The following is a 136,393-nucleotide window of genomic DNA, read 5'->3' as shown; positions in this document are numbered from 1 at the left end:
GTCATGGACGTCACTTCGGGCTGGTATAGCCGGTAACTGCTCTGGTCGGCCAGACCTGTAATTGGTCGCGTTTACCTCTCTGGGAGTGCGGTGGTAAGGATGGGTAGTCACCTGCCTGAATTCTCGCTGCCGCTCTGGGATCGGGGGGCGCGGAGGTTGAGCCCGGCTGTGTTGGAACTGTTGTGCTCTCTGAGCTATGGGGTAAGGGCGAGACCGAACTGATATTCCGCCCATCCCCGAAGATTCTCCAGTTCGCTTTCCCGACCCGCTCCCTTTCGGGGCTCTCCGTTCTCTTCGCCTCAGCTCTTCCAGCTGTTCACTTTTAATTCTTGCTCACTTTTCCTCTTCGATTTCTATATCTCATTTCGCTTGCTCATACCCCGACGAGTAATTCTGTACGAGGGGGCTTCTTAAGTTATACCACAATCGGCCGATTCTTACACCTTCTTTTAATCCCCTCAACGCCTGCGGGTGATTAAAAGCTCCCAAATCCAGCACGGCTCGGTGATATCGTTTTACGAAATCGCGAAGGGATTCATTCTCCTCCTGCTTCATCCCCATTAGCTCCATCATGTCATCCTCTGGGGCCACCGCCCCTCGGAACTGCTCGGCCAACTCCTGGCACATCTGCTCATACCCCTTTATTCCTCCTCGGGGCAGCTTGCGGTACCACTCTCGGGCTCGTCCCTCTAGTGTCAACGGGAACACTCTGCATCTCTGAGCTGGTGTCAGCCCCTGCACACCCGTCATGTCGTTGAAACGCTCAATGTGCACCAACAGGTCACTTCGCCCGGAGTATTTGAGGTCAGGGAAGCGGAAATCTCTTGGGATTATGGTGCTCATGATCTCAATTGATAACGGAGATTCTTCATCTAGCATTATCCTCCAGCTCGGGGGCTTTCTCTTGCCCTGCATCTCCTCTATCACCTGCGCCAATTTGCGCACCTCCCCCTCCAATTCTATAGCGCGATCAGGATCACGTGCAGCTATCTGGTCTCGCTCCTGCTCGACGTTCTACAACCGCTGTCTGAGCTCTCCTTCATCAACACTGGCCCCTCGGCCATTTATTTCCAGTACCCGTCCGGGGCGAGGTTGGTCTCTCCCTTCATCCACGTGTTCCCCTGGGACCCGGCCAGTACTTCGGTGGGGATGCACTCCGTTAGGTTGGCCTGCGGGTGGAGGGATTTCCCCAACCCTACGCCCCCGGAGACTGGGTTCTGCTCCAACTCCATCTCTTCCCACGGGGGTTTCATAATCCCTTCTCCGCTCGTCCCTCAACTCAAACAATACGGCCGCGAGAGTCTCCATTTGTTTCTCCATCCGCTCCAGTCTATCTTGCATCATCCTCTCTCGGGCTTCATTTGCAATCTCCCGTAGAGTGATTGTTTCCACCGTTTCATTATCCTCCCTTAAAGTATCCTTTCTTGACGCATCCATATCCAATCGTTCGCTACTTCTCAGGTAATTACTAACTTGGTGGTAGCTTTTTATTCAGCTCCCCACAGACGGCGCCAAAATGTTGATGCTGAAATCTGCTCACCCTTGGACCGACCAGATTCTGTCACCAACGTTTGTGTTATCAACTGTCACTCGAACCACTGGGGTTGGAATCGCCCTTCCCTCTCTCACTAGACCTGCGTTCAGCAAAAACGGATCAGAGACGCCGGTGGTTTTGCCGGCGTAAACCCTCCGATGCCTAAGTTAGCAAAAGGTGTTTACGGGAAAACAGGGTAATATGGATTTAAGAAATTTGTAAGGAAATGGCCTGGTTGCAATTTGGCAGCGTTTCCCCTCTCTCAGTTTTTCTGTCCTGTCTTCTTCGATGTCTTTCTCTTTTATAGCCGCCCTTTGTCCCACGTTTTTCGTTTGCCCCTTATCCCTCCTTTTTCGGGTGGTGGTAGCCCCTCATGGGACTCTAACTGTTAGATTGTGGGCAAACGTGGATCTCGCGTGTCCTTCAACCGTTCTGGGAGAAGCGCAACTACCGCGATTTTGTGAGATCGTGTTCCCGCTTTCCTGGGGATGAGTATCGGCTCGGCGTATACTTCTGGGCGGTATGTTTTCCTGGTCGCATTCATCTCGGGTCGGCTCCTGTTTAACCCCGTGTTCTGCTCGTACCATATAGCTGAAACGATCCGTGCCGGGGCGGAACCAGTAGCATGGCCGACCTGGTGCCTTTATGTACTCAACAAATACAATTTATCAATTATTGAATATTTAGATTCATTAAAATTGCCATAATTCCAATAGATCTTCGTATTAACACATTAATATGACACAAGAAATATCCTTATGAATTGGAGTGTGTTAATTTTTTTCCTTAAAATGCGTAATATATGCCAAAGAAAAAAGACTTTTAATAATATTTTTATTAACTATAAACCAAGCTTGTTAATTTCTTTTAGTGTTGTAGGGCTAGGATTTCTAAGAAGCACTTTATTATCGTCAATACATACAAGCCATCCTAAAAAACCCATCAAAATACAATAAATAGAACATCCAAAGACAAACATAAGCAAACACTTCTTTCTTTAATCAATTACATTTGAGCCTTGGTGGCCTTAATAACTTCACCGGATGAATTACCAGACTCTTCATCAATGTTAATAACCTTAGGCTGCCTCTTTTGCTCCCCTGCAAGGTTCGGCACTGTAATCCTCAAAACCCCATTTTCCATATGAGCCTTAACATGCTCCAAGTCAGCACTCATTGGCATTCTAAACTGTCTCCAGAACTTGCACATTGTTCTCTCAGCTCTGTGTCGTTTCTCTCTTTCAACTTCCTTATTACAATCATCACTCTTCATTCCTGTAGCAATTCTTATGAAGCTACCTAGAGCAGAAGAATGGGTTTAAACCCGATATCAAGGACATATATTAGGAGAATTTTCTAACTCCCAATCCCCAAGGGCGAAAAGCAAAGAATCTTTTTAGGAATCATCATGAGATTTGCCCTGGGCGATTAAAGTGGAAGATTTAGCCCAAGCACATACATAATACTAACCCTTGAGGGGGGAGTCTTTATCACCTGAAAGACTCATTAGTTGGTCAATTCTCTAAAATTGACTAAATGTGGGATCTGGAAAATCCCTCAATTTTCATAAGATGTACATGCCAATCATGGCACACCAAACGTTGGGAGAAAGTTATGTTGGAGCATAGTTCAAGCATATTAGCATATATCTCAAGAAGGGGTGCAACAGCAACCTAATAGCATAGCGAAAAAAAAAAATCAGGATGAAAGGCAATGACCCCAGAAGGGGGTTGGCTGACGAGCTCACCAATTTGAGACTTCCTAACCTTGATTGAACTTGGAATTTCATATTCGACTTTAAGAGATAGAATGGATTTCTTAGAAATTGCATTCCCCACCTAATCAATAGACCAGTCGGGTTGGAAGCTAGGTTGGCCATTAGAAACAAATGACACAGGAGTAAAATTTATGAAAAGGGCTATTTGGTCAGAGATTATATGGCAGTAATCATCATCATATTTAAAGTAGTCATGATAAAAATGGTTAGAGTTATTTTCATAATCAGGAGACATTAAAATTGTTAAAAACAAAGAGAAGAGAAGAGACACGCATCGAGTAAAGTGAAAACCAAAGGGTTGAAACTCCACGAGGTGAGCAAACATGTAAAGGATGGTTTATATAGACATGAGAAGAGAGAGAAACAACTTGAGCTCTTATGCTTCTGGTGAAACCAGAAGCTGAGAGCTGGGGAGCAGTTGCTGTAGAAAATATAAAGTAGTCAATAAAGCACAAAGTGAGGCCCCAAAAAATATGCTCCCCTAGAATGGGGAGAAGCAATTATACCCCCTAGAATAGGCCCCAGAAAATATACTTCCCCAGAATGGGGAGCAAGAATTATACCCTCAAGTATGGGCCCCAGAAGTCATGCTGCCCAAGAATGGGGAGCAGGAATTAGGCCCCCCAGGAATGTGGAGCAACAAAACCATGCTCCCCAGGGATGGGGAGCACCAGAACCATGCTCCCCAGGAATGGAGAGCGTGAATTAAGCTCCCCAAGAATTGGGAGCAAGAGCGGAGGATGGCAAAAGTCATGGATCCAGACAGCCCTTGACCGAACTCTAGATTATGGATTGCACAAGAAATCCAAGTCCAAATAGAGGAGCTATCGTTTAAGGACAATAGAAGGACATTGCTTGGCCCAGAAGCAAATTAAATAGAGGTTGACACGGATACAACCTATGAAAAGGTAGAAATATTTTGTAATTAAAATCAAGAGAGTTAGATACAGTTCAAGTTAGAAAAGGACTTTATCTATAGAAGGCTATAAAAGCAGAGGTCTCTCATAGTGTAAGGCATCGCCAAAAAAAAAAAGCAAAAAGAGAGGGAGTTAAATTGTAAGTGCAATCTTAATAAATTATTTATCTTTCTCTGTCCGTGGATGTAGGCTAAAAACGGAATCGCGTTAATTCTCTGTGTCTTTTTGTTATATCGCCCCCACATAAATTAATTCTCTAAGTTGACTAGAAATATGCGTTAACATGGTGAAACAATTCTTTTGTTGTGATATCGAAAATAAGTTTCATTAAAGTAGTCCTTTACTTCTTCCTTGACGGCGCCTAAAAAATTGTACGCATATATTTGCCTATAGAGTTTTCAAGAACATAGACATTTCTCAGATTGTCAGAATTATGTAAAAGAAAATATCAATAATATTGTAAACAATTGTCAACCCATTCTTTGTCAATCATTAACAATTCAAATTAATGGTTTTCAATTAAAACTGTGTGAAGGTAGATTGTGTCTCCCTTAATAAATTAAACTTTTTTCTCTAAATATGTTGATTAATTAGTTCAGTGTAATTATTTTTCACTTTTGCATATTAATTAACTAATTTTTGCAACTTGTACAGGACCATGGTCAATATAATTAAGAATATTTTCATATAAATAAAAATAAAAATAAAGATGTCAAAATAAATTAATTTTTTTATTCTATCCAAAATGATTTTGAGAATGCATAGAAAAGAAGAAAACATTGGCCTATACTTTCTTTCTTGTCTGAAAATCAATATGACACATCATTTGCAAAGTAATTTGAGAATGCACATCAAAACATGTGTAGTTTTCCGAAGGTCGCCATTGCAAAAATATTGGTTTTCAATTTTTTTTTTTTAAAGTAATAACTTAGACTCCATTTGACATAACTTTTCAAATAAAGTTTATTCAATTAGAGTTTTTATAGGTAGAGGTTTCATCCAAAAAATTTTACTTGTTTAATTGTTAATAAAAATTTTTTATTAAAAATGATAAAATTACTTTAAATAGACAAGTTTTTAAAGTTATGTTATAAAAAGAATGAAAAATAAATAATGGCCATATTAGATAATTGAATTTCTTATAAAAGCTCTCCAACCTCTATGCCCTAAAAAGCCTAAAATTTAAACTTTTGCTAATACATGCAATAGTTTATTTCAGTACCAAAAGTTCTACTCGAAAAAAAAAATTAAAAACAAACAACAACAAAATTTAAAGAACTTATAAAATTAAATAAATACTTATAACTATTAAATAAGATATCAAAACTATGATCAACATATGCACAACTGTGGACAAACTACATATACTTATGATAAGATGTCATGTTAAAAGCCCAACACTAATGTCATAATCCAATCCAATTATATTTGTCCAAGTCCAAGCTCAAGCTCAAAGCTTAATCCATAGAAGATTCAAGAGTTGTGTAGAGAATGAGAGATATTTCTAGTATTAAAATATCTAATGGAGGTAAAAATATCTTAATCTAGATTTTTCTTGAATATTTAGAGATATTTATAAAATATAGTTATCATATTTTTTGTAATTTAATGTTTATGTGATTTGTATTAGTTTCAGGTTACTGTAAATTACCCCTAAGCTATTTTGTTGTAGGCATCAAGTGAAAAGTGAAGAATCAAAAAAAGAGAAAAAGAGTGAGTCGTGAGTGTTGTAGTGTTTCTCTTTTGTAAAATATCAATAAAATCCTTCAGTTTAGACAAATTCTTATGTTGCCCAAGTAGTTTCAATTTTGAGTAGTTTAGTCCTTCATAGTTTTCAACAATTGGTATCAGAGTGTGGTTGGTTGGGACCACTATAACAGTGATTCCAAAAGTTCACAACAATTAAAGATTATCGTGGAGAAGCTATAAGTGGACAATGAGGATGATCAAGGATTGTTTGGTGGAGCTTCATTAAAGCGTGAGAAGCTTGAAACTCTGCAATTTCGTTGGTGAAGATTGAGATTGTTTGGCATTGTAAAAGTCTTACAAACACAAAGAGTGACCTTCAAGTAGTTGGAGGACTTAAGAAACTCAATAAAAAAAATTCAGTACATGGGCAACATTGATGAAATCCTACTTACAAAATCAAGACCTTTGGGAGATCATTTGTGGTAACAATGTGAAACCATTAATTGAGGGTGCCACTTTGAAGAAATAGAACATTAAGGCTAGGAAGCCCATGTTTGCCATCAAGAGTATAATTGAAAAAGAGATGCTACAACACATAAAAATGGCTAAAATACCTAAAGAAGTTTGGGACACTTTTGCAATAATTTTTTTCAAAGAAGGACAACATGTGGCTACAACGTTTAGAGATTGAGCTACTGTCAATTTCACAACAAAATATGACAATTGACCGTACTTTAACAAGGTAAAGTCCTAATGTCGTGAATTATTGTCCTATTGTTACAATTTCTAAATCTAGAATTAAGAGAATTATTGTCCATGGTTTGAGGCCCGAATTTAGAGGCTTTGTTACAGGTGTCCAAGGTTGGCCAACTCAACCAATCATTGACGAATTTGAAAACTTGCTTGCCGATCAAGAAGCGATTGACAAATAAATGATTGGGGTCTCGATAAAGAATAATAAAGAAGCGTTTTTCACGAATAAGAAAACACATCTATTCAGATGATATAATGGTGGAAGATCTAAAAGAAATGTTAATAAGTCAAAAGTTCGTCAACAAAAATATAGCTCATAAATAAGGGAAGCATAAATGAATCGCAGCAGTGGTGGCCAATACAAGCCAAAGAAAAAATTCGAAGAGATTTACTATAACTGTGGAAGAAGGGGCCATATGGCAAAAGATTGCTAGTCTAAGAAATAGTCCAAAGAGAGTAATGCTGCCAATTTTAATCAAAAGAAGGACAGTGACGAGGAATGGAAAGTTAAAGCATCCATCACCATTAAAGAAGATGAGTTGGCCCTCACAGTCAAAATACCTAGCCAAATTAACTATAAGAGTGATTAGACCATTGACTTAAAGTATTCAAATCACATGAATAGTGATCAAAAGAAGCTATAAGGCATGACTAAGTACAAAAGAGGCCACGTGATAATAGCAGCAAATAACTCACAACTACCAATAGCTTATGTCAGAACTACAGTTCTTATACCTTGATATAGTCCATACAAAGTGTCACTTCAAGATGTGTATTATATCCTAGGTATGAAGAAAAACCTACTCTCAGTATCACCGCCAACATTATTGGGCAATTATGTCTTGTTTAGTCCTCAAGATGTCAAGATGAATCAAACATAAAGATCTTGGGGAGACCTATTATGGAAGGACGAAGGTTAGAGTCAGTTAATGTATTATTAATAGAGTCTGCTTATATAAACAATACTTTGAAGAATGACACAATAGTTTTATGGCATACTCGATTAGGACATGTTAGCTCACCAACTCCCATATAAGGAGTCGAAAGTGATGATGAACTAGTCAATGCTTAGAGGTTTGCCTCAAATTGATGTGAGAATAGACACAGTGTATACAGTGTGTCAATATGGCAAGGCTCACCAACTCCCATATGAGGAGTCAAAGTTCAGAGCAAAAGAACCATTTGAGTTAGTACACTCTGACGTGTTTGGGCATATCAAGCAACCTTCTATTAGTGGCATGCAGTACGTGGACACATTTATCAATGACTTCTTTAGGTAGTTTGGGTCTTCTTTATGAAAGAAAAATCTGACAGTTTTTTAAAGTTTCAAAAATTCAAAGATTGTAAAAGAAGAAAAAGTAGGAAATAAGGTTTATTGTCTAATCACATGAGTTCACCTACTATCTTTAAAACTAGAAAATACGCCATCAGTTCACTGTGCCAATACACCGCAATAGAATGGCATAGCAAAACAAAAGAACTAGCATCTAGAGGAGATCTATTAAAGTATGATACATACAAAGAATGTACAAGGAGTTTTTTAAGCCAAAGCTATGAAGACAGCAACTCATGTGATCAACAGACTTCCTCAACCGAAACTAGGGTTCATATCACCTTACGAGAAGTTGTGGAATACGAAGTCTACAATCATCCACTTTTGTATATTTGGCTTTGTGTGCTATGTTTTCATGTCAAGCCACTTGCAAAGCAAGTTTAAAAAAAATGATTCGTTATATCTTTGTCGTGTAAGACAACCAAAGGAAATGATGAAGGCGTTGTGATCCTACCAGTGGACAAGGCTACTAGTGTGTAAATTCTAATGCTATAGGTGTCAATGTGCAAGTGTGCACAATAAGTAATATAATGATGAGTATTCAAGATCGTCTCTACAAGGATTGATGTTATCGGATTTACTACAACAATTTTGACAGTGCAGTTGAGGTTAAATTAAAATAAAATAATTAAAGAAACTAATAAAATAACTAAATTAAAAATGTAATAAAGGAAATCTAAAATCAAACACGAAGATGAAATTAATAAGAAATGAGTAGTTGAGTAATTAAACTCACTTAATGATTTTGACCATTTTTCTAATTAAGAATCTGTTGCTATAGTATTTACTACAACACTGAGCAAAATCCCTCATGCATCCTCAGCTGTCACCTGTTGTATATTTTATATCTATATGCAACCTAACAGTGATAATTTATTATGGTAACATTAGATATAACATGATTCGTTCTAGGTTCCAATTATCCTACAATGTGAATCCTTATATCTAGTTCTTCACTAATTTTAAATTAAGCATGGCCCTATTCAAATCGAGATTAACTCAACTTGGGAAACCCAATCTAAAACCAAGTATTCTATTAATTTGTTCCACTAAATCAAACCTTTTGAAGCTCATTCCTAACTAGTATCCACTAAATGGGTGATCAACCAAAATAGAAAATTAAAATAAATACAATTAAGACAAACTACTACAACAAACACAAAGCAACACGCATATGTCAGTCAAACATCCATTAAGATCGTTTATCACTCAACTACAATCAAATTTAGTCCATGATTTGCATAAGAAAAATAAATAAAATAGTTTTAGCCATCTAATATATCCCTATGAATAAATAGGAAAACAAGAAAAAAACAAGAAAAGAACAAGAAAGACTGATTTTCAATGGATCTTTGCTTTTTCTCCTCTGGTGCAGCCCTCAATCTCTCTCTTAAATTTTGCTTTTCTTTTATTCTTTTGCGGTTTTTCTCATTGGGTGACAACTCTCCTTTTTTCTTTGCATGTGTGCTCCTTTTATAGCTTACAATTAGGGCAACCAGAAGTTTAGCGCACGTATTTTCCATTTTAGGACACTCTAGATTGCAATCTTCTAATTATCTCGGGCAAAATCTTCTCTGTCAATGCTCCAGAATTGCTACAGCAATAGTACTACAGCAATGGTTTCACCACCTGCACTGTTCCAGACTTGTTTCAATTCTTCTGTAACCATGTTATTTCTTTATCTTTGCAAGCCTATTGTAGTAGCATTCTTCCCTTGAAATTTGAGCTTCTGAGCACTTACAATTATGCATACTATCTAAGCATATAAATTATTCTAAAACGACACAATTTATTAAAAATAAACTAAAATGGATATTCATGCAAAATATAACTGAAATGCAATAAAAACATGTCATTTACTCTCTAAATAATCTTGATTTAACTTTAAAAGTGCCATGATAACTATCATTTCATAGAGTTATCAGCTACACAACATGAAATGTGGTGTTTGATGAAACATCTTCATGGTGGTTTTAAAAAAAGAAGAACTATCAGATTCAAAAGAAATTGAAGATCAAATGAAGGAATAAATGACTGAAATTCACCAAGTCTAGAAAAATCTAAATATTCTAATGATCTAAGGGATGATGAAATCGAGAATGATGAGCCGCAAAGTCCTTGGAAGATAATGTTCACCATAGCCCTATTGTAGACAAAAAACCAAGTGGACCAGAACCAAGAACTCTTGAATCTCAACTTAGAAGACCTAAAAGAGTGAGCAAGCTAAATCTCAGGTATGCTAATTTTTGGGTGATTTCTATTGTTATGGGTGTTAATGTACAAGTGTACACAACAAGTAATATACTGATGAATTCAGATCGTCTCCACAGAGATTGATGTTATCAAATTTACTACAACAATCTGAACAGTGCAGTTTTGTTATAAATTAAAATAAGACAATTTATGAAATTAATGAACTAAATAAACTAAAAGTGGAATAAAAAAAGTCACACGTCAAACACAAGGATGTAATCAATGAGAATAGAGTAGTTGAGTGACTAAACTCACTTAATGGCTTTGACTATTTTTTTAATCACAGTATTGTTGCTACAGCACTGGGCAGAATCCCTCGTACATCCTCAGTTGTCGCATGTTGGATATCTTATACCTAAAGCAACCTAACAATGACTAATTGTTATACCAACATTAAATATAACATTAAACATTTTAAGTTCCATTTACCCTACAAGGTGAATCTTTATGTCTAGTTCTTCACTAATTTTATATCAAGCATGGCCCTATTCAAATTGAGATTTGCTCAATTTGAGAAACCAAGTGTAAAACCAAGTATTGTCTTAATTGGATCCACCAAGTCAAACTTTATTTAGGCTCTATCTTAGCTAGCATCCATTAAATGGGTGGTCAGCCGAAATAGGGAATTGAAATAAATGCAACTAAGACGAAATGCTATAGCAAATACAAAGCAACAAACATATATAAGTCAAACATCCATTAAAATTGTTTACACTCAACCACAATCAAATTCGGTTCATGATTTACGATAGAATAATGAGTAAAATTGTTTTAGCCATCAAATACATATCCATAATTAAGTAGAAAACAATAAAATAAGAAGAAAAACTAAAGTATACTTGGTAGTATTGATATATTATCTATTTCCTCCTTTAATCTTCTATTACAACCTTTGATCTATCTCTTAATTTCTATTTTCTGGTTGTTTTTGTTCAATAATCTCATTGGGTAAAGGCTTTCTCTTTTTCTTTTCATGCGTGCTCCTTTTATTACTTAGAATTAGGGCAACCAAAAGTGTGTAGTGCGTATCCTCTATTTTTGGAAAGTTCATATCGCAATCTTTTAGTTATTGTTTGCGAAATCCAATATATCATATGACTATATAGTACATTGGATAGGAAGCAGGTCAGCATACTGCTGTGGGTGCTGACATTTCTGTCCCTTTGCTGCTGCTTTATTCCTGAAACGTCATCGGCGCCCACCACACACTTCACATCTATTAGTTAAGTCATAAACAAAAACTTTTGTTATATAAATCAATCACTAAATAGACAAGACCCTAAGCAAACGTTAATAACCAGATATTATTGACAAATCATTGTCAAGTCCCCTTCTGCTTTCTTCTCCAAAGAATCTTATACTACCAATAAGTTGACTTCTACTATCACATTGCCAATGAACTCTATTGGATAAGTGCAAATTAATCGGATTACCTTTTTTCCATTTATTACTGATGCATAACTTAGGTGGTGAAAATATATACCTGAATAGAACTCACATAATGCTTGCTAATAAATCTCTGATAAAAAAAGTATTAGCACCACAAACTATTTGTCTTTACGGTAGGCGTTGGCAAAACTTACCATTAAAACACATTTTATAAATAAAATAGAGCACACAGTAAACATAATAATCATAGAACAATTGATGTCAATAGTGAAAAGAATGAAGATTTGGGAGCCAATATAACATATAAAAAGTCATACAAAGCAGGAGAAGATCTACATAAGCTGCAAGCTCCAGAAAACATTTGGCAAGCATATCCTAATGTAAGAAATACTGTAGCATTGAAAATGTCAGCAGTGCTGACTACTGTAACAGTATTTTTAGAGGTCTTTACGTTATTTCTTCTTACTCAATCATCTTTATCTCAATGAGTAAATTATGATACACTTGTTTTGATAATACAATAATACAATCTATATATATATATAAAAGAGTATTTATCATCTGAATTTGTATTTGTATTTGTATTCCTATGTAACTCATTTGTATTTGTATTTGTATTTGTAAAGCACTTTTAAAGTTACCTGTCTCCACGAGAAAAAAACAGAAGATGCTATCTCCACGTGAAAGAGTTTTGGCTCTGATACCACAAAAAGGTAATTGGTTCTGGATTCTTTGTAAATTCAAATCCTTTTTTAAACAAATCAGGTCATTTTGTTTTGATTTGAAGAGTGTATTGATTTGGTTTTGATAAATAGAACATGCTTTAACAATATTCAAATTTCTTGTTTTAGGTTTTTCAATAAAAGGAAAAACAAGTTTTTTGGTTTTTGCTTTAAAAGATATACTATCATAATTGATAGTATAGGGAGTAATGAGATTGATAAAAGGGGTTCCTAATATGACAGTATGGTGTATGTCATTTATAAGAATAAAAGAAGTCCTGAATTCAAAACCATTGTTATGAATAGAGGCGTCAACTTTAGAATTGACATTAAGTTTTGAATTATTAGCGGCAAAAAGTCTTTAATTCGTTTTCTCATGAAACCTTTTGGGGACAATATCTTCTTTAATGCAATTTAAATCTGCACCAGTGTCAAAAGGTCAATGGTGTCAATTTCAAAATCTTTAGAAAAAATCAAGGTAATTTTAATCAAATACTTTCTTGTGGTGATTTGCTTTAAAACAAACAGAAAATCATTGGGTATGGATTCAATATTTTCAAGACTTTGTCCTCTATTACCACCATCATTAGATTCTGATTCTTTATCAGAAGTATCCTGGAGCTTTCTTTGTAAGAGAAGTTGAATGGTTTCAGAATTATTCTTTTGTTTTTCTTTCAACTCCTTTATCTCAAGTTTGATTTCTTTAATCTCTCTTTGAAGGTCTTGGATATTGGGAATTGGTTTCTTTATTTTCTTTTTATCCAAGATTTCAGTTAGGTCATATGTATTCTTTTTAATAGTAGGGGCTTTAGAAATTTTTGCTTTATCGCTTAATTCTAAGGTTTTTAGAAGCTTATTAAGATACTCCTTTTGAAGAGTAGGGTCAGAAATGTGTTTAACTAGCTCAAGAAAAGTTGCTTGTTCTTTAGTCAACACATTGAGTTTTTTTGTCTTTAAATAGGATGCTGTATCAGAATTACTATCACTGGATACAAATGTATCTGAGTCAATTAACTCATCAACCTGTAGAGGCTTACTGTTTCCCGACATGGAAGACTCAGAGTCAGAAGACTCTACAAGTAAAGGGGCTACTTTAGAGAATATCTCTTCATTTAGGTCAAGTTCATGGAACTTTCTGCTTATTCTACAAAATTTCGCGGTATGACCTTTCTTTCCACATTTGAAACATGTGGCTTCTTTGTAATTGAAAGGAGCTTTTGATTTTACTATGATATCTTTCTTTTTAGAGAAATAAGGTTTCCTATAAGGCTTCGATGGTTTCCTATAAGAAGGTTCTCTAAAATCATGGAAGGGTTTCCTATGGCTTTTAGACTTGTAATGTTTCCTGTAAGGTTTCGAAGAACACTTCCCATTACAATTCTTAGAAGTGGGGACTTTAAATGGGTCATAGTTAAACTGTTTACAGAAACTACCTAGTTCTTGCTTAGACTGTCTAAGCTCCTATTTTAGTCGTTTCTGTAATTTCAAGTCCTGACAAATCTTTAAACCTTATTTATTAATAAAACTGACAAGTTCACCGTAGGTGAGCTCATCATAGGGAATACGGTTGTCATAAAGGGTTTTAATAGAATTCCTAACCTTTTCTCCTAATAGGGTAGGTAAACCTGCAAGGAATTTTTCCTTCCAAGTTATATGATTTGCATCATCCCTAAAGAAGAGTCTGGTAAAGAATGTGGTTTTGTAGCTTTAGAAATCACTAAGCTTCCTACATCTCAGGTTATGTAGTAACTCGGCATTCTTATCCATAAGGTGTGAAGGATCACCTATGAAATAAAGGGATATAGTCAGAATCAGGGTAGCAATTGCATCCTGAATTGGACTATTGAATTCATCACAGATGGGGGCTCCATTCTCATCTGTTTGAATTGAATTTATAATATCTAATTGTTGTTGTTTAGTGAGGAGATGATCCCACCATCCTTTAAGCTGACCAATAAAGCCAGCAATGAGAATCTCTGATATGGCTTTGTCAGAGGTTCCATGTTGGGTTTTATAGGCATTAGCTGCCATGGTCATCTGTTGTAACAGTCCTAGGATATTATATTCAGACATACCATCTATGTTCCATTCATAGACAGAAGAGGCATTAAAACAAGATTGGTTTAAGGCACTCGATCTGTTGTCTATGGCTAAGTTAGGTGGAAAACTAACAGTAGGAAGAGCTAATTCCCAGTGGATTTTATTAGTTTTAGAAACAGGTTCTTCTTTAAAGGGTTCTAAGTCGGAATAGGCTATAGACATTTTGGTCTTGTTCTAGTATACCAATTTTGCTGGATTGGGCACTATCTGGAGCTATTTGAATTTTACTAGAAGAGGAAGAAAAAGCTTATATTCTATCTAGTTGTTCTCTAATGGCTTTAGCAAAATCTGACTTTGACTCTTGAACAAGTTTTTGACTAGTTTTTGAAACCTGGAAATGTTTGAAAATAGGTTCTTTAAGCCTTTTGTCAATGTCTGATTTTGATGAATCTGTCTTTGAAGAACTAACAGCTATCATTGATTTTTGGAATTGGTTTTCTTTTCTAGTTAATTGTTTTCCTATTGTATTTAGGTTAGTATTACAGAAATTGTTCTGTTGGATAATACTACTTAAATTTGTCTCTGGATAATTTGGTTTATGGATTTTCTAAGGTGAGGCTTTAATTAGGACAGGAGGTTCACCATGGTTAATGGTCAAACTCCTAAGAGGTGGATGTTCAGATTCTATAGTTCTATCACTATCAGAAAGATTCCATTCAGTGGTTTTCTTCCTAACAGTAATGGGATTTGATTCTTTAAAAGGATAAGTAATTTTGTTATTCGAAGCATACATCTCAAACCATTCAAAAAACAATATATGAATTTTATACAAATTTACAAACTCATAATAGACTTGTTGGATCTCTTTTCTTTGGTTTAAAAAATGTTTGAAAAACCAAAGTCTGTTTTTTTTATTAGTGTCAGAATAAAATCATTGTGAAAAAGAGTTTTATCTAATTCACAATCTTTTTTAATGACACTAATTACATTTTCTGTGACAGCAGAAAATGTAGGAGAAGTCGGAAGAGAAGGTTCCTTCTCTTCTTGTCTTTGTTCATGTTGACTGCTAGTGTAGATTAGGTGTGGAACACTAGTGGTATAGTCAACAGAGTGAATAGAGAAACTAGGTATATCCGATGTGGAAAAACTAGGTTGACTCTTTACTTGTTGGAAAGGGAGGTTTATAACGGAAGGAATCTTTGAAAATTTCCTTTCTAATGAAGGAATACTTGAGCATGAATCTTTATCAGAGAATCTAGATGATGTAGATCTCCTAAAGGATAGTTTGACTTTACCATCTGAATACTAAGTCACATTTTGTAACTCTGTATTTGGCTCAAGTTGTTTTGAAATCACTGGTTCAGTGGCTCCTTCAAGAATCCATTCTTCTGGGAGATTGACGTCTTTCCATTGGATTGGTTAACATTATTGGCTTTAAACAAGTCAGTTTGTAAGAGAAGAGTCTCGTTTCTCTTTGATTGAAATTTATGTTGCGTATTAAACGCAGAATTCATGGCTTTGTATGATATTTTAAAAATTAAGGCAACTGGAACAAATCCCTCAATCATGTGATAATTATGAGTTTTGATTTGTAAAATCATGCTTTTCAAAATGTTTTTATCTTTTAAAGAAACTATTATGTTTGGATAACAGCTGAAAGAGATGGGATCTTTACAAAGGCTTGACTCTATACTGCTTAATAAGGAATCATCAAAAGAGATGAATCGACCATCTCTTAGGACAGCTAGAATAGAGGTATTAAAACTTTCTTTGGTCAAAGGTTTTATGCCGACTTGTATTAATCCAATGAAACATAATTAAAGTTCTTTTCTTTTAGTTTCTTTAAAGAGTGCTCTGAGAACAGGTGAATTGTTTCAAACGGTTTTGAAAAGGTTATGTCACGTTCTTCAGTTTTTATAATAAAATCAGTTTTTAAGAAATCAATCTTTTTTGTCTTGTAAATCATGTCTTTAAAAATATTTGGTAATTCCCAATTATCAATAGCTTTATTAAAGTCTTCAATAACCAACTCTTCAGAATTCACAACATTTTTAGAGTCACTAGTCTTTCCAGAAGAAGAGCTAGAAAAGGATGATGCTTTACAGAGTAGAGAATCCATAGGTAGGAACCTATAATCTAGTTTTAATTATATAGGTATGGCTACAATCCAAGGCTAAGAATTGATTTTACTGCCCTTCAACTAAATCGAGACTTACGACCAAATACTACCAAGGCACTAGAAGTAACACTCACCACACAAGTAAAATCTTAACTAAACTACAAGTCTTTAAACCATAGAGTCTCTAAACTATATTACACTATCCTCCCCCTGGCTCTGATACCACAAAAGGATCGTTTAATTGGTAATTGGTACGTGGCGTTATTCTACCAAATCAATACAGAACTTAATCTACCTTAGGGACCAGATCTAACTTAAAACATATCAATATCCCGCATGTTCTGGTTTCCAGTCGATATACCAAAGGACTCAGAGAAAATACAAACCTAGGCAACACAAAGGCTCATAGATAGTACTAGATCTGGATCCCAAAAATAGTACTCTGATTGGATGGAGGGACAAGAGAAATACAATTAAGGTCTGAGATCTGGTCTCTATGCCTTAGAGGAACGTAACAGTTTTTAAAGAAATTTAAACAGGCTTTAAATAAATTGTAAGAATCTAAAAACAAATAAGCTTTATCAAATTAAAATGGTGAACTTACATATTATATTAGCTTGAATCCAAGGGTCTTTACAAAATAGAGAAAATGAGAAAGAAAATGGGAAAGTTTTGAGACAGGAAAATTTCCTCAAAGTCTCTGAGTGTTCCCGTGAAGAGAATACAAAAGATTTTTTTTAAGAAGAGGGATGTCCTCCCTTCTGCTTAAGTCCGTTCTTTATAGATCCAGAAGCATTCTCTGAGGTGGACCTGGTAGGTCCCCGAGGCCATCGGTTTGAGAAAACGTGCTTGTGGAGACAGCATCTTCTGCTTTTTCACGTGGAGATAGCATCTTCTGCTTTTATATATATATATATATATATATATATAAAGCTGAGACTTGAGGAGGTGACGTGGCATCACCATTTCGCTTCTTTATATATTTTCTATTATCTAATAAATAGAGAATTTTTTTTTAAATTTGGCTTTTTATCTTCTCATAATTAATTTGACTATATTTAACTCATTTAATAAATAGTAAATTTATTAATATATATCATTCCTCATCTTTTTATATTTTCTATTATCTAAAATATTGGTGGATATTCTTTGTACTTTTTTTTTCTCTTTCTATTTAAATTTAACAATATTTAATCATTAATAATAATTAATTATAAGTCTTTTGAAACAATTATTTATTTTATTATGCTAGCTATTAAACTTTAGTGGCTTAAAATACATTAATTAATTAACATAGAAAGAGAGGTTCTTTCATTTTCCCTCAACAATGCCACTAAGGCCTAATTTTAATGTTATAATCCCATATTTAATTATACAACCTTTTGTTGAGTGTCTTTTGGCTTCTTCAATATTTATTATGCTATCAATTAAACTTTAGTGCCTTAAAATACATCACCTAATTAACATAGGAAAAGAGGTTGTTTCATCTTCCCTCAACCTCATCTTTTTATATTCTCTATTATCTAAAATATCTAAAATATTGGTGTATATTATTTGTACATATTTCTTCCTCTTTCTATTTAAATCCAACAATATGTAACCATTAATAATAATTAATTATAAGTCTTTTGAAACGTTCATTTATTTTATTATGCTAGTAATTAAACTTTAGTGGCTTAAAATACATGAATTAATAAACATAGGAAGAGAGGTTCTTTCATCTTCCCTCAACAATGCCACTAGGGCCTAATTTTAATGCCATAATCTCATTTTTAATTATGCAACCTTTTGTTGAGTGCCTTTTGGCTTCTTCAAATTTTATTATACTAGCAATTAAACTTTAGTGCCTTAAAATATATCAACTAATTAACAAAAAAAGAGAGGTTATTTCATCTTCTCTCAACCTCATCTTTTTATATTTTCTATTATCCAAAATATCTAAAATATTAGTGGATATTCTTTGTACATGTTTCTTCCTCTTTTTATTTAAATCCAACAATATGTAACCATTAATAATAATTCATTATAAGTCTTTTGAAACATTCATTTATTTTATTATGCTAGCAATTAAACTTTAGTGGCTTAAAATACATGAATTAATAAACATAGGAAGAGATGTTCTTTCATCTTCCCTCAACAATGCCACTAGGTTCTAATTTTAATGTTATAATCTCATATTTAATTATGCAATCTTTTATTGAGTGTCTTTTGGCTTCTTCAAATTTTATTATGCTAGCAATTAAACTTTAGTGCCTTAAAATACATCAACTAATTAACATACGAAGAGAGGTTGTTTCATCTTTCCTCAACCTCATCTTTTTATATTTTCTATTATCTAAAATATCTAAAATATTAGTGGATATTCTTTGTACGTGTTTCTTCCTCTTTCTATTTAAATCCAACAATATGTAACCATTAATAATAATTAATTATAAGTCTTTTGAAACATTCATTTATTTTATTATACTAGCAATTAAATTTTAGTGGCTTAAAATACATGAATTAATTAATATATGAAGAGAGGTTCTTTCATCTTCCCTCAGCAATGCCAGTAGGGCCTAATTTCAATGTCATAAAAGAGTTATCTACAGTAAAATATTTCAAGCAGGTCAAGACCAAAACGGCCCAGGAGTAAATATAAACAATAATATTTTATATATGAACCTACTAATTTCTTCTGCGAACCCTCTATTCGTTTACTAATTCTGTTTGGGTTCCAAAAATAGAGTTATATCTAGATTGTGCTATAATAGAATTGATCAAATTAGTTTTAATAGTTTGTTTACTTATAAATATTAATGTGGTCTTCTTATTGTAACATATAAATATGGAAAAATAAAAATAAAATGATTAGGGTAACTTCGATCATTGTCATTAATAAAAAAAATTATGGTATGTCAATGTGTTAATTATATTAGTCCATTAATGAAGATAAAATTGTGTGCTGTTGTCCAAATCAGTTTAATAAAACATGCTCTCTTTCTTCTTGGATATTTTTGTTAAACAAACCTGATGTACTAGTTTGGTAATTACGGCAATTCATAAGGGAATTAAGATCTGTAAATCAATTAAGAATGTTTATGTTTCTTCAATTATGTGTATTAGCATGATAATGCCATCATAACTTTCTCTCTTTTTTCAGAAGCATGTCCTAAGTTACATTACAATTCATCAAGGAATACCAACTGTTTGAGAGAAAAATAGAAAAGGCAGTAAAGCGCCACATGTCGACAAATGGAATGATTTCCGTACAATCCAAGGTACCCGGCGTGATTTGAGATACCCCACACAATTAGAGATATCCCACATAAATAGAAGTACCCCACACAAATAGAGGCACCCCGCACAAATAGAGGTACCCCGCACAAATAGAGGTACCCCGCACAAATAGAGGTACCCCGCACAAATAGAGGTACCCCACACAAATAGAGGTACCCCGCACAATTAGAGGTACCCCACATAAATTAAGATACCCCACATAACTCGAGGTACCTGGCAGAACAGATGTAAGAGAATCCTCCAAAAATATCCGCCATGAGAAACGTCTCCACCTCTTAAAACATATTATTCCATTTTGTCAGAATTAAGAATAAAAAACGACGTGCTAAAAGGAGCGACAGCCGCCTGCCACCTCTGCCAAAAGTGAATGACATTGTCCCAAGGATAGTGGTCCTCAGCCGCCTACCCGACAGCTATTGCAGAGGTACCCTAGACCACTCTCCAGCGCGCACCGCATTTTCAAAGGATGAGATACGCCGCGAACATGCACATAACGGCTCAAAAATTAGAAAAAATGCAAAAGGACATTAGCTAAAAAGGGTACACCACATGGCAGCTAAGGTACTCCATATATAAAGGTGCCTAGGTTTCATTCTCCAGGAGGCTCTCATTCACCCATAAACACTCACACTCTAAAAAAAAAGGTTCTCTTCAACCTTAAACCCTAATTTACAAAGGGCTAACTAGCTCTCTTTGCCATAAAAGCTTGAGTTTACTAACTTGAGTGTCGGAGTGTGAACGTCGGGGTACCCCGGCTTCACCTCTAACCTCTATTTCACTATTTTACAGGTGTGAACCTCATTTGGAAGGACACCTCTCTTGGTTTTGACTTTTCACCATTGAATTCCCAAAAGTGGTGCGGATGTAGAAGGAATAGTTGGTGGGGCAGCAGTTTCATCGTCAAACTCGTCATCAGAGGTAGCACCACTCCTAGCATAAAGCTTCTTTGGAAGTTGAGTGGGTCCTGGTTCAGTAAACTGAAATCTCCCCTCCTTGAATTCGACCACACCTGTTCTTTCAAATATAGACATATCTAAAAAATCCTTTTTGCAAGCAGGATGGAAATCATTATTGTTAGGATCAAGCACACATAAGTTTATAGCTAACAGAGTAATGTATGGACAAGGAAATAAAGTCCTATACTGTTTAAGCACACTTTGAAATTGATCTGCTAACCAAAAACCTAAATCAGACCTCAAATCATTTAACATGCACCAGATAAAATAAAACTCAGTTTTAGAGAAAACTCCCGAGTGATCTTTCTTTCTTAAAAATTATATGCTAAGAACCGATGCACACATTTCAAAACAGGATTATGTAAGAAACAACTCTTTGATTTATTCAGGTTATAGGCATTGTAATCAACAGATAAATTACCCCAAAGACCATAAGGCTCAAACTTTTTGCTGAAGTCACAAGTTGTCCCTAAATTTGCATCACTATAAGAATAATCATCATCATTGAATCCTAAAGCTATGTTAAAATCTGTGATAGAGTGTGAAAAATTTCGTCCTATTAACCTAAACTTTATAACATCTGGGGTATGCAAAGTAAAATCATTCGGTGTATTAAATTGAAAAGTAGCATAGAACTCTCTAATCAACTCAATATAACCCAAACAATCAACATCAACAAACTTACGCAAACCAATCTTATCTATCAAAAAATCAAAATTATCCTTAACATTCAATTTTTCAAGAGTCGGGTAATGAATATACGTAGCTGGAAGTATTTTTCGCTTGGAAATATCTTTGCACCTTTCTTTCTCTTGTTGAGTCGTGAATGTGAGGCACCCTCCGAGATTGGGTTCCGTAAGTGGCAAAACACTCATGCTCTTTCCATGTTTCGATCTTTATCTCCCACCTTGGCGTGAATCTGAAACTGCGTTCCACGGAACCGCAGTGGGAGCTGCAATTTTGGATTGCTTTGCGACATGTGTCTTTTTAGATGACTTGAAAGTTGATGCTTTTCTCTTCGACATTGTTACAATAATTTCACTCATGGATTTTGATTCACGCAGCTGGAATGCAGAGCGTGGGCTGGTTGCGGACGATTGATGCTCGGTTGGAGCTTGCGGGTACACGGCTGCTGGTTCAGGTTGTGCGCGGATGGTTGTGCTGCGCGGGTTGGAGCTGGTTCCTTGCACAGGCTGGTTGCGGATAAAATTGTACGCGGATTGGGGCTGGTTGCATGCAGGATACTACGCGGCTAATTTGCAGCACAGAGCTATGCGCGGAATGCTGGGGCTGCGAGACGCGGGACGGAGCTGGTGCTGCACACTGATGACGCTGGCTCTGCGCACGCGGGGGATGAGCTGGTGTTGTGCGGGCTACTGCTGCGAGAGATACTCGCTAGTTTAGGCGGGCTGGTTTGCTGCTGGTGTGCTGCAAGCGACTGGAGAAGAAAACCAATTCTGGTGAATTAGGGATTTTGTGAACAATAAATATTTTTTCTTTTTTTTTCTTTTTTTTAAATTAATAAATAATATATATATATATAAGAAAGAAAAGAAAAGAAAAACTTTTTTCTTTTTTTATTTTCAAATAAATAAATAAAATAATAATTTTTTTTAGTGATGAATCCCTTTGAGACACTAAAATTACAGAAATATTGTTTTAATAAGCACGTGAGCACGCCTTAAAACTATTTTACTTTAAAAATCACAGAAGTACTTATTAGTTAAGACGTGGGCATGCCTTATCAAAAATTTTCTTCTGGCCAAAATAAGCAAAAATATTATTTTAAAAAAATCTGAATCGAAATTAAAAACAAAAGATATAACAAAAATCAAAATAAATAAATCCTTTGTGTTGCCTTCCAAAAAGCGCCTTTATTTTATATCTTTGGCTAGACACATTTATATATCAATCTCCATAATTGGGACTCTCGAGAGCCACATCCTCCACAATATTCACCAAAAAACCTTTATAAAAAGGTTTTAAGCGATGACCATTAACCTTAAAACCTTTGTCAGACATCGGACTCCAAATCTCAACTGCACCACAAGAAAAAACATTAGTAATAATAAAAGGTCCAACCCAACAAGAACATAATTTACTCAAAAAAAGTTTAAGCTTAGAATGAAAAAAAAAAGAACTTTTTGACCAACAGAGAACTCCTTTCTCAAAATCATTCTATTATGAAATGTTTTCGTCTTTTCCTTGTAAAAAACTTCCTCCACTATAGGGTTAATAACATCCACAGAAAATACCGAATGTTCCTCACTAGGATATTTCATGGCATCATTCATATTGAATTCTATAACCTCTCCATCAAACTCCATAGTGAGAGTCCCTTTTATGTACATCCATTTCAGTCCTAGCAGTCTTAAGAAAATATCTTCCTAGCAAAATTGGGACATAATTAGAGGGGTTATCCTCTTCCATATCAAGTACATAAAAATCAGCAGGAAAAACCAACTCGTTAAACCAACTCATTAACTTGTACTAAGACATCTTCTAATATGCATTAGACCTATCAGCTAGTTGAATTATCATGCCAGTTTCTTTTAATGGACCAACATTCAAAGATGAATAAATGAAACGAGGCATGACATTAATAGAAGCTCCTATATCTAACATAACATTTTCAACTCTAACACTACCAATTTTACAAGGGATAGTAAACATACCTGGATCCTTGCACTTATGAGGTAGTTTCTTTTGGAGAACTCCTGAAACATTCTCCCCTATGTGAACTTTTTCATCTCCTCTTAATTTTCTCTTAAAGGTGCACAGTTCCTTAAGGACTTTAGCATATCGAGGTATTTGTTTTATAGCATCTAATAAAGGAATATTTACCTCAACCTTGCGAAATGTCTCAAGGATGTCTTTCTCTTATTCCTCATTCTTGGATTTTGCAAACCGGCTTGGAAAAGGAGGAGGTATCACAATAGGTAGGGGTTTCGCTCTGATGGGTTGCGTATCTTGAGATTTAGGCATCAATTCATTCTTCTCAAGCTCATCCTCTACATGCTTTGTCACTTTCTTACTAAGCTCTTGCAACTCCTTCCACTTCTAAAGATGACAGCACTAACGTTTTGCTTTGGATTCACCTCAGATTGTGAAGGCAATCTCCCTAATGCTTGAGACTCCAAACGGCTCACTGTAGTCGCCAATTGACTCATTTGGTTGTCTAAGTTCTAAATGCTTGTTGTAGTTGCCTGCTGAAATTGTTGAGTGTTAGTCGCAAGTGATTTAACAATTTTTTCAAGAGATATACCTGACTTGGAGTTTGACTGTGGAGGTGTTGGTTGTCTTGGTAGATATTTTTGTGGGAATCCTGACGACCTAACTCCATAGCTGAAGTTAGGATGATCCTTCCATCCCGGATTGTATGTTTGTGCATAAGGATCATACCTCCTCTGAGGCATACCTAGAAATCCTTCAACTGCATTGGCTTGTTCAACGGGTTCTTCTTGAAGTGTAGGACACATATCAGTTGAATGACCCATATTGTAACAAATGTCACAAGTCTTCACCTGTTGCACATTACCTACAACAAACTTTTCTGAAAGAGAAGTAAGTTTATCTAAACGTTGTTCAACAGAAGAAATATTTACCTCATTCACCTTTCTTAAAGTGGGATCTTGCCTGCTGCCAAATTGTTGTGTATTGGCAACTATATTTGAAATCAACTCTCTTACTTGAGTAGGGGTCTTGTTCACTAACACACCTCCACTAGCAGCATCTATTATACTCTTATCCATCAATGACAGTCCTTCATAAAAATATTGAATAAGAAGTTGATCAGAAATTTGATGTTGAGGACAGTTGGCACACAATTGTTTGAATCGCTCCCAATACTCATACAAAGTCTCCCCAGAAAGTTGTCTGATCTCATAAATGTCTTTTCTGATATTGGTAGCTCTTGAAGCAAGAAAGTATTTCTCAAGGAATCCCTTCTTCAAACCATTCCACGTTGTAATTGATCCAGGAGGCAAGTAGTACAACCAGTCTTTAGCTAGTCCATCTAAAGAGAAATGAAAAGCACGCAGCTTAATCTGCTCTTCAGTCACGCCTTGTGGCCTCATAATTGAACACACAACATGAAACTCCTTGAGATGTTTATGAGGATCTTTACCTACAAAACCATGAAACTTCGGTAATAAATGAATAAGACCAGCCTTTAATTCAAAATTTACCACCAAGTCTACATATTGAATGTAGAGTGGTTGTTGATTCAAGTCTAGTTCAGCTAACTCTCTAAGAGTTCTTTCTACAGGTGCAACTCTATCCATCACTTGTTCTTCTGAATCGCTAGATGATTCAACTAAATCAGGCACTATATCTGTTTCAGAAAGCAAAGGCAACGAGGATCGTTGCTTAGCTCTCTTCGTCTGCTGTCTCAGCTGGCGAGCTGTCTTCTCAATTTCAGGATCAAATGAAAGTGTACATGTATGAGAAAAACGAACCATACACCAAGTAAAACGTAAAAATGATTAAATAAATGACACCAATCCCCAGCAACGGCGCCAAAACTTGATGATTGTTGAAGCCAGTAAAAATAAATACCTACTCTAAATAAATTATGTATAATGATTGAGGAGGGTCGTGTCCACAGAGATTGGTAATTATTTAAATCCTTTTAAAATGTAAAACGTAAAATTGGGGAATTGTTGATAATAATAAAAATCAAATTAAAATAACAAGAATGCAAATTAAATTTGTAATTCAAATTGGGGAAAGCTCTGGTTGAAGGAATTAACTCAGCTTTATTCGACTACTGATCATTTATTCAAATATAAATTATTACTACTTATAAATAGACCGGTTATAGCTATTGAGACCCTTTAATAGCCAATCTCTCCTTAACTAGTCGATAACCAAGGTCCGACCGTTGGTTATTTCCCTAATCAATAGACAACCCTAGATACGATCATATGATTTAATCAATTGACAGCTTGAAAAACCATAGAGACTCAAAATCCTAATCAACAAACATATACGATGGTTCATTTAAATTAGATTGTTTATTCTCATAACACAACTCACTGTTATATTATTTGTCACAAACATTAAATTTTTCATACGATGAATCCTTTAATTGACAATAGATTAAGTTGATAAATTAAATAGTGGCCAATTATCTAATTAACAAAAATAATCATGACAATAATTCAGAGAATAAACAAATACTCAAAAAGCAATAAAACAATTAAAGCATAAGAAAGATCTCACAATAGTGATGAATCAAAGCTTCATTAACCTTCAACCAGAATTATAGATTTAGTTCTTCATAAAGAGAAGAGAAAAATTTAGATCTAGGGTTTCTTTTGTTTTCCAAATCTCCAAATTTTTTACAACAGATTCCTCCTTTAAATACTCTCTCTCTCTCTTCTCCTCTAGAGTTTTATTTAAAATAAAATACTAATATCTGAAATATTAAATTCGTAATTACAAAAATAACTAAAAATACAAAACACGTTAAACTAAAAACTGCAAGTCCGTAGTTGACAGCACACGCCCACGCCTTATCAACAAAGTTCTTCTGACGCTCATAATTTCTCCAAGAGAACAATCATCCTTAAACTTCATCTTGTAGCTCAATTTTATCACCAATCAATAGAATTGCACCTACAAAAGTAAAACACAAGTAAATCACTATTATTAAGTGCAAAACATCAATATTAAAGGAAGTAAACAATGCAAAACTAGTGCATAAATTGCACTCTAACAAATTCCCCGACACCAAGATGATGCTTGTCCTCAAGCATATAACTTAAGACTAATCCCAAATCTCCACTCAATTCTCATCTCAACTCATCCAAAAACAATTTTAAGCAAGCATACCTCAAGAATTTAAGTCGATCAACATTTAAGAGACAAGGATTTTAAAGTATAGAATCTCATAAGCTAAAATAAAAACATTCAACCACCAAGAAGATCCATTCAAAATTCAAGTGCAATAAGATTTAATAGCCCTCTCAATGACTTCACTCCATGCACTCAAAGTGTTTAGGGTGTCATTTATACACTCAAATTAAATCAAAGAATGCTATTACCATAAGCTTGCTCATATATCACATCTCAATGCACAAAACATGAATTAAATGCAAAAATCTAAGGGTCTTAAAAAGGTTGTAACGGGCTTAAATGGGTTAAATGAAAAAGAAAGGTGTATGAAAGAAAAAGAGATCAAAATGAGAAGAATTAACTCATTGAATGAACCTTATGATATCGAAATGCTTATTTCTACTCAAGTTACCAAGAATGTAAACATTTTTTTCTTTTTTTTCGATTTTTTTCCTATTTTTTGAATCAAACAAAAGAAACGAACCTTGCACAATTTAATTCAAGCATAATGCTTGTTGATCTAATTGAGAATCTTTAATACAAGGTAGAAAAAGCAACAAAATATATCCACACAATGAGTCCAAAAATCTCCTTAAATTGAGGCTCAAAAAGAAGAAAAATGGTGAAGTGGACGGAGAGAATTAAATGGGTAATGGTAAAGGCTCAAACAAAAATAGCAAATAAAGGTCTTTTGGGTAGAGAAAAAAAATGAGAGAATAGAAAAATAAAAAATGGTTTAACCTTATCATTTTAATGCATAAAATCCCGTAATTCGGCTTCAACATGCATAACAAAGCAAATTCTAGAATAAACAAACTAAGATTGATATTCTCATAACATAAATATTAGAGCAAAGTGGTTGCTCCTTGGCTCAAATCCTCACAAAGTTGGTAAATTTTCCATCAAATCATGGACACTCTTCAAATGAATCAACCATCAATAGTGGTTTGGAATGAGAAGAATGTAGGAGTGATATATAAAAGAAAAGGTAAAAATAATAAGAAATGAGAAAGATGTATGTAGTAATATGAAAAGTGAAAGATAAAATGTGAGTGATGAAAGAGTATGATGGAATAAAAATAGATGTAAATAATTTGAGATAGATGGGAAAAGAGTAGTCAGAAAGAAAAGAAAAGAAAAATAATAATATATGAAGCATACTAACTCCAAAATCATTTAAGGATGAGTAGAGTGAAAATAATACTTTCATAATGCAAAACTCCCTCCCCCACACCAAGAACTTACATTGTCCCCAATGTAAGATAATCAAAGCTCACTTAAAATTAAAGCGTAAGGATAAAAGATTAAAGGCCAAAACTTCCCTGAATTGTGAGCTTTGATCCACATAACGTCTATGGGCTTGGCGGAAATGGTAGGATAAATCCCACACTCTCGAAGTATGCGGCCAAATTCTGCTCCATCTTGTTCAGCTTGTGCTCTATTTTCTCTAACTGAGTGCTCAAAGGTGGTGTGGATGTAGAAAGAATAGTCGGCGGGGCAGCAATGTCGTCGTCAAACTCATCATCAGAGGTAGCACCACTCCTAGCATAAAGCTTCTTTGGAGGTTGAGTTGGTACTAGTTCAGTAAACTGAAATTTCCCCTCCTTGTATTCGACCACACCTGTTCTTTTAAATGCAGACATATCCAAAAATTCCTTTTTGCAAGAAGGATGCAAATCATTATTGTCAGGATCAAGCACACATAGGTTTATAGCTAACAGAGTAATGTATGGACCAAGAAATAAAGTCCTATACCGTGTAAGCACACTTTGAAATTGATCTGCTAACCAAAAACCTAAATTAGGCCTCACATCATTTAACATGCACCAGATAAAATAAAATTCAGTTTTAGAGAAAACTCCTGAGTGATCTTTTTTTCCTAAAAAATTATATACTAAGAATCGATGCACACATTTCAAAACAGGATCACGTAAGAAACAACTCTTTGATTTACTCGGGTTATAGGCATTGTAATCAAAAGATAAATTACCCCAAAGACCATAAGGCTCAAACTTTTCGCTGAAGTCACAAGTTGTCCCTAAATATGCATCACTATAAGAATAATCATCATCAATGAATCCTAAAGCTAGGTCAAAATTCGTGATAGATTGTGAAAAATTTTGTCCTATTAACCTAAACTTTATAACATCCGGGGTATGCAAAGTAAAATCATTCGGTATATTAAATTGAAAAGTAACATAAAACTCCCTAATCAACTCAACATAACCCAAACAATCAACATACATAACCCAAACAATCAACATCAACAAACTTACACAAACCAATCTTATCTATCAAAGAATTAAAATTATCCTTAACATTCAATTTTTCAAGATTCGGGTAATGAATATACTTAGCTGGAAGTATTTTTCGGTTGGAAATATCTTTGTATCTTTCTTTCTCTTGTTGAGTCGCGAATGCGAGGCACCCTCCGAGATTGGATTCCGCAAGTGGCAAAACACTCATGCCTTTTCCATGTTTCGATCATTGTCTCACGGCTTGGCGTGAATCTGTAACTGTGTTCCATGGAACCGTAGTGGGAGCGGCAATCTTGGATTGCTTTGCGATGGGTGTCCTTTTAGATGACTTGGAAGTTGATGCTTTCCTCTTCAGCATTGTTACAATAATTTCACTCACGGATTTTCGATTCACGCGGCTGGAATGCAGGGCGTGGGCTGGTTGTGGACGATCGCTGCTCGACTAGAGCTTGTGGGTATACGACTGCTGGTTCAGGTTGTTAGCGGATGGTGCTTGATGGACTGGTTGCGCAGGCGAGATGCTTGCAAATGCGTGTTGGAGACGCGGGCTACTGCACGCGCGCTGGTGCTTGCGCTGCTAAGATGCATGGGCTGGTTGCGCACGCAAGATGCTTACGGATGCGCACACGGTTTCTACAAACGACTGGTGCTGCAGGATGTTGAGATGTGCGCTGACGGGAGATGCTTGCTTGATGGATGCAGGATGGAGCTGGGCGTGCACGGCTTCTGCTGCTGTTGCGTGGCACGGGATAGGACTGGTTGCACGCACGGCTGCTATTACTGCTGCGTGGGCTGGTGCGCAATGGTGGATTGCTGGTGCTGCGTGGCTGCTCGATGAAGGCTGGAGAAGAAAACAAAGTTTTGTGAATTAGGGATTTTGTGAACAGTAAAAAAAATTTTTTTCTTTTTTTTAATTTTTTTCAAATAAATAAATAATATATATAAAAGAAAGAAAAAAAAACTTTTTTGTTTTTTATTTTCAAATAAATAAATAAATAAATAATTTTTTATGTTTTTTTTATGAATCACTTTGAGACACTAAAAATTTCAGAAGTATTTTTTTAATAAGTACGTGGGCACGCCTTAAAACTATTTTACTTTAAAAATCACAGAAGTACTTATTAGTTAAGACGTAGGCACGCCTTATCAAAAATTTTCTTCTAGCCAAAATAAGCAAAAATATTATTTTAAAAAAAATCTGAATCAAAATTAAAAACAAAAGATATAACAAAAATCAAAATAAATAAATCCTTTGGGTTGCCTCCCAAAAAGCACATTTGTTTTATGTCTTTGGCTATATACATTTATATATTAATCTCCATAATTGGGATTCTCGAGAGCCACATCCTCCACAATATTCACCAAAAAACCTTTATAAAAAGGTTTTAAACGATGACCATTAACCTTAAAAACTTTGTCAGAGGTCGGACTCCGAATCTCAACTGCACCATGAGGAAATACATTAGTAACAATAAAAGGTCCAACCTAGCAAGAACATAATTTACCTAGAAAAAGTTTAAGCTTAGAATGAAAAAGAAGAACTTTTTGACCAACAGAGAACTCCTTTCTCAAAATCATTTTATCATGAAATGTTTTCGTCTTTTCCTTGTAAAAGATTCCTACACTATAGGGTTAATAACATCCACAGAAAATACCAAATGTTCCGCATTAGGATATTTCATGGCATCATTCATATTGAATTTTATAAACTCTCCATCAAACTCCATAGTGAGAGTCCCTTTATGTACATCCATTTTAGTCCTAGCAGTCTTAAGAAAATATCTTCCTAGCAAAATTGGGACAGAATTAGAGGGGTTATCCTCTTTCATATCAAGTACATAAAAATCAGCAGGAAAAACCAACTCATTAACTTGTACTAAGACATCTTATAATACCCCATCAAGATATGCATTAGACCTATCAGCTAGTTGAATTATCACACCAGTTTCTTTTTATGGACCAACATTCAAAGATGAATAAATGGAACGAGGCATGACATTAATAGAAGCTCCTAGATCTAACATAACCTTTTCAACTCTAACACTACCAATTTTACAATGGATAGTAAACATACCTGGATCCTTACACTTAGGAGTTAGTTTCTTTTGGAGAACTGCTAGGGGGGTGTTGTTTGAGAGAAAAATAGGAAAAGCAGTAAAGCACCACGTGTCGACAAATGAAATGATTCCCGCACAATCTGAGGTACCCGACGTGATTTGAGATATCCCGCACAATTAGAGGTACCCCACATAAATTGAGGTATCCCACGTAACTCGAGGTACCCAGCAGAACAAATGCAAGAGAATCCTCCGAAAATATCCGCCATGAGAAACGTCTCCATCTCTTAAAAAATATTATTCGATTTTGTCAGAATTAGGAATAAAAAACGACATGCTAAAAGGAGGGACAGCCGCCTGCCAGCCAAAAGTGAAGGACACTGTCCTAAGGACAGTGGTCCTCAGCCGCCTACCCGACAGCAAAGGTACCATGGTCCACTCTCCAGAGCGCGCCACGTTTCCAAAGGATGAGATACGCCGCGAACATGCACATAACGGCCCAAAAATCATAAAAAAAATGTAAAAGGATGTTAATAAAAAAGGATACACCACGTGGCAGCTGAGGTACTTCATATATAAAGATGCCTAGGTTTCATTCTCCAGGAGGCTCTCATTCACCCATAAACACTCACACTCCAAAAAAATAGGTTTTCTTCAACCTTAAACCCTACTTTACAGAGGGCTAGCTAGATCTCTCTGCCATAAAAGCTTAAGTTTGCTAACTTGAAAGTCGGAGTGTGAACGCCGGGGTACCCCGGCTTCACTTCTAACCTCTATTTCACTGTTTTGCAGGCGTGAACCTCATTTGGAAGGACACCTCTCTCGGTTTTGACCTTTCACCATTGTTACCGCTCCCTCTCCTCTTCTCACCTCCCCCAAATTTCAAATATCCCGCGCCGCACACAACAAACCAGTGAGGTACCCCATCTCCCCCAAAAATACAAATTCATTGTTCTACATAGGTTTGGCTTTTCTTACCCCCAAAATCTTTTGAAAACACCAACAAATAAAAAAAAGTAAAAAAAAAATGAATCCCCCAAAGATTTTAATGATGGAAACCAAGTGATCACAACCCATACAGGCTCGAGCAGCTGCAAATAATTAGACTAATCAATTATATATGCTTAAAATGTATGAATATAATAGGCGAATGCACAATTTTTAATTCGTATGTACTCATTGTTGAATGATTGGTGCAGGCACTTTATATATTTTACTGGATAAGAAGCATTTTACGTTCCACAGAACATAGCCTAGCCGCACAACTAACCCTACTCGTTGCGCAATTTCAATTCCAAAGTTCAATAATCAGGGAAAACTTATATATAATTTTAGGTCTTCATAGTTTTAGCCACTACTAATCCTGAATAATTATTAGAATTAATTTTCATGAAATCAACAAAATATGACAGCAAAAAATTGAAGGCGCTAGAAACTTGAATTTTTATTAGGTGTGATGAATCTCTGACCCTATAGAAGTAATTATAAAATCAAAATTCAAGACCTAAATTGATGATAATATTGAGAAAAAGAAAATTAGGGTACATGGCATGAATTTGAGCCGTTTTAAAAAAATATTGTTCAGAAGTCGATCAATATTTTGGCAGTCCTGTCCAGTCATTCCAAAATGAAGATAACATCTGTGAAGAAAAGAATTTAGTATTGCTAATAGTTTGTCTTGTTTTAATAATTGATTGCCGACCGGCCATACGTCCGAGTCGAAAATTAAATATTCAATTATATTTGTTGGCACTCAATAATTTGTTGGCAATATTTGTAAAGATTTATTATTTGAATCTACAGTTGGTTGCTTCATTCTATAAATATGAAACGCTAGAACTTGCTAAAGCAACTTAATTACTTTTGTGATTTCATAACGGTTCACCCGAAGCTAGACTCCCTGCGCCGGTATTTTGGCCAACTTCAGTTAAATATTGTCTATCATTCTTGTTTTAACTTATGCACTTATGATTAAGTTTTTTAATATGAATTTTTCAGACAAGAGGAATTGGTCAGACGGGCACATATTAGATGTCCGTTCGAGTATTGGTGATGATGATGCTACAAATGATAATCTTGATTTTTTTATTGTTCCTCAACACGGAAGAAAGCCCAACTACATCGGTTAAAGTGTATGAAATATTTTTTAAAAATTAAATAAAAAGATAGGTATATTACGACCTATCAATTGTGTGAGTATCAATTTAGTTTAATTGCGACCAATAAGATTTTTTTAGAGATATAAAGAATTTTCTTTTCTCCTTTTCATGTACTCTTATCTTCCTAAAAGAAGAAATTAATAAATAAAATTAATGTATGCGTGCTATTGCGTTGATTAAGCGTTGTCCCAAACGCACTATAAGTTAGTTTATGCATGTCAACTTAATTATGCTCTCTTAATCCTTTTCTAGAACAAACTTGACACATCGGTTGTTCTAAAAGACGCAATCTCTTTCATCATAAATATTACCTTTTGTCCCATCTCTGCGATATCCTCGGTCTATTGTTTCTTGTAGCTTAATGAGGCATAAAAGCATCATCAAGAACATAAATTAAATTTTTAAAGGCTAATGATATACTTATAAATTTTTGTACAAATTTATTTTGTACAAACTCATATAATATGATAAGATTGATTGAATTAAATATCACTTGACCCACATAATTTATTTTTATTATTTTATATTTTCATTCCATCATTAAATTAATATCACATCAGTTTGTACAATATAAGTTTAAACAAAAATTTGTGGCTCTATCATCACTCATTTTTAAAATAAACTTTATGACCACTTCCTATTGGATGGGTAATTCCGTCATCTCCGTGTCTATAATCTGCCACATCTCCTAAGGTTCCATTTCAAAATTGAGAATTAAATGTCTAAGTAGTTTATTTCATAAATTTTAACAACAAAAAAATGTTTAATAAAAAAAATTTATTTTAAAAATTTTTCAGTTCTGACAATAATAATATATATTTTGGAATGGAATATTCATTAACCACAAAAAGTCTTAAACGTAACAAGCAAACTGGCATTAAATTTCTTTCCACTGAAAAACTTAAAGCTCATGTACAAATCAAATTTATCATTTTGTAACACTGCCAAGAAGAAGATAGACGCCAATAATTGTCACATGAATGGACAAATAACTCGGATTTGGGGATCCATCTTGGACATTGGACAGACGCAATTAATTAAGATCATAGGTTTGTCTATAGATGAAGACAATTGATTAATCAATTTATTTAAACAAACTCCTCTGCTCCACCGGGAGCCTGGCCCCTTCTTCTATCTTATCTACTGCCTTGCTCCTCGGCTCCCTACCGCTCCAGCCGCTCGCTGTAATAGCTTGCTTCTCGGGAAAACATCCATAAAATTCTTAATGGCTTTGTTTAATAGAAGCAATGAACAACCAAGCAAGAAAATAGACTGCAATTGATTAGCTTTGTGTCGTGGATTTTATCTAATATATGAAAGTGATGACATAATTCGCCTAAGGACTCATAATTATAAACGGTTGACCCACGTCCCTAACTATTTTTTAAGATTTAATCTAATTTCAAGAGGACATAATTAATAACAAAGTAAAAGCATTCATTGGAAGAGAGAAAAACGTCGAAAGAAGAATTCGGGAGGGGGCTGAAAAAAAAATTAATTGTTACTTGTGCGGTCTCATTATTTTATTAATTAGGCTTAAAAAACAGAATTAAGTTTGATTTAATCCTGATCATTAGTTTTAACGCAATTTGTGTTAAAAATTGTATATCTAAAGAAATTATATATACAAGCAGAAATTATATAGGCACTCGATTTTGTGCCTATATGTGTGTATATAAGCAGAAATTATTTTAGAGTGACGATACAGTCACAAACTCTTATACAAAATTATATTGTATAAACTGATGTAATATTAATTCATCAATTGAATGAAAAAACAAAATAATAAAAATAAATCACGTGAGCCAAGAAATATTTAATTCAACTAATTTTATCATACAACATTAATTTGTACAATATAAGTTTATATAAAAATTTCTGCCACGTCAGCCTAGTGACAAAATTGAACCATTCCTTAACGGACAATGCTCTGTTGGGGCGGCCCGTTGGCCATCTCCAAAGTCACACCACCGGACGGGTGCACCGACCATCAAAATTTATAAGGTCATGCAAAAAAAGACTTGTATTATTTTATTTAATCAATTTTGCAAGGCAAGAGAACTATGAAAGAAGCATCCCGTATACATGTAAAGATGTTTCAAAACGGCAGGCTCTTCCTCACTTCGCCTTTTCCTTTCGGTTCTTCCTTTTTTCAAAGAAAAGACATAAAAAAACAAAAAAAAAAAAGCTCACAGAAATGGAATTGTGCCATTTAGCTTGCAAGATTTAAGTGGTTTCGTGTTAGGTAAGCGGCATGTGAAATAGATTACTGTGACTCATTGTCAATTAACCCACGTTCATCAGGACATCTGTTTGATCTTTATATTCCTTTTGTCAAAGAGATGCCGCATGTGTTTGTAGACCCTTCACAAGGCAGCAGAGTGGACCTTTTTACGAAATTTATTAGAACTTTAAAAAAAAATTGACCTGCATTGGATCACTTTTTTATTATTATTGTTGTTGCTGATATTACAATCAAAAGACTACTTATATTTACGATCAAACTTAAATTATTTTATATTAAAATTATAAAATGCAACCAAAATTTTCTACTCTTATTAATATCTACTAACATGTAGGATAAGGTTATAATGAATAGCAAATGCATTAGATTATATTATACAAATAAACGGCCACAAAAAAATAAAAAGTAAACAAGGTAGATGGCAGCGAATGGCGTTTACTTCAAATAATGACAGTAAAATGACTAAAACAAACATGGAATATGACAATTGCACTCCCACGTTTCAGAAAAATATCATGGAGACATTCAAAGTTTTAATGATGGATGCAAAGCCTCCCTCCCGTTGTTTTTCACAATTAATTTGGATGAGGGGAAAAAAAATACATTTCGATACTTTTTGCTTTGTGTTAACTTAGAATTTGAAAAATGCCGACTTGAGCTGACACCCAATATTTCCAATCAACACCACTTGTCATAATTTAAAAATTTATTCATACCTACACCAATTAAAACTCACCTTTCTCATTCTATTTTTCTTCATCTTCTCTTCCACTCTTTGAACAAAATTTTTAAAATAAAAAAGAACAAGTAACCTATTTTATTAAATCTTTTTCGCTCGAACTAAAATCAGCCAACGATAATTGAGAGAAAAAAAAAATCGTTTGGAACAAGAGAAGAAAAATGGTAGACTTCCAAACATATCCCCCCCCCCCCACCGCCCCCCCCCCCCCCCAAAAAAAACACCCAAAAAAAAAAAAAGTCCCTTTCAGAAGAAGAGGAAATCATCTGTAGGAATTAATACATAATATCTTAAGACAGAAAGTAAATAAAAAATGAACATCTACATCTTAAGCAAGTGAATTCAATTTCATATAACGTTCAATTATTTCTTTCTGTGAAAGGTCAGTATAGTATCCTTTCCCCACAGCCATACCCTCTTCCCCTGCAAGCTTTTTGACTTCTAGCTGAACTTTATCTCCTCCTATTTTACTGGGTTCCAACAGATTACATGCTACCTCAGTGATAACTTCACCATGTGTAAGAGCCATGGCTTGTACTGAAGCAAGTCCACCTCCTCTTTCACTTACTCGCTTTGCTATCCTGCGAACAGCAGCAATGTTTGTGGAGAAGACAGGAACATTGTAGTTATCAACCCATCTCGTTGATCCAATTACAATGACACCTTTTGATTGAGTCATTTGATCAGGACCTCTATCTGGCTTCACTAATAAAGACTCTGAATTTAACCCTCCAGCCCACTGGTTTCCAGCTGAATTAGGCTTAAAATATCCCAGATTTCTTCTAATCGAATCAAGTGTCCTTCCCTCTTCGTGTGCAGCTCCATATAAAAAGGTAGGGACTGCAGGCTACATTGAGGATCATCAGCAAGCGCAAAGGAAATTTCCCAAGAGAATAAAACATGCTCATGAGTTACTAATTGTAACCATTGTAGTAAGATAAGAGATGCATTCTGGTAACCCAATTCTATATTTAGGCTCACTAAATATAGAGAATTGGCAAAATATACAATGGAAACACTCCATGTTAAATGAGAAAAGAGCTCACTCAATGCACGTCCTTTCTCCTGAACAAGAAAGGATACAAAAGAAACCACAAACATCAGAACACTCTAATGTTTTGTATCAGTGCAAAACTTCAAAGCGCTTGGTTATCAATAATTCTGGCATCTGAAGTTTGCTTAACAAGATAATAGGATAAAGCACTAAATTGTATTGGACACACCCCTCAGGCTGGATAAGGTACAAAACAAAACATGCTGTTATTTTAGGCTTATCTGGCCCTTTCACAGTTATGAATTTGTGCAGGAATTTAGAGAAGGCAAAAGTACCAATTCATATTTTCAGCTTTGCTAGAATCTCTAGTAGCTATATTCATTGGACTTTCTAGGAAACAAACCTTGAAGGTCAGATCCGATGTCTCCTGCCAAAGACTTTGCAATCTCGGCCACTTGGTCCAAAGGTGCAGAAGCCAAAGGGTGAAAGCATATATGGTCCACGACTCCAAGCCTAGGATGACTTCCAGAATGCATATCTAGGTCAATATTCTCAAAAGCAGCTTTAACCATGGCAAACACAGTACTTTTCAGAGGATGAGAGTTTGAAGATGGCTTTGGAGCCAATTTGGAGACCACCGTATAACCAACTCTATTGTAAGTTACATCTTCAAATTTGTTGACAATAGCAGCTTCTGAAAATAGTTTAGCAGCTTGTTCAATTGATTCCAGTGCAGCCTTGTTTCGACTTTCAGATATATATACCTTGCAGCAAGCAAGCATCAGCTTTAACATTTTTCTTCTCTTTGCTGCCTGCCACCAATTGCACAACAAAGAAAGATTGGGATAATGAAATGGCATCATCAGGAATTTATGCGGCCATAATAGTTGGGGACCACACTCTAACAACTTCAAAAGAGAAATTTTCAAGCAACATTCTAGAACTAGTAAAACATTAGTGTTAGATAGCTGCAAATTAAAGCTGAAGACAAACCAGAAACATAGATGTCAACATAGAAATACAGAATAGCAATCACTGCCTAAAACTATATCAAGTGAAAAATATAATAATTATTGTTACAATTTTGGATTGCAAATTAAAGCCTGTATAAACTCAAATAAGAACAGCCACCTGGTGATTTTTTTATGCCTAATCAATATTTGAGTGCGCAAAGCTCAGCATAATTATAATAGCCCTACATTAGTTTTTTATGCTGCTCAATATGCAAATTTACAATTGCATGTCTCTCATCCTCACATTAGTAGTTCAAGCTATGCCAACTGCCTCTTTCAGCTCTGTTTCATTTTCCAGGGTATCCAATATAATATTCCAATGTTTATTTTTTCTCACATAACAATTTCAACTCGATCAGTGATGCAAGAAATATAGAAAGTCATCACTTGTTCCATCACAATGTCAACAACATAGCTAAACATGTTGAGTGTTCCAGAAAGAAATTCATGTCCTGTCATTCTTTAATCATGCTCAAATAGAATACCAACACATATAGTCTCAATGTACTGAGTATCTTCATTTTTGCACGCATGTGCCTGCATGGATGGGGTTACTATGATAAGATAAGTGTTACTGGAAATTGGGGGTGAGCAGTATCCAATTCAGTGCTTCAAAACTAAATGAATGCAAACGAACCGAAACACCCCCTAGTAGAAATTTTGCTGACCCTCAACCTTCTAGGCAATCCATAGTAGTCACCAAAATACTACAATACAAACCAACTAAGCAAATACTTGAGACTAAAATGCAACATAGTTATATCATATCAAATTCTCCTACGAAAACGGGGGGAAAAATTAATGTAACTATGCATTATCACCAAGATTATTACATAAAAAACTAGCTTTCGACTCAAAATGCAATCTCTTTGGGTTTAGGCTACCTGTTACAGCCTTAAACTCGAGGCACACCAATGCTTGGCTAGCGGCCTTGTGCCAAGCATAATGTGGCAGCGGGCGTGCGAGAAAACAAGGCAAGTCTGCACGCGGGCTGGGGCGTGGCAGCAACTAGCAGGCTGATGGGCAGTGCGCGCGAGATATGTGCAAGGCAGCGCACAAGTGCTCCGGTGGTATAGCGAGCACGCAAATGCACGCAAGGCATGCGCACGCTGATGGGCAGCAAGCAAGCGTACGCAGCGGGCAAGCGCGGACGCAAGAGCGCGCCAAGCAGCATGCGCGCACACAAAGCGTGCCAGGCAGCACGCACGCACACGCTAACGGATAGCGGACAGGCGCGCCAATAGAGCGCGCACGCACAGAACATGTTCCGCACACAAGCATCGGGCCAAGAGGATTGTTCGAGCAATTCTTAGTGGCGGCGGCCCACCACTGCATGGGCACTACCTATAATGGGGATCTTGTCTAAGTGGGGATGGTCCGCCACTATTCAATGTAACCTAAACAATAGTGTATGGGCAATGCACTTAGATAGTGGGCTTATTTGTTTATGTGTGCTGGTGGCAAACAAGGTATGGGTTGGGGAATAATCTATGCTATCCTGGTAAGTGGGGCTGTCAATTACAAATGCTATAAGTAGCACTAACGGGGGAGAGCTTGGGGAGCCAAGTTTTGTAGACAGTGAGTGGTTTTCTCCAAGCATTCTTGCTGGAAGCTATTTGTAGTTCCTTGTTCTTGATTAATAAGAAAAGGTTGGAAGTCGGTGCTTCCATAAATCTCGTGTGCCTTGTGTTTGTGTTGTGTTTCGGTTGTTGTATCATTGAAAATCTTGGGGTGTGTTTCACACACGTAGCCTCCATTGCGAATTGTCGAGTGGCTGGCTAAGCGGAAAACTTAGCGCCATCACGGGCTTGCCGCATCGAAGAAAATAGCCTTGTGACACTACCCATCATACTCCAGTTTCACACCTAATGCAGCCCGAATAATTCTAAATTTAAGCTTCAAAGCCTCCATTATCTCTTGAATGTTCTCATTCTCTGGATCACTTACTGGATATTTCTCATTCAATTTGTCCATTTGCCTGATACTCTTTTCGACCCGGGCCGACAACCAGGTCGGATTGAAATGAATAGCCGAGTTCCAGACATCGAGACAGCCTTGTAAAAGCCTAGTTCCTCGCCAGTTTCAAAGCCATGTTTCAGGCCTACATCTTTCGCCTCTTCTTTTCTGGTGGCTAGGCCGTGAGTGTAGCCTTCATCATAGCCTTCTTTGAGATGAGTCTGCTCTAGGTTCAGTGAAGAGTCAAAGATGACTTCAATTGAATTGGAATTGTTTGATTTATTATGCAAGTCCATTAAAACAAAACAAAATTATTCTACAAGGAAAACAAAGAACTGAGAAACTAGTTTGCTTTTATCTTTGTTGAGATTTGGGATTGCTTCTGACTTTTGTAGTGTAAAATGGAGACACGTCTAGTACCTGTCTGTGAGAAAGTCGCTGAGAAACTTAGCGGCGGGCTGTCGGCGATTGTTTTGTGGCAGTTTACGGTTACCAATCCCTTTTTATCTTTTCTTTTGCTTATCATATCATCTCCTTTTTTTCAAATCTTTTCGATTTGGACATTGCATTTGCACTTGTCACTATCATCTGGAATTCTAGTGAACTGCTGCCACTCTACTGATCTTTAAGCTATTTCTTTTTTGGTAATGGCGGTTTCGATGACAACTGAAAGGGATTAAACCAAAAAAAAAAAAAATTAAGTAATCTTGATTCATTCAAAACACCCAACAAAACTCTCAGACACAGAAAAAAATACAAATTATATAAAATACTTGCCAATACAATAAATCCCATTTCTAAGCTAATAACAGCATCACAATTCTTTCAATAACAAGTTCAAAGCTGCCCCCCCCCCCCAAAAAAAACATAAATATATTTATTTGTAAAGGTTTTGCAATTTTCCCCAAATACAATAACGATAGAATTTCACAACTAACAGCTCACAAACAATCTAATAGCTGCTACAAAAATTAATCTAGTAATTTGATATGAATAGGGAAGAAGTACGGAATTTTAAAAGGAATTTTTCCACAGACATTGGCGAATTACAATTATTCAATACCATCCATATGGCCACAGCCCCTTAAATATAAAATGAAGTTTACAACTTATTCCATAAATACATCAATATTGCATAATTCTTCGATTATTGCTATCAATTTCCATATCTACTCCCATAATTAATTAACTCACCCACGCGACGGCAACGGCTGGCTGAAGCGACGAATGGCGACTAGATGAGATGACGCCGACGGCTGAAAAGACGAGCTGCGACAGGGACGGAGGCGATGAGCTGCTGCGACGGGCTGACTGCCGCGAGACGGTGGCCGTAGGCGTCAGAGAGGAGCGGCTGTCGGCTCACTGTCGTTAGAGTGAAAGACAGTGAGGGTGTGGCGGATTGATTTTATGTCTTAGGATAAACCCATCGGTTTATCGGTTTGGTTCGACAGTTCTCGTCTTTGAAATTTACTCACCCTTAAATTTTATTGGATTTTACTTTTTAATTGAATAAATATAATTTAGGATTTATCTAATTGTATTAGATTTATAGAATCGTACTAAAGGCCTGTTTAGAATTGTTTTTGGAGGCTAAAAAATAATTTTAAAAAATTAAAAATTAATTTTAGTACTTGATAAATTATTTTAGCAATTATTTTTTGCCAACATTATCACATCTTATAGTAGATTTTAAAAAGAAGGAAATGAATATCTTTTCAAAATCTGATTTTGAGAATCATTTTATACCACTACAATTTCATATATATCCTCATATATATTATAAAATCTAAGAATTATCATTATTAATTAGGAAATAAAATCATTAATTTTAGATAGATTATTATTATTACTAATTATAGTGAGATAGCTACATAAAAAATAAAAATTATTTATTTTAGTTATCAGCTATTACATATACACAATAAAAAAATATTTTATATACATATTTAAATAAATTTAATTCAATATTATGTCCAATTTAATTATTTATATTCTTAGAATAGTTAAGCAATAAGATTTACCAAACACATACGACTGCTTTTAAAACTTACTGCCCTTTTAAAGTAAATTTTATCAAACATTTTAATTGATTCTTTTGAAAACTAATTATTTCTATAGTGCAATTGGTAACAAATATTTCAAAAGGTATAACGTTACCAAGCTGGTCCTAAATTGAAAAGGTTTTCTAATCAATTTTGGTATAGAGCAAGAATTATATCGAATAAAGAAATGCTAAATGTTTTAACCAAATTTTCGCTAGAATCCCATTTTGAACCATTAGGTGGTTGCTCTCATTGGATCTAGGCCAAATCCGATTAAAACAAATAAAATTTATATTTTGTGAAGAGATTAGGCTAATTAGTTTGGGTTTATTATGTAATTCTATTGTTTCGGGCATGAGATATAATTGAGGTGATCCGAGAGGTGAATTGAGGTGGTTTTAGAGGTGAACTGAGGTGATTTGGGAGATGAATTGATATGAAGAGTTCAATGGAGTTTATGAGAGTTAATTTCAAGAGTTGACATGAAGGGCTTTAGAGAGCTCAAGGAATAGCTCTAATGAACTCAAAGATAGCTCTAAAGAGCTCATCTGCGGCGCTCAATACACACATAATATTTTACATGGTTCACCTTTTTGGCCTACCTCCGTGGGAGCAATCCACTATGTACTTGAAGTATTACATGATTTGTTGTATGATATGAACAAAACCTTATTAAAGGTTGTATATGGTGGGTAATAACATGAGGAAGATGTGGTCTTATGGAGATTAAAGAGTTTTTTTAGAGAAGAATAATGGGAGAGCTTGTTTGAGAGATGAGGTGGTAAAGATCTTCTAAAAATGTATTAAAATGGAGGGAAAAGAAGATGAAACAGTGTCTCAAGAAATCAGATTTGGAAAGAAGGGCCTAAGGTTGGATGGAGCAAAAAGAGAGAGATAGAGTTCGAGACCCAAGATTTGGATGATAGAGTGGCGGCCTCAAGGTGTAAGGGACTTTAAAACTTTAACAATGACATTTTTGTTCCTGGGAAGAAGATGACTCTTTTCTTGAATAACAAGAAATTCCCAATTTTCAGAAAAACCCTTAATCTTTTGTGGAGTGTGCCTAAGGGTACTTTGATAATTTTAGACACGTGGCGTTCATTTAATGGATAGCATCCCTTAGGTGAGTTGTTTAAGTAATTTTGCTTATGGTTCCTTGATAGTGAGACCCATGAGCTTGAGAGGCAATGAAACCTCCAACCACCTTTTTGCCACCACAGCTGGGCATGTAATAGCTGCCCAACGCTATTGTCCTATTATTTTTCAAAAAACAGTAAAAGATAACTAACGCGGTCCCCATCCTTAGCCAAAAAGAAGATATTTTATTTTCTCTCATGATTACATGCACTGCTCACGTGCTAGCTCTAACCACTAAAATTTAGGTTTCAATAATACCCCTTAATGTTAGACATAAGGGTGGGCATTTGGTTTGGTTCAATCTGAACTGAACCGAACCAAACCGTATTATAGCAATTTGATTCGGTTTGGTTCGAAGCAAAAAACCACTAAAATTTAGGTTTCAATAATACCCCTTAATGTTAGACATATTTATCGAAATTGTCTTTTTTCTCATAAAACTTATCTTTTGACCTTTGAGAGCTATACTGACATGCCATCAAACAAGCAGATTTCACTTTGTTGACTTTCTTTACCACGTGTCACTGATTTATTGGTCCTGTCAGCAATAGACTTTCCCGCCAAATGCTAACCAAAAAAGATTTATAAGATTATATTTCAACAAACTAAAAATAGAGAGGTTACCAATCATTTAAGTCCAAACGATTGATGCAGTAGTTTTATCTAAATTATCACATCAATCAATTATTTTACTTATAATAGAGGGGAGAAATTATAATTCATGAAAAAATTTTGTATTTTCTTATAAACTTGATTATTACTATGAAAAAATGTAACTGATTAAGGAAAAAAAATCTTATTCTACAAAATTACAATTTTTTTTTTCATAATCACAATATTATTTGCCAAATTTATAGCAGATTCTTCGGGATTTAAATTTGTTTGTATGTTTTTATAGCGGATTCTTCGGATATAGATTTGCTCATAGGTCCTTTATGGTAGATTCTTCAAGATTTATACGGATCAAATTTAGATTTTGCTTTCTTGTTAATACATAAACTTTATTTAATTTCTTTGAAACCACCACCTTTGTTTTCTATAAATAATGTACAGCTATCCGACAAAAAGGGTTCATTTTCCAAGTTATAAAACCTTAGAATTATTCCGTCACAATGATACTTCTAACCGAAAGTCCAATGAAAGTTTGTTAAACCAGGAAGAAAAGCTGGAGGAATTAATCAAGTAGGATCTAATGAAGGAGAAGATCAAGGAGAAGATCGTGGAGAAAATTTAGCAACATCTCTTCCTGAATCTCCAATTTTTTTGAAAATCGGCAACAAAAACTTTTTCAGAATGTATTTATTTTGCTATATGATTAAATTGGATGGTATAAAAAATAATTAGTTTATATCTTCCTTAATTTAACATTTGAATAGCATTTACTTTGCTTTTGTAACAATACTTTTTTCTTATACATTTCGGCAACCCCTAAAGTTAAACCCTGACTCCGCCCCAACCTATATATTCGAATTTAAAATCTTATAATTTACGAAATTCGGTAGAAAAAAAAAAAAAAAAAGGTTCAATGGTGCGCAAATTTCACCCAAATAGTGGAAGCTTGTTAGCCACATCTTTAAATAGTGGAAGCTTAATTGTTACCTTATAATTAATAATGGTGATCGACAATAAACTTTTCTTCTGTCTGCAGCAAAGTTTATTGTTTCATTGTCGTAGGGACAACAATAAACTTTTCCCCTACCGAGTTAGGTTGATCCGAATATCTGAAAGGTAGCTGAGCTTGTGGAAATCTTTCAACCAAGTTATTAAAGACTGATCCTACCTTGAATGAACTGAAGCAGCTGGCCGAGGGATAAAAGTTAATACAGTAACTCAAGTTAAAGTTTCATTGTCGTGGGGACAACACAAAGAGTCGAAGGAAATTTTGGTGTCAAAGCCTAGGAGATGAATCTGATGGGTATGTTAAAGCAGTGAGAGAATTTGACGTGGATGATATCCCAAATGCTGCTGACACCACCAAAAGAGTATTAAAATGGAGGCATGTGTAGAAAATATCGTTGAAGGATAATTGTGCTTAACGCCTTGTTTAATATTGAGGTGTTGCGATTTGGTGAAATAAGAAAATTATAATTATAAAATAACTATTAAAATTACGTGTAAAATATGATTTTGAATTGAGTCCGATTATTAGCAGTCCTCTAAAATCCTCTTGAAATCCCTTTTTTTTTTTAATTATACTCCATTTAATAATAAAAATATCATTTTTCTAAATAAATACTTTTTTAATTTGCAGATCTTATATTTCTTAATAACTTTCTCACTCTTTCAGTCTGAACAATTGTATTCCTCTCTTTAAACTTTCTTTGTTATTAGAAAAATATCTAAAAAAAGTAAAAAAAAAAAAACTTAGAAAATAATGAATATCTTATGGGTATAATGAAATTTTATCATACTTGTAGAATTTGGGTGCAACAATTAGTTTGAAAATCTTTAAAATATTATTTCTAACGATATAAAATTTCATTTAATTTATTTTCCCACTATGTTGTATCCTGATTTTGTTGCTATGTATATTACAAGAATATTATTTTAGTTTAGAAGATTACTTCTTAAATTCGAATTATTTTAATGATAATAAAAAATTTTATATTGTGCAAGCAAAATAAATTTGAAGAGAGAGCATATAAATGGAAATATAATTGTAATATAACAAGGATTTTGTAAGATTAATGACGGAGTGCCAATAATCCAACTCTTTTGAAATAATAATTTTAAGAAGCACAGTATCAAACAGGGTTGAAATATTGCTCCGTTGGCTGGCGTAGGGTTTCTTTATAAGGCAACATCCAACACAGGCCATATGTAATTTCGAAATTAGTGTTGTTAAACTTCTAACAGTGAAGATACCAGCATAGACGTGGCATGAATATGAATGCCATATGTTTCTTCTTCATTTATTTTAACATTCTCTAAAAATGACGAAACATATGGTAATTGTTATCACATTTGTTTATGATTAATTGTGTCTGCAGTGCTACTTAATTGGTAACATAAATTGTTCAATAATATATAATATTAGATATCATTATATACAACATGATGAAAAATAACATATAATTAATGTCACATAAAGCAGACCAAAAACAAAATAAATTTTTTGTTTAGATGTCGAGATATTTGATTTAAAAGATCATAAGTCTAATAAGTGTAATATGAGATATAGCTTAATAATACTTTTATCAGACGAAACTATCTTTAAATTTTAAATCTTTCGTCTGAATATACCTGAATTATTTCACCAACAAATTTCCACTACAAATGTAAAGTTTGATTCTCTAATACTGCTCATTATGAGATTGGGTCTCAAATATGCTAAAATATCCTATCTAAAAGACGAACGTGTCCCATTGAGGGACCTATCATACATATGCTTGTTTCTTAATCGCCATTGATTCAAGTTGGGACAAAAAGAAAGATCTTCACCAGAACCTTTTGGAGAAGAAGATTCCAAAAAACTTTGATATTTTCACATCGCTATCTAAATATAGACAAACCTTAGCCGTCGGATTGAAATATTTTGCATGATACGTGCTGCAGACAAATGTAAAGTGTAAAGAATGAAAAGGACTTGCTAACAACTCTCCAGCTATTTCTTAAATTTTAATAAACGGAAATAAATTCTCAGTTTTTCAAAACAATTTTCTGCAATGATTGATTGAAGCATTAGCATATTGATGGAGAAGAGAAATGGATAGAATAAAAAATAAAAAATAAAAAATACTAATATCTTTTTAATATAGGGCCAACCTAATACGATTAGGTTATGTTTAATTTTTAATCGAAGTGTCGTTATAATAAAAAAAAAATTAAGACACTAACTTTGATTAAAATAGAAAATACCAAAAACTTAAAACAATAAAATTTTAAAGTGCTAGAATAACATCCTACATTACATATATATAATTTGAATTTTTTATATGAAAACAAGGATTTACAAATTTTACTTTAATTTTCTAATTTTGGGTGAATCGTGGAACGGTGGAAGCGTAGTAATTTTCAATACCATCTATAGACTATTCCAACTAAGTTTTAATGCATTTATATTTTATTTAATTCTTTTGTATTTATAATTTAATTTAATTTTTTATGTGAAATTTAATTGACTAATGTGTATAATAATTAAAAAGTGAAATTTTGATAGATTTATCTAACTTAAAATGGATATATTTACATGACTAACTTATTCATATGAACTCTATTAAGTTAAATATATTTATTATATATACAGTGTAAATTTATTATAAAAATGATTGAAGCTAATAAAATTTATCAATATGTTAAGTACTCTTGAGCGGAAAAAAAAACGAGAGCTAAGGAGATGAATTACAAAATTGTCCAATCATATAAATGAACTAGAAGCCCCTCTATTGACAAAAATACCGGCTTACCAAACCAAATATCATTTTCATATTTGATTATGTGTTTAAATTTTAAAAATATATATGTTAATAGGTAAATACATAATTAATTTTGGTCAATTTGTATCAAACAATTAAGTGGATTTAAAATGGAAAAATTGTGTAACTAAATAAGCCACGTACGTTATGTTGGAGTTGAAATTTTGTCAAAATTTCAATACAATATGGACACGACTCACGATATGAAATATAATCTGATTGAGGAAATGAAAGAACATTATTTTATGAGGAAACTAATAGAATAAAAATATGAGAATTAACTATGAAAATTGTTTATAGAAAAGAATTCAAAATAAAAAACATTAAAGAACTCACATTCATTAATCATTGCGCTTTATTCAATTTTTTTTTAAAGAATAACATTATTAGAAACTAAACTCATATTAATATGTGAAAATAAAAATTGGTTGAAATCTAAATAAATATAATTTTTATTTAATAAAAAAGATATAAGTTTAAAGTTAATAAATTCTCCTTTATTAGGAAAAACAAAGGAATTATGTTATAATTATACAATATAATCTCAATAAATTAACGCTATTTATAATTTTTCCTATAAATATTACAAATATGATAAAGAAAATCTAATTTTTTATTGTAGTGTGAATTTCATTTAAATTGCACAAAATCCAGTACGGAAATTATGAAACAATATCCAATTATCTGTGACCCAAAAATTAAAAAATTAAATTAAAAAATCAAACTGATACAACTATAATTTAAATAAACTCCAAAAAAAACGGTTCAATATTTTTGACCAATCAACAATCCGTTTTAATTAATTTGAAATTATTATTCATAATTTACTTATTTTATTGCAAAAATTGGGCTCTCTGGTTGTTGCATAAGTTCTTTCTGCTTCTTACACTTGCTGAACTAAGACAAAAACAGTTCTCTACGTTTTCAGTTTCTGACGAAATTTTCTCAGGTCAGTTACAGTTAATAATGTGAATCCCATTTCTCTTTTTGATCGATCCTTGATTGCTTTGAGGCTCCTTTGATTGATAGTCAGCACCAAGATTTCATGTGCAGGCATCTGAATATGTTTATGTGTTAAGTGTGTGAGAATATGTGTTGAATGATCTTTTTAATGACGTTTATTTGGAATTCAGATTATATGATGAATTTGTGAAAGGGGTTGTGAATGAATCTGGCATTGGAGCTGTCGATTGATTTATAGATTGTACATGTAGTTCTATGTTGTATGTATGGCATCCGTTGATCTATGCACGTATGTATTTATTTGTTGATGGCTGGATGGACAGGTTTATGTATGTAGGTAGGTATGTATTTGTGCATCCTTTATGTATATATGTCAATATATGTATGTATGTATCAATAAATGGATGAACGTGTGTATGGATATACTTTTTTGATGACCTTTATTTGGAATTTTGATGATGGAATGAATTTGTCAAATGGGTTGTAAAGGAATCTGATGTTGAAGCTTTTCATCATTTTTGCATTGTACATGTAGTTACATGGTTAGATGCATGTGTCTATGCATGCATGTATTTGCTTATGTGTGTATGTACGCGTGCTCAGCAGATTGTACATGAGTGATCTTGGTGATACCAGTTCTGGGAAACTGTAAATTTTTCTTTTCTTTAGAAGGTAGCACTTGTTTGTGCATTGTTTAGTTGGATTGGGGTCTATGATTTTTTAGTTCAGCTTCTTCTTCTGTTGGTATTTGACAGAGCAATTGATTAATCAGATAGCAATCAGTTATACTGTATTGAGTTGAGTTTCAGTGTGGCATTGTGTCTTTGCTATACTCATCCAATTCTTCCATTGTCTATGTTGATGTGTAATAATTATGTGAGGAAATCTTATCTTTGAATTTCTTAATTCATGTTTTTCTGAGGATTTAGTTCTTGTTTGGTTGCTAAGAAGATGGAGAGATGGAGAAGAGAACTTGCAATCGTGCATCACCAGAATGGTTGCTATAGGATATAAGGCATTCTGGTTATCTAACTTGTTGGCAAACAACCTTGCATGAAGTGAATTGCATTTAAGGATTGTATTGTCTAATTAGCAAAGTTTTATTATCTGATAACCATGTTTTTTGAACAGGAAGAGGATGTTTGAAGGAAAGATTTTGGAGAATGGCCTTCATGAAGAAGAGAAGGAACCGTTGAATTCTTCGTTTGATAAGGTAGACTTAAGCTTGATGCATTCTGAAAAAGCTTTTAAATTTTCCAATCTGCACTATGAAATTGCAATAAGACATTCTCTTCACACATTCAAAAGATTTAAGTAGGTTAGACAATGTTTTTCTTCAATTGGTGTTTATGCAACAGTTCTTGTACAGAATACATCAGAAAAACCATACATATGCTCACACTCTCTTTTGATGTTGCGACTGAGAGAAGTTTTCTTTATCACTTTATGGGATATTGTTCATGAGACAATTGATGTCGCTGTTCCTTTTTTGGGATTCATTGAGCTCTTTGTTTACTCTGTAGATGATGCTTTGAGCCTTTTTAAAGTATGCTTCATATCTAATTTTCTCTTTGTGCCTGTATTAAGGTTGACCCAGCAAAACCTGCATCACTTACTTGGCAGAGAAAATTAAGTACTGGGGAAATCCCTCTTTCACAGTTTACATTGAATTGGAAAGAAACGGTTCAGTTGGTATGTTACAGGTTTAGATATCAAAAGCTTCTGAAAACCTATTCTTCGCATTGTATTTTAAAGTTAGAAAGTTATGTTGACTTCCTGTCAATTTTTTTCCCCCTTTTTTGTTGGATAGGCTCCCATAGGTGTTCGGATTTGGTGCCTTATTAGGGAAGAAGCTGCAAAAGGAAAGGTATGCTCTTTTTTAATATCTTCAGTCTCCACTTCATTGTGGTGTTTCAAAATTTCTAAGAATATTGTCTACAACTTAAAAATACTAAAATCTTGGTCCATGTTTGTCTTCATGATATCTTTTGCAGCGGGCTTTCATTGATCCATTCATCAAGCGCCATCTAACATCTTCTCATGGTGTTCCCCTTGGTGGTGTTGGGTGACTCTTTCTCCCTAGTCATTCACCTGAGTGTTTCAGATTTTGTTTTCCTAATTGCATAGCGCCTTGTTAACGTTCTCATGACATTTCCATTGGAAACATTCCCCTCGATTCTTAATGTCTAGTCCTACTTGTTGCTTGTTTATTTTGAAGCAGTTGTAGAACCTGAATAAATTGTTTTGCGTCTCCTCTGACGTTTTATTTTATTTTGTCTTCTTTTTGGGGAAATGAAACCTTCAGTTCAGGAAGCATTGGAAGAAGTTATAGAGGTGAATTTCAGCGCTGGCAAATATTCCCTAGAGTGTGTGAAGATAAACCAGTTTTAGCAAATCAATTTTCTGTAAGTCTTATGTATCTCTCTCGCGAAGAGAAGAAAGAAAAAAATATTTTTTTTTTCCACTAAATAAATTCACATGCACTGTGAAAAGTTCTGTTTGCTAGATAGTAAAAGCTTGTTGAGACTACATTGTTTTGCATCACACATTTTTTAATTTCTTCTGTTCTCTTGTTTATGTGTGATTATTAATCTAATCAAAGAAAGTCTTGATAATCAGTCTCAACTAACAATAAGAACCTTGATCAGCACCTCCAATTTGGAGTCTGTGTTGTTCACTTGTCCCCAAATTATAGCACCTCCAATTTGGAGTCTTGTGTTGTTCACTTTTCCCCAAATTATAGCCTTTTTCAGAAAAAAGATGGTCAATCCCAACTGAGTAGGTTTTTGGTTACTGGATTTTAGTGGTTTTCTCTAGCTTTTGATACAAATCTTGTTGAATGATTGTTGAGGCAGTTACTTTTGCTGATTCTTTTTCTTTTTCTTTTTTTTGGTGAAATGATCTTATTCTTTTGTATTGTTTATGTGAACACCACATGCAGGTTTTTGTTTCACGCTCAAATGGCCAAAAATATTCCAGTGTGCTGTGCCCAAAGACACCAGAGGTGCTGAAGTAAGCCATCAATCTACTGCATAGTAATTTATTCTCAATCGTATTTCCTCTCATTTGAAATCTGACATAAAAGAATCAAGATGTAATAAAACTAAGATCAAGGCTTACTTGATGATGTACGTAAACAGAGATACAACAGCTGCAGGGATTGGATCTTGGGATTGGAATCTGAAGGGAGATAAGTCAACATATCATGCTTTATACCCAAGAGCTTGGACCGTACATGAGGGTAATTTGATTTTAAATATAGGTATCATTGAGAGTGTTCGCATCTTAATCTTGGACATATAATTATAGATAGGTTTATCTGTCAATGCAGGTGAACCTGATCCAGAACTTAGAATTGTTTGTCGCCAAATTTCCCCAATTATACCACATAATTATAAGGAGAGCAGCTACCCTGTATCAGTTTTTACCTACACGGTAGGAAGAGCTCCTTGAGAAATTTGTTTGTTGGGCATTCGATAAAGGTTTTTTTGGGATTAAGCTGCTAGTTTTATGTTCTTTCAGATATATAACTCAGGAAAGACTTCTGCAGACATCACCTTGCTTTTCACATGGACAGTAGGTGCTTTTTATCCTTGCATGGGTTCTTCGATAATACAATGTTGATTTTTGGACAAGAATATGACCTCTGAATTTTGTATGCCTCAGAATTCTGTTGGAGGGGATTCTGAATTTACTGGTCAACACTACAATTCAAAAACAAAGTAACAATCTTTGTCATTATTTTTTTACTCTATACATAAATTTCATGCCCGTGGTTTTATACTAACTAATAGTTCTTAATCCCTGTAGGATGAATGATGGCGTGCATGCTGTTCTTTTACATCACAGGCAAGTATCTTTCCATGATATAGATGGGAAAAAGAACTGAAGACTTGGATAGAAAATTTCATTTTGCTATATCTTGTGCAACTTAACATAACATCTTGCATCCGTCATTACAGGACTTCACATCAGCTACCCCCAGTGACTTTTGCACTTGCAGCACAGGAGACTGATGGTGTTCATGTCTCATTGTGTCCTCATTTTGTGATATCCGGTAACTCCCTAGGTTTAACAGCAAAGGACATGTGGCACGAAATAAAAGAGGTTAGTGCATGATATTATTTGTTTTTGCAACTTACCCCAATTATGGATTCAGCAGAAGAGACCATCACATAAATTATTCTGTTTCTGCAATATCTGGCACTGTATATATGAAATATGAAACCCTGGCTTTAAAATTCATCACACGCCTCCCTGAAGAATGATGAGATTTGTTTTAAAACCTTTCATCACAATTTGTTAAAAACATCCCAATGGAGAAGGGTTACTGATATTTCCAGACCATGGAGGTCTCCTACATTTATATCATGTTAAAGGTGAGGTTATAGACATTTGCCTCACAGTTTTTTTTCTGTAGAAAGTTAAATGGTAAGGCAATGTGCTTAAGTTAATAAAATTCTGAGAAGGATGATCATCGGATTTGGATTTACAAGATGTGCATTTCGATTAAATTATCACTGAAATAGTGTTCACCCGTTAGTGACTACTACGTTCAGGTTTCATAGAATTTGTATGGGCACCTACTTTCTGTTGTTGGCAATTTCTCTCTTGGTTCATTCTTTCAAAGAAAGTCTTTCTATACCTTGGAATTCAGCAGGGAATTGATTGCATCAGATTATTTATCTTATGCTCTCCATGCCTCTTTTATCATATTACTACAGAGAATAATATCTATTCTTATATTGTAATAGCATGGATCCTTTGATCGCCTTAATTCTATGGAAACATCGGTAACTTCAGAACCGGGATCATCCATAGGGGCAGCCATTGCAGCTTCTGTGACTGTTCCCCCAGATTCAGAGGGCCAAGTTACATTTTCATTGGCATGGGACTGCCCTGAGGTGAACTTTATGAGTGGAAAGACATATTACAGGTAAGCTGGAGATTGCATGAGAAAAATCAGATACCAAAATTTGTCTGTATGCTGAAAGGCTTTCATCATCAGGCGTTACACAAAATTCTATGGTACTCATCAGAATGCAGCTGCAAATATTGCCCGTGATGCTATTCTTGGTTTGTTTCAATTATCATCATCCACTTATTTTCTTTCAAATCTTAAATGTGTAATTGTCACTACTTTAACTTATAAGACCCTCTCAGTTATATTTTACTGACTCATTTTTTTCTTAAACAAAGAGCATGGTAGTTGGGAGTTACAGATAGAAGCATGGCAAAGACCTATTCTTGAAGACAAGAGGCTTCCTGAGTGGTGAGATGAGATGCATTTGCCAATGTCTTTTATCTGATTTCTCATATATTAAGATTCTAAAGTTTTTCCGAAGAGTCTTTTGCAGGTATCCCATCACTCTCTTTAATGAGCTCTATTATCTAAATGCTGGAGGCGCTGTTTGGACTGGTATGTACAGTGTACAGTCTACTCTTCTGAAATTTGATTACTTGATGAACATGAGTTAACCTTTTATTTGTCTTGCAGATGGATCACCTCCTGTCCATAGTTTAGTAACTATTGGCCATAGAAAGTTTTCCCTTGATTGGTCACAATCAGATTTGAAGAGAATTGTTGACGTACCGAATCAAAATGATACTGCTGTCAACATTCTTGAGAGGATGAGTTCAATACTCGAGCAAATATACACACCAGTTGCGCTCAATTCTTCTTTTGGAACTAATTTGCTTCAAGATGGAGAAGAAAACATTGGTCAATTCCTTTATCTTGAAGGAATTGAATATCTAATGTGGAACACGTATGATGTTCATTTCTACTCTTCTTTTGCACTGATCATGTTATTTCCTAAAATTCAACTCAGTATCCAAAGAGACTTTGCAGCAGCTGTAATGATGCATGACCCCAGTAAGATGAAGCTTCTAGACGACGGGCAGTGGGTCTCAAGAAAGGTTCTTGGAGCTGTTCCTCATGATATTGGAATTTGTGACCCATGGTTTGAAGTAAATGCCTACTGCCTTTATGACACTGCCAGGTGGAAAGACTTGAATCCGAAATTTGTTCTCCAAGTTTACAGGGATGTCGTTGCCACAGGAGACAAGAAGTTTGCAAAAGCTGTTTGGCCCTCAGTTTATGTTGCAATGGCTTATATGGACCAATTTGATAGGGATGGTGATGGTATGATTGAGAATGACGGATTTCCTGATCAAACATATGATACATGGTCAGTGTCCGGTATAAGTGCTTACAGTGGAGGGCTATGGGTTGCAGCTTTACAAGCTGCATCAGCTCTGGCTCGTGAAGTAGGTGACAGGGGCTCTGAGGATTATTTTTTGTTCAAATTTCAGAAAGCAAAAGTTGTATACGAGAAATTGTGGAATGGTTCCTACTTCAATTATGACAACAGTGGTAGCAGTCAAAGTTCGTCTATTCAAGCTGATCAATTGGCTGGACAATGGTGTGTTGAACTAAATGTTAGCTTCATTTATCTTTTCGGATAAAAATATGCTTCATAATCTTTTAGAAAAAATATGAATACAAAAAATGCTTTGGTTATTGTAAGTCTATTTTTCTTCTGAAAGTGGAATTTACTTTGTTGATCTATTGTAGGTATGCCCGAGCATGTGGCCTTTTGCCGATTGTTGATGAAGACAAAGCAAGAAGTGCATTGAAAAAGGTTTATAATTACAATGTCTTAAAGGTGATGGGTGGGAAGCGGGGGGCAGTTAATGGGATGCTACCTGATGGAAGAGTTGACATGTCATCAATGCAGTCAAGAGAAATATGGTCTGGCGTCACATATGCAGTTGCTGCATCAATGATTCATGAAGATTTGGCAGACATAGGATTTCAAACTGCCTGTGGAATCTATGAAGCTGCATGGTCTGGAACTGGACTTGGGTAAGTTAGCTTTTCGTTCGAAATGCAGTGCTACCAATGAAGCATAAGCAGGCTAGTGTTAGCATTGTTAGATAATCTTATTTAATGTTTGCTTGCACCTCATTTTTTTCCTAGTGCTTTCTTTCAGAGCATCATGGACTCATAAAGCATCGTACTCTAGTTATTAAAATTTAAGATAATTACAACTGACCCTATTGTTAAATTACTCAGTTTTGGCAAATTTTATGAATATTATAGTAATAGGAAGTCTGTACAGTTTCTGCAGAACTACAATAATCTGCTCAAGATTTACTGTTCTTCAATCACTAACAAATTGATGTTTTCTTCACAGTTATGCTTTTCAAACTCCAGAAGCTTGGAACACCGATGACCAATACAGATCACTGTGCTACATGAGGCCTTTGGCCATATGGGCCATGCAATGGGCTTTAACAAGGCCGAAACCCAAAACTTTGGAAAAACAGATGAAACCCGAAGTAACTGACGAATCTCTGCTTAGGTATCATGCTGGGTTCTCCAAAGTTGCAAGGCTTCTGAAACTGCCAGAAGAACAAGGAGCCAAAAGTCTTTTGCAGTCTTTATTTGATCACACTTGCAGGAGAATGTTTATATAAATTGATTGTTTTATAACTTTTTACATTACTTGATTTTTGTATAGAGTAAGGGAGGAGATTATCATAGAAATATAAGAGAACGTTGGTGCTTTTGGAGCTTTGTATATGGTAAACTAAAGCCATTTTAAATGTTATTGTAGTTGTATTTATCTGATATCTTGTACTTAAAATTTCCCAATGGTACTTCCAGTTTTGTGAGTGATGCTATTTTTACAAAATTAAGATATCTCATTTACTAATGGACATTACATAACGGTCACACTAATAATACACCAACACGTAGCAGTGATTGATTGGCGTCACGTCCAGCTTTATAAACCAAAGACTATTGCTAACTCATTTTATGGCCAAAATAACTCGCGAAGAAAGTACTGTCTAAACCACAGCTTTCAAGGAAGAAGAGTATCAAGGCATGCTTTAATGCTGCAATTGGCCTTTGAATCATCCATTGCCATCAAGTGTTTGCCTTCAGAAATAAAACTGATGGCTCCGGAAAATTCTCCTTATTGATGTCAAGTGTAATACCCAACTCTCAGTTTCAGAATAAATAAAAATACAAAACCAGGAACCTATTATATATAAGTGTGATTCTTAGAAAAGCACTATTCTCCAGAAGGAACAATAGTCCTTATGTTTAGGCCTCTTAATCAGTCAAAATTCAAACTGTACCAAAAAAGCTAGGACAACAAACCATTTGCGTTTCATTGAACTTCATAAGCATATAAATTCAATTTTCCTCAAATATTCCTTGCGCTTTGGAAGAAGTCATAATAATAATACTAGTAACTGCTTGGTGAGATAGAAATTGTGCCTGTAAGGGCGGTTTTCTGCTCCTCAGGAAACCGCTCGTCGCAGTGCATTACATTTCATTTTATAGACATAGTATTAAGGCTGTTGTTGTTGGTGGTGGTTTTGAAAGGCAGAGAGTTTTTGTGAGGTACATGCATTCAAAGGGATCAAAAGTGTCCTCTGAATTGGGTTTTGTACCTGATTCGTTGCTGATCACCGAGGACTTTTATCGTACTGTCTTTCTCCATAGATGAAAAAAGAGAGCATAATGGCTGCAAATCATCAACATTCGTGTTCTCAATGCGGGGACTGGGTGGAGGGAAAAGTGGTTGGTTCAGGATCATTTGCTACTGTTTGTTAGGCAATGAACAAGGGCACGGGTGCACTTTTCGTTGTAAAATCTGCAGAGTCCGAAGCTGGAGTTCAAGCTTTAAGGAATGAGGCTGAAATCCGTCAAAGTCTTAATTCACCAAACATTGTGCAGTGTCTAGGGATAGATTTCACTTAGGGAAGAAATGGTGAAAAAACTGTTAATATATTCATGGAGTACATGGCCGGAGGAAGCTTATTAGATGTGGCAGAGAAGTTTAGAGGAACATTAGATGCAGGGGTCATTCGGTTGTATACGAAAGAGATTCTTCATGGTAATGGGATTTTGCATTGTGATCTTAAATGCAATAACGTGCTCCTGGGATCACATGAGGACGTTAAATTGCCTGATCTTGGATGTGCAAGGAGGGTAAACGACTTGAAAAACAACGGAAACTTGAAGCAGTCTTGGCAATCTATTGGGGGGACTCCATTGTGGATGGCTCCTGAGGTCCTGAGAAATGAAGGATTGGATTTTGCTACAGCTATTTGGTCCTTGGGATGCATGGTAATTGAAATGGCCACTGGAATTTCTAATGGAGCTGCGACTCTTCTAAAGATTGCATGTAGCAATGAGAAGCCTCATTTTCCTACTCAGTTCTTCAAGAAGGTACTCGATTTCTTGGCTAAATGCCTGGAGAGGAAGCCAGAGAAGAGGTGGTCAGCAGAGGAGTTACTCAACCATACATTTATTTCAGGGAATGCAAAGAAAAATTCAACAGAGGAATGAGCATGCTCACCATCAAGCATCTTAGATTTTAAAGACGAATGCGATTCTGATGAATCAAATTCTCCGGATGAGGATGAGTTTTAATGCAGAAATCCATTCTCAACTAGGCATTGTGGCAACAGATACAGAGTGGTAAGACGACTGGAGCCAGAGACTGACTTTTCCTCAGGGGATTGGATTACCGTTAGATCAAGTTAGTAATCTGTCGTTACTCCCAACTTGTAGGGACATGTGAATATAGCAAACCAGACGGACGTTTGTGCACTTTAGAAATTTTCTTGGTCGCTGTACATTTTAGATTTTTTCTATTAACAGCAACACTGCATTTAGGTTTAAAAAAAACCCGTTTCCACAAGACATTATAATTCTGAGCAAAAAACAAAATCAAATTGCATAATGATTAACTGGAGACTATTAATCAGGACAGTAGAACATAACTCCTTTCAGCATAACTTGGTTCGGGACTAAGTAAAACCTTAGACTAACATTGGCAATGAAACTTGCCATTGGCGAAAAGCATGAAAGGCAAAACTGAATAGATTGCGGCACCAACCAATTCTAAAGTGTAAAATTTGTTAGAGAAAATTAGAGGATACTTCATTTTTTTCCCCCCTACAAATTAGTGTTCGAATGCCTACAGAAAGAAATGAAGCATCAATATGATGAGTCAAATATTAAAGACAAAATATACAAAAAAACTCAGAAAATTTGATTCTTTTTTACATCAGATACAGCATTGGTCTTCAGCAACTGCTGGAGCTGGGAATGACCGCTTCTGCTGCCTTACATGTTTGACGGTTGTGACCTAGACTGCCACACTTCCCACATTTACGCACCATTTTATCTTCCCTCTGCAACTGTTTTCGTTTCTTTGTAGAATGCTCACATGTCCGATGCTTAGCTGGTGGTAGGACAATATGGTTTCTGACTTCCTCTGAAACATCCCATTCTTCTGGTGCGCCAACAGGGTAAATAGGCTCTGCATATGCGGCCACCAAAGCCTCAGAACTGTAGAAAGATGAACATAAAGTGTAACAGGAAATGTTATGAATTCTGCAAACGGCAAGGACATGCTCGCATGGCAGCTGCTCAAGCTGAAACTCTTGACAACTGCATGTTCTGTCATGTAAGTTAACCTTGTCCTCCACAAACCCATCTTTGACAATGAATTCGTTCAGGTCAGACTCTAAGACCTGATATGAAAGAGACTTATCGTGCCTTTGTTGGAGTTCGCCTTCAGCCCAATTTGTCAATTGACTATTCATATTCACAGCTTCATTCCGACGTTCCCAAAACCACACTTGCAACAGCTCCCTAATATGATCAACTAGTTTTGTGATGGGAAGCTCTCGGGCATCCTTTACAATAGCATTCATGCACTCAGCTGTATTAATAGTCATAATATTATACCGTCGCCCATCAGAATATGCACGTGCCCAATTCTCATATCCAATTTCAACAAGATACTGATCAGCTCTTTGATCAACTTTACGAATTTCAGCCATGAAATCATTGAACTCTGATTGACGATATAAGGAAGCTGCTTTGAAGAAAAGTTCGTGCACATTAACATCTTTGAATTTAGCCTTAAGGTTCTGTCCGATATGATATACACATGCACCATGATTTGCATGTGGGAAAATATTTGTTATACCTTTCCTTATGCTTACATTATCATCAGATATGAATACAAGATCATCAACTTCACCCATTAAATCTCTAAGCTTAGTCAAAAACCAATCCCACAATGAATCACTTTCTGAGTCACCAATACCAAATGCTAAAGGATATGTTTGATCATTTCCATCTTTGCAAGTAGCAAGAAACATGATGCCTTGGTATTTACCTTTGAGGAATGCCCTATCCACAGCAATTACTGGTCTGATTGAAGATCTAAACCCACGGATTGAACTACCAAGTGCCATAAAGAAAGACTGGAAGTGGTTTTCTAAATCAGTCTCTATATGTGTAATGGTGCCTGGATTTTTCTTTTCAAGCATTTCACAATATGCTGAAAGTAAAGAGAAAGATTCCTCAAGCGAACCCTTTACAGAGAGCAGTGCATATTCTCTGGCCCTCCAAGCCTTGTCATAACTTATGTTAACACCAAATTGCTTTAGGATATCTTCCCTTATGCTACCAGGTTTGTAAGACCGTGCAACACCATCACACTTAGACTTAATAAACTTGCTAATTAGCTTCGAACTTGCTTGTCGGTGATTTCGTTGACTAATATCCAGAGAGCAATTGTGCACAGGATAATACTTCCTCACCTGGAAAAAATCAGAACCTTTCAACTTTGCAGCACGTAGACGCCATTTGCAATCTTTAGCAACACATTTGAGAACCAAAATGTCCTTTGAGGAGCGCGTCACTCTATACTCAAAGTTTTTCTGCAAGGCCAGCATGCCAATTTTCATTTGCAACTCTTCCTTGTCTTTGAACAATGCTTTTACGTACACACCATCATTGTGACCACTGTGACTTACAAAGTCATCCTTGACCTTAACAATATTTCGAACAGCATTAGGATCTACAACAATTTTCTTACTGCTCGCCAACAAACTAATCCTAGGCAGTCTATCCTTATAGGGTGCCGGGCGGCTGCTTCGAGAGGAAACACTCGGTGGTGATTTATTGGGTTGTGTGTGCTGTGTATCCGGAACTTCATCAGGAGGCACTTCAATCTCATTTGGTAAGTTATTAGGAGAGAGACCCTCCACGTCCACGTTAGATAATGGCTCTACATGATCAAAAGTTGCAGGCATCTCTTCCCTAGGACCTACATCATGTTGATTATACTTCGGCTCCGGTACCACATCAACACAGTCTTTCCCTAACCTGTAGCCAGACCTAGATTCAGAAGTAACATATAACGGAGTTCTTGCTACACGATTTTCAGCCATGAAAAATTGCACATCTTCATCCCCCGTTATTTCTGTGGGTGGCAATGGTTCTGGTGAGTTCCATGCAAACTTCATGGTGATTTTGGAATCTGATAGATTGGCATTGATAGTTCGAGCCACAGTTTTCAACAACTCTGTATAAGTGGTTGAAGGGGGCAGCATAACTCCTTTACATTCACGGCCATTGAACTTATATTTACCGTCCACGTTAACCCATTCCCCATCAAACACAACCGGAAACCGAACCAGATCCATTACGCTGAGACAATACAAAAAATACATTTAGGTTCTAGCATATTTAGGCTTAAAGCAAGCAAAATGCCCACATATCAAAACCATCACTACTATATACTCTGTTCCCCGATATGCTATGGCAAAACATTGAAACAACAACACTTTAATCGCAAAGTTGGTACAGCAACTATCAATAACAATTATGCATTTCGTTACCCCATTGGTAATGTGCGATTAAATTCACCTATGAACGAAAGTACCCACTTCATTTTCTAAATCAGTTGAAAAACAAACAATACCAACACAATTGCACAAAGTTTGTATTTCAACTTTGCATAAGTAGCATTACTTGTTAAAAATAAACAAAATTTTGACATCATGTACATGGACAATCACACTACATAATCATATTCTCATAAAACGTAATTCCCTATATCATTTGAAAAAAAAAAAAAAAAGGAAATGTATCACGAGCATTTCAGCAAGCACTTTGCATGCAACAAAAGATTTTCTAAAACCATTAAGAAGGTCAATAATTCAACAAAACCGCAGAAACCCACAACAATATTCGAATCTAAACGAGATATGAAAAGGGAACAAGGAACATTAAACATAATGAATACATACCAAAGTGCCGGCAATTTAGAGTTCTAATCTTGATTTTTTGTCTTCTAAAGATTTAATTGAGATTTTTTGCGCTGTAAAGCTTTTGTCCAATTGAAAAATTGCAAACAATGTGAGAAAATGAGCGAGCAAAAATTGGTTAGTGTTAGGGCTTCTTCCTTTTGGGGAACACAAATCGAGACAATTTTTTTTTTTTTTTGAAAGCATATTATATTTTGCTCCGGCCGGCTGGGAGCAAAACGAGAGATTTTGTAATTCAAGGGCAAAATCGTACTCTTATAATATTTGGTTAGTTTTTTGTAGGGATGGCAAAATTCGAGTCCCGGTCTGGGTTTGGCCTTTTCGGATCCGGATCCGGATACCATTTTCTTTTCTCGGACCCGGATTTTAACTTGGATTTTTTCACCTGGGTCTGGGTCCGGGTTCAACCCGAAAAAATTCGGGTTTTCGGATTTCGGGTTTTGAACCTGGATTAATGAATCAATATCAATTTCTAAAATTCTAAAAATAAAAAATTAATACATTTCCAAGCAATAACACATCTAGATTAATCAATAAAATTAATTAAAAAATAATATTAAAATTAGATATCCGGGTCCGGGTTAACCTAAACCCAGACCCGAATATATCCGGGTTATTAAAATTTATTCCGGACCCGGATTTTTTTATATTCCGGTACGGGTTCAACCCGGCCCGGATTATCCGGGTTCGTCCGGATCCGGACCGGGTCCTGGTTATTTTGCCATCTCTAGTTTTTTGACAGCAAGTTTGGCAAAAAAAAAATTGGGGTCCGATTCGAATTGACAAAGATCCAAAATATCCAAATTCAGAAAAAATTCGAATATGTACGTTAAAAAATATAGATTCGGATGCTAAAAATTAAAATTTATACAAGTTTAAATTTAGATTTGGATGCAAATATATCTGAAAAAGCAGATATTCAAATTTGAATTATTTTTAAATTAAATTATTTATTAAATAAAAATATATAAGTTAAATGAAAAAAATAATAAGATTGATTAGAAAATATATAAATTAGATTAAATTAAAAATATATTAGGATCTATATTATTTTATGTGGATTTGTGGTGTTTTTATAAATTTATTTGTTGATATGTGATCGTGTTAGATTTGGATTTATGTTATTTTTGATATTTTATTTATGTTGTGGTATTATATTTGTGGATAAATAGTGTTGTTCAATATTATTCTAGGTACTGAATTGTTGATTGTTGAATTAAGATTAGATTTTATTTAATTTTATTAGGTAAATTTGTTGAATTTTAAATTATATTTGAAATTTTGAATTTAGCATTATGTGGATTAGAATATTCAAAAAAATTCGCCAGCAATCCACACATATATTACCCGAATTTGGATCCGCATATATATATATATATTTTGTAGATCCAAAAATGCAGATGCGAATCTAGATCCAAATACACCTACTTCTTGATCTGGATTTTACCATCCCTATTAATAGATTATTCCTCCTCTTTTTCTTTCATTTTCTCCTTTTCATTTTATAGAGATTATTCCTTATCTTTTATTCTTTTTTTTCCATTATTATTAATTCACAGACATTGAAGCTCAAATCTAGGACCAAAGTCTAAGAAAGGCCATTTTTTACTTGCAGAACTAGACCTTGGCTTCAAAAACTTTTCAACCCCTTATCATTTATTCTTTTATTATTGGTTTCTAAATTATATTGTGAATTTTATTTCTAGAAAATTAATATATTTTATTTCTTATATTTAATAGCACATTTAATAGTACCTTTTAATAAGTTTTCTTCATTTTTCATTTTGCAAAAATGAAAACATCCATTATCAGAAGTAAAACCAAACAGTTATTTCACCTTCCATTTGAAAAATAAAAGTCACATTCAATTAAATTTTACCTTTTTTTAGGAGACTTTTGCTCATGATATTTACAATCATATATTTACTGAGACCAGTTTACATCAAATCTTATATGGTATCGCTCAGATTTTAACCCTCCCAAATATTCAAGGGATGTCAACTCCACTCTTGGTTTAAGGGACGTTAATTCCAGTCGCACCACTCAGATTTTAATTCTCTTAAATATTCAAGGATCGTCAACTCCACTCTTGGTTTAAGGGACGTCAACTCCACTCTTGGGAGAAAATTTGTCTTCACTTAAGTTTTTGAGGAAAAAAATTTAAATTAAGGCGTGATGGGTTTTGGAAGTATTTGTTAAATTCCATTTTCTGTGGTATAAAAGTCACTTTAATAAACTTTGTTTTGAAATTATTGAATTTAATAATTATATAATTGTTAAGTAAAATAAATTATTTGTTTAGATAGTCCTTTTGGTTAAAATTTAAATCGTTAATATACATTCGATATGTTATATTATGTTAAATCAATAATTAAATAATTATTGAATGCACTAAAAATGTCCTTCGTTGCCCGCGAACTTTCCATTAACAGGCTACATTTTTTTTTTTAGAGGAAAGTAGAGCTTTCATTAATTCATAGAAAGGTAGAAAACATGCTTAATCTCTTAAGGGAAATTTCTCTTTCAAACAAAAGAATTAGCCTTACATAAAGGCTGGAGCTACTTTCACTAAAGAGTGAGCACAAGTACTACAAGACCTAGGTATATATTTTGCCACAAGACAACTAAACTGCTTCTTTAAAGTTTGAGTATCTAAAATGATTCAATGTATCTCTGTCATGTTGCCCCTATTGTTGTTAATCAAATATGCTATTGCTTGAGAATAAGTTTCCACAAGTATTAATTTTTAACCCCCACTGGCTAAAAATTAATGTTGATGCAGCTACTAATGCGAAGAGAAATTGCTTTGGATTAGGGGCCATAATCAGAGACTCCACAAGAAAAGGCACAGTTTCATCCATTAAAACTGCCACTTTTAAGGGCGATGTTCTGTTTGCAGAAGCAGAAGCAACTGAATGGGGCGCATGCATGCAATCAGCAAGCTACATATTCGTTTTTTTAATAAATTGTAAAAGATTGGAGACCTAATGTTATTGGAATCTTGATGAGGATCATCTCATTTATATTTATGTTAGGGGTGGATAAACCCAATTCAACTCAATTGACCCGGTTCAATTTAATCTAATTTTGATCGGTTGAGTGGATTATTATTGGTTAATTGGGTCAATTTTTATCTAATTAATAATTGGATTGAGTTAATTATAATGAATCCATATAATCCGACGTAACCTAACCCACATAAATAATAATAATAATAATAATAATAATAATAATAATGATGATGACGACGACGACGACGACGATGATATATTAATCCTCAATTATAAAATCCTAAAGACATAGGTTGGGTTGATTTTATTTCAGCCCATTCAATAGTGAGTTGGATTTTCACCAATTCTGTACAATCCATCCCATATCCACCCCTATGGCCCTATCTGAAATTTAGTCCGTAATTTACAAATATGAATAGTTAAATTTATGTTTTCTAACTCAAAGACATAAAGTATTTTGCATGAATAATTAAAACAAAAGGCTACATTAATCCTACTGTGACAAAAAATGTATAAACATTATATCTACACAACATTTGGCTCAACATTTTGCTTCGTAATTCACAGCATTAATGAATTTGTTGCTTATGAAATTTCAGAAGCACAAGGTGCAAAATCTGCTGGTAAACACTCTGCAGGAATGAATGACCAAGAACATAATGTTGACATACCAGAATTTCCTCCTAACAGAAGTTCTGAAGATGAATGTCAATTTAACACAACTGCTTATGATGATCTAGCTGATATGGAAGAATGCAATTCTTTATGACGATTTAGTTTTAATGAACAACAATTGCTTTACTCTTATTACCAACAACATGAGACGAAGTGTTATTGATCTAGGAATGCTATATCTAATCATTAATATCTCAAAGGACATTTCACCTAATCTACATTTAATCGTCTTCATATGCCATGGATAGGTATCCTCAACTACAGGCTCATCCTCATCCTCAGAATTTTCTAAGTTAATCACCTCCTTTCTTTTTATAATGTCATCTACATATCCACTGCTATCCTCGTCTATCTCCTCTTTAACTCACAACTACCTACATCACTCGTAGTAGCGTGAATGGTAGTAAAGGGAATAGCATCCACCACAATATTTTTAGTCATTTTGATACTAGGTCTTGTTGAACTAAGAAAAACCTACAAAGTGAAAATGATTATGATTACTCTCCTAAGGATAGCAATAAATAATAAAAGTAATGAATAAATAAATACTCATAGAAAGTCGTCGGAAAGTCGCAAGAAAATCACCAGAGAGTCGACAAAAGGCCGCCGAAAATTCGTTGCCAGCCACTATGAACACCACTGTCGGGCACCTTGAGAACTTTTCTCTCTAACCTCTTCTCTTTTATCTTGTAAACTATTGCATGAGATAGGATAATGGGAAATGAGGCATTACATATGAGAGGAAGAGGACCTTAGCCAATTAAAGAGGATTTGCAATTAAGACAACTAATGATAGGAATCAAATATTCTTAAAAAGGAATCAAATCCTCCTAAGATAGTTTAAATCTCCAAAAATCATCCTAGGATGGAAATAAAATTATCATTGTAGGATGGAATTAAAATTATCCAAAGATGGAAGGAATGACCCTAGGATGGAAATGAAATAAAAAAATTAAAAAATCCTAAGGAAATGAAATAATTCTTGTTAAGGATGGAAATCAAGAATAAAAATCCTTGGAAAAATCCTCCTAAGGATGAAATTTAAGGAAAAATTCCTTAGAAAAATCATCTTAGGATCAAATCCTTCTAAGGATAAAATTTAAGAAAAATTTCTTTAAAGAAAATCATCCTAGAATAAAATCCTCATAAGGATATAATTTAAGGAAAATTCCTCCTAATTATGAAATCTAAGAAAAATTTCCTTAAAGAAAATCATCCTAAGGATAGAATTTAAGGAAAATTCCTCTTAAGGATGAAATCTAAGGAAATTTTCCTTAAAGAAAATCATCATAGGATGAAATCCTCCTAAGGATAAAATTTAAGGAAAATCATCTTACGATAAAATTTTCCTAAGGATGAAATTCTTGGAGAAAATCCTCTTAAAGATATTAAAAAACTAAAAAGAAAGTCTAAATTTTTTATTTTAAAAATTTTAGACAGGGAGGGCAACTGTTGGACTAAAAATAAAATAGACCTAATAAGACCCAAATAAATTTAATCTCAATAAGACCCATATAATAAATTTTCTTTCAATTAAGCCCACAAAATGGTGGACAAATCACTTAAAATGATCCTCCTAATTAATAAAGCTTCAAAGCCTAAAAGGAACCAAGATCATAGATTTTTATCCTAAGACAGACTATTTAGGATAAATCAACTAGGTGGTAAGGATTCAAAACCCAAAACGTGCCGAGGTTCTAGGTTTTTATCATAGGACAAACTTTCTATGTTTGAAAGGCTCATATTTTATCATAGGACAAACTTTCTATGTTTGAAAGGCTCATATGATCCTAAGGTCTTAGTAAAAATAACCTAAGGATAAAACGTTTCTTCTTTTAATTCGTAGACAAGTTTGTATATTCATGTGTCAATCAACATAGGCACTAAAAGACAAATGTTGCCAAATGTCATAAGAATAAAGACATTTGTCATCAAAATAATTATGATTCAAGTCAAATCAGTTTGGCCGATAAATATGTCTTTCATTCTCACTAAAAGGTAAGAAAAAAAAAGACTAAAAAGTAGAAAATGCTAACTTTCTTCCTCTAATCTTTCTCTTTCTAAATTTATATTTCCAAACGTCAAGTGACTAACTTGACCGTCGGAGGGTTTTGCCGGTAAAGTCGGCCCTCTAATCTTTTTCTTGTGTTTGTAGACTATCACTAGACAAGGACCTTCTGATTGCCTAAGGAAGTGAACTCAGAAGAGGATATATAAAAGCCCATTAAGATTAGTCCAAAGGATAAACTCACTATCATAAAATCCAACAAAGAGGAACCCAAGTCCTAAGGGGGTCGTCCTCAATCGAAATTTTCACATCATAAGTTGGGACAAAATTTGCACCAACAGAGGTGTTATACTTTTCAAGTTACAGTTGTTGTAGAAAAAAACTATAATAATTTTGACAAAATTATTAAATGTATTATAGATTTTCTATTATACAAGTGAAAAATTATATCGACATCGCTTACAAATTATAGTAGGTAGTGTTTACCAAACACTTTAATGATGTAACTTTTAAAATACACCTGCCCAGCTTCAATCTCAAATACACCGTATATCCTAGTAGTTTCATTACTTATTTATTCTACAGCCATGTAAAATTTATGTCCCTATTTGCCTCCGATAGAACCTTGTCTTTACACTTGAACCATTATTGTCAACAAATGGCAAATTCCTACTGAAGTGCTGCTGCATGAGATTAACCGACCTCATGAGTTTCAAAAATCAAAAATCCATTTCTTGAAAGTTTAAAGTTTTAACAATTTGTATACGTACAAAGGTTTGTTTGATCTACTTGGCTACGTGGCTCGTTAAATGAATTATGATGAACTTTATTGTCCCATTAACTTAGACTATTAGTCTGACATTTGAACTTTCATTATACGTACGCTCTGAACTTATATAATAGGGCTGTTAGCACATATAAATCCAGTCCATTTTATGAATTGTATATAATTTTTTTTCAATTCGATATAAAGAAGTAGTATAATCTAATTCAATTCAATCCAGGTGTTTCTGAATTGAATCTCGCGAATTTTGCCAATGGAGACAATTAACACCTATATTTTAAAGTCTTGAAGTTCAAATTTTTTATAGCATTAAAGAATTTTGGATCATTTTTATTTGATACGTAATAGAGTCGGTTTAAGTTCGTACCAAAGAGAAAAGGGAACTTGAGCCGAAACCACTTACAATGTTTATAGCCAAAATAAGGACAAAAGGTCGTTGGAGAAAATTTATTGAGTAATTACCCTAAATAAATTAACCTGTTAGTATTAGTTAAAGGAGAGAGTTTTTTGATGTTCTAAGAATATTGTTCTTTATTCATTTATTGTTAGTGGAGCACCATAACTTTTATTATGCATTAAATATATAAGAAGCAACATTTAATCAACCCATAAAATCATTCCAACTAATAATTGCATAAAATGTGTCCATTTATCCAGACAATTAACAAGGCGATAACATTTTAATTTTAAATATTTTACTTTATTCTTGCCAAATAAAGACATTGTTTTTTTTTTTTTTTCCGTTTTATGAAATAGGACCCTCACCTGAATCGCTTCACCTCACCTCAAATAAGTATCTTTATAATAATAATAATGGTTGCTTTTTTTTTTAATAATTATAAGTTATATTAAATATAAATTAGGAAAACTCTAGTAATAATGAGTGTGACTATCATGAATGATATCTTATACATTTTCGGTAGGGATAGATATTTATTTGTAACAAATGGATGGATTTGTCCTAATATTTTTTAAATAATTAAATGTATATCACAAAGAAAGTCACAAAGTTTTTTTTTTTAATCCTATTATAAGTATGTTAGAATCTGTCTCCGTACATTATCATTGAAGTTTAGATTAAAAAAAAATATGTGCATTAAAATCTGTCAAAATTTACTGACATATTTTAATATATCATAATTGAGGCTCAACCTAAAAATATCATATTTCAAACAAATATAAAAAGAATGACTTGAATCCAACTGAAATAATGAGCCTTGAGCTACTGCTACTCACAAATGGATAATGAAAGTAAGAAAATCTAAAAACTTAGGAACCAAGGATTGTGCTGCCCAAAAAATAATAATAACATTCATATTGCATGGTCCTATGCATTCTTCTAGCGTAAAAAGTATAATGATCAAGATGTTTATTACAAAAATAATTGAGATTAAAAAAAAAACAATTCATCCATTTCTATTGGTAGTATTGTCAAAGATATTATATTTTTGTTCTCTTTTTCGAATTTTGATCTGTTTTTGGCTTTTGCTGAACGGTCAGTACTCTACTCTGTCTACTCTGACCAAACATTGAATTGATACCTTTGAAAAGGGCAAAACCATTTCTTGTTTTCTCTGCAAAACTTCTCAAACACGCCATCTGCCATTGCTGAAACAGAGCTTTGTGAAGTTCAAACGTTCGTTTGATTTTTTTTTTTTGGGCTTTGTGTCTGAAAAATGATCTTTATGCGTTTGGTTTTAGCTTCTTCTCTGAAAAGGGTCATCTCAAAAAACGTTAAATGCATGTTCTTTTGCTTTCCCTTAAAATGGGTTTTGCTTTCCATTTTTGTTTTCTGTTTTCATACATGAGAAGATATGCATAATGGTGTAACACTAAGAGAAAGTTTTAGAGAGACAATGCTATAAAGTCTTGAGCTTGATTACAAAGTCTCTACTTTTTTCTTTTTTCATTAAAATCCAAAGTTTGGTCCTTTCAGTTCATTTGTTTAAAACTACTAATCATCGTATTTAAAGTACGAAGTTTGTTTCTTTTTGCTTTTTCTTAGATGGTCCCCTGATTTTGTAGGGTTTCCAAGAGAAGAATATTGAAGTGAAGCATTTGGGTTGTTCTTAAATTAGCATTTTGGGCTTAAAGTTAAGAGCTTTGAAGAAGATGGGAAGAAGACAGAAGTTGAAGAAGGAAGAAATTGCTGAAGACTGGTGTTTTGATTGCAAAGATGGAGGAACCCTCATGATCTGTGACCATAAGTAAGTGTTTACAAGGATTGTAATAAGCATTTAATATCAGAATGAAAGAATTCAGATTGTTTTGCTCGAACTGAAGTAACTTATTTGTTCGGAGGTTTATTCTTATTATTGTTATTATAATGTATATGCCTCGCAAATTATTTTCATTTTTTTCCTCTCTCTTTACAATAAGCTTGGCCGTGCATATTTTATGATAAATATGACAGTGCTTTGTTGTTTGATCTTCGTTCAGAGCGAATCCTCAACAGAGCATGTAGTTTATCCCACTAACTGTAGTAACCATTGCCTGTAGGGATTGTCTTAAAGCGTATCATCCCAGTTGTGTAAATAAAGATAATTCTGCAATGAAGACTACTGAAAAATGGACTTGCAGTGAGTAATTCTTATTTGTGATGATAACTTTCCCTGGGAATTGTTCTGTCATTATCATTGAACATTTTATATTTCTTTTCAACTGTGTCATAACATAATTTAGTAATGCGTCTGAGGGCTCATAATGCGTCTTCCATCTATATCATACATAAGAATATCCTAAGAGAGAAACTTAGGAATCACATTGTTATCACTTATCACAATCCACAAAACCTAATAACATGGCATCCACATAGTTGGTTAAGAGTGGAAAATTATGCACCATGAAGTGGCATTGCTGCACATCATAACATGCACACCTGACATGTGCGAACTAATGCATATATTAAATACATATATGTTACAATCTTACGCGGGAAAGAAAAATACAGATGACTAGGTGGTGTCTTCTTTCTCTTCAGCATATCAAGTTCAATATGTCACATAATTCCTTGTACGCTTTTCGTATGAAGCTTACCGGTCTTGTACACTTTTCGTATGAAGCTTACCGGTCAAAAAAGTTAACACGGATTTGTTCTCCTTTTCAGTTAATACCTATGATTCTTGTTTTTTCTTTAGAAATGTGTGGTATCCCTTGATTGAATTAAGTATTAAATTTCAGATTTGCATATTTGCTTCAAATGTGATAAAGCTCCAAAATTTTATTGCCTATGTTGCCCATCCGCCATATGTGGACCCTGCCTCTATGAAGCTGAGTTTGCAGTAGTTAAAGGGGATAAAGGCCTCTGCGATGAGTGTTTAGAGCTTGTATTGCGTAAAGAAGAAAAGAAGGATGTTGACCCTAATCAGGTATGCATAGTTGGTAATATAGTATGCATCCGTGCAAAGCTTTTGCAACTTTCTAGTGTTTCTTATTGCTTACAACACTATTAGACGCTACATAGACTCTATAAGATGCTACATAGACTATAAAATATCTTAATCATTTAGACAGTTTGTTCAGCATCATCCATCTACACATTTTTGCAAAAATGAAATGTATGCTTTCTTTACTATAATCCCTTGAAAAGAAAAAAAAAATTATGATGTCTAGATGAAGATGAAGGATCATACTATTGTGGTTCTAGACCGGAGAGTTATGGATCAGCATTGTAAATAATTTATTTTATAAAGCTTAGTATTGATTAACTTGTGATTAACCCTTTAAAGGTTGAGCTTGTTATCCCTGATAAAGGGACGCATGGTTTACTGATGTTGCAAACTTTAAAGTCGTACTTCATTTGATGCTTATGTCCGCATTCATCTTGAAACAAATTCTCTCCGACTTTAGACGGTGCTTGTTACTTCTATAATAAAACAGAGAATTTTATTTGGTAATTAAGTAGTTTATTCTTTCTGCCAAAGGTCACACATGTATCATATCTTTTAGATGCAGTCTATGACTACCATTATTTTATTTTATTTTTTGATGGTGTTTTTACTCTCTTTCATCTTTATATGTAAATGTTACTATTTTTATTCTTTATTTGCAATGGTTTTCTTTATTGCTCTACAGTGCAAGAATGACTTCAGTGATCCAAACACTAAGGAGTTCTTTTTTTATGACTATTGGCGGATAATAAAGAAAAAGGAATGCTTGACTTCAGAAGAAGTCATTGCAGCATCTAACCTGTTGAAAAGGGGTGAAAATTATAAGTTTGCTTCCGATTCAGATGAATATGACATAGGGAAAGAAAAGAAGAGCAGTAAAAGGAAGAGACCAAAAAGAAAGCAATCTGCAATGAAAAGTAAATTCAAATCAAGCAGAAAAGAGTTCATTGGATGGGGATCGAAATCTCTCTTGGAGTTCCTGGTCTCCATTGGGAAAGACACAACCCGAAAATTATCAAAACAAGTGGTTGCAACCATCATTAGAGAATATTGCAAAGAAAACAACCTTTTCCACCCAGATAAAAAGGAGATATATTGTGATGCAAAGCTACAGGCTCTTCTAGGAAGGAAGTCGGTGGAAAAACGTAAACTATGTGAACTTCTAACCATTCATTTTGCTGAAAACTTGGAATGTTCAGAGGAAGAGCTTTTATGTAGTTCAGAAAATGAGGATGACGACTCAGTGGCTTGTAAACGACAGATGCATTCAAGCTCAGTCCAAAAAGCACTTAGCAAGGAAGAAGTTGCTGATGAAACTGCAGAAGCACAAGGCGCAAAACCTGCTGGCCGAGACTCCACAGGAACAAATGAGAAAGAACATAATGTTGGCGTACCACAATCACCTCAATTGAACACATCTCTGTATGATGGATTAACGGATATAGTGGAGTACAATCATTTGCTTCGTTGGTGTGAGGAAAGGGAGAGGTCCAATGGAGAGATGTCTGTGGAGAGAGATAAGGTAAAAGCTCAAGGATGTACCTATTTTTGAAATTTGTTCTAAAGATCATTTTTTAATTTCACTGATAAACTGATCAACTTGTTTTTTGATACTGTTTGTTTACCTCTGCATGCTGCATATTATGGGAACAAAATAGTGGAATGCAGTAAAAGTAGTTTCTCTACAAAATTTTGATGATGTGGCAGAAAAGATGGAATGGAAGAGAGAAAATTCTTTATTGATGTATTTTTGACATACAAATTTGGAGTAAAAAATATCACTCTATTAATAGGCAGCAATGGAATATAATCATTGAAACTTTGGAAAGAAAGAATGAAAAATGAAAACCTGAAAATTATCTAAAGCATTGCGAGTATTTCTGTTTACTATTATGGCAAAACATTCTGCATGTGTGCAAGATATGGATAACCTAAACTGGCCATGAAGAAAAACTTAACTTGCATTTTTCATCTACATTATCTAAGAACATGGACTGTTTGCCACCACTTCAGATGCAATCAGAGCAACCACTGCAGTCCTTACATGAGGTTCCGATAGTATTTGCTGACACAGAGTATGCAGAATCTGCTTGGAAGGTGTATTCAAGAAGAAATCGAGAAGAATGCCGTGAAGGCTTACCAGAATTGTCCTCTGGAATGATTTCTAATGGCAATGGAATTTCTTTCCACATGCCATCAATTCAACCAAAGTTATCAAATGAGCTTCCAGTTGGAAATGCAGTTTCACACGTGGAACCTGTGTCTGAAGAATCTTCACTTGGAAGAACTTCTAACAGCAATGGAGTTTCTTCTCACATTCCATCTGAACAACCACTGTTATCAAATGAGGTTCCAGTAGTAATTGCAGCTGCAGAACATGTGGAACCTACAATCGAGGACTCTGTGAGAGCAAAAGAACAGGTTGGCTTACCAGAATCATCCCTTGTCAGAACTTCTGAAGGAAATGCAATTCCTTGCGACATGATACCTGATCTTTCAGGTTTGTCCACCTATACTAGTGCTTTTCAATTTGCTTGGTAGTTTATTTGAATGCTTTTTTTTTTGGAACTTCTCTAGATATTTCTGATTACAGAACTGAATACAAGTTGTTTGCACACAATTGTAAGCTTTTAGCTTGTTGTCCTTGTAACAATAGCTCCACCATCACAACCGTCAACTACTATCTTTCAGTCTGAGCTCCCTGAAGCATCAGCTCCATCATCACAACCATCAACTTCTGTCTTTCAGTCTGAGCACCCTGAAGCATCAGCTCCACCTTCTAAACCTGTGCCTACTATCAGCAAGCCTGAGCAAAAAGTAATAATGATTGACCTCTTAGATGAAAGGGATGTTAAGGAAGAGAGAGAGGAGATAAACTGTTTAGGTGAAAATGATGCCTTCCTTGAAGATCTTCAATCTCTGCTTAACCAGTCTCTTGAAGATCTTTCAGGGCCTTCAGAGCAGCCACCAGTCACACACACATTGAGTCCTGATCAAATTATGGAGACGAAGCGTTGCTTGCACATGTTCTGTTTGATGAATTTTGATCAGCTAATCGATCATGCAGAAAGGGATCAGTTTTTTTTCTCTCTGGATTTGTTGCTGAAACATGGATTCGTCCCTAAGCACATGCTTGACATGGTAACAAATTTACAATTGACGTTATCGAGTAGCACATTTTTATACTCTCAGTGTCAGGAGAGTGTTAGGAGGGCAGACGAGGAAAGAGAACGTGCTGAGTCCTTAAAGCAAGAATTGGCAGACAGGTTTCGACTTTATGAAGAAATTGAAAGGAAAAAACAAGTTGCAGCCCACAGGATTGAGGAGTTGAAAAATCAGTTGAAAGATGCGAGGGATTCAAGAATCGGTTTACACGAACAAAGCAAGAGTCTAAAGGCATCATTAGGAACATCCAAAGTTGCCCTTTATCAGTACATGCAAAGTTCCAAGACCTTTGCGATGATCAAAGAAACTGGTCAGCAAGTCATGAAAGATATTGACGAATCCTGGAACAGCTCTAAAACTGAAATCTTGAATCTTTTGCTTGACTTCTCTCCATAATTCTTCATCTTTGAACAGCAGTAGCTTAGCTTTTGTTTCCATTTGCCAACATAATGAGACCAGTAACTTGTGCTTTTACCTTCGTCTTTCTTGTTATGTAGAATTTATATTAATATTTCAGTACCCTTTTATACATGCAGCAGTTTCATGATTAATTCTGATGGCTCCAAATTTTCTTACCTACACTGTTCAATGATCACTTTTATTTTCTTGTAACAAAGTGTGTATGTTTTATTCATAGCCCATATATATATATATATATACGCGGAACAAGGTGGTGAGTAACTTAAAATAAAAAAATAAAAATAAAGGGTTTATTTGGTACAAATGGACAAGTTATATCCACTCGATCAAGCTGCTGGAGGTTGAGAAACTCCTTAATTATTAATTAACTCTTAATTCTACCTAAATTACCTTGCTACCTCTATTTATGGTCATTAATGGAGTTGGTGAGCCTAAATAAGACTCTGTTTGGAGTATTTTTAGGTTTCAAAGCATTTTTTTAAAGGAATTTTATTTACTTAAATCAAACTTTACTAAGCAAAAATAACTTTTGAGGGGACTCCAATTATAATAATCCTACGTTATTGCCCAAAATAATAATAATAATCATAATCCTACGTTTTCTCCTCATACATAAACAACTTCATTATGCAGCAAGTTCAAATTTTATGAATCATGTTCATATTGTTTACAAAAAAAAAAAAATTCACATTAAATCTCAAATTGATCCATTTCAATTATTAGTAAAAGTTACAGTGTTTTATTTTTCCAATTTGATGTCATTTTGCCATCTGTACATGATTCTGACCTCTGACCTCTGACCATACATAGAATCGATTCATTTTCTAAACCTTTTCACTTCTCTAAAACGTCTCAGGCCTTCTCTGCTTTTAGCTTTTGCTTTGAAACAGGTATTGTAGCATCAGCCTTGAAACAGTCATCTTAAACACTCAAAACTTTATGTCTTTACTATCATTGTTGTTCTCAGCTTCTTTAAGTTTAAAGGTCTGTTTTTGCTTCTCTCTCTACTGGGTTTAAGTTTTTGCTTTTTGTTTATTCTGTTTTTCGTGCTTTGAGATTTAAGTTTTGGTGGAGATAATGCTGTTTAAAAGCATTGGAGTTCACGTTTCAAATGGGTTTTCTCATTTGCTTTCAGTTTCTTCTCTACAAAGGGTTCATCTCGAAAGGTTAAAAGTTTGTTCTTTTTTTTCTTCTTTTTTTGTGTTTTTAGAATCATGTTTTATTAATAAGCATTTGGAATTCTTGCAGAATCATGCATTATTTTCTTTCTTTTCATGCTTGGATTTTTTTCTCTTTGATAAGAGGCATTTGGAGTTACTTGTGCTGATCATACAATTTAAACTTTTGGTTTGATCTAACTCATGAACTTATGTTTTGCGCTGATCACTAAAAGTTTAAGCTTTTAGTTAATGTCTCATTTAAGGTTTCAAGATTCTGTTTTTAGCTTCTTTTCTGCAAATGCTTGTCTAAAAGATTCCGTAAATGCATTATAAATCTTGGATTTTTGAAAGTTAACGCTCTGTTCTTTTGATCCTGATTTTTAAATTTCAAAGTTTCCACCTTTTTTCGCTAATGGTTTGAGTTATATCAAACTATCAGTCCATCTGTGTAAAACTCTAAGCTTCATTTGAAGTTCAAACATTTTTTCTTTTTTTTTTTCACGATTTCCTCAAATAGGATTTCAATAATGCTTTGATCATTGAAATATTTAACATGAGAGAGAGCCTTTTTCACCGATATCCTTGACTTTTTCTGGTTTGGAGCATCAGAGCTTTGAAGAAGATGGCGAGAAGCAAGAGGTTGAAGAAGGAAGAAATTTCAGAGATTTGGTGTTTTAAATGCAAGCATGGAGGTGAGCTCAGGCTCTGTGACAACACGTAAGTTCAAAAAGGTTTCTAATAACAATTTGCATCAGTCCTTATGTTCCCTATTGTCTTTTTACCATTTGATTCGTAAATTTTTAGTATTATTTAGGATTATCTACTTAACTCCCTATCATTTGGTGAAAATATCAAATTTCGTGAAGTAGTCACGTAGTTGCTTTTGTTTCAGAATACATCACTCAGATTCCCAAAAGCTTTGGCAAATGAAATAGGGCTGAGCATTCAGATTTGCATGCCTTTGAAAAAGCTTATTGGCTATCCCATTAATTAATTGTCGTATCCGTGGCCTACAGGAGATGTCTGAAAGTTTATCATCCTGAGTGTGTAGACAAAGATGAATCTTTTCTCGCAGCTAAAACTAAGTGGATCTGCAGTAAGTTACTAACATAAATAATGATGTTTCTGTGTTTTATTCTCTTATGTTTGTTAACTCTCTGCCTTTGAATGTGAAGTTTAATGTATTTCCCTATAACCTTAACAATGTAACAACGTAAAAGCTGCTTGACTTGCAATAGGCTGTTGAAAAGAATAACAAAGCTCATTATATGATAGTGGTTATCTCGATTTTTTTATTTTTCCTTCTTTTTTTCATGACTTTATCTTTCTTGAATTGTTTATGAGATATCTGGTCAACCAGCTTGTAACATGAAATGTTCAACATTGCAGATTGGCATTTCTGCGGTGTTTGCGGAAAGGCCTCAAAGTTTTATTGCTTTTGTTGCCCATCTGCAGTATGCAAAACCTGCCTGTATGATATTCAATTTGCACTGGTAAAAGAAAATAAGGGATTTTGTAATTCCTGTTTAGAGCTTGCTTGGCTTATAGAAACAAAGAAGGATGTCAACTACGATGGGGTATGGATGATTAACAGTCGGTAAATGGAATTTTAAGCTAGTAAATTTTCTGTTTGTTATCTTGACCTCATTTTTTGACTTGCTTTCTATTGGTTTATATTATTCTGCTTTGCAAGTTCGACCGGAGTGACGCAGGGGAAAGAAACAGGTTCTACTTTAAGGGGTATTGGCAGAAAATAAAGGAAAAAGAAAGCTTGACTCCAGAAAATGTTATTTCAGCATATTACCTGCTGAAGAAGGGTGAAATGCATAAGCTTGTCTCTAACACAGTTGCATCTTATGAAGGTGAAGAAGACATTGATGGATTTGAAGATGAAATTCTATTTCATATGTCTGATTACATTGCTTTCATTTATACAGAAGAACACAACCTGTTACTTTGTTGGAATAAGAAAAGGAAGAGATCCAACAGAAAGACATCTGGGAAGAAAGAAAAGGTAAATGCTCAAACATGTCTGAAATTTATTAAAAACATCATTTCTGATTATTCTTTTTTCAATGCTGATGAAACTAATTATCCTGTGTATTCATGTTGCTTGGTCTATGCATAATTTGGAATCAAAACAGGCCAATGTCAAAGAGCCAGTTTCAATACAGAACTGCGTTGGTAAGGCAACAGAGATACAAGGGAACAGAGGATATCCTTTGATGATGTGCTTTTTCACTCAAATATCGGCTAAGCAACATTATATCTAATTCAACTAAATGCGTTTATTTACTATTTATGTATAACAGTCTCATGTAGAAGACATGGACAATATAAATTATTCATTATTACAGGTGTTGCGGATTGGAATTTCCAAAAGGTTGTAGCCCCTTAACTTGCATTTTTTGTCTACATTCTCCAAATGCATAGATAGCCTGCCACTACTTCTGATGTTGTCAGAGCAGCCACAGTTATTACATGAGGGTCCGGTGGTACTTGGAGATGCACAAGATGTTGAAGCTGCATGCAAGGACTTTACAAGAACAAAACAACAAGAACACAGTGGTGGCTTGCCGAAATCATACCCAGGAAGCACTTGTGAAGGCAATGCAGCTTCATGTAACATGCCATTGGAACATGTGGAATCTGTATCTGAGGAATCATCACTTGCAAGGACTTCTAAACACAATGGAGTTTCTTCCTACATGCCATCAGAACGACCACTGTTATCAAATGAGGTTTCAGAAGTAATTGCAACTGCACAACCTGTGCAACGTGCATCTGAGGACTTTGCGAGAGCAAAAGAACAAGTTAGCTTTCCTGAATTATCCGTTAGTAGAGCTTCTGAAGGAAATGTAATTCCTTGTGATATGCTACCTGATTTTTCAGGTTTGTCTGGCTGTACTAGTGTTTTTCAATTTGCTCACTTGTTTATTTGAATTAATTGCTTTGTCTTTTGGAACTTCTCTAGTCATTTCTGATTACGGCACTGAATACAAGTTGTATACACACAATTGTAAGCTTTTAAATTGTTATCCTTGTAACAGTAGCTCCACCATCACAACCGTCAACTGCTGCCTTTCAGTCCGAGCTCCCTGAAGCATCAGCTCCACCATCTCAACCTGCAACTACTGTCTGCAAGCCTGAGCAAAAAGCAATAATGATTGACCTCTTAGATGAAAGAGATGTTAAAGAAGAGAGAGAGGAGATCAACCTCTTACGCGAAAAATATGCCTTCTTTGAAGATCTTCAATCTCTGCTTGACCAGTCCCTTGAAGACCTTTCAGGGCCTTCAGAGCAGCCACCAGTCACAGACACATTGAGTCCTGATCAAATTATGGAGGTGAATCGTTGCTTGCATAAGTTCTGTTTGATGAATTTTGCTCAGCTAACAAATCATGCGGAAAGGGATCAGTTTTTTTCCTCTCTGGATTTGTTGCTGAAACACGGATTCATCCCTAGGCACATGCTCGACATGGTAACTGATTTACATTTGAAATTTTCGAGCAACACATTTTTATATTCTGAGTGTCTGGAGAGTGTTAAGAGCTGCGACGAGGAAAGAGAACGTGCTTTGTCCATAAAGCAAGAATTGGCAGACAATTATCGACTCTACAGTGAGATTGAAAGTAAAAAAAGAGGTGCAGATGACTGGTTTAAGGAGTTGAGAAATCAGTTGAGAGATGCAAGGAACTTAAGAAACGGACTTGATGAACAATGCAAGAGTCTAAAGGCATCATTAGAAACATCCAAAGGTGCCCTTCATCAGTACATGCAAAGTTCCAAGACCTTGGCGATGAGCAAACAAACAGGGCAGCAACTCATGAAAGATATTGACGAATCCTGGAACAGCTCCAAAACTGAAATCTTGAATCTTTTGCTTGGCATCTCTCCTTAATGCTTCATCATCAGTGAAAACAAACAGGGCAGAAACTCATGAAAGATATTGACAAATCGTGGAACAGCGCCAAAACTGAAATCTTGAATCTTTTGCTTGGCATCTCTCCTTAATGCTTCATCATCAGTGAACAGCATTAGCCTTGCTTTTGTTGCCCACAAAATGGGACCATTAATCTTCTTATTTCTTGTTACTTAGAATTTATATTAATATTTCAATACCCTTCATACCCTTTGATCCATGAAGTGGTTGCACGATTAATCATGATGGCTTCAGATTTTTATATATCGATGGTTACTTGCATGGTTGAATGAGTACATTCATTATCTTGTGACTGAAGTTTTCACCTTTTGATTTAATGGACAATGAGTTCATGCTTTGCCTTGTATACTCGATAAGGTAACATTACTCACATTGGACTTAATTTTGTGCTTTTTATACTTCTTCAAAAGTACTCTTTTGGAAAGCTGGTTAAAATTCAAATCAATTTTTTAATTCTTATCTTTTCAAGATTCAAACTTAAGTAACCAACTAAATAAAACTGCTAGAAACTACTCAATTGTTGCGGAAGCGCGGTCATACTCCTGGAGGCTAGTTAGTAGAAGGAATTGAATGTCTTTTGGTTGACAAAATCATTAAGAGAAGCACTTAATATTTATTTCATGTCTTTTGCACACATGAAATAGGTTTTCAATTTTTATCTTCAAATTGTATGAATGGTTTCATTATAAAGCAATTTCTATAATTTTACTACTAATTGGGGGTCCATAATCAAAAGGTGTGCAATTGCATGATAATTGATAAGCAAATTTGGGGTTGTAGGTGTAAGGAGTTAGGAGTCGTTATTACCGTTAAGATTTTGACACGAGAATCAAAACCCAATAGGTGCCACGTGGCATTCACTTGACCAATCAATGTGTTACACATGAAAATAAATCCCTTCTCATGGATCTTATACAAGCATGTTTTTCATGATCTTATAAGTAAGAAACGCATGAATGAGTTGCATAAACCATTTTTTTTTAATGTTGGCAGCAGTCATGCCCTTGAAACTTAGAAGATGATCACATAATAAGAAAACGAAGGCCAATAAATAAATTAATTAAAAAACTTGATCTGATTTTTGAATCAAAATAAAGAATTTTTTTCACGATTATCTTTTTAGGTAAAAAGATATAAGTATCATGAGTTGTTACACACACATACATGGCAAAGATGTGTCATTGTATGATTAAATGACTGCTGGTGATAATATAACGAAAGTAAATTGGTCTCATTCGATATTAACCATGCAAGAACAGGTACGGACCCAATACTTTTTAATATTTTAAGTTAATTTATTGTAAATATTTGTGTGAATGAGGGTCTATATAGGAGAGTAAAAATAATATATATATATATATAGAGAGAGAGAGAGAGAATTACAATAATGCAACCATAAGCTTATAGTATAAATTATTGAAATTGTTTATCTAAAGATTATTTATGAAATTTATTTTATTTTAGTGATAGAGAACATGAAGGAAATAAACCATTAATTTAATTATGAAAAAAAAAAGAACAAGCATATATTATTATGAAAGAAATAAACTATGAAATTATGAAAATGTTATTAATTGTTACGGTGTCGTTTTGTAACTTTCTAATATTAACGATATTATAACATATTGACTTTTTTTTCCCCAATTAGACTAAATCATAACATTTTTTTATAAGTAATAAAAATATTTTAGCCTCCCTGAAGTAATAATAACAAGAAATTTGGACACTATAACATGCATATTTTTTTCTTAATTTTTTGAGAAAGCATAAAGACTTGGGCACTCCAAGTGTTATTACCCCAAAAATAAAACTCATATTACATGGCCCTCAGCTTTCTTCTGATACATACATTTTGCATGAACTATGTATAACGCAGCAACTTCAAATTTCATAAATCATGTTCAAGATGTTTACAACAAAAAAAGTAATAGATTAGGAGACTCTCTTTATTTGTTTTCCTTCTTATTTTTTAAATTTAGTTAAAAAAATTAGTTTAATTTTAAATAAAGTAAAAAAAAATCATTGTGGAAAAAATAATTCACACTAAATTTCACATTGATCCATTCCTATTAATAGCAAAAGCTAAAGTATTCTATTTTCGTTCTCTTTCTCCAATTTGATCTTTCCTTTTGCTGAACAATCTGTACTCCTTCCAGAGCCTCTGACCAAACATTGAATTGATTATTGATTCCTTTCACATTATTTTCCTACTTCTCTGTCTGCTCTCTAAAAGGTCCCTCCCCTGTTCTTATCTTTTGCTTTGATATAGTAATCTTAAAAACTCAAAATTTGCTTTGCTTGCATTTGTTTTCCTCTGCTTCTTTAAGTTTTAAAGGTCTGGCTTTTGCTTTCTCTCAACTGAATTTTTGTTTCTGTTTTGTTGTTTATTCTTTTTTTTTTTTTTTTTTTTTTGTGTTTTGAGTTTTAAGTTTTGGTAGAGAGAATTCTATATAAAATCATTTGGAGCTCATGCATAAGCATGGACTTTTCTTTTCTTATGATGTTTCATCTGCACATCTTGTCAAAAGTTTGAACTGTCATACTTGGATTGACATGGCTTCTATGCTTTGTTTTCAGCTTCTTCTGTGCAAAAGGATCATCCCACAAGCTTAAAGGTATGTTCTTATGGTTTCTCTGAAGTGGTTTTTGCTTTTCGTTTTTGTTTTCTATTTTCCAATTTATAGAAGAATTGCATAATGGTGTGTGAAAGAGAAAGAATTAGAGAAACAATGCATGAAAAATCAAAACTTTAATGTGTAATGTTGTTTCCTTTCTTGCTCAAAAGAATTTGAAGTCTTAACAAATAACAAGAAGTCTTCAGCTTGATTACAGAGTTCTGAAATTTTTTTCATTATGTTCAAAGTTTGCTTTGTTTTTTTAAGATATAACTCTAGATCTTGATTTTAAAGTTCAAAAGTTTGTTCCTTTTTGGCGTTAATGTAAAACTCCTGATCTTCACTTTTGAAGTTTAAAGATTTTTTTCCTTTTTGATGATTTCTCCTTTTTCCTCCCTCACTTTTTGAGAAATGAGACATTCAAAGTTAATATTATTGTAGTACTTGCTGATTTTCTACGTGAAGAGTAATGTCTTTTCCCCATCAATTTTTTTTTTTTTGGTTGTTCCAATTATACAATGAGACAATAAGCGCACTCTGTGTCAGCTTCTTCAAGTTCTAAGTGTGATCTTTACATGTTGAATGGGTTCTTCTGAAGTTTAAAGGCCTGGTTTTTGCTTTTGCTTTTTGTTTCTTTTGCTTTTTGTGTTTTGAGAATCAAGTTTTGTTAAGAATAATGTGAAGTTTATGCAGAATCATGGGTTTTTTTTCTTCTTTTTCACACTTGGATTTTTCTTTGGTCAATCTCATGTTTTGCACTGATCATAAAAAATTTAAACTTTTAGTCCACATTTTCTCGAATAAGGTTTCAAGATTCCGTTTTTAGCTTCTTTTCAGCAAATCGCATTAAAAAAACTCCGTAAAAATGCATTGTTTTCTTGAATTTTTGAAAGTTAAAGCTCTAGCTTTCGAGCCTCGATAGGGAGGAATGAAGTGATATCTAATGATCCTCTTCATCTTGTAAAGTTCTAGTGCATCTATGCAAACCTCCTGAGCTTCATCTGGGGTTCAAACATTTTTCCTTTTTCATGATTTCCTCAAATGGGATTTCGATAATACTTTGATCATTGAAATATCTAACATGAGAAAAGGACTTTTTCTTTGACACTGCCGGGGTTGGTGTATCAGAACTTTGAAGAAGATGCCAAGAAAAAAGAGGTTGACCAAGGAAGAAATTTCCGAGAATTGGTGTTATGTTTGCAAGGATGGAGGCAAGCTCAGGCTCTGCGACCACTTGTAAGTTCAAAAAGGTTAAAGAGATTGGTGCCTGTCCCAATAATTAATTTTAATTTTCATATCCATGGTCTGCAGGAGGTGTCCAAAAGTTTATCATTCAGAGTGTGTTGACAAAGATGAATCTTTTCTGGTAGCTGAAACTAAGTGGACTTGCAGTACGTTACATTCTTCCATTTTTGGAGCAAAGCTCATTATTTGATATCAATTATCTAGATGACTTCATCTTGTTATTCTTGAATCAATTACGAGATACATCAGCTGACTAGGCCGTAACACGAAATGTTCAACATTGCAGATTGGCATTTTTGCCATGTTTGCGGAAAAGCCTCAAAGTTTTATTGCCTTTGCTGCCCATCTGCAGTATGTAAAACCTGCCTGTATGATGCTCAGTTTGCAGTGGTTAAACGAAACAAAGGATTTTGTAATTCCTGTTTAGAGCTTGCTTGGCTTATAGAAACAAACAAGGATGTCAAATCCGTTGGGGTATGGATAATTTATTGTTCATAATTGGAACTTTAGGTTATAGTTAAATTTCTGTTTGATATCTTGATTTCATTTTTTTGACTTGCTCAGAATTTTTTTTTCTTTTTTAAATTTATTGTGCAGTGCAACATAGACGTGAATCATCCAAAAACAACAGATTACTTCTTTAATGGGTATTGGCAGACAATAAAACAAAAAGAAGGCTTAACTTCAAAAAATGTTATCTTAGCATATGACCTGTCGAAGAAGGGTGAGATGCATAAGCGAGCTTCTAATGCATTTGAATCTGACGAAGGTGAAGAAGACATTGATGGATTTGAAGACGAAAGTCTATTTAATGTATCTGATTTTAGTGATTCAATTGATACAGAAGAATGCAAACTGCAGCCACATCGTTGGAATAATAAAAGGAAGAGATCCACTGGAAAGATGTCCAGGAAGAAAGAAAAGGTAAATGCTTATAAGATGTCTGAAATTTATTATAAAAATCATCGCTGATTATTCTGCTTTACGATTCTGATGAAATAAAACTAAGTATCCTGTGTGTTGATGTTGTTTGTTCTATGCATACTTCGGAAAAATAAAACAGGCCAGTGTCAAAAAGCTTGTTCAATTGCAGAATCCTGTTGATAAGGCAACTGAGATAGCGGGGAAAGGAGGATATCCTTTGATAATGTGTTGTCATTCAAATTTGGACTAAACAACGTACTTTATGGTTCAACTAACTGCTTTTGTTTAGAATTTGTGTACAATACTCTGACATTTGAGGAAGACATTGTGGATTGGGAATTTTGAATTTGTGGACAACATTCAAATTTGGACCCTTAACTCGCACTTTTCATCTACGCTCTCCAAATGCATCGATAGCCTGCCACAACTTCAGATGCCATCAGAGCAGCCAGAGTTATTACTTGAGGTTCTGTTAGAACTTGGAAATGCACAAGATGTTGAACCTGCTTGCAAGGACTTCTCAAGGAAGAACCAACAAGAACATAGCGATGGCTTGCGAGAATCACACCCACCATGCAGTTCTAAAGGCAATGCAGCTTCTTGCCAGGTGCCATTGGAACGACCACAGCATGAGGTTACTATAGTGATTGCAGACTCACAAGAGAAGCCACACAAGACATCAGATAAGCCACAGTTATTACACAGGGTTCCATTCATATTTACAGAAGCTCAAGGTGTTGAACCTGATTGCAAGAACTGTACAAGTACGAACGAACAAGAGCATGATGATGGCTTACAAGAATCATCTCCTGGAGGAACTTCTGAAGCCAATGGAACTTCTTGCCGCATGCAACCAGAACAACAAGAACAAGAGGTTCCTGTGGTTATTGCCGATTCACAGGAGCAGACACTGATACCATTACAGCAGCCACAGTTATTTCACGAGATTAGAGGGGTAATTACTGATACGCAAGATGTTGGTCCTGTTTGCAAGGACTGGACAAGTACAAACGAAGAAGATCGTGATAATGGCTTGGTAGAAGCATCCCCAGCAAGAAATTCTGAAGGCAATGGAACCTCCGCCCACTTTCCTTCCAAAGAAACACAACACGAGGGTACCGAGGATCACATAGTGACTGCAGACGCACAAGGCGCAAGATCAGCTGTAAAGGAATTTAAGAGAGCAGATAAACACAATCATAATGATGGCTTGACAGAATCAAACCAGAGTTCTTATGAAGGAAATGAAACTTCTTGCTTTGTCCCATCAGAACAACCACGGTATGAGGTTCCTTCAGTAACTGTAAACAGACAAGGTGCCAAACCTATCGGCAAGGAACCTAAGAGAGGAGATGATCACAATCATATTGATTGTTTGAGAGAATCCCCTAGAAGAATGTCTGCAGGCAATGGAATGGCTTGCCACATGAATTATTCACTTGATGTTGCAGGCATGCCAGGTTCATTAGTTATTTCTGATAACAGTATTAAAGAGAAGCTGTATACAAATTAATTAAATTTGTTTTTTTTTTTTTCATCTTCTTCTGAAAGCAGGTTCGTCATCACCACTCTCAGCTGCTGCGTCTCAGTCTCATCAAGAAGCTGTGCCAATGGTAACAATACATGTTAAGGATGAGGGGACAAAAGACTTTGACCCCTTAAGTGTGCAGCAAGCTTTCTTCGCGAATCTTCAGTCTATGCTTTATGAGTCGCTTGAGGACCCTCCAGGTTCTTCTCAACAGCCACCACACACTCCTGAACAAAACGAGGCTTTGGATTGCTTACAACAGTGCTGTTCCATGAGCTTTGAGCAGCTCATGAATCATGATCTCAAGCATTGCTTTCTTTCCTCCATAAACTCCTTGCTGATATCCGGATACTTCCCTGAAAGCATGCTCGGCATGGTCACTAGTTTACAGTTGAAGTTTCTAAGCAACACAAGCCTATATTCTCGCTGCCTCGAGAATGTCAGGATGGCGGATGAGGAAAATGAACGTACTAAGTCCTTGATGAAAGAATTAGCGGAAAAGAATCTACGCTTTCATCAGATTAATCATGCCATGGAGGTTACACTTGACATGATTGATAAGCTGAAAAAACAGTTAAGAGAGAAAGGGGAATTTAAAGATAGTTTAAGGGAAGAATCCACACTTATTTATCAATCATCATTAGCACCCCACGAGGCCCTTTGTCAATCAATTCGAAGCTCTAAGATACTGGGGAAATGTAAGGAAAGCAGCCGGCAACACATGAAAGAAATTGATGACTCCTGGACCAAGTTTCAAATTGAAAGCTCAAAGCTTCTTGAAAGGTTTCGTTAATTCTTCAGTTCTAATTTTATGATGCTGTAAAAACTTTTCTGGCAGTGGATTATTTGGCCTGAGTATTGTTCTTTCTCTTCGTGTTTTCAATATTTTGAGTCTTCGAACATCGACAACTAATGCTTAAACCTTCGCCATGAGAATACCAGTTTGTCCGTATACGTTATTATGTACTTCATTAACATATTTTCACAGGTCTCGATCACTACACTATGATAGCCGCTAAACTCTGTCAAGCTCTTCATTACAATTTTCAAACCAAAACTTTAAAACTTTAAAAACAAGTAATTAGAGAAATATAATGAGAAATTTGAGAAATGTTTAGTGAATAATGTGCTAAGCCGTATATATATATATATATGTAGAGTGCTGTTTCAATCCGGGATCCCGGATTGGAACAACGTCCGGGAGGGAGGCTGGTGGCCATTGGATTCAAATCCAAAGGCCAGCTGTGGCTGCCCTCACTACCTTGCAGCCGCAGACGAAGAAGAAGTCAAAGACCCACAAGAGCAGCCATTGTCGCCGAATAGTGGAAGTTGAGATAGCTCAGCAGTTGAAACCCCAACTTCATCTGACACTTTTTCGAAATCGCCTCTCTCGCTAGCATCCCGTGAAAGTCCTCAATCGACATGGACATCAAGGAGAGGAGAAAGCTCGTGTGGGTAATTTACAAAAATCTTCTTCTTCATTCATTTAAGTTTTTTTATTCATTTTTCTATCCAATAAAAAATCTATCAACCGTAGATTTGAACTGAATCTTGTTTCTTTTCTTAAAAATACTCAGTTATTGAAACCTTAGATTTAAACTCAATAAATCTTTTTTTTTTTACATGATTTATTAGATTGAAACCTAGTCAATGAGAAGAGTTAGTTGTTTATATGTCTTGATTTAATTCATTTTAAATTGAGTTTTGTTGATACATAACTAGAGTCTAGATCGACATCTTCACTTCCGTGTGAATTAATTTAGGCAATGAAATTAGAATTGATTAGAGTCAATCTCGTTTTGATTTAAGTAATCGATTTTGGTGCATTAAACTGTAGAGACAATAGCTAAATATGCTTGCTGTTTTTGCTGTTGTAAAACTGCAGAAAAAGTCAAATCTTTCTGCCAAAAACTGCAAAAACAGCAAGCTTTTTCTGGTATTCTGAAGTGTAGAAACAACTGCTGTTTCTTCTGTTCAAAAGTGCATTAAACTGCAGAAACAGTTACACATCTTACTGAATAAATGTTTTTTTTTAAAAGTTCAACTTTGATTAAATAATTACAAATTTCTTGGCATAAGTAAATGATTTTAAAAATTCATCAATCTCTATGATTAGTCTTAACATGATCAACACAAAGAAATGTTAATTAGTTTCCTTAGTGTGGCTGTGAATTATATTATTAAAGCTAAACCAAATCCATGATTTTTAATGCATAAAGGTTACCAATCCCTAAAAATAAAAACAAACAAACAAAAACTTAATTTTTTCTTTATCATATTTTACACGTGAAGTGAACAAATCGAAAGATCTTTACCATATTTTTTAAGTAAAGTTAAGAAACTAACAGAAAAGAAAAAAAAAGAAATCAATCTCTTTGGTCCATGCGCCCATGCACACATGTGAAGTGAGGTAAACTGGAACCGATAGATGAACAACAAATTGAGAATTTGTTGAGTTGTGTCCCACATTGACTAGTAAAGGGGAGATGCTTGGGTTTATAAGGTGGTAGGTCACTCCACCTAAAAGGCTAGTCTTTTGGGTTGGATATCTAGAAATCTTATGCTAAGTCCCCCCAACAAGTGGTATCAGAGCTAGACCCTAGTAGCCGGAATGTGGTGGTGGAACAACTCAGGTGTGTCGGACGAAAGGACCGGAGTCCGGCGGTGGTTTCGTCCGAGGGGGGGATTGTTGAGTTGTGTCCCACATTGGCTAGTAAAGGGGAGATGCTTGGGTTTATAAGGTGGTAGGTCACTCCACCTAAAAAGCTAGTCTTTTGGGTTGGATATCTAGAAATCTTATGCTAAGTCCTCCCAACAGAATTATTTGTTGAACACCATTGTGCTCAAAAAAGTCACAGAGAGAGAGAACTTCGACCTAGAGTTTTACAGTTCCTTTCTTCAATCTTCAGATCATTTTCGTGCTTTAGGTATTTCGACTTTCGATTCTGATTTCGTCAATCTTCTTTTTTTTTAACTTCAATCTTCGTTCTTCAATCTTTGTTTTTCTTCTAATTTAGTGAGTTTCTTCATGACCAAACACACGAAATTTGTGAAGAGAGGGAAATTGTAGAGCCAAAATTTTCTAATTGTTTAATTTATGTTACTTGATTTTGGACCAAAACGATGCCGTAAAAAATAGGTGGGTGTGGAACTATGGAATTGGTATTTATATATTTCAGGGGGATGGAATTGTTATATATTAATTTTGGAATTTAGCAATCTCCTTTGATGATTTTTAATGTAAATCTTGTGACACTTTTTGGTAGCAGTTATGTTTTACTTTAATTTCTTAAGAAATTGCACCATAATTTTTTATGAATTTTAGTTTTTGCTACTGCAGGTCATTGTGACAATATGAAGCTCATCGCAAATGTTTTTGTGGACCTTGAAGGATTGGATTTGGTTAAGTTTTTGCTAATATTCTGCATTATCCCTGAGAAAGGACGGGATTAATTAATGTAAGAAAATTTGTTTTGCGTTATTAATTTCTTGTAGATTATACTTGTCAAGAATGGTACATTGGCAATTACTGTACATTTAATGTTACTTAATTCTTTGTATATTATTACATTATTATTTTTTGATAGTTAGTTTGTGTTAATTTATTATTATTATTGATAGATGTACAGAGCTTGTAACTGGTATGTGTATATAATTATTTTTTTTTTCGTACAGAGATATTATTCACAACTTGCATTTGCATGTTGTCGAAAATATATAAGTGAAGCTTTTAACCACGTTTACTGGATGTAATTAAACTAATTTTAACAACATTTAAAAGACTTATAACACAACGCTCACTAAATGTTAATAAAAATAGTTGAACTTATGACAACATTAACATTCACAGCATGCGGCTGTCAAAAGTGTTTAACAACGAACATTATACGTTGCTAAGAGCCTTTTTTTTTTTTTTTTTTTTTCCTTTAGTGGCTATTAAACTAACGATTTTAAAGTTTTTCTAAACTTTATATATATATTTACGTAATCGCGATGGTAGGAGGAAGGATTTATTAATAAATAGAAAGCAAAATTACACCTACTTAGAGGGACATAATAAGACTTATCCTTTAAAAACAATCAGATAGCAAAAGAAAAAGAAAACATGCATGAATGAGACGTACAAAGAATATCCAAATCTCAAACCCTTGCCTGAACTGAATCTGTTGGAGGCGGAACCATTTAGATAATTACTTTCTGGACAAATCAAGAAATAATCATCACAATTTTTTCTCTCCTATATATCCCCAACTTTTTCTTTTTTCTTTTTTCCTTTCTTTTTTGTTTTTGGGTAAAAACGCTTTCTCTCCCCCAAAATTACATCATTTTCTTCTCCCTAAGTCCATGAGCCTATTTGGTATTGAGGTGCCGTAAATTTTTAAGTTAGAACTATGATGGAAGAAAACTATAATTATGAAATAAGATTTAGTAGAGCAAAGTACATGTGATTTTTAAATAATAATTTTAACAAAATTATAGGTTTGATACTATAGTAGGGTTGGCAATGGGGTAGATATAGATTGGATCTACTCTGCACTTAATCAAATTCCATAATAAAAATTCAGGTTTATATCTGCTTCAGATCTATCATAGATCCATATTTTTCCTCCATATCCAGATAAAAAAAAAAGATCTATATCTGCCCCAAATCCAAAAAGAAAAATTTAAATTTAAATTTGCTCTAAATTCATCTTGAATTCAAAATCTTAACAATAAAAGAGCAATTATTTTTTAGAAAGAAAATTAAAGACTAAAACGCATTGATAACAATTAAATTATATAATTTGCATAAAAAATTAATAAATATTGTATCTTTTGCTTTTACACCAAAATAAACCAATAAGATAATGAAATATCCATCAAAAGTAATTACATGAATAAGATCAATGTAATATTCTAATGTCTCCTTCACCATCCTAATATCTACGATACGCCATCATCATTTCTATAACATATATATATATATTAGTGAGTATACAACATGAATAAGATTATGAGAAAATGATAGGAAACAAAATTCAAATCTAAAGATTTACCTGACAATTAAAGGATTGATACAATCATTCAAATGAAGTGGAGAAGCGTGAAGTGGAGAAGCGAGAGTAGACTAGAGAGAAAGAAATAAGCTGAATTAAAGAGTAAAAAAACTTAAAAAAATTAGGGCTGATGCCCTAATTTTATTGTACGCTTAATTAATTTTTATCTTATTATCATTTAAATACGTTCAAGTTTTAAGATTTTTAAATACATTTTAAATACGACTAATATGCTATGAATAATTTTATTATCATTTATAATTACATAATTGTTAAGAAATTTTTTAAAATAAAATAAAATAAATTGGTAAGTGGATATTGATCTAGATCTAATATTAAGATAAATCCATATATGTTCCAGATCTATTTTAGATCCGTGCATCGATATCCAAATTCATTTTAGACCAATCCAAATTTGATCCGATTAGATTTGGATCACATGAATCTTGTGTTATGCTTTTCATCATAAAAGGTTGATAAAATCTAATTAACTTTTTCAAAGCACTACCATTAGTATTTCCTAGACATTTTAATATTATAAGTTTTAAGATACAATTTTGTTTCAAAAATAAAAAATTTTAAGATACAGTTACCTACCTTCAATATTAAATAAGATCACCCAATCTATCAAAGGACCACATCACCATCACTGAAATCGATAAATGTGGCTGCATTCTGAAGATAGAAATTGCTATTTATTATTATTATTTTTCTTTTTCATACTGTAATTTTATATGTATTCAATTTCTGGAAATTGGATTACTATCAGTCTACCAAATACGAAGAAATAAAAGGAAACAATTTTTATTTTTCTCTATTGCCTGCAGGGCAAGATAAAATAAATTAAATGATATTGCAAGCAAATTATTAATTCGTATCCACGAAAACGGATAGCTATCGAATTTAATTATGATTTAATCTAGAAGTTTGTAGCCAACCATCTTCCCAAGTTCCAAGTTGATGATCTCTTCCGAATTTTTAATCAATTCCCATGTGGAGAGACTGAAAACCTGTTAATTAATAGAAACCGAAATTTAAAAAATAATAATAACGTAGCTAATAATTTATAACAATCAGCTATTAGTTTATTTTTTATATTTAAAAAAAAAATAACGTTACCTTTTGTTTTCCAGATAAACAAAATTTGTTGGGTATGTATTATGTTTCCTTTTACAATGATGAATTAAATTAAAAAAATTATAGTATTTATAATAGGATTATTGAATTCAGCGAGTGGTTAAATAGTATCAAGAGTAATAATATTCTATTATTAACTTAAACTTAATTATTCACATTAGTCAATTACATTGAAGTTTTTTTTATAATAATGTCTTTTTTATGTGATAATAATATTTTTATTAAAAATTAGACTGATCCGACTAAAATTTAGGTATAAATAACCATACCTTTATTTATTTATTTTATTATTAATTGATAGTAGCTTGTCAACTTGATTCCTGCCCGCATGGGGAAGCACAATCTTTTGTCAGAGATCTGATCCATGTGGGTAGGAATTCAACAACAACATTCAACAGTTGCAAACCCCATAATCTTTTAATTAAATTTCAGCCGTTGGGGAAACTTCAGCCGTCGATCAACTCTGGGGAAACGTCAGCCGTTGATCCATTATCTCCAGTGCATGCATAACTACGCTGCAATCACCCCACCTTCGTTCTATATATAGGCATGGATATTATTATATCCAACAAGAAGCAAAAGCAACTTACTTCTGAGGTCTATTACAATTCATCATCAGAAACTAGCAGAGATCTTTCATTTGAAGAATATGCAAACTCCATGTGCAGGTTTTTAGGCCAACTCTGAATTTCATTTCTAATTTTTATTTTAATATAAACATTTATGAATAAATTTCTTAATATGAATTTTTCCGGTAATGAGTGGTTGGAGGGTATCCTTCCTCCAATCCTTATAAGCTTGGTTGATGATGAGAAAGTGAATAATGACAACCTTGATTTTCTTGTTATTCCTAAGTATGGGAGAAAGCCTGATTACACTGGTTAAGGGTATGCAATGTTACTCTTTTGGGTTATTTTTAATTAAATAAAAGGATGGGTACTGTTATTACCTGTCAATCATGTAAGTGTCAATTTAGTTTTATTAAACTATTAAGATCTCTTGAGGTAAGCAAGAGGTTTTTTTTTTTTTAATTTTGAGTCCATGTAATTTGTCATCTTTAATAAATAAAATTAACATGTGTTAATGTCATCATTCCATTACTCCAACAAGAAAGATAAAATTGTGTGATAATATCCAATTAATATTCTAATTAACTGTGCTCTCTGTCTTCTTAAACATTATTATTAAACAGACTGTATAAATTAGTTAGCTAATTGTTGCGGCTCGCAGGGGAACCAGGACTTTCATAACTAAGATTAACTTCTATGTTTTTCAAATAGCGTGTATCATCAGAAACACTGGCAATAGAATAATTAAGTGAAAAAATGTTGAGTTGTAACTTGTCTTTCTTTAATTGGTCCAAAATGTTTATAGGAGTCGGGGAATTTATCCTTGTAATCTAGTCAAACATTGATGTAATTATAAATAATTTATGACAAAAGTTAGAATCGAGGTTAATTGCTGGATTTGTGGAGTACTTTAATTAATTATAAGTACTCTACGGCCCTAGCTTATTGTTTTTATCAAACCAATATACCTGGTAAGTCCCTAAAATTAGCACCCTAAAGATAAAAGGTAACTAGGGACAATTAGTCAAGAACACTAAGCAGCATGCATGACAGATCTAATTTTTACGATAAAAATACATTCAATATTTCGATTAACCAATTATGATAGTAATTAACAAACATATACATAAATACATATGTATGCATATATAACATCTTGTTAGTATTCTCTATTTTTTTTTTTTTTGAGATCCAGTGTTTTCTCTATTTTGATATTTGGCAAAAATAATTTTACAGAAGTAATTTTTTTCCCAATCATTAAGATGAGCTTGTTTGAGTATATATTGTTATTAATAATAAGGGTCAATACTTGTTTCATTTCTATATTTTAAGTTAAGCGTTTGAGTTATTTCTATATTTTAAAGGATATTTCAAAACATCCCTATTCTTAATTATATTACTCTCTTACTTTTACTTTTTCTAAACTTTTGCAACAATACCCTTAAATTAAATTACAAAGTTTATATACATACATACATACATATATACATACATACATACATACATACATATATATATATATATATATATATATATATCAAGCCTTGACTAAGGTCTTAATTAGCAACAACAGACGGACATATGAATAGTGTTTGGAGCATCACGAATGTTTCGAGTGCGTATAAAAGAACAGAAGGTTGATGCGGATGGTTTCTTGCTCCAGTTCATTGGGATAGTCCGATGAATTTTTAGGTTTTGTGAAGAAATTCATGATTTTGTAATTTGTTAGTTATTCCTTATACTTCAAAAGCCGGTATATTATATGATGTTGCATTGATATCCGTATCCAGTGTGCAGTCTCCCTCGATCCTTGTTTGGCAAACAAGTTAAACTATGTCCAAAGAGAGCTCTGAATCATCTTAAATCTAACTTAAGAAGCCTTAACTAATAGCAACAGAAGATCGATTACTTATTGGATTTAGAGCGCAGACGAGAGAGAAAAGAAAAAAATAACGAACAAATTTATTTTAAAATTTGATTTAATGTAGAAATTTGTAGCCAACCATCTTCCCAGGCAAAATCGGAATCTCAATCTTTTTTTACAGAGAAACGCGATCGACGTAGGAAATTAAATATCAACTTTTAAGAGCTGCGGGATACTTGAATGTGTATAGTATACTGTATATCATACAAGAACCAAGAACTTACACAAGTGCTAGCTACTTGAATAATTTGGAAGAATATGGAAGCTGCTTTTGCAGATGCTTCATGTGAACTCCATTTCTATTTCTTATATAAATAATATATTTCATGTTTTAATTAATTTTCTAGTATGAAAATTTTAGGTAAGACTAAATGGTTTGAGACGCTTGTTAAAAGAAGGATGCATTTTTTGAATCAATCCGTATAACTACCGATGAGGTAGTGTATGATAATTTTGATCTTCGTGTAGTCTCTTAATACACGAGAAATCCTAAAGAAACTGGTTAAGTATATAATAATTTGATTTTAAAGTGATGTTGTGGTACCTCAAAATGTCCTTTCATATCATTTTGTCTATATGGAATACACATTTTATAATTGCAATGTTACGCTTTCATGCAATGTTTAAATAAATACAAGGAAATGTATTATTGATGTTTTAGATAGCTTTTGGGGGTAGAAAAAGACAAACCTATCTAGAACAATGAATTTGTGTTTTTAGGGGAAACGGGGTATCTCACAAGTTTGTTGTGTGCGGTATCTTTGAATTCGGAGGAGGTGAGAAGGGATGAGAAAGTGGTAACAATGGTTAAATGTTTGAACCAAGAAAAATGGCTTTCGAAACGAGCTTCACGCCTACAAAACAGTGAAATAGAGGTTAGAGGTGAAGCCGGGGTACCCGACGTTCACACTTTGACACTTAAGTTAGTAACTCAAGCTTTTTTATGGTAAAGAGAGCTTGCCAACCTCTGTAAATTAAGGTTTAAGGTAAAGAAAGCTTATTTTGTGGAGTATAAGTGTTCATGAGTGAATGAATGACCCGAGAGAATAAAACCTGGACATCTTTATATATATGGAGTACCTCAGCTGCCACATGACGTATCTTTTATGGTTATTGACTATCCTTTTCTAGGCCTTTCACGTCATTTTACCTTTTTATGATTTCTGGGCTGTTATGTGCATACTTGGGAATCAAGAAGGCGTTCGCGGCATATTGTATCCTTTGGGAATGTGGCTCACGCTAAAGAGTGGTCTAGGGTACCTCTGCAGTGGCTATCGGGTAAGGCGACTGAGAACCACTGTCCTTGGGATAGTGTCCTTCACTTTTGGCAGAGGTGGCAGGTGGCTGTCACCACTTTTTCAGTATGATATTTTGATATTTAATTATGACAAAATCAATTATTATCCTTCGAGATATGGAAACATTTCTCATGGCAGATTTTTTCAAAGGATTCTCCTACATCTGATCTATCGGGTACCTCAAGTTATACGGGATACCCTGAGCTATGTGGGGTAACTCGAGTTACTTTCGAGTTATGCGGGGTACCTCGAATTAAGCGGGGCACCTTAAGTTACTCTCGAGTTATGAGGGGTACCTTGAATTACTCTCAAGTTTGATCTGCACTTGACGTGTGAGCGCTTTTATCACCATTAAAGCAACTAGCACGAGAAAAGTGTTCTCTCAACAATAGAGAGAAAAAATCTTTTTCTTTGATTTGTATAAAGTGACTGCTCTTTTTTTCTTTAGAGAAAATAAGCATTTTTATATCTTTTTTTAGTGAAAACCCTAGACTCCAAATAATAAAAATCAAAAGCCACGTTACTTGCTTTTTCTATGGTTCTCATAAAGTGCATTTATATTTTGGCAGGCTTTAAAAATGTGCAACTTTTATTTTAGGCGCCTAAGATGTGTCATACTCAATATGTTGATTGTGATCAAAATCATTAGATATATTTTCCTTAATTCTGAAAATGCAAGATATGATCCATTAATCTGTTCGTGATTATTCTTTGTCTTTTGCTTTTCCTGTTATCTTACGTCCTTGGGATTTATGATTGCCATGTTTTTTGTTATTTTTTATTAAATGTCTGTTGCTATCACTATGGATGAAATTTTATAGTAGAAAATTATCCAAGGATTTTGGTGGTGAAGGTTGGATTCTCTTTTTAAGTTTTAATCCAGCACTTCCATATTCAACAAATTCAAAATATTATACACAGGCCATAATAATTTAATAAATAATTATTATTTACGATGAAAACAAATTAACAGCCAAGTTATTTTCGTGTTATCATTCATTTTATAATACTCACATATCGCGTTGTAACAATTTCGGTGTTACCAACATGCCATTGTATCTAGAGTCTGGATTGTGTCAAGATTTGAGTTCATTAATACGGGGAGTTCTTGATTAAACCTGACATTGATACAATTCTACTAATTAATACTCGATAATCTGGTAGCCTCAATTAAATAATAATTTTGATTGGTCCTAACTTATGGCCAACGTAGTAAATTAATAATTCGATAAATTTTTAAAATAATAAAATTTTTAAAAAATTCATATTTCCCATCGGGCCCATTACTATATGAAATAATAATGATCTAGTTTGTACTTAAATCCATATAAAATGTCGATGTGGCTCTCATAAAATATGTGATGTAGGGAGTTATTTTGGGAATTTTAAGATTCTAGAATTTTATTATTTTAGGAGTTTCTATTTTAATTAGAGTTAATTATGATATTTTATTATTTTAGAACTTTCTATTTTTATTAGAGTTAATTAAGGTATGGGATTTAATTAACTTAGTAAAGTATATTTTATTTTTGGAATTTTAAGATTTAGTTTCCCATTTTTAAGTTAACTTAGGGAAATTATATTTTATTTCTATTATAATTGTGATTAAATTTCCGTTTTTAAGTTAACTTAGGGAAGTGAGTTTTCTCTATTATAAATAGAGAGACTTTGTCATTGTTTGGGGAATTTTTTCAGACTCAATTATTCAATAAACTTTTTATTTAGAAACTTATTTTCTCTATCTTTACGATTCCGCTTCGTCAATATGTTCTCAGGCCCTATTAGTAATGTTGTACTTTTAAAATAATTGATGTTAGTTGTATTATAAAAATAATCAACTATGAAGAAACTCAGTTAGACGCTTGGTAAAAATTTATTTTTAAAACTACTATGAGTTTTAAAAGATGTTATATGTGTTTAGTAAATCTTATTATTATACTGTTGTAAGAATGTAAATGACTAAAATATATATAATGTTGAATAAAATTTAGTTTCACATTTATAAATATCTGTATGAAATTTTTATTTATTGTATATATAATAATTGATAACTAAAATGAATATTTTTTGTTTTTAATTTTTTTATTATCTCAATATAATTGGTAATAATAATAATCTTTTTAAAATTAATGATTTTATCTTCTAAGTAATAAATACAATTTTAGATTTTTATGACATATAAATATAAGACGAAATATATGAAATTGTATTAAGTATAAAAGTGATTATTAAAATTAGATTTGAAAAGTTACTCCTTACCTACCAAAAGTAATCCCAAAGTATTGTTTGTTTCCTCTTGAAATTGATTTTGACTTAGACCTCATATCTAACTTTTTGTAGTGCAAAAGAAAATTTTAGTTGGTATTGTCATTAGCAACAAGAAATTATTTATTGTTAGTGCAGCTTTGAGTGCTTATTTATATGGGGATGGATTCTATCGTAGAACTATCTTTAACATGAAAAAATAAAATCTCTACAATAATCCATATTACGACTATTGTAAGACAACTCTCAAATATTTAAATAAAATAAAATAAATAGAAATTAAAGTGATCATATTTTATAAATAAAGAATATCTTCATAAATTAATAATTGATCAACTTATTGAAGTTTGACTGTATTTTGGTAATCGCAAATGTCACAAATACGAAACTTGCTAACCTAAAATATTGTGATATTGACTTTGGTTTACAACACCTAATACGAGACAAACACGTAAAGCAATATTGAAAGAGATTTTATTTGACTATTTGCTTAACAATTACTATAAAAGGATATTAAATCTGAATGAACGAATTAAGAAGCATATCTTCATCTATGTGCTCAATTCATTCCGATTTGACATCATTAATTGAAAGTGGTGATGATCTTGTTTTATGTAAAATGGCAACAAGTATGAAAAATAAGTATGACAAAACAATACTCCCAAAATAATTCAATATTCATCCATCCTTTATAACCAACTTCTCAAGTCAACATACCAAATATCACACAAATCATTCTAATATTAAAATACAATGGTTATCCTTAATTATAAAATATAACAAATAAATACAATTCGCAATATCCCAAATATCAAAATATTAAATCTACGACTCCTAGCACCATCACGTTGCCACAATTTTAAATCTAACTATCGTTGCTGGGTCGACTGATGTACCTGCAAATCTCCTGGGGGGGGGGAGAAAATATAATAAAAACGGGGTGAGTATAAAACTCAGTGAGTTCAGTGAGTGAATAGTAGTTTTTGAAAAATAAATTTATTTAAAATGATTTAATCTTTCTCAAATTAATTTCATCAAAATATCATAAGAACTTATATAAACATATTCAATTCAAATCATGCACTGAAATAACTATATTACATAAATATGCATAAAATCAATGAAATCATAATACTTATAATATCAAATACTGAATACCAAAAACTATCACCAAACAAGTACCTAGGGGAATAATCTCATCATATCCGGACCTCGACGGATGGGCAATCAGGGAACAATCATGCTCCGGAGCTACAGCAGATAGACGGGGAAATCTCATCTCATATCTCATGTATCTCAACATCTGTATCTCTGTAATCATCATACTGCATGCATAAGCCCCCAAAAAGGTAAAAACGTCCAAACACACGGCCCAAAACCTCAATGTGTGTTCAGACAGGCCCCAAAAGCCTCCATCTCATCTCATCAATATCTCTATATCTGGAGAGGAAGGGTATTGTCCAATAATTTTTCAAACAACATTTTATACACATGTACATAAGCATATAATCACATCTGAAATCTCATTTTCTTTTTATTCAACATATCTCAAAATCCACTCAATTCTAATATCATGCATTTACTCAAAAACGATAATAAAATCATTAATCAAACTCATTCTTAATAACAATAAATATCAACACATAGATAAAAATCAATTTTCTAGAAAATCATTAAATCGAAGTATCGAAAACATGTTGTACTGTATGGCAAAATCAGAATATACTATGAAAATAAGTTTTGTATATTCCACTCACAGTGACGAAGTCCAGATTTGGTATCAACAACGTCTGCAGGTTGATTCTCGTTCGCGGATCCTCTTAATCAAGGAAACGACATAATCATTCTCCGTAATTTTGAAATACAACTAATTTTACATAACAATTCTCGAAACGAATATCTATCCACAATAAACTATTCCCGCATGCACAAAATTACCAAAATACCCCTACATGCCAAAATTACCAAAATGCCCCAACATCATTATTTTACCAAATTATCCTCAGAATCTTCAATTACTAAATTGTCCTCAATTTAAATCACGAAATTACCACAATGTCAGAAATTACCATCGAAGCGTAAAATTACCAAAATGTCCTTAACGACTTAAATTACCAAATTACCCTCGAAATCTCAAATTACCTCACTGCCCTAACCTAAAATTACCAAATAATCCACTGATTCCATAAATTACAAATTCACCCTAAAGTTTTATGAATTTACCAAATTGCCCCCGTCGGACAACGGTGATCGAAATTCAATCAACGATGACGGGAAGCTTAGGTATGATAATTCAGACCTCTGTGAGTCCAACAGTGTCGGAGGTGACCTCCCATGCACGGCGATGTCGGCAAATCGTGCTCCCAAAGCCGGGAGCTTTTTGGCGGTCGTTCACGGCCAAAACGGAGGTTTCAAGTGGCGGGGTTGGTCGGAAATGAAAGTTGGTGATGTGAGGAGTCGAACCCAACCGGTGGTGCAACCTAATTCCGCCGAGATTGACGGTGAAGAAAACGGTTTGAGCCGCGGTCTTTCAAGCTTCGATTGCCGGCGTTTGGGCTGTTTTCCGGTGACGATGACAAAGGGGATATGACCGGGGTCGCTCAAGCTTCAGATCGGTACCAAGCTCGGCCGGTGAGGTGACCGAAATCAGCGGCTGGAGCCGGGTCAAGGACGTCAGTCGAATCCGGGCTAAACAGATCAATTTCTCTCTCTCTCCTTCTCTCTCACATGCCCTTCTTTCTTTGCTCTTTTCCTTTCCATTTATAGAAACCAGCTTGTTTTTGTTTTTTTTAGCACTTAAGCTTAATACAAATTAAGCTAATACCGGACCGTGATGAAAATAAAATCCGACTACCCGAATTTTTAATCGCGCTCAAATTATCTTTATTTAATGTTGTGACAATTTTAAAATTAATATCGAAGAAAAAATTAAATCATACACTTAATTAGGAAAAATCAAAGTGCATATGTTACATAATCGATGTAGAATCCTAACAAATCATTAGCTGCAATTTCATTCTGAATTGAAGACAAGCGGTTCATGAATTTGTTCACATTGTCATGAACATTTATAGGTTTTGAATTTCCAAGTATGTAAAAACCCCCTAAGGTGTGTCAACTTGGCTTAAATATACATAGGGCATCAATCCAAGAGTCTCCATAGAGCTCCAAGTCTCTGAAACTAATTAGGGTAAAAAACTAGCATGCTTTAGCCACATTGAATGAAATTTGAACGGCTTAGGGCCACTGCTGGAATTGCAAAAGAAAGAAATTATCAATGACGTGTGATCTAATACTGAGCGAGATAAAATTTTACAGTAATTGGAGCCGCAAAGGTCCATCAAATCTGAATTACATAATCACTTAAAACTGTTATTGCTCGCAAATTAAAGGATATCAGGTCAAAGACTATATTGTATATATATTAATTTACAAATTTTTGTGGCCATCAAGTGAGCCATTGAAAATTGTTTCTGAAAACAACCACATTTTTGCAGTTCTGGCCACATTCTCCAAATTAAATTAATAATATTTTGAAACAAAAGACTATTATTGCTAATAGTTTGTCCTGGAGTTTCCTACGCCCCAATCACCCACCTTGGCACTCTCGGCTACTTCATTCTCTGTATATACACCACATGCTATTATATCAAACCATAATCAAGAACTCGCAGAAGCAACTTCATTACATTGTAATTTTGATTCCGGAAGTAGATATCTTTTCTGATTTAAAGATTATGGAAACTACCTGCGCATTCAGTTGAATATCATTTATAATTCTTATTTTAATATATTTATATTAACTTTTCTGCAATGAAATTTTTAGATAATAATAATTGGTCGGAGGGGATCGTCCTACTATTTTTTCTTGTCAGTACTGTTGATGATGACATTTGCTAACGACAATTTTAATCTTCTTGTTGTTCCTCAATACAAGAGATAACCCGATCATACAAGTTAATTGTAGTGTTACTCTTTTTTGTTATATTTTATTTAAATAAAAATGAGATCAATAAGTTTTCAAATATATTAGAGACAAGTTATGGAAAAGACTTCAATGGTGGAGTACGCGGATGCTATCTCGAGCTGGTAAGGAGATTTTGTTAAAGACAATTGCACTTGCTATGCCTAATTATGCTATGAGTATTTATTTGCTGCCCAAAGAGCTATGTAGAGAACTAGAAGTGATGATGAATTCATTCTGGTGGCATAGCAATCACAGTGGAGGGAAAGGAATTACTTAGGTTAAATGAGAATATTTGTGCAAACCAAAGGGGTGTGGTGACCTTGGTTTTAAACAACTTCACTTCTTTAACATTGCGATGTTAGGAAAACAACTGTGGAAGTTATTAACCTATCCTGATTCTCTAATGGCTAAAATTCTCAAAGCTCGCTACTATCCGCGAACTTATGTTGTTCAAGCTTCTTTAGGGCACAATCTAGCTATGTATGGCGTTCTATTTTGGCTACAAAGGAAGTGGTGATCCAAGGGAGCAGAGTGCAGCTTGGCAGTGCCCATACGCCTTCCATTGGTAAGGATCCTTGGCTTTCAGATCTCAATGATGGGTTTGTTTCTTCTAACCTCAATGATGAGCTTGCTACAGCTCTTGTCAGCAGCTTAATGATGCCTAACCAATGGGTATGGGACTATGATGTTGTTTCAGACATCTTCAATTCAAGAGATAAGGAGTTGATTATGAAAATTCCTCTTAGTTCCCCCCGAGATAATGACTTGTGGTATTGGTTGGCTGATCCCGGGGCTGCTATTCGGTTCATAGCTATTATAAGGTTTTAACTCTTACCACTCCTGGTTCCTTTGCGAGTGTGTGGTGAAAATTGTGGAACTTGAATGTGTCGAACAAGGTTAAGAATTTTGTCTGGAGAGCTGTAAAAAATGTGTTGCCTACAGCAATCAATTTAATCTCTAAAAGGGTGGATATTCCCTCTACTTGTATTGTGTGTAATGCCTATGAGGAAAATGGTTTACATTCCTTGATTGCGTGCAGCTTTGCTAAGTCTTGTTGGATTTCTTCCCCTGTGGGTTTTGTTGGCTATTGCTCTTCTCTCTTGGATTAGCTTGCTCATATTTTTACACTTTACAGTAAAGATGAGTGCAATATTGCTCTGATGATTTGTTGGCGGATTTGGGTTAATCGCAATAACAAAGTTTGGAACAACACAGCTAGCTCAGCTTGTTAGATTCTTAACTCTACTAGGCACTTTCTTTATCAGTGGCAAACAGCAAAGCAACAAAGATTTGACATTAACGATGATGCTCACAGGCTGGTTCATGGGGCATTGTGTTGGGAGAAGCCTAAGTTTGGTTGGGTAAAGTGCAATGTGGATGCAGTTGTTTTTGCTTCTCAAGGGAAGATTGGGTTCGGCTGTGTGATTCGAAATTCAGAAGGATGTTTCTTGGCAGCAAGCTGTGCGGGTATGGCAGGAAATTTTGGAGCAAGGGAGGCTGAAGCTCTTGGCATACGACAGGCTCTTAGTTGGCTTAAAAAATTACAATTCCCTTGTGTTATCATAGAGATGGACTGCCTACAAGTGTTTCGAACTTTGGTTGAGAACTTTTCAGGTCCAAATGGTTTTGGTTTGATTATTGAAGATTGTCAAAGTTTAGCTAAATCTATAGGAGAAGTGCATTTCTTGTTTGTGCGTCGATATGCGAACCTTGCTGCTCACTTTGTTGCGATGGCAGCAGGTTCTATGCCAAGTCCCCAGGAGTAGGAGTTTGTTCCACCTTTGTGGTTGTTAAACAGTTTATAAGTCTTTTTGCTTAATGAAATTTCTTCCTTTAAAAAAAAAAAAGATAAGATCAATATGTACCACTTACCCCTACTATTTTCAAAATAATTAATAACCATCTTCGCAACATAATTTTACAGTATTACCCTCATTTTTAAATATACTTTTATTTATATTTATTATAAATTAAATAAATCATATAAAAGAAAACAAAAATAAATATTTAAGTATTAAAAATAAGAAATATATGTTTTGATGTGAATAAAAAATTAATAATAAGATATTTTTCTCATACTTTTTGTTATATATTTATTATAAAATATATACTTATTATAACAAAAATTTTGAAAAAAAAAGTAGAAGAAAAATATCCTATTATTAATTTTTATTCACATTGAACAAATATTTCTTATTTTTAATACTTAAAAATTTTTATTTAATTTCCATTTATATGAGCTATTTAATTTATGATAAATATGAAATAAAAGTGTATATGAATATAAGGGAAATACCATAAAATTATGTTTTCTTGGGGGTATTGACGATCATGGAAATAATAGCAAATAAGTGGTATATATTAATTTCAATAGGAAAAATTGGAAATCTCCCCACATCTCATGGAGACAAATAATTTGTAACTAATTAAACAATAATTGAAGATATTGTATTAGTCTTTGACTCGATACATATGTATTCATTTAATTTGCTAGGAATAATAGTTTGTCGGCAATAACTATAATATTTATATAAAACAGATTAATTGTCCATGGCTCGAGATCGATCACGGTCAGCTAGCATGAATCATTATTCAAGATCAGTTTCGAAATCAGCTAGATTACAAGGGGTGGGCATGGGTTGGTTTGGGTTGGGTTTTATGTCAACCCAAACCAAACCATAAAAATTTGAACTCAACTCAAACCAATCCAAATATTTTTAACCCAATCCAAACCAACCTATTTGGGTTTGATTTGGGTTTGGTTTGAATTTTGTAATAAAAATATTTTTTATTTTGATAAATTTAATTATATCAAAATTACAATAATTATTAAATTAATATTAAAATATGAAAAAATATAGTAAAACAATTATAAATAATAGATTTCACAATAACTTCGTCCTTAAATATTAACCATATTACAATACAAATTCTAATAATGTCAATACAAATCAAAACAAGATAAGACATCCAAATCAAGTATCAAAACAATCCATCATAATCATTCCATCTGCAGCACTTTAATCAAAAGATCCCATGATCAACTGAGTTTGCTCCTTCACCAACAAATAAATAACAAAAAAAAAATTATAATGTTGAATAGTTATAAAGATGAGTAAATTTAAAAAGAAACATGATTCATACCAAAATCATAAGAATAATATCAATCTAAAGTCATTGCCTTCATTGTTGCACTTGATCCAAACTCTAAATTAAATAAAAATAAATTAATAAAAAAAGACTAATGATAAACAAATATATAATTTTTTTCGCTTGTTATGATAAATAGTAATTACCTTATATCATGGCTTCATGAAACTCAAGCTCCTCCATCGTTGGTTCATCTTGTAATGGGACAAAAGTGTTACGTAACCAATTTTGTGAGCAGATCAAAGCTTCCACCATCTTTGGACTTAAAGAACTACGAAATGAATCAATGATGCGTCCTCCAGTATTAAATGCAGATTCTGAAGCTACTGTAGATATTGGAATTGCAAACACATCCTTTGCAATATGTGAAAGAACTCAATATTTTATTGAGTTCATTTTCCACCATGCCAAAATCTCAAAGTCGTCGTCATTAACATGTTCACATGGCTCCAACAAGTACCTCTCTACTTCATTTTTCATCTCAACACAATCATCTTTTTCTATTCTTTGTTTGAACTTTGCAACACTTGAAAGTTTAGAAAACCCCACCATTTTATCAAATTTCCTACTATCAACAATTGACGACTTACTAGCACCGTTAGATGATCCACAACCACCAATCTTAGTGTCAAGATCTTTATAGTATTCATAGAGATGTATTAAAAGATTTTTCACCTCTTCAGACTTCTTCCCAACCTCATCAATAACAAAAATGTCTTCAAAGCAAAATCTCACATATTTTAACTTATAACGTGGATCAAGAATAACCGAAATAACCAACTTGAAACGACCCGTCCCACACCCCCAGGGTGAGTCTATCTAAACTCGTATAATCGAATCGATAATAATTATGATATCTAAGAATAACCAAAATTGATAGATTAGCTCAGATTGTGACTACAGTGGTACATAATTAGACTCATCCGCATGTCGGTCATGTAAATACTATTGAGCATGTACGAAGTTTAGGGGCAAAGAGTTTTAATGGTTCTGGTGATCCACCTGAGGCAGAGTCGTGGCTTATTAAATTAGAACGTATTTTTGATGTGATGAGATGTTCAGAGGAGGATAGACTTTCATTTGTCACTTTTCTACTCAAGGATAGGGCTTATTATTAGTGGCAAACTGTAGAGCGTAGATACCAAGGGCATGTTGCGCTTACATGAGCTATTTTCTGTAAGGAATTCTACGATCATTATTTTCCAGCTGTGTATCAGGATATTAAGTGTAGTGAATTCCTTCGGTTGGTTCAAGGATCTATGTTAGTAGAAGAGTATGAGAAGAAATTTTTAAATTTTTCTAGATTTTCCACTTCAGCAGCTGGTGATGAGAGAGAGAGATACATGCGTTTTAAGGAGGGTCTTAGATTTGAGATTCATACAACTGTGACGACATCACGGTACACTGAGTTTGCTGAGGTAGTTGAGGCAGCTAAGAGAGTAGAGCATAGTGTGTTTGAGGGACGTAGAGTTCAGGCTCTGAAACAAAAACGTAACCAGAGTTGGACAGAGGATGGCTCGAGTAGTAGACTGCCAAAGAGAGGCTCACATACAAATTACTCTGCTGGCGTGCAAAAGAATCAGAGTATAAGCAGCAGGGGAGATCAGAGACAGGTCGTCGGTTACAGTTCGGCACAACCATCAGTGGGGAGTAACATTAGGACTCAGGGGTAGTATGACAGGAATAGTAGAGGACACCGCATGAGTATACATCAGACCTTTTGCCCCTCGTGTGGTAGGAACCATCAAGGTCAATGCTGTTTTGGAGACAATGTATGTTATTTATGTGGACAACATGGACATATTAAGAGATTCTACCCCACTTTATCTCAGGGTTACAATTCTGCTCGAGGGATAGCCCTACAGTATCAATCTCACTCTGGACTAGCTCAGGGTCAAAAGGGTATGCAGATAGAGGGTTCCATATTTAGGAGTCAGGCCACTGTTCCAAGTCAGAGAGGTCAACCTGGTCGACCTGGTACTTAGGCTCGAGTCTTTGCATTGACAGAGCAAGAGGCTCATGCTACACCAGAAGTTATTATGGGTACATTATCTATCATTCGCCATGATGCTCATATTCTTATTGATCCTGAATCCACGCATTCTTTTGTTTCTCGTACATTTGTTATGCATATAGAGAGAGAGCCTGAATTGTTGGATTATGGTTTAGTTGTTAGTACACCTACCGGAGGGTCACTGCTTGCCGAGAGGGTGTACCGAGATTGCATGATTCAATTGGGTGAGCATGAATTTGGGGCGAATTTGATTATTTTAGACATTTGAGATTTCGATGCCATTTTGGGCATGGATTGGCTTGCATCTCACCATGCTACTATGGATTGTTTCAAAAAAGAAGTTGTGTTCAATAAGCCAAGAGAAATTGAGGTGAAATTTTATGGTGAGCATAGAGTTTTACCCTCATATGTCATATCGGCCATTAATGCAAGACGCTTACTAAGAAAGGGTGGCTCGACTTATCTTGCATACGTAATAGACGCTGAAGTTCGGGAGTTGAGATTGGAGGATATTCTAGTAGTCTAGGAGTTTTCAGATGTATTTTCAGATGAACTTCCAGGGATCCCATCTAACAGAGAGATTGAATTTTCTATTGATTTAGTCCCTGGGACGGCTCATATATTTATAGCACCGTATAGGATGGCTCCGGCTGAACTAAAGGAGCTTAAGATTCACTGCAAGAATTGGTGGATAAAGGGTTTATTAGATCTAGTGTATCTCCGTAGGGAGCTTCGATTTTATTTGTTAAGAAAAAGGATGGTACTCTTAGACTCTGCATTGACTATAGGCAGTTGAATAAAGTTACAGTACGTAATAAATATCCACTTCCGCGTATTGATGACTTATTTGATCAACTTCAGGGAACGAATGTGTTTTCTAAGATTGATTTGCGCTTAGGATATCATCAGCTTAGAATTAAAGAGGCCGATGTTCCTAAAAAAGCACTCAGAACCCGTTATGGACACTATGAGTTATTGGTGATGCCATTTGGGTTAACAAATGCTCCAGCAGCTTTTATGGATCTTATGAATAAGGTATTTCGCCCTTATCTGGATCGATTTGTGATTGTCTTTATTTACGATATTTTAGTGTATTCTCGGAGTCAGGAGGAACATGCAGAGCACTTGCGGACTGTTTTGCAGACTTTAAGGCAAAAACAATTGTACGCCAAGTTCAACAAGTGTGAGTTCTGGTTGGATAAAGTAGTATTTCTAGGCCATGTGATATTAGCTGAAGGAATTTATGTCGATTGTCAAAAGATCGAAGCAGTTGTAAATTGGGAACGACCTACAAATGTGACTGAGGTTCAAAGTTTCCTTGGATTAGCTGGCTATTATCGTAGATTTGTGGAGGGATTCTCCAAGATAGCTACTCTTCTGACATGGTTAGCTAGAAAGAATGCTAAGTTCCAGTGGGATGATGACTGTGAAAAGAGCTTTCAAGAACTCAAGGCACGTCTTACTTCAGCACCAATTCTTACACTTCCATCGGGTAATGAAGGGTTTTTAGTATACAATGATGCATCCCGACAAGGATTGGGTTGTGTGCTAATGCAACATGGGAAAGTATTGGCTTATGCTTCTAAACAACTTAAAAAGCATGAACAAAACTACCAGACTCATGATTTAGAGTTAGCAGTAGTGGTATTTGCACTCAAGATATGAAGGCATTATTTATACAGAGCAACATGCTAGATTTTCAGTAATCACAAGAGCTTGAAGTATTTGTTTACTCAAAAAGAGTTAAATTTGAGACAGATGAGATGGATTGAGTTGATTAAGGACTACGATTGCACTATTGATTATCATCCGGGCAAAGCGAATGTGGTAGTTGATGCGTTAAGTAGGAAGTCTTCCAGCTCTATAGCTCACTTGCGAGTGACATATATGCCTTTATTGATCGAGCTGAGATCTTTGGGAGTCGAATTGGAAGTTGAAAATTGCAGAACTTTGATAGTTAATTTTCGAGTTAGGCCGACTTTGATTGACAAAGTCCATCAGATGCAAGATCAGGATTTGCAGTTACTGAAGTTGAAAAAGGATGAGCAAAAAGGCTTACGAACTGATTTTGCGGTGAGAGATGATGGAGTTTTAGTTATGGGTAATCGACTTTGCGTACTTGACATTAAGGAGTTGAAAAAGGAGATCATGGAAGAAGCTCATTGTTCAGCTTAAGCAATACATCCTGGTAGTACGAAGATGTACCGTACCTTGAAAGATCATTACTGGTGGCAAGGTATGAAGAGAGAGATAGCAGAATTTGTATCTCGGTGTTTAGTTTTTCAACAGATTAAGGCTGAACATCAGAGACCTGCAGGGTTTTCGCAGCCGCTTCCTATCCCTGAGTGGAAATGGGAGTACATCACCATGGATTTTGTAGCGGGACTTCGACGTACCCAGAGTGGTTATGATAATGTTTGGGTAATTGTTGATCAACTTACAAAATCTGCTCACGTTTTACCATTCAAGACCACCTATTCGATGGACAAGTTAGGGAATATTTTTGTGGCCGAGATAGTTCAACTTCACGGAGCACCTGTATCTATTGTTTCAGATAGAGATTCCCGATTCACTTCTAAGTTCTGGACAAGCTTGCAAAAGCCTTTAGGCACCAAGTTGAATTTTAGTACAGCTTTTCATCCACAGACTAATGGTCAGTCAGAGCGTACTATTCAAACCCTGGAGGATATGTTACAAGCTTGTGTTTTGGAGTTTAAGGGTAGTTGGGACATTTATTTACCCTTGATGGAGTTTACTTATAATAACAGTTATCAAGCTAGCATCGAGATGGCACCTTATGAGGCTTTATATGGCAGGAAATGTAGAACTCCTGTATGTTGGGATGAGGTTGGAGAGTGGAAGCTTTTTGGTCCCGAATTGGTTCAGAATACTAATGAGAAGATACAACTTATTCGGGAAAGATTAAAGGCAGCCCAAAACAGACAAAAGAGCTATACAATACAACATGTTTTCGATGCTTCGATTTAATGATTTTCTAGAAAATTGATTTTTATCTATGTGTTGATGTTTATTGTTATTAAGAATGAGTTTGATTCATGATTTTATTATCGTTTTTGAGTAAATGCATGATATTAGAATTGAGTGGATTTTGAGATATGTTGAATAAAAAGAAAATAAGATTTCAGATGTGATAATATGTTTATGTACATGTGTATAAAATGTTGTTTGGAAAATCATTGGACAGTACCCTTCCCCTCTAGATACAGAGATACATATGAGATGAGATAGAGGCCTTTGGGACCCGTCTGAACAGACATTGAGGCTTTGGGCCGTGTGTTTGGGCGTTTTTACCTTTTGGGGGCTTATGCATGCAGTATGATGATTACAGAGATACAGATGTTGAGATACATGAGATATGAGATGAGATTTTCTCGTCTATCCATTGTAGCTCCGGGGCATGATGGTTCCTTGATTGCTCATCCGTCGAGGTCCGGATATGATGAGATCATTCCCCTGGGTACTTGTTTGGTGATAGTTTTTGGTATTCAGTATTTGATATTATAAATATTATGATTTCATTGATTTTATGCAGATTTATGTAATATAGTTATTTCAGTGCATGATTTGAATTGAATTTGTTTATATAAGTTCTTATGATATTTTGATGAAATTGATTTGAGAAAGATTAAATCATTTTAAATAAACTTATTTTTCAAAAACTATTATCCACTTACCGAACTCACTGTGTTTTATACTCACCTCGTTTTAATTATATTCCCCCCTCCCCCACAGGAGATTTGCAGGTACATCAGTCGACCCAGTAATGATAGTTAGATTTAAAATTGTAGCCACGTGATGGTGCTAGGAGTCATAGATTTAATATTTTGATATTTGGAATATTGCGAATTGTATTTATTTGTTATATTTTGTAATTAAGGATAACCATTGTATTTTAATATTAGAATGATTTGGGTGATATTTGGTATGTTGACTTGAGAAGTTGGTTATGAAAGATGAATGAATATTGAATTATTTTGGGAGTATTGTTTTGTAAATTGCAAGTTTGGGGATGTTTTATTTATAGGGGAGATTCTGTCGAATTTTTGATAGAATTCTTAAATATCATAATTATTATCAAGTTGATTATATGAGTTTAGATAGACTCGCTCTCAGGGTGCGGGATGAGTCGTTTCAGATTACGTATGGGAATGGCTGGTAGTTTATTAACACAAAAGCACCCTCCCCTTAATTACAAGCTGATTTTAAAGTGAGTTATCGTAGCATGTTTTATCAGAAAATCTCTCTATAGCTGAAATTTACGCTAATCGTTGTTAATCTTCATAATTTTTATATATGTTTAATAGGGAAAATTTAAATACAATTAATTAAAAATGCCATTCACGATCTGCCCCCTTTTTTGTTTTTTTAAATGTTGAAGTCCTGTCCTGCAGCTGCCAGTATCCTTTAGATTTGGCTATGCTAGGGAGTGGAATGAAAGTGAAGGATGGCTATGAATATGAACAGAAACAAACAGATCTCTTGCGACTTTGTGTGACGATTGAAGAAAGGTAAACAAAACAACAATTAAAGAGTTAACGTCTGTTAGTTAGTTGTTAATTTTAGAATTTTAGCTAGCCGAAATGACGAGTTTTTGTGTTTAATAAGGAAAATTAAGAATGGATCTAGTTCTATCCGTAAAATTATTTAATTATCATTTGTAGAAATCTTCCACAGATCTTAGGAAAGACTAGATGAATTATTTTAGCAGGCTTTTTGCTTGTTTTATCTAACCATGCTCCGGGCAATGGTCCAGAAAATGTACCACAATCACAATAATCAAGTCATCTGATTCCATCCGAAGATGTGACTAAACTTATCTCATGAGAGCTACTCTCTTCATTTAGTATCGTTATGCCTTATTGTCAATGGTGAAACTGAAGCAATCTGTTTGATTGATCACACCAAAATCTCAAGTACGAATGAACGTAGTCCTGCAGCTGATAGCTGATCAATCGGTTTCAAAAGTTTTCTGTAAGAAATTGCTTACATTTTTCTATTGATTCTCATAAAATGTATTTATTTTTGGCAGGCTTTAAAAACGTGCAACTTTTATTTTAGGTGCCTAAGATGTGTCACACTCAATATGTTGATGGTGATTAAACTCATTAGATGTATTTTCCTTAATTCCGAAAATGGAATATATGATCCATTAATTTTTTCATGATTTTTTTTCCTTTTATCTAACATCCTTGGGATATATGGTTGACAGGTTTATTAATTAAATGTCTTGTTATTATTATGGATGAAATTTATTATACAAAATTATGCAAAGATTTGGTGGTGAAGCTTGGATTCTCTTTTAAGTTTTAAAAGTTAATAGTTGTTGTATGCATTTGGTAAATCTTACCACTAAATTGCTGTAACAATTTAAATAGTAAATTATACATAATGTTGAATAAACTTTATTTACGCATTTTTAAATTGGTAACTAAAGTAAGTATTTTTTTTATTTTGTTATCTCAATATAATTGGTAATAATAATAATATTTGTAAAGTTAATAATTTTATTTTCTGACTAATAAGGATAATTTTGGATTTTTATGATATATATATATATAGATAGTAGTTCTCGAATTAGGGATCCCTGATAAAGACATGGATCAGCTAAAAGATAAAAAATTTAGATTTTAATACACTACATGACAAAATACAGTGCATTGGAGTCTGTGTTTATTTTGTCTTTTAGCTAATCCCTGATTGGAAAACTACTATATATATATATATATATATATATATATATATATATATATATATATATATATATATATATATATATATATATATATATATATATATATATATAATGAAAGTGAATTAGGTATAAAATTAATTCTCAAAATCAGAATTTGAAAAGCTATTCCTTCGCTATTTTTCAAAATCTGCTATAGGATGGTATGATTTTGCCAAAAGTAATTTCTAAAAAAAATTACCAAACACCAAAATTAGTTTTTAACTTTTCAAAATCACTTTTAAATCTCCCAATAACAATCGCAAAGAAGCCCTCAGTGTTGTTTGTTTCTTCCTGAAGTTGATTTTGACTTAGACCTCATATCTAACTTTTTGTAATGCAAAAACAAATTTCAGTTGGCATTGTCATTGGCAACAATAAATTATTTATTGTTAGTATTGCTTTGAGCGCTTACTTGCAGGAGACGGATTCTACCATAGAACTACCTTTAAGATGGAAAAATAAAATTTCTAAAATAATCTTATTACTACTGATGTAAGACAACTATCTAACATTCAAGTAAAATTTAATAAATAAAAAATCAAAGTGAAATTAATATTATAATTATGATCATATTTTTCAAAATAAGCAATATCTTCATAAATTAATAACTGATTAATGTATTGAGGTTTGACTGTATTTTGGTAATCGCGCAATTTCACAAATACGAAACTTGGTAAAATAAAATATTATGATATTGACTTTGGATTACAACGCCTACTACGAGAGAATCACGTGAAGCGATATTGAAAGAGATTTATTTGACTATTTGCTTACGTTGCTTTTGCGAGTTCTTGCTTCTGGTTTGATATAATATGCAATGAATATGTAGAGGATTAAGTAGCCGAGAGTGCCTAGGTGGGTGATAGGGGAGTGGGTAGTTACAAGATAATCTAATAGCATAAAAAGAGTCTTTTCTTTCAAAATATTATTATTTTAATTTGGAAATTTTGACTTTTTTTCTGAAACATCTTTCAATGCCTACAATAATTTGTAAATTAAAAGCAAATAGAAGATATATAATCTTTGACTTAATAAATATTTTCCTTTAGTTTCCGGGCAGTAACAGTTTAAAATTGATTTTTTTTTAATAAATGACACTGAATTTTATTAAGGAAAAAAAGAAGAAGAAAGAATACAAAAACATTCATTTGAAAGCATCGTCATGCAAACTCTGACGAATTGAAACAGGCGGATATTCCACCAATCATAAGCATTAAGAAGTAACCCCAAATTAATAAGACTATCAGCCACTGAATTCTCCACTCTGTAGATGTGTGAACTAGCAAAGTGTATTCCATGAATGAATCGCAAATAATTTAACCATCTAATACGCAGACACCAAAGCGGCTTGAATTTTTGTACTTGCAAGACAAGCTAAATTGAAGTTATTTAACGTTTCAATACACTGATTAATAGACCGTCTGCATCATCATTGACAAATAATGTTCAGATGATAAGACCATATATATGATGAGAGGTTTTTGACTCCACATTCAAATAATTTTGTAACTTCGCATTATTTAATAAAATAATTAACAAACTGATAGTGATTATGGTTGAAGATCATGTTGATAAGCCTAAGCCCACTAAACAGCATGGCTATTTTAAAGGTTGAAATTATAAGTTTACATTCTGTATTTTAATAAATTATGATCCAGGATCACTTGATGGCTACAAGAATTAGTTAAACATTATGTGGAGTCTGTTTTATAGAATATATATATATTCAAGAAGAGAGTTGAATTAAGCTGACAAGGATAGACTAAGTTAATCAATGTTAACACATTGACATGCAACAATATTTATTTATTTATTTTCTTTTCTAGGAAAATACGATGCATGTAAATTAAAAAATCTCTTGAGATATACAAGAGATCTTATCAGTTGAATTGAACCAAACCAACAGTCACATAATAGAACCCATCACTTTATTCAATTAAGTATAACACAAAAAGGTAACATCGTAATTAACCAGTGTGGTTAGGGTTTCTCCCGTATTGAGGGACAACAAGAAGATCAAGATTGTCATTTACATTGTCATAATTAGTAATATTGACAAGAGGAAATAATAGGATGATCCCCTCCAACTAATTGTTATTATCTGAAAATTTCATAGCAGAAAAATTAATCATAAATATATTAAAATAAGAATTATAAATGATATATTCAATTGAAATTGGCCAAAAACTTGCGCAGCTAATTTCCATAATCTTCAAGTCAGAAAAGATATCCACTTCCGGAATCAAAATTACAAAGTAATGAAGTTACTTTTGCGAGTTCTTGATTCTGGTTTGATATAATACGCATGTGGAGTATATAAAGAGAATGAAGTAGCCGAGAGTGCCAAGGTGGGTGATTTGGGCGTAGGTAATTCCAAGACAAATGTTGAAAAGTCAAATAATGACTTGCTAATTTCAAAGCCAATTTGAAAGAAACAAATTTGGTCGGCTTGCCAAATTCAAAAGGTAAAGTTGGTGGGTTTACCAATTTCAAAAAGCAAGGTTGGTGGCACGGTTTTGTTGAAGTTGCATGGAGAAAAATGTGATGGTTTTCTATTTTTTCGAATTTGTTGATTTTGATTACCATTTTTTGAAGACTTTTTGGGAACAAAGAATAAATGGCTTGGTATTTATAGCCAAATATCATGCATGCATTTAATCCTTGTTCCCAAAAAGTCTTCAAAAAATGGTAACCAAAATCAACAAATATGAAAAAATTTTGTAACTTCGCATTATTTAACAAAATAATTAACAAATTAATAGTGATTATGGCTGAAGATTATGTTCATTAGCCCAAGCGTACTAAACGGCATGGCTATTTTAAAGGTTGAAATTATAAATTTACATGCATTGTGTATTTTAATAAATTATGATCCAAGATCACTTGCTAGCTCCAAGAATTAGTTAACCATTATTTGGAGTTTGTTTTAGTAAAAGATAATCAAGAAGAGAAAGCTTAATTAAGCTAACAAGGATAGACAAACTTAATTAATGTTAACACATAGACAAGCAACAATATTTATTCATTTATTTCCTTTTTCAGGAATACACGATACACGTAAATAAACAAATAAAATCTCTTATATATCTCAAGAGATTTTATCAGTTGAATTGAACCAAACCGACAGTCACATAATTGGCAGAACGATAGGTAAAAATACCCATCACTTTATTCAATTAAACATAACACAAAAGAATAAGTGTAATTAACCAGTGTAGTTAGGGTTTCTCCCATATTGAGGGACAACAAGAAGATCAAGATTATCATTCACATTATCATCATCAGTAGTGCTGAGAAGAGGAAATAGTAGTAGGATGATAATCTCCGACCAATTGTTATTACCTAAAAATTTCATAACAGAAAAATTAATCATAAATATATTAAAATAAGAATTATAAATGATATTCAACTGAAATTAGCCTAAAAACCTGCGCAGATAGTTTCCATAATCTTCAACTGAAAAGATATTCACTTTGGAATCAAAATTACAAAGTAATGAAGTTTGCGAGTTCTTGATTCTGGTTTGATACGATACGCATGGGGGGTATATATAGAGAATGAAGTAAACGAGAGTGCCAAGGTGGGTGATTGGGGCGTAGGTAATTCCAAGACAAACTATTAGCAATAACAGTCTTTTTTTTTAAAAAGTTATTAATTTAATTTTGAAAATGTGGCCAGAACTGCCAAAATGTGGTTGTTTTCAGAAACAATTTTTAATGGCTCACATGATGGCTACAGTAATTTGTTTGTATTTGCTTTGACACGACAAATATATTCCTTTAATTTGCGGGCAATAACAGTTTTAGGTGATTCTAGTATTAGGTGCTGTAATATATACATATATGTGTATATATATGTGTGTGTACATATATCAAAGATAAGTGAATTTGTTACTATATTAGAGTAAGGGATAAGGTAAAAAATTAAAAAGTATAAATTTCAATGTACAATAGAATGCATTTTGTCCTACAGTATATTAAAATTTGTATTTTTTTTATTTTACCTTTTTCCTTACTTTTAACATGGTAAGATTTTTTTTCATTTTAAAATTGCTCTATATAGGAAAACTCTCAAGTGTAGATGCCCGCACGAATTTTCTTACGGGTTTGGTACTTCATAATGATGTAAAAGTTTTTTATAAAGCCGTGAAAGCTCAAATGAGAGAGAGAGAGGTCAGACACCGGCACAACAATTCGTGCAGATTTGAGACTTCATAATGGTTCAAAAGGCCTTCACGCCATTGTTAGATCCTGAATCTGCATGACGCCCACAAGCAAAAAGGATTCTGGATTTAGTATTGATCAAGCCCAAAATCCTGAACTTTGTTAAAGTTCAAAAAATATATTAAGAAATATAATTTAGTAATATAATTATTATACTGTTAAATCATATGTCTTAATAGTTTTACCCAATTTTAACAAAATTCAGGATCCTAAAGTAGAACATTTCTAATATACATACACAACACACACACACACACACACACAGATTTTAAAGTGTGGGAAAAATCGAGAAAACTTTAAAACCATGATGTTTAATAGCATTATGAAATTAAACTTTGAAATCGCACAATATTAATTTTAAAACTTTCATGTACTTTAAAATCGTGGATTGGAAAATTTCCCTATATATATATATTCTCCTTTATTTTCTGTGCAATAATAGTTTATCGGCAATAATTGTAATGTTTGTAATAAATATATAAATTCAAGTGGCTGACAGTCCATACTTACTCATGGAACCTTCCATGGATTGGACTTTGAAAATTTTTATCTTAGATCAAGTTTATGATTCAACATCCTTAAATTACACTTACTTTTACACTATTTTCTGACCTCTGGATACATAATTAATCAATGGATAGGATTAGGTCTAATTAATTATATTGACTATATTTATAAATAATTAATAATATTTATTTTTGGGCTTAGATTTTTTTCTCTCCAATTTACTCGCTCCTTAATTCATTTTCTTTAATCTCTCTTTTGATCTTCTTCACGGTTTAACAGTATAACAAAAGCTTGTTGCAGAGAAAAATAGAAAAATTACGAATTGCTTCAAAAATATATAGTCTTTTATGCCTTTTTTGTTTGAAGAAAAAATATTTGTTTTCAATCTCTATTATTGTAAAATTGAACACAGTGAAACCTTAGAAGGCAAAAGCTGCATTTCGTATGCGAGCTTGTAAAAAGTAAAATCACAAATATTATGTAAGCTTAAGCAGCCATTATTGATCTAAAATTTTAGTTGTCTATGGAATTGTGGATCAATTAATATTGGCTTGAATAAAAATCAATGATTTTTGTTGAAAGAATTTTTTCCCATAAGCACACTTGAAGATCAATCATCGCATATGTGTTTTAGAAAATCAAAAAGTTCTTCAACTTCAAGTCAGCTGATTTTACTGAAATTTTATTACAAATGCACGAAAATATTGTCAACAGGTTGGAAGTGAAACAATTAATGAGAAGGTGAAACAAAACACAAAGTAAGATATAAGCAAAAAAAATAGAATAAAAACTATGGAGGGAAAGTAAATAAGTAGGAGAGAGAAATGTTAATTAAGAATTACTAATTATATACCGTTAATAAATTATTATGAAATATCTATGTTACTAAACCAACCTAATCCAAGTCACCCATTTGTTACAAATCTAAGGACTAATAAATGATGTAAAAATAAATGTAATTTTAAAGGACCATTGATCCTTCCTCAAATATAAAATAAGTGAATCTGTTACCATATCAAAGAAAAGTACAAGTTAAAAGACAAAAAACTATATATTTCAATATAATGCGGTGTATTTTGTCCCTTAATGTAATGAAATCTGTATTTTTTTTTATTTTTTACATTGTCCTATATTTGTTGTGAAAGCTCAAATCTACGTGAAAATTCTTGCGGGCGTCCGTGAGGGAAAAAGACACACACATATATGCACACTCAAGCGTAGACACGTGCAAGGATTGTTGTGCAGATTTGAGACTTTGTAATGGTGTAAAAGCCTTTCACACCATTTTTAATCACTTCACAACATTGTGAAGTTCCAATCTATATAAAGCCTCTAAAAGGATATATATATATATATATATATATATATTACACATAGATATATATTTAATAACATAATGATTATACTAATAAACCATCTATTTAATACCTTTCTCGTAGAGATGGTAAAAATACCCGCCCGGTCCGGACCCGGACCGTACCCGGGCGTTGTGGGCCGGGTATTACCCGGCCCGGGTATGAAACCGGGTCGGTCTTGGGCATCACTTGATAAACCCGGAACCCGGATTTTATTAAAAAAATTATAAAATATATATTATTTTAAATATTTTATATTTATTTGACTCATTTATTATATATATATATATATATATATAATTTTAAACACTTAAAGTTTATATTTTCATGTCAAATTTTATTGAAATAAATTTAAAACTTATAAAATTACCAAAAAATAAAAAATATATACACATAAAATATTAAAAAATATAAAATTCGGGTACCCGGATTAAAACCCGGCCCGGACCCGGACCCGGACCGGTTACATCCGGGTAGGGTCCGGTCATGGCAATACCCGGACCCGGCCCGGGGTTTTGCCATCTCTACTTTCTCGTATCAAATAATAGAGAACAAAAGAGACAAATAATTTTTGGAAAAAAGGTTCTCCCAATTTGTTGAGACATACCAGTTCTTATAGTTGTAAAATAATTCTGTACAAGGTAAGTAGAATAATCAATCCCAATAATTTGGGTATTTTACAATAAGTATACAGCTAGCCCCAAGATTATGCTAGTAATCAAGTTCTTGATTTATGCAATCAAGTTATTTATTGGAGATAGTATAATGTTGACAGCCTCCCTCAAATTGATGCTGGTGAATCAACAAGCTTCAATTTGCCAACCAAGAACTGATGTCGTATCTTGGTCAGGGACTTTGTAAATATATCTGCAATTTGAAATGTTGTGGACACATGAGGTAATTGAATGGTACCATCAGCATAAGCATCTCAAATATAGTGGCAGTCAACCTCAATATGTTTAGTTCTTTCATGACACACAGGATTTTCAGCAATTTGTATGGCACTCTTGTTATCAGCATGCAATAGCGTTGGAGACGCTTGAGGAAAACTCAATTCAGATACAAGTCGTCGTAGCCATACGATTTCAGAACAAGCACCTGACATAGCTCTATACTCTGCTTCAGTAGAGGATTTAGACACCCTCTCTTGTTTTTTGCATTTCCAAGAGACAAGGCTGTCACCAAGATACATACACCAACCTGTAGTTGATCGACGAGAGTTTGAACACCCAGCCCAATCAGCATCACTATAAGCTTTGAGAACAAGAGGGGAGCCAGCCTTGTAAAATATTCCACGATTAGGAGTCCCAAGCAAATAACGGATTATTCTTTTAACTGCTGAAAGATGTAAATGTCGAGGCTCATGCATAAATTGGCTTATTAAGTTCACTGCATAAGAGATGTCTGGTCGGGTAATCGTCAAATAAATCAAACTCCCGACTAGTTTCCGATATAGTGTAGGATCAGAAAGCAAGTCGCCATCATCTTTCGAATATTTCACATTGATCTCAAGTGGAGTGTTTATGACCGTTGAATCTTCAAGTCTTGCCAAAGCAATTAAATCTTTTGTGTATTTATGCTGATGGACGTAGATGCCTTCACTTGAATGATATACCTCAAGACCAAGAAAATAAGTGAGATTGCCAAGATCTTTCATTTGAAAATATGAATGCAAAGACTCCTTAAATTGCTGGATACCAGATGTGTCAGTCCCCGTAATAATTATATCATCTACATAAACAAGAAGAATAATGATACCAGCAGCTGAACGTCGAATAAACATAGAAGGATCATTAGAGCTCTGGTGAAAACCCAACTGATGCAGTATTTGACCAAACTTTGTAAACCATGAACGTGGTGCTTGTTTAAGCCCATAAAGAGAACGTCGTAGACAACATACTTGAGCTTTTGAATTAGAGCTTACTCTAGGCGGAAGCTTCATGTAGACTTCTTCTTGTAGATCTCCATGCAAGAATGCATTTTTTACATCCATTTGAAAAAGAGGCCATGCTTGTGAACCCGCAATCGCTAACAAAATGTGAACTGTGGTCATTTTGGCCACTGGAGCAAAAGTCTCATGATAGTTTATACCATATTCTTGCCAATTCCCAAGAGCAACCAAACGAGCTTTATAACGATCCAAAGAACCATCAGCTTTTTGTTTGATAGAGTAAACCCATTTGCACCCGATTGGTGTACAACCAGCGGGACAAGAGACAATATCCCATGTATCATTTCTTCTTAATGCTTCTAGCTCTTCATCCATTGCAACCTGCCAATGTGAATATTGTTTGGCTTGGGAATAAGAGTTTGGAATACTCATAGGTGACAATGTGGCCACAAGAGACAAGCGGTCAGGTGGTTTGATTTGTTTACTAGATCTTCGTAATGGAGGTGCAGCGGATATTGTGTTTGACTCATGTGTTTCAAGACTTGGATCATGTGTTTCAGGGCTTGGATCAAGAGATAAGGAAGATTCTCGCTGAGGACCCTTTGTTTCTTCACTGGTAGTTTTGTCTCGTTGCTCACTTTCTATCCCAAGATTAAACCTTGCCTTGTTAGAAATATCACTATCAAAGTCATGAAGATTAGAACATGGAGATAAAGAAGTAGTGACATGGGTATTTTGAAAAAAATAAATATTTTCAACAAAAATAACATTCCGAGATATGCGAGTACGACGAGCTTTGGGATCATAACAAAGGAAACCTTTGCGATCAGATGCGTACCCAAGAAATGCACATCTTGCAGATTGTGCAGTCAATTTATTTCTATCTGATGCAGGAAGATGACAATAACAAAGACAGCCAAAAACACGTAATTGAGTATAATCAGGATGTTTATTATGCAAACGGAAATATGGAGACTCATTGTAAAGGTTAAATGATGGCATACAATTAATCAAGTGTGCAGCTGTAGACAAGGCTTCCACCCAAAAATGAGAAGGTACAGATGCATCAAGAAGCAAAGCATGAGTAATATCCAAGAGATGTCGATTTTTTCTTTCAGCTATTCCATTTTGCTGAGGAGTGTCTGGGCAAGTTTTTTGAGATATAATTCCTTCATTTTGAAGAAAATTTTGAAAATCATTAGACATGTATTCCCCTCCAGAATCAGATCTTAAGATTTTGATAGAAGTGGAAAATTGATTTTTTGTATATGCAAGAAAACGTTTAAAGGCATCAAATACATCAGATTTATTATGTAAAAAATAAATCCATGTGTGACGGCTATAGTCATCAATGAAGGAAACAAAATATTTCTTACGAGAATGAGAAGGAAAAGGAGATGGTCCCCAAACATCTGTATGAATCAAATCAAAACAACTTTTTACATTATTTTGATGTACTGGAAAAGGTAGTGTTTTACTTTTACCAAGTTTACAGCTATCACAATTAAATACCACATCTGAAGAATTAACAAAATCTTTATTAGAAATCAATCGACTCTTTATCAACGATAACAAAGTTTTGGTATTTGGATGACCAAAACGTTTATGCCACAATTGAAAAAGAGAAATGAAAGTCGAATAATGTGAAGAGAACAAGGCTTTATTCTTGAGATAGCCAGGCAAGCTTAGAGTAAACAGTCTTCCACATTTAGGTCCCTTCCCGATCACTTTCCCCGTTTCTTGATCCTGTACAATACAACCAGATTTTGAAAAAAAGACTGTACAATTATCTTCAACCAATTGCTTTCTTGATCCTGTACAATACAACCAGATTTTGAAAAAAAGACTGTACAATTATCTTCAACCAATTGCCCAACAGAAATAAGACTCGAAGTTAAACAAGGCACATGAAATACATTAGTTAAAGGCAAAGTATGTGGAATATCACCAATTGATTTAACAGGAACACTTTCTCCATTTGCTGTTTGAATTTCTAAATTTCCCAAGGATGGTTTCACATTGACAAGAGATGCGGATGAAGGTGTCATATGGTTGGAAGCACCAGAATCAATGTAACAATGAGATGAAGAAGCATTTTTACCTGAAACACCAAGAGCTGATAATGCTGAAAAAATCATCTGTTGTACCACTTCAGGAGTAAGGCTTGTGGAACTAGGTTCTGAATGTGAATTTGAGCTAGTAGTTTGCAAGGCTTGAGGACTTTTATTTTGAGGCCGTCGTCGACATTCATCAATCACATGTCCAGGTTTCTTGCAATAGTTACAAAATTTCTTTTTGCATTGCTTGGCTATATGTCCAAATTCTTTGCAACTATAGCATTGCACTTTGCTCATGTCCCTTGCATGTGCTTGCGATGCAAATGCCACCTCCATTGGATTAGATACCTGATTATTCTTTACTTCAAGAACAGATTGAGTTATACATCGTTGTTCTTCACGAAGAAGTTCAGCAAGACATATATCCAAAGATGGAGAAGGAATTCTGGACATTAGATTGGCACGAATAGGTTCAAAATCACGCCTTAATTTCATAAGAAATTGATCTCGTTTAGACACTTCATGCACTTGTTGCAAAGTAGACAACCCCTCTTGTGAAACAGTAGCATAAACCAATTCTTGGTATTCAGCCCATAGATTTAAAAAACCAGAATAATAATCTTGTATTGACAAGTTCCCTTGACTATATTCAGATAGTTCTAATTCAAGTTGAAAACGTCTAGCAGAGTTTTCTTGATTGTAAATTTTTTTTAAATAATTCCACATGTCCTTAGAACAACGAAAAGGCCTCAAACTAAGAACAATACAAGCATCAACAAAGCTCAAGATCCAACTAATTATTTTAGCATCATTTGAATCCCATTCCTTTATTTTCACACTATCAGTTCCTTCTTGTGGTCTAGAATCAGACCCATCAACATAACCCCACAAGTCTTTTTCTTTCACAAACATGCGAAATTGAAATTCCCAAGAGAAATAGTTTTTCCCATCTAATTTGATAGCCAAGGTTTCTGATTGTGACATTTTAAACACTAGAATAAAGAAAATGTTCACTTACCCAAGATGTCCCACCGACACGATTCAAACTCTCAATCAAGATTGCAACAATAAGATCTCAATTTCCACGAATGAAAGTTGATATCTCTATCCGCGAACAACACAACAATTTGCTATGATGTTATAAGAAATTTCAAGATTTTCTCTTATACATGCATGGCTCTGATACCATATCAAATAATAGAGAACAAAAGAGACAAATAATTTTTGGAAAAAAGGTTCTCCCAATTTGTTGAGACATACCAGTTCTTATAGTTGTAAAATAATTCTGTACAAGGTAAGTAGAATAATCAATCCCAATAATTTGGGTATTTTACAATAAGTATACAGCTAGCCCCAAGATTATGCTAGTAATCAAGTGCTTGATTTATGCAATCAAGTTATTTATTGGAGATAGTATAATGTTGACATCTCAGACTTATAAGTTTTCTGGTTTGGGATTTGAAAGTCCCGGAAAATCCAAGAAAGTTTTAAAACCATGTTGTTTAATAACATTTTAAAATTAAGCTTTAAAACCGCACGGTTTTAAAGCTTTCCCAAACTTTCCTGCACTTTAAAATTTTAGATTGAAAATTTTTTGTATATAAAAGTATTATCTTATTATATCGAAATTGTTAATTTGGTCTATTGGCTCAAGTCGGAAATGTAAAAATTTATTATATAATAACGATTATTAGTTTATAGAGCTACTATATTCCATTAATTTGTGGGCAATAACAATATTAGGTGTATATGTATATGTGCTTATGTGTGTGTGTGTATTCCTTTACTTTGTGGGCAATAACAGTATTAGTTGACTCTAGTATTAGGTATTGTAATCTAAAGTGAATATATGTATTCCTTTACCTTGGGGCAATAACAGTAGTTTATCGGGAATAATTATAATGTTTATAATGTACATAATAAATATATAAATTCAAGTAGCCGATAGTGACAAGTTTGCCGGAAATAGACGACGATCAACGGCTGATGTTTAATTGTAGATTAGTGAAAAACGGATTCGCGCCTTATGATTCAATTGTGAGAATAACGGGGGAGCATTGGTTCCTTCAGATTTGATATCCTTTTATATTAATTATTAAAGGAATACAATATCTTTCAATCACTTCACGTGATTCCAGTATTTATGTTATCAAATTTCGTATTTATGACATTGCCGGTAATATGATTACCACTTAATCAAAAACACTATTCTTTTTTAAATCAATGGTAACTGTTAGAAAAGGTATAAAATAATATTGCTACACTTTCCTAACAGTATTTTAATTTTATACTCTTCAAATAAGAAAATCTTATCCTTTTCTCTTGCAGATATCTGCAGATTCGATAAACACCATATGATATTATAGTTAATTAAACAATTAGTGATAAAATACATTAAGATTATGTGATGTTACAGTTGTAAATGTTGTGCGCTGAATGTGAAATTAAGCGCACCAAATAATCACAAGAAAAATAAAGGACACAGAATTTTACGTGGTTCAACAATATACCTACGTTCACGGGAGCAAGAGAAAAATAATTGTATTACTAACAATTATTAGAGTGCAATATTTGAGTAGAAACCTCACTTTCCAAAACTCAAATACACTCAAAGCACTCACACACACATTCTCCAATTGCTCACACTCTCAGAACTCTAGAATTGCTTCACTTGCAATTTCTCTTAAGCTCTCAAATTTTGGGATGCTTAGAATAGAAGAAGTGTCATCTATTTATAGGAAAAACAATGGCACTATTCCACCAACCCTGCTATTTGTCAAGGTGTTAGGTGTTGCTTTGGCCAATTTGTCAAGTTAATTGACAAATTATTCTTTGGCCAAAAAAAGTCTTCATTTTATTTTTTGACTTCAATAGTAAAATTCTGAACCTATACTTCATTTAGTGTGAATGTATCGTCCTTCACTCATAAGAGCACATTCATTTTGTTTATGTGAATACACTGTTAAATCATATGGTTTAATTGATACGCTGTTAAAAGGGGCGTCCGCACTAAGAAAAGGGGCATCCGCATAAGAGAATTACCGTGTAGTTTGGGAAAATTATTGAGCCATATGCTTAATTATATATATATATTATGAAAATTCTCAAGTGTGGATGTTTGGATGAATGTTTTGGGTGCGAATTTGGGGTTTTATGATAGTGTGAAAGACTCTATATACCCCCAGCAAATAAATGCCACTTGTCGTACTATTCGGAAAGTGTTCTTTAAAAGAGCCGGCGCATATTAGCTTTGTAAATTGAACTAAAAATGCGAGTTGCTTTTGCAGCGAAAGCTTAATCTAACACCTCCATTACTTCTATATATATTATTTACTTTATTTGTTCGTTCTTTTACTTCCTGTTCTGTTCATAAAACACAATCGATTTGAAAATACTCCAACACTTTCACAAAATTCCTCACTAAAACCAGCAGTCCCTATTCATTAAAATCTTTTTCTTCCATTTTGGCAACCTTTCCAGACTTGACTTCGCATCCGGGCCAGCACCTTCCTGCCTCTCTGAAAGGGGACCAATTATTTATTAAAGTTAATCACGATGATTACCAAAGCGAATGGATTTGAACAAGATCAATGCTATTGTTCTTGTGTTGGCCATGATGCGTCTAAATGTGGCTTGAACAAGAGCATTCCTGGATAGTTTGAAAAACACCCAAAAAATTCACCTCATTAGGTCTGTAAACCAACTGGGAACTTTGTTACGGATTAGCGGATCCTATGGCTTTCATCAATGACAGCAATTTACCTGACATTCCACTTGATAAAGAGGCTGTTGAAAATAATACTCTGCCACCTCCCCCCCTTGTTGATTTACCTGACATTCCGTTGGTATATAGATATGGAAAGGTCTAGGATCCTCTCATAATTTGATCTCTTTCTAAAAAAAAGAATCAACTTAAGTAATTGGTGGTAAATAGATTAAAAATAGAAGTGATTAAGTCTAATTTTACCCCAGCACTACAAGACAGGTGGTATATAATTATTAAAAGGCTTAGCAGAGCTCAAAGAGAAAATCCTAATCCTCTGACTAAAGCCACTGCTGATCAATTCAAGATTGTGATCTCAAAATCTCAGAAAAGGCGTTTAAGTGCTAAGGAAAAAGGCATTGAGGACAGCCTGCGTCCTCAATGAAATTCTTAGTTAGGAATAGTCGAGGAGTGGCTAACCCGAATTCAAAAGAAGAATTAGCCATTGTTTGTTCTATTCATAATCCTGCGTTGTTGTTATTTCTGAACCGATGGTGGATTTTGATTCAATGCAAAGTCGTTTTTCGCGGCGTATTCATTCAAACTTTGGGTTTTAATGGAAGAATTTATTACTAATGCCAGTATTCTCTCCTGTACTGCTCGACAGGTGACGGCAAAGGTTCAGCTTGAGAATTGTTGGTGTTGCTACAAGGCGGTAACCTTCCTGGTTCTTTATCTTGTGCCAATTGTTTTGCCTTTATTGATGATTATAGTCTCACTGAACTTCCTTTCTCAGGGCTTCAATATTCTTGGGCAAGGATCAGCAATAATATTCAGATTATGTAATTATGTAATTCAGATTGGATGGGTCTTTGCGGCTCTACTTGCTATCAAAATTTTACCTCGCTAACTTTCGGATCCCTTGCCATTGATTATTTCTTGCTTTTGCAACTCCAGCAGCGGCCCTAAGCCGTTCAAAGTTTCATTCAATATGGCTAAAGCATGCTGGTTTTCAAGCCTAATTGGTTTCAGAGACTTGGAACTGTATGGAGACTCACGGATGTCCTATGTATATGGTTTCAGCCAAGTTGAAACTATTGGGATTATGTGCTCTTTAAAGCATATTGATTTTCTGATTAATACAATATTTGAGATATTTTTCAAAAATCTTAATTGCATAAATATTTTGAATAATATCCATTTAATCATATTATATGTATTTATGTGATTCACAGAAGACATAAATACAAGTTATCTTATGATTAAATAAATTAAGTTCGCAATTGATAAATAGAGTTAGGCGCTTTACTTATATTTAAACTGTAGTAAATTCATTAAATGATTTGTCTTAATCATATATGAATTTACTAATGTAGTTTGACAATATTGAACTAGATCACATATGAGATTTAATTAACCTTGAAATAACTGTTAAACTTATTAAATCTCATAAGCATTGATTTTATTGTAATCTTAATCTTGAGTTAATTATAGTTTCATGTTTGTGATTGTCATTTCATTTGAATTACCAATGGGCGCAACATTCTTTTATAGTTAAGATTACTCGATATCTTGGTGGAAGCAATTATGAGCAGTGAGATTATAGATTAAAAATATAGAATTTGTACAACACTTCTCTTGATGGGTTTTTGGTACTTGATCATAGAATTCTCTGGCTACAGTGTGTCAATATAATTAGTATGTTGAAAATGATCATTAGAGAAAACCAGCAAGTATCAAGGAACAAGATATAATTAAATTGATTGGACAGTTGATAGATTAATTTAATTAGTGATGTGGTACAAAGGATTGTTCAGTAAGGAAATCAGTGTGGCATGGGTCGAAATTATTCGACAACACTATTTTAGATAACATACAATTATGGAGGTCAGTTCCAATCTTTCAGTGGAGTAGATTTGGAATTAAATAATTGGGTTAATTTAAATTGTATATGTCCATATGATTCTTGGGTTAGCTCATTTAATTGATTGCACCACTACTTGACATGCCCCGCCCCGAAACCCCAGGACGTGTTTATCTAATCTCGTCTAAACGAACTAAACGTACTAATAGTAAATCTAATATTTAAGGAGTCTACTCAAAATTCGGCAGAGTCTCCTTTACAATTATGACATTCTCAAACCTGTAATTTATAAAATTAACGCTCCAAAAAATAGTTCGATACTCAACCTCTACAAACAACTTCTTCAATCAACATACCAAATATCACCCAAACATTCTAATGTTAAAATAGCATATTCTTAATCATAAATATGTAATAGATTATACAATCCGTAATATCCCAACAAAACATCTATGATTTCTAGCACCATCACGTGGCCATAATTTCAAAAATAGTTATTTTTACTGGGTTGACTAATGCATCTGCAAATCTCCTCTGGAGGGGGGAAAATATAATAAAAACGGGGTGAGTATAAAACTCAATGAGCTCAGTGAGTGGATAATAATTAAAAAAAATAAACTTATAAAAAAATAAGTCAGTCTTTCTCTAAACAATCTCATCAAAATATCATAAAAACTTAAATAAACTTATTTAATTTAAATCATGCACTGGAATAACAACATTACACAAATCTGCATAAAATCAATGAATCATAACACTTATAATATCGAACACTGAATACCAAAAACCATCACCAAACAAGTACCCACAGGAATAATCTCGTCATACCCGGACCTCGACGTACAGGCAATTAGTGAATCATCATGCCCAGAGCTACAACGGGTAGACAGGGAAATGACATCTCATATGTCTCATATCTCATATCCAGACTTCAACGGATAGGCAATGACGTACTATCTAAGTACCGTCATACCCCAGAGCTACACAGATAGACCGGTAAGTATCATCTTTTATGTCTCATCATGTCTTATATCCCGACCTCAACGGACAGGCAATGACGTTCTATCTAAGTACTGTCATGCCCCGGAGCTACACGGATAGACAGAGAAATATCATCTCATATATCTCATCATATTTGTGCATGCATAATCTGGTCCCCAAATGACAATGCGCCTAAGTACACGGCCCAAAGCCTTTATATGTACTCAGACGGGCCATAAAGGCCTCTCATCTCATCTATATCACTATATTTAGAGGGGAAGGGTACTGTCTAATGATTTTTAAAAAATAATTATCGTACTCATATCCATATACCATTTAACCTTACTTTAAATAACTTTTCTTTTCATCAACACATCTAAATCCACTTTTATTATCTTCAAAATACTATCATGCTTCATTCAAAATCGATATGGAAGACAATTAACCAAACACTTTAATAAAATATCAATACGTGAAAAAAATCCATTTCGAGAAAATCATTAAATCAAAATATTTAAAATACTTATCTCGCAATCATGCTTTTCTATCATAATTAACTATGAAATAAGTTTTGTATATTCCACTCAAGTGATGATGTTCGAACTCGGTATCGTCATCGTCTGTGGGTTGATTCTCGTTTGTGGATCCTCCCCAAAATCTTGTGAAATTACCGAGTTGCCCCCACCAGTCTAAAATACTAACTAGGTAAACCAAGAGGTGGTGAATTGGAATTTTAAAATTTAAGCTAAGCAAACCACACAACAATTTAATCTAATGCCTTAATGGAATCAAAAATAATAAATTCAATAAAGCACAATCATAAGAGAGTAAGGGAAGAGAGAGCAAACACAATGATTTTTACGTGGTTCGAAAACCCCCACATATATCCATGCCTCCAAGCTCGCTCGGCTTGAGGATTTCACTATCCAAGCCTCCCAAGGCTTCAAGTTCTTTACAATTGACTTCTAAGGTGTCAACAAACCTTTACAATCAATAGATTATCTCCCCAGTCTCTTCACCCCAAGTGTTTCTCACACTTGTACACTCACAATTTGATGAGAAATGAAAATTACAACAAACAACTCTCTTTTAGAGTGGATATACAAATGATAGCTCAATAAAGATTTAATCTATGATGATTTTCCAATTTGGAAGCTCAAAATATGTTGTTTACACTTGTGTATGCTTGCAAGAGTCTTAAAATTGAAGTTTGAGTTGAGTTTTTATAGTTGAAGCCCAAAAACTAGCCGTTATAGGCAAATTCTAGTGCTTAAGCGGCTAGCTGCTTAATTTATCCGGTTCACCACTTCAGAATAGTAAAGTTACCGTTAAATTGCTCCTCCTAAATGTAAGCTCCCCTTATAATTTGAGCTTAAAAGATTAACCATTCTTAATCTTATTTGTTATCATCAAAATCAACATTATGGAAACACATATGTAAACAATCTCCTATTTTTTTATGATGACAAACCTTTCATGTATTTAAAGAATGATTCCACAAATTGCTCCCCCTAAATGTAAGCTTCTCTTACAATTTAGCTAAATTAACAAATTTAAATACATGTATTATTCTCCCCCTTCATCATCAAAAAGAAAACTTAGTAGAAAAGAAAAAAGAGTAGCAAATTTGTTACCCATGTTGTCCGAATATAAATTTCGATAGAATCTCCCCCTAACAACAAGCATCACCTCAAATACAAGTTTAATAATATTACTCCCAAATTATTATAAATCATGATACAAGCCAACTCCATATACAAATCATCACACAGTTCATCAACCATAAAAGATCATGACCCATTATTCCATCAATTACCAAATCAACAACTCATAACATAAAATTATCATATAAAACAACCATGTAATCAAATCATCATCATATCCCAAAATAATCCCCATAATCACATATCAATCATCCAAACAATACTCAAAGTGTATATTATTCTCCTTCTTTTGACAATATTGAAATGATATATTACTTTGTCTCTCCCTTTAGACAACAAAAAAGTTCAAAATGCATATTATCCAAAACCATATTGTATGCTCCCCCTAAATATATGGCCAATTTAAAATTTTAACCAAAGTGATTTTATCCAAAAACATATCATATTTATTTCCCCCTTCATCATAAAAAAGAAAAGATAGATAGATGCAATCGAAACAAGATTATAAAAAATAATTTGATGAAGATATTACCAATTTCATGTGAGCAAAAATTTCGGTAGAGTCTCCCTTTAAAAATAAACAAATCCTCAAATACACAACATGGTTAAAAACACTTCCATATAAGCTTAAACAATTAAAACAAACCAACAACTCCATCAATTTATCAAGCAACACACATATAATCATCAATCATCAAAATCATTAAGAAATCAATTTTAATAGTATTAATAACATGATTAGAGATATTAATAAATTTCATAATCCCAAGTTCATGCCGAATTTTTGAAAATTGTTCTTTGCAAAGAAGTTTTGATTTGTTTACCAAATTGGCATGCAAAAGTTATAAGAACATATTATCAACTATCCAAGCTCCATAATTACTAATCACATTTTAGAAATCAAGACAACTAAACTCATCAAAAATCTAATGTGACATTTTAATGTAACTTTAAAAATCTTATATGCTTAAAATTCTCGAAATATATGTATTTTCTCCCTTTTCAATATCATTTAAAACAAGTAATGCATATTCAATAATATATCGATAAAGTACAAAAAATGCATCCATTCACCAATCATAGATTGCATAAGATCAAACTTCATCAAATACAATGTAATCTTCAAAGCGCATTCTTTATCATCAAAACTTAAGTAAAGCATAAGTACATAATGGCAATATATAGATCATCTAAATCAACATATGGCAATATATAGATCATCAACATATGACAATATATAGATCATCAAAATTAACATAGCTATTAAGAAAAGCCATCATTATAAGCTAAAGAACAAGTGATCAAATCCATTATTACAAATGCTCACATAAGCCAATTTAATGAATGATGATATAATACAATAAATGACATATGAATTCACACATACATAAGTGATGAACAAATAAGGAAGATGAACAAATAATATGAAACGTGATGATAGACAATTAAAATGATGAAATCAAAGATCATATAATTATCAAAATCAAACAAAGGAATCATGATAAGTTGACATGCTACCATCATATATATCTATCCATGCATCATGATTATACACAATAATAATTCAATTATGTAAACATATTAGCATACTTTCGTAAATTCAAGCTATAATCCATCCATCATGATCTATTCAACAAAATCAATATGGCAAGAATTGTTACCAAAGCAATTAAATCATCTTACTCATTATTTTCTCTTAGATCATGATCAAATGATTATTCTCACAAGTTTCCATCAAGAAATTCTTCACCATTTCTTGATGTTGGTACCTACAAAAAAAATATTCAAGTTGTGCCTTTTGGTACCCAAATACTCTTAGGTCCTTAAGTGTTAGTAATGGTTCCTTTTGGAACCCAAACACATTTTACTCTATAATATGCATTTCTTTTAACTGAACATCTATTCTTCATGTGACCATCTTGATTGCAATGATGACATACAATTTCATTGTTAATTGGCGTACTTGTCACAAAGTAATTCTTATAATACTTTTGTTTCAAATTTGTCAAACACACATTTTTATGAATTAAGTAAGTTATCCAACATCTTTTGCCTATTTGAAAATTTTAAGACAATTTCATTTAACTTATTGCCCTTCTTCTTAAGCACTTCATTTTCTTTCATTAATTCATCAACATGTGATTTCTCATGCTCATATGAAGTACTTTGTTTACATGTAAATAATGCAACCCTATCATGTAACATTTCATTATCTAGTTCTAATTCTTTGATCTTTTCATTTAATGAAACATTGCATTTTTGCAGGGCATCTTTTTCATTTTTCAAGTTATCTACATGTGATTCTAAATGCTCTTGTGAAATGCTAGGTTCTCATTTGATAATGAAACTCTATTATGCAATGTTTTATTCTTTAATTCTAGGCATTTTATCTTTACAATTAGAGATTCATTTTGATTTGTGAGCTCTACCATTTTCTTTTTAAGACATGCATTCTTTTTACCAATTTTCATCCACTTATCATGCAACTCTTTAAAAGCATCATGTAATTCATCATATGTAGGAAGACCACTTACCTCATTAAGTTCATCATCCGATTTATCTCCAATTGTCATAAGTGCCAAATTTGACACTTCATGAGATTCCTCCTCATTTGTAGTCTTTTCATATGCAACTTCAAGTTTTCTCCATATTTTATAAGTATTAGAACAATTTAAAACTCTATGAAATTTCTTTTTACATAAGGCACAAAATAAAGCATTCATAGCCTTGGAATTTAAAGACATCGTTTTCCTATCCGACTCACTTAAAGCATTCTTCCTAGGAATGAATGAGTCATCACAAACTATTTTCCATATTTTATAGTCTATGGCTTGTAAAAAGACTCTCATCCTAATTTCCCAATAAGGATAGTCATTACCATAAAAAAATGGAGGTCTAGTGGTAGATTGGCCTTCCATGAAGGTTGAGCTAATTTAGTTTAGCTATGGATCTTTAATTCTAGACGGTTAATTCTACACAAGAATACCTTGCTCTGATACCAAATGAAATACTAACTAGACAACCCAAGAGAGGGTGAATTGGGATTTTAAAATTTAAGTTAAACAAACCACACAACAATTTAATTTAATGCCTTAATGGAATAAAAAACAAGCAATTCACTAAAGCACAATAATAAGATAGTAAGGGAAGAGAGAGCAAATACAATGATTTTTACCTGGTTCGGCAACCCCCGCCTATGTCCACACCTCCAAGCTCACTCAGCTTGAGGATTTCACTATCCAAGCCTCCCAAGGCTTCAAGTTCTTTACAATTGACTTCCAAGGTGTCAATAAACTCTTACAATCAAGATATTATCTCCCCAATCTCTTCAACCTAAGTGTTTTTCACACTTGTACACTTACAATTTGATGGGAAATGAAAATTACAACAAACAACTCACTTTTAGAGTGGTAGATTGGCCTTTCATTAAGGTTGAGCTAATTTGGTTTAGTTATAGATCTTTAACTCTAAACGGTTAAGTCTACACAAGAGCACTTTGCTCTGATACCAAATGAAATACTAACTAGGCAACCCAAGAGAGAGGTGAATTGGGATTTTAAAATTTAAGCTAAGCAAACCACACAACAATTTAATCTAATGCCTTAATGGAATCAAAAATAATAAATTCAATAAAGCACAATAATAAGATAGTAAGGGAAGAGAGAGCAAACACAATGATTTTTACGTGGTTCGGCAACCCCCACCTACATCCACACCTCCAAGCTCACTCGGCTTGAGGATTTCACTATCCAGAGTGGATATACAAATGATAGCTCAATAAAGATTTAATCTATGATGATTTTCCAATTTGGAAACTCAAAATATGTTGTTTACACTTGTTTATGTTTGCAAGTCTCTTAGAATTGAAGTTTGAGTTGAGTTTTTACAGCTAAAACCCAAAAACTAGCCATTATAGGCAAATTTCAACGCTCAAGTGGCTAGCTGTTTAATTTATCCGGCTCGTCGCTTCAGAACAGTAAAGTTACCGTTAAATTTGTATTTGCTAACATTGTTCATGAAATTACATTTCTGTCTAAAACTTTATGTAATTATACTATAACTCAAAACGTCATAAAAATTTACAAATAGGTCCAATTTAAGAATTTCTAAATGATGCTTGTCACCCCTAAAACTTTTTAAAATTATGATATGGCCCAAAATATGATAATATGTTTTAAAATAGTCCTTTTCATAATTTAACATAATGCTTATAAATTTCAAAGTTCTCAAAATCTTTCACTTTAGTCCAAAATTTGAAAATATGAAATTTTCTTCGGGCAGCTAGTCACTAGCCCTCAGGCGGTTAGCCGCCAACTCTATGTCTACTTATGATATTTACACTCAGACCCTCAAACTTTCATAAATTATAATATGGCCCAAAAAGTTCCAAATATTTGTAAATAAGTCCAACTCTGGAATTCAAAACAATACTTATTAA

The 136,393-nt window shown here is 33.9% G+C and overlaps 6 protein-coding genes, 1 long non-coding RNA gene, 1 other non-coding gene and 1 pseudogene across 19 annotated transcripts; 6 read left to right on the top strand and 3 right to left on the bottom strand.

Annotated features, from left to right (window-relative positions):
• The first annotated feature begins 24,558 nt into the window (after window positions 1–24,558).
• LOC112496416 (small nucleolar RNA R71) lies at window positions 24,559–24,665 on the top strand. Its single transcript, XR_003062968.2, has one exon. It is a non-coding gene; the product is annotated as a small nucleolar RNA R71 (small nucleolar RNA).
• Window positions 24,666–36,300: 11,635 nt separating this feature from the next.
• LOC102630411 (uncharacterized) lies at window positions 36,301–41,489 on the bottom strand. 3 transcript variants are annotated; one of them, XM_052441797.1, is made up of 5 exons: window positions 41,214–41,489; window positions 40,440–40,685; window positions 40,011–40,240; window positions 37,454–37,862; window positions 36,301–36,896 (listed from the first exon to the last, which is right to left on the bottom strand). In XM_052441797.1, exons 3-5 carry the CDS (start codon window positions 40,035–40,037, stop codon window positions 36,385–36,387), a joined length of 948 nt encoding a protein of 315 aa, XP_052297757.1. In that variant the 5' UTR covers window positions 40,038–40,240; window positions 40,440–40,685; window positions 41,214–41,489; the 3' UTR covers window positions 36,301–36,384. The 3 variants fall into 3 exon arrangements, with proteins under 3 accessions (XP_052297757.1, XP_052297758.1, XP_052297759.1); XM_052441798.1 differs by lacking the exon at window positions 40,011–40,240 and having other exon boundaries at window positions 41,214–41,488; XM_052441799.1 differs by lacking the exons at window positions 40,011–40,240; window positions 40,440–40,685; window positions 41,214–41,489 and adding an exon at window positions 38,948–39,436.
• Window positions 41,490–48,399: 6,910 nt separating this feature from the next.
• Window positions 48,400–56,231, top strand: LOC102619857 (uncharacterized). Its single transcript, XM_006470910.4, has 20 exons — window positions 48,400–48,562; window positions 49,708–49,789; window positions 50,164–50,268; window positions 50,387–50,443; window positions 50,571–50,641; window positions 50,882–50,981; window positions 51,518–51,588; window positions 51,717–51,817; window positions 51,908–52,011; window positions 52,099–52,152; window positions 52,243–52,298; window positions 52,387–52,425; window positions 52,539–52,683; window positions 53,331–53,512; window positions 53,585–53,652; window positions 53,776–53,848; window positions 53,934–53,995; window positions 54,074–55,001; window positions 55,154–55,444; window positions 55,776–56,231. The coding sequence occupies exons 2-20, from the start codon at window positions 49,715–49,717 to the stop codon at window positions 56,056–56,058; spliced, it is 2,865 nt and encodes a 954-aa protein (XP_006470973.2). The 5' UTR covers window positions 48,400–48,562; window positions 49,708–49,714; the 3' UTR covers window positions 56,059–56,231.
• A 439-nt stretch (window positions 56,232–56,670) lies between these two features.
• Window positions 56,671–58,349, top strand: LOC102630716 (mitogen-activated protein kinase kinase kinase 18-like; annotated as a pseudogene).
• A 111-nt stretch (window positions 58,350–58,460) lies between these two features.
• LOC102620129 (uncharacterized) lies at window positions 58,461–61,947 on the bottom strand. Its single transcript, XM_006470911.4, has 2 exons — window positions 61,714–61,947; window positions 58,461–61,111 (listed from the first exon to the last, which is right to left on the bottom strand). Exon 2 carries the CDS (start codon window positions 61,105–61,107, stop codon window positions 58,690–58,692), a length of 2,418 nt encoding a protein of 805 aa, XP_006470974.2. The 5' UTR covers window positions 61,108–61,111; window positions 61,714–61,947; the 3' UTR covers window positions 58,461–58,689.
• A 7,731-nt stretch (window positions 61,948–69,678) lies between these two features.
• Window positions 69,679–75,237, top strand: LOC112497535 (uncharacterized). 5 transcript variants are annotated; one of them, XM_025095982.2, is made up of 7 exons: window positions 69,679–69,845; window positions 70,235–70,416; window positions 70,709–70,788; window positions 71,390–71,577; window positions 72,284–73,120; window positions 73,612–74,098; window positions 74,255–75,237. In XM_025095982.2, exons 2-7 carry the CDS (start codon window positions 70,322–70,324, stop codon window positions 75,157–75,159), a joined length of 2,592 nt encoding a protein of 863 aa, XP_024951750.2. In that variant the 5' UTR covers window positions 69,679–69,845; window positions 70,235–70,321; the 3' UTR covers window positions 75,160–75,237. The 5 variants fall into 5 exon arrangements, with proteins under 5 accessions (XP_024951750.2, XP_052298535.1, XP_052298531.1 ...); XM_052442575.1 differs by having other exon boundaries at window positions 69,694–69,949; XM_052442574.1 differs by lacking the exon at window positions 69,679–69,845 and adding an exon at window positions 69,866–70,095.
• Window positions 75,238–76,119: 882 nt separating this feature from the next.
• Window positions 76,120–80,561, top strand: LOC102631327 (uncharacterized). The gene is made up of 10 exons (XM_052442576.1): window positions 76,120–76,167; window positions 76,319–76,349; window positions 76,953–77,060; window positions 77,360–77,439; window positions 77,733–77,920; window positions 78,037–78,205; window positions 78,281–78,357; window positions 78,488–78,560; window positions 78,762–79,235; window positions 79,394–80,561. The coding sequence occupies exons 3-10, from the start codon at window positions 76,966–76,968 to the stop codon at window positions 80,242–80,244; spliced, it is 2,007 nt and encodes a 668-aa protein (XP_052298536.1). The 5' UTR covers window positions 76,120–76,167; window positions 76,319–76,349; window positions 76,953–76,965; the 3' UTR covers window positions 80,245–80,561.
• Window positions 80,562–82,381: 1,820 nt separating this feature from the next.
• On the top strand, window positions 82,382–87,481 carry LOC102606729 (uncharacterized). Of its 6 annotated transcripts, XM_015527957.3 has the most exons (10): window positions 82,383–82,519; window positions 82,864–82,901; window positions 84,030–84,137; window positions 84,213–84,292; window positions 84,433–84,620; window positions 84,744–84,915; window positions 84,991–85,070; window positions 85,210–85,280; window positions 85,467–86,530; window positions 86,625–87,481. In XM_015527957.3, exons 3-10 carry the CDS (start codon window positions 84,043–84,045, stop codon window positions 87,389–87,391), a joined length of 2,517 nt encoding a protein of 838 aa, XP_015383443.2. In that variant the 5' UTR covers window positions 82,383–82,519; window positions 82,864–82,901; window positions 84,030–84,042; the 3' UTR covers window positions 87,392–87,481. The 6 variants fall into 6 exon arrangements, with proteins under 6 accessions (XP_052298500.1, XP_052298496.1, XP_015383443.2 ...); XM_052442540.1 differs by having other exon boundaries at window positions 82,382–82,519; window positions 84,744–85,070; window positions 85,467–86,521; XM_052442536.1 differs by having other exon boundaries at window positions 82,382–82,519; window positions 84,744–85,070.
• Window positions 87,482–116,697: 29,216 nt separating this feature from the next.
• Window positions 116,698–117,221, bottom strand: LOC127902661 (uncharacterized). The gene is made up of 2 exons (XR_008055091.1): window positions 117,139–117,221; window positions 116,698–117,052 (listed from the first exon to the last, which is right to left on the bottom strand). It is a non-coding gene; the product is annotated as an uncharacterized LOC127902661 (long non-coding RNA).
• Between the last annotated feature and the right edge of the window lie 19,172 nt (window positions 117,222–136,393).

Source organism: Citrus sinensis, chromosome 5, assembly GCF_022201045.2.
Source record: "Citrus sinensis cultivar Valencia sweet orange chromosome 5, DVS_A1.0, whole genome shotgun sequence".
NCBI lineage: Eukaryota > Viridiplantae > Streptophyta > Magnoliopsida > Sapindales > Rutaceae > Citrus > Citrus sinensis.
This window is presented reverse-complemented; position numbering and strand designations above follow the sequence as displayed.

Bases quoted from the DNA above. Each gene is read 5' to 3' on its own strand.
- LOC102630411 (XM_052441797.1), bottom strand. From the start codon at position 40,037: ATGGACAAATTGAATGAGAAATATCCA. The intron at 37,863-40,010 runs GTAAGTGATCCA...AATTGGTGGCAG, and splicing joins AATTGAATGAGAAATATCCA to GCAGCAAAGAGAAGAAAAAT. The intron at 36,897-37,453 runs GTTTGTTTCCTA...TGTAGCCTGCAG, and splicing joins CATCGGATCTGACCTTCAAG to TCCCTACCTTTTTATATGGA.
- LOC102619857 (XM_006470910.4), top strand. From the start codon at position 49,715: ATGTTTGAAGGAAAGATTTTGGAGAATGGCCTTCATGAAGAAGAGAAG. The intron at 50,642-50,881 runs GTGACTCTTTCT...TGAAACCTTCAG, and splicing joins GTTCCCCTTGGTGGTGTTGG to TTCAGGAAGCATTGGAAGAA. The intron at 53,653-53,775 runs GTTTGTTTCAAT...TCTTAAACAAAG, and splicing joins TGCCCGTGATGCTATTCTTG to AGCATGGTAGTTGGGAGTTA.
- LOC102620129 (XM_006470911.4), bottom strand. From the start codon at position 61,107: ATGGATCTGGTTCGGTTTCCGGTTGTGTTTGATGGGGAATGGGTTAAC.
- LOC112497535 (XM_025095982.2), top strand. From the start codon at position 70,322: ATGGGAAGAAGACAGAAGTTGAAGAAGGAAGAAATTGCTGAAGACTGG. The intron at 71,578-72,283 runs GTATGCATAGTT...ATTGCTCTACAG, and splicing joins AGGATGTTGACCCTAATCAG to TGCAAGAATGACTTCAGTGA. The intron at 74,099-74,254 runs GTTTGTCCACCT...TTGTAACAATAG, and splicing joins CATGATACCTGATCTTTCAG to CTCCACCATCACAACCGTCA.
- LOC102631327 (XM_052442576.1), top strand. From the start codon at position 76,966: ATGGCGAGAAGCAAGAGGTTGAAGAAGGAAGAAATTTCAGAGATTTGG. The intron at 78,206-78,280 runs GTGAAGAAGACA...TCATTTATACAG, and splicing joins CACAGTTGCATCTTATGAAG to AAGAACACAACCTGTTACTT. The intron at 78,561-78,761 runs ATCCTTTGATGA...TTTTGTCTACAT, and splicing joins GATACAAGGGAACAGAGGAT to TCTCCAAATGCATAGATAGC.
- LOC102606729 (XM_052442536.1), top strand. From the start codon at position 84,043: ATGCCAAGAAAAAAGAGGTTGACCAAGGAAGAAATTTCCGAGAATTGG. The intron at 84,621-84,743 runs GTATGGATAATT...TTTATTGTGCAG, and splicing joins AGGATGTCAAATCCGTTGGG to TGCAACATAGACGTGAATCA. The intron at 85,071-85,209 runs GTAAATGCTTAT...AAAATAAAACAG, and splicing joins TGTCCAGGAAGAAAGAAAAG to GCCAGTGTCAAAAAGCTTGT.